The following is a 144,179-nucleotide window of genomic DNA, read 5'->3' as shown; positions in this document are numbered from 1 at the left end:
CCATTTTACCTTTTTACAATCTATTCTCTTTGAACAAGACATAGGCATGAAGCTGATTTCCTGTGTGACTTTTGTAAAGTTACTATTCTGTGCTTCAATTCCTTCACCAACAAAATGTAGCTAATCACCCTGTCACCACCAACATCCCTCACAGGCTAAGAGCAAGAAATAAGGGCATCAGGGGTTGCAAACTAGTGAGTGGAAGGCCAAATTGGACTGGCAGGGGTGTTGTGAATTTTTGCATTTGAATGCCCCTAGGCTGGGCAGGCACCTCCAGTTTACATAGCCTCTGCTCCCTGTCTAACACTGTATCTCTTTACACATTTATATAACTTGCTTGGGCCCTGAAGGCAATTGAATTTGTCACTGTGGCATCATCAACCAATGTGTTCGCACTACTCATAGAAACACATAATAATTCTAACATTGTTGGTTTCAAAAGACTCACCATAAATGGATAAAATAAATAGAATATAATGATGGAGACAGGCAAATACAAATGAAATAGACATACAATGACAAAGAACAGCTAAAAAGCTAATATTGATATATAATGCAAACTCTGTTCCTAGGGTAATAAGCTAGCACTGAGCCACACACTCTGCAACTGTCCTAACTAGTCCTTCCTCTTGCTCCCCACTTCCCCATAAACAAATACAGCAGAGAGCTGAGTCTAGCAATCTTATGCCAGGCAAAGATAAATGATTCACTTGTTATTGGGATTATCTAGCCAATTAAGGTGACTGATTAAACTGCTATGGTTTTAATGTTTGTCTCCTCTAAAACTCATGTTGAAATTTAATTTCCATTGTAACAGTATTAAAAGGTGGGACCTTTTAGAGGTGATTAGGCCATGAAGGCTCCACCCTCATGGGTGGGAATGTTGCCCTTGTAAAAGGGCATGTTCAACCTCCTCTTGTCCTCTTTTGCCCTCTTACCTTTGACATGGGATGATGCAGCAAGAAAGCCCTTGCTGCAAGATGCCAGCTTCCTGATCTTGGACTTCCCAGCCTCCAGAACTGTGAGCCAGTAAATTCCTCTTTAGTGTAAATTACCCTGTCTCAGGTCTTATGTTATAGCAAAATAAAATGAACTAAGACACCAACCTTCATATATGTATAATTATAAATGATTAAAGAAAGTGACATGGAAAGCATATTAGGAGAGATGAGTTTTTGAAAAGTCTTGGAAAAAAAAATTCATAGATTGGCAGAGGAAAGGAAAAAGCCATTTTATGCAGAGAGAATGGTTTATGCAAAGGTTCAGAGATGAGAAAGTCTTGAGTTACCATTGCTAGAAAAGAGCCCAAACAGTTCATAATGAGGAAAAGATAAGGTTGGGTTCCCTGGATTAACTACATATACAAAGTATTACAGCATGTTAATTTGTAAGGAAACAAAATTCACAGACTGCATACAAAAACCAAGCAAAATATAATGGCCTTCCATTTGTTTTATGGTAATTGGACATTTATTTCATAAAGTAAGTACTGCTATTATACCATGACCCACGATAAAAAGGAAAACTTCTCAGTTTACATTTCACCCATCATAACCTTGAATGTTAAAATAAACTTACATGCTTCATTAACTAGAAAATAATTCCCTTCCATACTTTGAATTTGCTTAGGGTGTGGTTCTCGGTGAAGACAAGTTCAATTGATATGCTTGAAGAATTCTAATTAAGAAACAAGGTAATTTCAAAGGTATGACATTTAATGTTTTACTAGCATCTTTTTAATGCCTACTTTTATTCCATCCTTCAATTTCTTGAAACTTTATATGATTTTTGAGATTTAACTTTGTGATTTCTATATCAATTAAACCTTATTGGCCACCTCTTATACCAGAGATGAAAATTATCATAGGCTGATAAAGAATATTTGATTAGTACCTAGTATGCTTAGAATAATGCATCAATGAATACTTGTCAGATATCTATGTGTTAGGTGCCCTGGTGATGAAGCAGTTGATAATATAAAATAGATAATTGTGGAAATAGATTTCCTCATCAAATTAATGCTCCTTGTCAGGTTTCTCTTTTTCTTTAATCTCTGAACAAATAGTTTTTATTGGGAAATCCATTGATCAATTATATGATAGAAAAACACAAAGTGGTTATACTATAATATCAAGTATTCAGGTTACATAAGAGTTTAAAATAAGATGAGTAAATTGCAAGAAATTATTAAACATTTTCCCATTATAGACTGAAAAACAGAGGAACCGAAATTCAAATGAATAACTCCACTCAGGCAGCAGGGAGGTATTTAAGTCAGCTGGGACTCTTACACACTCAGGACATGCAGAGCTCTTGTCAGATCTCTCATTGCCATTTCTGTGGACTACAGACCATTGCATTCCCTCAGTGGAACTGAAAGCCTATTTGTAGGAGAGCCACAACCCAACACCACATTGTATGGGAATGAAAAAATGAAGCCAGTCAGGAAACACATGGTGAGATGGATTACTTTTCTGTGACTGGATTCCTCGCCCCTGCCATTTTTAACCAGGATAACAAATGTTCTTTGTTTGGACATCATTCTGAGCATATAAGGATTCAGGACAGGATTACAGGTGGCTAAGATCAGAAGTAATGGTTCCTGAACTGAATGAGCAATATGTTCAAAACATTAATCTTTAAATTAAGTAAAAACTCTATTTGATTATTTCTGTATACCTAAATCAAGTTATCTGTGTTATGAATTTCCAAGAAAATAGGTTGTGTGGAATTATGTTGGTTGGCATATTCCTCTTTCCTCATTAGTCAAGATAAAATTGAAAAATGGAACGTTGTCTGATATTAAATGACAATTTTAATTAATAAGAATTCCTTAATAGCAAATATAACTAGTAATGAGTATATTAACTACAAACAGTCTTTGTTTTTGAAAACCTATTGACTTCATTTATTTATTTTTTCTTTTCTTTCTTAAACATAATTTTGGACTCAATTGCTTCAGTGTTTGCCTTCTCACATCTTCTGGGACTCCACTCAGTCTGTCTTACAAGAGCCAGGAAAACCAAGACAACAGCAACTGAGTCAGCTCAGGCTACACATATCTTCCCTTCCCCTCTTCTTTTCTTCATTCATTTAACAAACATTTATTGACTGTGTGTTGGACTGTGCTTAATGCTGAAGACACAGTGATGAACAACATAGTCATGGTCACTGTCCCCTGGAGCTCACAGTCTCAGCAGAGGCAACTACTCAAGCAGTTACAATGCAATATAGGAGGTGCCATAATGGGGAAACACAGGAAGGGAACCCAACCCAAAGGGCTGGGAAGACTTCCTGGAAGAAACGACACTTAAGCAGACACCTCAAGGATAAAAAAGAATTGGCCAGTGAAGAGGTGGAACATGTTCCTGGCAGATGGTACAGCATATGCCAAGACCCATAGGCAAGAGACTCTGAAAGAAATTCAATATGGCTAGAATAGAATGGTGGGGATGAGACTGAAGTTAGACAAATAGGCAGGAGCTAGATCACGTGAGGCCTTACAAACCATGCTAAGTTAAGACTTCATCCTTAGAGCAATGGGGGAGCCACTCCAGGAACTTCTATTTGAAGCACATATACATTATCTATACTCCCCTTGATGTCACGGGCAAGGAGGGGAAGGGGGACATAATTCCTTTCACTGACAAATACCATATTATCCTCTTTATCTCATTATGGGCTCTCTCTTTCTCCCCCCAACCCCCCCCCCAAGTGTGTATGTGCATATGTGCTGGCAGAAAAGAATTTCCCATCTATCTGGCATTCTTTCTCCCCCAAAATGGGCTTCCAAAGGACTCTCTGTCTTCTTTAGCCTCCAAACCTCCTGTAGGAAAACAACCTGTTGCATGGCAACAGTGATGCCATCTGGAAGCAGAACTGCTATGATGACCGATGTTTCATCCCTTCATGCCACCGTATTCTGCAGCAAGATCTTCAAACTATGCTCATAGCATAGATAACCCCTTGTAAAGAAACAATACCTGTAGCATGGACAACTCTTCATGAAGATGCTTACTCCCCAGTGATCATGAGTTTCAAAAGAAAGTATGCAACACGACCACCTGCACGTATTTCACCAAAAACACGATGTCTTCCAGCCACTGAGACATCGTGTCTGTTGGTAAGTCCCTATTAAATGTTTCTCTTTGAGAAACTAGATTTGTCAGTCTCTTTCTTCAGCTTCTCAGCTTCTTTTGTCTTTGGGGATATGTTTGCATAGATCTGTCACCGTGGAACACCTCCTTTCTAAAGTGAGTCTTCATTGATGATACTATAATATAATATATTATATTTATATTATATTATTATTGTTTCTTTTTTTTAAGAGACTGGGTCTTATTCTGTTACTCAGGCTGGAGTGCAATGGTGCGATCATAGCACATTGCAATGTTGAAATCCTGGGCTCAAGCCATCCTCCTACCTCAGCCTCCTGAGTAGCTGAGACTACAGGCATGTGCTAAAATATATATATTTTGAAGCCCTACTATTGCCAGTCATTGTGCTAAGCAGGGAGATAAAATTGTGGTCAAAGACACACTCTGCCTGCTCATTTGGAATTTACATCTTTGTCACAGTTTCTTAAAAAAAAACCCCACTAAGTTAAATAAATAATAGATATTTTCCCAGTGATAAAGGAGTAAAAGTTTAGAAGCACAGAGCAATTTTTTTTTCCTAAAAAGAACCCTTCAGAGAATACAGATCTGGATTGAAATGAATTATTGGCTCATGTTTAAGCCCTGTTGACATGATGATAAATAAATATTTAGGCAAGTTATAAACTGATGTGTGAAGGCCACAGCAGTATCTTAACTTCCTCATCCCCTCTCCCTGCTTCACTCAGAAATGTTTTGTGAAAATGTTTCAAACTGCTGTAGAATACTGTCACACCAAAGGCAGGTTTCCAGGAAAAAAAAATGTGGCAGCAGCTTCTCTGCCACCACAGAGATGAATGTTTTTCAGTTATTTATATCCCATAGCATGTGACTGTATGGCAGGCCTGAAGGTGTTAGAGAGCAGGAGAGAATAGGGTACTTTCACCAAGGAGAACACGTGAAAGGCGATTGAAACATATGGTGACAAAAAGAGGAGACATGAAGGCAGGAGAAAATAAAATGTATGCAGTTTTTCAGAGGATTCAATGAAGATGCATATTAATTAAACCTACTTGAGAAATTCACATCCCATAGGTGATACGTATTTTGCTGATATGATGGGAGGTTGACTCTAAGCTTATGATAATTAGTCAATGAGTATGTATTGACTGCTTTTGATTTGTACTGGATGGCGCAGGGACATACAGAAGAACAGAAATCCAATGAGGATGTGAGAGAGTTTTGCTTTATCTTATTTCTATGCCACTCGTTCCCACTCTCTGGTGGGGAGGAGCAACTGATCCCTGGGGTGAAGGTGCCAACACCTTGGAAAACACTCAGGGTCAGGTACTCTTCCCTCTGGTTTCTCTCATGCTGTTCTGGGACTTCCTCATATTGGCCAAAGCTTTAGAGAGTTAAAAAAGGACACTTCTGTAATGAGGCTGTAGATGCTGCGATATGGACATTCTTTATCCAGGAACACTTGGGATGGGGTTACCATCTATTGAAGGCTCATCTGGCTAACAGAAATGCTGGGGAAAACTTTTACTGAATTGAAAGTGCATTTCAAGTCATGTTCCAAAATCTGACTATCCATCAGAATCCCTGTAAGGGCTTTTAAAAATATGCACGCATAGCCTAATACCTGACCTACTGACTGATTCAGAAGATTCAGAGCACCAGAATCTTGATTTTTAAAAAGATTCCCCAGGTGAGTCTTATGCAACCTACACTTTGATGTGTTTGGAAAAGACTAAATGGCAACCCATACAAAGACTCTGATGTTTAATACTGAACACTTTACCTTTTGAATTTCATTTCACTTCAACAATGATATTTTAAATATCTACCGGGTGCTATTCAGAAGCCATCTATAAAGATGTTTGGAAGTGTTTTTTGTTTGTTTGTTTTTGAGACGGAGTCTCACTTTGTCTCCCAGGCTGGAGTGCAATGGCACAATCTCGGCTCACTGCAACCTCTGCTTCCTGGGTTCAAGCGATTCTCCTGCCTCAGCCTTCCAAGTAGGTGGGATTACAGGTGCCCGCAACCACACCTGGCTAATTTTTGTATTTTTAGTAGAGATGGGGTTTCACCATGTTGGCCAGGCTGGTCTTGAACTCCCAACCTCAAGTGATCCACCCGCCTCGGCCTCCCAAAGTGCTAGGATTACAGGTATGCACCACTGCGCCCAGCCCAGAAGTGTTTTTTTAAATGTAAATTAACAACTGTAATCCTTAGCCTGTACTGAGCCTATCACAGACATCAGCTAAACAGTTACAACAGCCCTATGAGGTAGATACTACTATTATCCCATTTACAGATGGAAACACTGAGGCTTAGGCAGTTTAAATATCTTGACTAAGTCACGTCAGGATTTGAATTCAGGTAAGTATAACTCAAGAGCCTTGAGCTCGTAACCTTTCTGCCTATTGAATCTCTCTATATACTTTACCTTAGAAAGAAATACTATTCAGTGTATTGTTAAAGTAACTGGAAAAATTATTGCTTTCTGGATAAAATGCTTTAAGTGGGCTACTTGCCTAAAGAACTATTTTTTAAAGTTAAATTAGTGGGTGAGCAATATGTCAGATCTACTCACAGGTAAGAATCCAAATTTATAATATTGCTGAATTAAATATTTATGAATACGAGTAGACAGTTTCTTATTTACATAGATCGGTGTGAATATAGCCAAATATAGATGTCTATAATTTTTTCCTCAATCAACCTTTTCCTAGAATTCCTACTTTGATATATTTTAGCTGACTTATATTTACATCAATGCTGTGGTGTTTATGCACTTCAAAGTTGGCAGATTTTAAGGTATCTTCTAAATTTGCCTGTGTCCAAATTTAGACAAATAACAAAATGACCTTGATGCAAATGCCACACTTTATTGAATTATGGGAAATAATATATGTGACCACAGAAGAGGGTACATCAGTTTGATCATGCTTTTTAAAATTATCTATTTTTAGTACAGACCTATATAAAATAAATGTTTTCATATAAGGTTATGCTGTTTGCTAATGATTTTGTTTTGGCCAGAAAAGAAAAGAGAGTATGAAAGATAAAAAAGCATTTATAATAAACCCGTTGGAAACCAATAATATATGCCATAATCTGAGAAACTCCTTCACTTTTTAATTACATATTTAATTATAGTGTGACTGAGCAGGTTACTTAACCTCTTTGTACTTCAGCTCCCTTATCAGCAAAATAGAGTTGAGAGTAGTACCCTCCTCTCTGGGTGGTAGAAAAGATGAAATGAAATAGTGCATGTAAAGCTGTTTCAACAGTACTTGTCACAGAGTAGGCACCCAATATTAATGGCTCTCATTATTGATTCAATTCAGCAAATATTCACTGAATGACAATCATAAAAACAATTGATCATTTTACAAATAATAACTTGTATCTCAGACACTAAGCCACATACTATATTCATATTATCTCATTAAATGTTCATAATAACTCTATAGACACAGTATACTTTTAATCTCATTTTACAGACGAATAGACAGGCTTAGGGAGGTGATATAGTTAGAAGATGCTGATACCAGTGTTTTAACAAGCAGTCAAACTCCCTGGCCCTCATGACTACCAGACTGTGACTCTATATCTAGTACCACACCTGGCACTGGAAGGCAATGGTCAGTTGAAGAGCCAGGGTTGCTTACCCTTGGGAAGGCTACCATCTAGAAGAGAAGGCAGCCATCAATCAAAACATTACAAAAATAATTATGATCTGATGCTTCTCTGAGGAATTGACATTTAAATGGATTACAGATCCCCCAAGGAGTTAGCCTAGTAAAGGAAGGGTGGTAGCCACTAGGGGAACATTTCAGGTCAAAGAACAGTACAAGCAAAGCCCAGAGGTGGGAAGGAACATGGCTCACTCCAGGAAATGCCATTTAGCTTGAAACAGCAGAACACTCATGTGAGGAGATCACTTTTAATCCAAGCAATAATAACAGAGGGAGATATTCCACAGAGGAAGAACTTCTGAGTAATGGGGCAAGAGAACCTTCCAAATCACAGTCAACACAGAAAACATGTAAAACCTAAAACCTGAAGAGTTATAATTCCATTCTTGTCATGGGCACCACAGACATTCATGGACACGAGAAACTCATAAACCTAACAAAAAGCAGGATTTTGTAGGAGTCATTTGAAAATAAATTTGCATATAAAGGGTCATGCCTCTAGTCAAAGGACCAGCAGATTATGGTTTGTAAGCCAAATCCAATTGTCTATCTGTTCTTTTACAACCCACAAGCTATGAATAGTTTGTGCATACATTCTTTAATGGTTGAAAATCATTCCAAAAGAGAATAATATTTCACAACATATGAAAATCAGGTGAACTTCACATTTTAGTGGCCATAAGTAAAATTTGAGTAGAACACATCTACATCCATTTATTTATATTGCCTCTGGCCACTTTTATGGTACACAGGCAGAGCTGAGTAGTTGTGACAGAGACTGCATGGTCTGAAAGACCTAAAGTATTTCCTACCTCCTATATGGCCCTTTACAGGAAAAGTTTGCCAAGCCCTAATCCAGCCTATCATCATTGCTGAGAACTATGTAGTTGCAAAAAGGAATTTTAAAAATCGGTACAAATGCCCCAATGTCTACAAGGCAAAAAGTCTTTCCATTTTAAAACCTAGACTTTGAACCATTGCAGAAATCGAAGGAGCAATCTCAGTGCAATTAGTGTATAATTTTCTATACAAAGAAATTGCCAGCCCAGCAAGTTCTAGTGTGGATCTGTGATGCAAGGCAGAGTTAGTGGCTGTCTTGCTTGCCTTTGTCTATCCAGTGCCTAGAAAAATGCCTTGTTCATAGTAGTATATGTTCAATAAATATTTGTTGGATGAACCATTGACATGTCAAATAGATGAGGCAGAATCAGTATAATGAAAGATAAGGCTTTTGGGCAGCATTAGAATAGCAACACCACCCTAGCTTCCTAGCTGAGAGCCTCACTGATTCTTTAGTGGTAAAAGACCATGGTTATACCTATAATCAATTGTGGAGCAGTCTGGTATTGATAGAGTAGAAACATAATCACTTTTCCCCTTTCAAATCACAGCTTTTAACTACAATCTGAAAAATTTTTCTTTCTCATCATTCCATAAAAACATTATCAACAGTCTCTTTCGATTAAAAAGTCCATTCTAATTGAAACTTCAGTCTCACATCTGATTTAGTGTTCACTTCTTCTTCCCTCCCCAGCATCAGCCTGGCATCAGCCTAGCTTTGATAGAGGGACTTGGCTTCTTCCCCTTTTCCTCTCACAGGTTTGCACAAGGAGGAGGACAATGGAAAGGGAACAGAAGCTCTTATTTACCTGGGTGTAGACATGGGCCTGTCAGCTGTCTCTTCTTTCCTGGCCAGGAATGACCCTCTGGGTGGCAGGTATCCATATCCTGTCTTTCTCATGAGTTGAAGGTGTTCCAGGTGTTCGACAATGAGGGTTCTTGCTCTTTAGGAGACTTTGCAGGGATGTTGCATCTCCCACTGCACCGTGCCCTGACTTTTGAGGCTCACTTGGCTCATCTCTTCCAATGCCCCTACTTTCTTCTCTAGGAATACACCCCACTATGTCTTGATTCCAGTGTCCTCTCACTCTTGACTTAAGTTCAGCTACCTTAAGTTCAGCTAATTATGTCCTTTGTGTCCATTTGATCCATGGAGAACCCAGCCATCTTTGCCAGACCAAATGGTGGGAGTAAGGCCACTTGTATAGTCTTCTCCTCACCTTGCCATCTCGCTCTGTTCTTTCTACTCAAAAAGGCACTGCGAGTAATGTAAGTACATGTTCAACCAGAGAGTGAGAGGCCAGTCTCTTCTTTTGACAGACAATCTCTACAAGCAATCCTCTTAAAGCCATCTTCCTAATTTGGAAACTGTTAGGAAAGAGGAAATAGAAAGAAAACTCACAGTGTTCCCCACTGAGTTGATAACTTATGACTCCAGTAATTCCTTTGAATTCTCCCTCCCTGTTGTTTGGCCAATTCTTAATAAGCTCTGAGGAGGTATTTGTTTTTAATTGTTTTCTGATCTCTTTATAATATGAGGTAATTGATTCCTCTTTAGTTTCAGTCTTGGGTCCTAGATGCCAATTCCAGGGGAATAAAAAATATTTCTAATTAATATCTTATTATATCTTTCACATTTTTCAGTTTACTGTTCACAATTTATGCTACCACCTGACATCTTGAGGGGAGGAGGGGAGGCATTTCCTCAAACCCCAGCTTCTGAAAACAGGCCTCCCTTCTGGCTCTATAAGTCTTCCATCCCATATATTCGTATATTCTTTCTGCTGATATTTTTGTGGCTTACTAGTGCCAGGTGCTTTTTGGGGGATGGGGGCAATAAAGAAAACAGAAAAATTGGCTACCCCCATGGAGCTTACACTCTAGTTTAGAGCAAACATTCTCCAAACATTCTAGTTTAGAGCAAACATTCTCCAGGAGTTTAGCCGTAACTCCTTTCAGGTTCTAAGGTATAATAATCTACCTACATGAATGTCCTGGGCTGGCCCAGATTCTTGTTCTTCTTCTGTCTGTCTGTCTGTCTCTCTCATTGACTAATTCTTAATCTGTCTTAGCTATACTCCTTTGGCTACCTACAAGACCTCTTTCTTTCTAAAACTGTCCTCTGCCTCTTGATCCACTCCACTGAGTTTAATTTTGATCTCTTGTACCCTGAAACGAGAACCACTGAACTCCTGGGTGATCCACACTGCTTCCTCATCTTTTAGAATAGACGTCTCCTGCCCCTTTGCTCCCACAGCCTTTGGCCATGCCTCCATTAGAGCATTGACCATACTTGAGGTCGGGGACTAGGTCATTCCTTTTTGTAACTCTCTCCCCCTCACAGACGCACACATACCACCATCTCAACCTCCATCACCATCACCCCCACCCATGCTACAGCTGTCAACACTACCATCTTTGTGCGTTGGACAGAGTAAGAATTCAACAGAAACTGTTTGAGTTGAACTGTTTATCTATTAGCAACTAACCTTTCACAATGCCAATGTAGTCTTTTAATAACTCTGCCAGGTCATGCAATATAAAGCCTCTTCCACTTCCAAGCTGGCAATGAGGACAATTTACTGCAGATGATTCTACGGGAAGTGACTGACTCTCATTGCTCAGCTCCCCAGTAGCTGTGACTATTGTCAGAATAACCAGAGGCCTCCAAATTCCATGTCCTCTCATGATCCATGAACTTGAGAAAGATAGATACATAAAGGAGAGATCTGTTTCAAAAAAGCTTTGCAGTGTTAAGCCAGCCTTTGAAACCTTATTTATTGTGTTTCATAATACGTCAATTTAGGACTCATGTTTGGTCAACTCTGCTAAAAAATGTTAGAATTGCAATCTGAGCTTCCTTTGTTAGTTTGAATTTTCCATAAAAGAATTTCTTCTATAATGAAAATAACCAAAAGGGCTTTCATTCATGAAAATATTTGAGGCATCTGAAAGCCTAGTACATGTAGGAGTACTTTTGTACTGGTCTTTTTGAAGGAAATTTCTTTTAACTCTTTTTTAACTGTATCAAAAATGTTATGACAGCTCTCTCGGTACTTGCTTCTTTACAAATGACCAAAAAATAGATGCTAATTTTATAAAAATATATTTTCACTGGGAATGGACAAAAGTGAAGGGTAGATCAAGGTTAGTCGCAGTCAAAAGAAAATAAAGATCAAAAAGCCTCCTGGGGTAATATGCTGAAAAAAAATGAATTTTCCAGTGCCAATTTATGGCAAATTTTCTATGTCAATTACTGATTAAACAAAAGAATAAATAGAGAGCTTTACATGCCACTTGTTCTCCACCTGACTTGGAGAAATTGTGAACCGTACACACTTTCCCTAATTTTCCCCCTAGTTACTTGAAACTGAGCCAAAGCCTTGGTCATTGAGTTAGAGAATTGGAAGAGCAATCCCTGGAACCCTTAGCCACTCATTGTTCATTAGTAATGTGGCCTTTCAGGAGATCTTGGAGGAAAAAAGTCAAGTTTAACATTACAGAGCAGAATGTAAAGGAGGATTACATGAGGGATAGACATGGAGGGGATGATAGTCATTAATTTAAAGTGGTTTAGAACAGAGCTGGCTGTTATTTGTTTCTACTTGAGAAAACAGTAGATGATTCCCCTGTTAATCCATTCAGTCATGTTACAAATATTTATTTTTCATCTATTATGTGCCGTGATGAAGAGAAATAGATAACTAAAGCTAGAGAAAAAAGCACTCAGGTAATAAAATTAAACTCACTTATTTTTAAATTTTTAAATTTTTAAATTCTGGCTTCCATGAAACCGTAAACATTTTTATATTTCTGGGTTTTTCTCAGAATTATGAAAGGCAAAGCAGAGAGGTTATGTCAGTGTGTTGTTGAAAATCACAGGATTGGTGATTACATTTGGTGTATCTCATAAAACAAAGTAAGTATCTAACATATTAGAAAATTAAAATTTTAATAATAAAATTGCTTATAATTGTAATAATATGTTAAGAGGGAGATTCTTTCCTTTCTATCCCTACAGAATAAATTCCAAACAAACATATATGAATAATTCAATAGCTTAGTAATTAAAAATACAAATTAAAATAGCAATGAGATACCTTTTTGCCTTCAAATTGATAAATATCAATTTACAGTGATAGCGCCTGTTGTTGGTGAGAGTTCTTGAAAACAGGCAACCTCAAATAGCTATCGGTAGGGGTGTGAAGTCATACAGTCTTTCTGGAGGACATTTTAATAAATATAAAAAGCTCTAAAAGTATTCATTCTTTTTAATCCCGCACTTCTACTTTGAGGAATGAAAGCTATACAAAGAGATAAATATCCAAGGATGTTTATCACAGCATTACTTAAATAGCTCAAAATTATAGTCATCTAAATGTCCAACAGTAGAGAATTGCTAAAAAAAAATTAGATTGTATCCATATTTTGCTATATTTTAAAGTAATTCAAATCACACTGTAGAATTGTCAATGCATGGAGAAATGTTCACAATGTATTAAGCAAAAAAACCCTAAATGATGTGGAAGTGTATTAATATGTGTGAATTAGTCTGCTTGGGCTGGGCTGGCATAACAAATACCATCAACTGGGTGGCTTAAACAACAGAAATTTATTTCTGGTAGTTCTGGAGGCTGGAAGTTCAAGATCAAAGTGTCAGTTGATCTGGTTCCTGGTGAGGGCTGTCTGCCTGGCTCACAGATGGCTGCCTTCTTGCTGTGACCTCACATGGCTTGGGAAGGGATGTGGCAGGGAGTTCTCTGGTGTCTCTTCTTATAAAAACATTAGTCCTATCAGGCTAGGGCCTTGCCCTTTTGACCTCATTTAATATTAACTACCTTCCACAGGCCCTATCTCCAAATACACTGGGGCTTAGGGCTTCAATATTTGAATCTGGAGAGTACACAAGCATTCAGTTCATAATAACACATATATTGTCAAATATACAATGTGTGCTATATATACGTGGGAAAGAAGCCAGAAGGATATACATGAGGTATATTAAAATGTTAACAATGTTTGTGTTTGGGTAGTAGGATTAAGGGTAGTTTATGTTTTTTCTTTCTTTGTGCATTTCTGTCATTTCAAAATGTTCTATTGAAAATGTATCAGAAAAACACTACAAACAGCATATGTGTTTTTAATTTCGACACCATAGAACCAGCCCTCACTGAGCAGACCATGTGCAGAGCAGGCTGCCCATTTCAGGGCTGGCCCTGGAATCACTCTGGGCAATGTATGCACAGCACAGTAGGGAACAGAGAAACTTGCTGAACTTCCAAAGGAACCCATAAGAGATAATACAAAGACAAAGCTTTCATGGGATTTCAAGAAACAGCTACTTTTCCAGGAAAGCCTTATTATAAACGGGGTTTCCAAAGAATATGAAAGCCAAATAGGAATAACTAACGCTTGAGTGGCACTTTTAACTTTTCCAAAGCACTCTCCCATTTATTAATTCATTTGATCTTCATAACAATTATGCAGGCAGGGCGTCTATTAGTATTCCTATTTTAACAATGAAGACATAAAGGTAGAGAGCGATTAAGAGGCAAACTCCAATCACAATTAGCAAAGTGGGATCCAGATGTCCCAGCTCTCAGTCCAGCACTCCTGCCCCTGCCTGGGCACCCTCACACATAACACAGCCTCTGGGAAAATCTAGGATTTTTTCAGCTCTTATTAAAAGAAAAAATTTCCTTAGCTTTCTTGTGAAAAGAATGAAGCCAAATAGGGCTGTAAGAAATAATGTAATTCAAAAGGCAAAATACAGCCTGCTATCACCCAGACGGAAGGCTTTGCAGCTAGCGTGTTATGTGATTATTTCTGGTCTTAAGAAGGTGTCAGTTTTTTCATTGACTATATACTGTTGCTCATTTGCCCTGAGACCCAGACAGGTAACAACTCTTTGAAAGCTAAGTGTAGTGAATCCCGCCATGGTAAAGTGCTTTAGGGACAGTGAGTTGAGTGACTAGTTGTGTAATATAAAATTAAATGGTCCTAACCTCCATCTTAATTAAGAATGATTTCCTATCTAAGGATATTGTTTTATATACTAGATGACTTCACAGTTCTACTTAAATGCAGTGTAAGAATATAATCTAAATCATTTTTTTTTTGTTTTAAACCCTCAAATATGGCAGCTTGGGAGATAGTTTACAACTCTATTTTTAATGAACTGATTTAACTATAGATATTATAACTGCAAATAAAACACATTTACAAAAAGCTGTTGTCTTTAGAATTGTAAATCTGGCAAGGTTTTTAGCAGTAGAGTCTTAGATAAATAAAAAGTTGCATCTTTTTAAACTGTGGGTGTTAATTGGGCTTTTCTTATCATCATGAAGAATAAAAGCAGATGTTGATCTGAAACAATGCCTTATCATGCATAGTGGTCTTAAGGGAATGCATTTTCTTTGATGCCCTTATTTGTTCTGATTTATTATCAGCCAGATTTACCTGCTGGTCACATACTTATTCTGACTTGGAAATACCAACCAATGGTAATTCAGGAGATAGCTATTACTAGAGAGAAAGTATCCAACAAGAATGTCACAAACGTGTTTTGTCAGTGGACTATAGCCGTATCAAGGTGAGATAAACTAATCGTTTCACCTTGATGTGCTAAATTAAGTAGTGTGAAGAAATCAGAAGACAATGGTGAAGAAAATGAGCTGAGTGAATAACTTGCTATTTCCTTGCATAAATAAATTTTTTTGTGATGATTAGAGCTTAGTGAATAAGGTCAGGGGTGGGGGTGGGAGAGGCAATTATTTCATGTAACAGAAGAAAGCATCTATAATTATTTCATGATGACTATTTAGAGTCAAACAGAAGTTATCAGAAGGGATGTAGTTGTATATTTATTTAGTAAGCTAGGAAAGGCAGACTTTGCCATTCAAACTCTGAAAAGTTGGATTCAAACCCATCTCTTTCCAAATGAAAAAGAGATACTATAAACATGGTCATTTAGGAGAAGATCAAGTACTAAGAGAATGAATGTAAATACTAGAACCTGTTGGGTTTAAAGCAAGTAGTAGAAGAATGAACAAAAACAAGAAAGCTTGCTCTTGTTGTCCTCTCTTTCTTGATTGTACTCTTTTTCTCCTTCATTTAGTTCATTTCACTTCAAAGACAGTATTTATTGAGCATTTTGTAAGTTCAAGGTTCCATGCCAATAGGCCCTGTGAATGCAGCAGAATCTGTTACTACACACTGGGAACTCTAGGATAGGGAGGTAGTTCTAGTAGATGAATTTCTTGCTTTATTTAAGTGCTGCCCAACTGGGAGACTTTCCACATCAGATTGGATATGAAAAAGTAGCCTCAAAGCAGCTAATCAAGGCTGAACAAAACAAATACATATTACTAGATAAAATGTTGATGAGCAACAGCTGCTTTTTGGGAGTGTCCAGTTAGCCTCTCCCTCAGCTGTGTGTGCATATGTATGTACATGTACATGTTCATGTATATGTGTACATGGATATGTGAGTACATGTCTGTGTGTACATATGTGTGTATTTCTGTATATATATATATGTATGTGCCTCTAGTAGATCAACAGTCAGTATGGCATGGAATCTTGCAAGTTTAAGTGCATAAGTCCAGGACTTTAACAATTCTACTTTTATATTACTATTTATTCTATTTCTAAAGTTGGTGATTTTCCATTGTGTATGTATTCTAACAGAAAGCTTCCCCAAATTTCCCTCACTTACATTGTTCCCACTTGCGGGTTTACATTATGCCAACATTTTGGTTGAAACTTCTCTTGCCTACCCTAACTCTCTTTGGTTTATACTCTTTTTTTTTAACCAATCCTGACTGAAAAAATACTTTACCAAAGCTAGTGCAGCACACATGTACTTGGAATTTTTTTGCTTTCCTTACAGAGGAGCAAGCTGACAATGTCACTGAGAGTTGTAACATTGCATTTTTTTTAAAATGGGGCAAAGCAAGGTCAAATGCCAAACCTATTATGCTTGGCTGCTGCTTACAAGAGTGTGAATTCAGGTTTCCTGCTTAGCACCATGTAAGTGTCATGACATGCCATTGTCATAGGAAGGGCACCAGGCTTAGGCTATGTAGTGAAGGGAGTCTTCCTGGAGGAGGCACTGTCTAAACTGAGATGTGAAAGATGAATAGGAGCTAGTCAGGCAAAAGGGAGAGGGAGAGAAAGCATATTTCAGGTAGAGGGCCCAACAAGGGTTATTTCAGAGGTTAGAGAAAGTTATACGTTTAAGAAACTTGTATTAGTTTGCTAGGGCTGCCATAAGAAAAGGCTGGATGGCTTAAACAGCTGAGGTTTATTTTCTCAGCATCCTGGCAGCTAGAAGTCTAAGATTAAGCTGCTAGCATGGTTGGTTTCCCCTGAGACCTCTCTCCTAGGCTTACGGATGCCTACGTTCCCTCTTGCTGCCTCTTCACATGGTTTTTTGTGTGCACACTCGTATCCCTGATATCTCTCCTTTTGTGATTAAATTTCTTCTTCTTATAAGGACACCAGACAGACTGGACTAAGGCCCATTTTAACAGCCTCATTTTAACTTAGTCATCTCTTTAAAGGTTCTAACTCCAAATACAGTCACATTCTGCATTTGTACTACACTGCATAAATACTGGGGATTCAACATATGAATTTTGGGGGCCACAATTCAGCCCCATAACACAACTTAATGCAAAATTCAATATTATAAAAGCACTTATTAAAGACAAAATATATGCCTAAATCTTACAACCAAACCACAACATCAAACACATCAATATTCTGAGACAACTCAAGAGATTGCATTAACTGTTTCACAAGGAACTACTGGTCTATCTCCTCTCCCTTCCAAATGGAACTGAAGACAATACTTTTTCTACATGAGTTGAAGATCTGGGGTTAAAAACATCTTAGCAACTTGATAGTAGCAGTTTCTGGAATATTTGTTAGAAAAACAGAACCTCTGCTTTAAACCTGAAGGACTTTGGGGAAGAACTAACAACACTACCACGTGTGATTCTTGTCCAAGCACCTAGAGTGACATGGCCGTGAAAAGGCCTGTTGGCCAAGAGTCACTTTTGTTAGCTGATGACACAGAGTGTCATCATTTTTATTAAGACTAAAGAAAGTCTGTACATGTATACAGCATATGCTGTCTGGGTAAACTTGTAATGAAAAAGGTAATCACAAATAAGGCTTGGGCCTTTAGGGCATATCACGATGGTCTAACTAAGAGAGTGACCTCTGCCTGAGCTGTCAAGAGACACAATTTGAGTACAACAAGTTCTGCTGCTTACTGTGATCCTGATGTTGCTTTTGGCACTGATATTCTGTGATTCTATATCCCTAGTATATCAAATCATGTCTGAAAAGTATCACAGCTAAAGAGTTAAGCTGTACTTATTCTTTGTCAGCATCTCCAATCACGAACGATGAGCTGACGTCAGAAAGCTGGCCTCACATACCCCCAGCCCCGAGACCATGGGGATGGCACTATTAATGGTAGGACACCTCACTTTTCTTTTCTGGGTCTCTGGGCACTAGGCAGTGAAACCGTGCAAAACTTCGAAAGCTCTTGCCTTCATGATTTATGGCTATAGCCACTTCTTTATTCCCTTACTTTCATAAGCACCAAATTCTGTTAGAAAACTTAGGAGAAAATCTGCCAATCCTGGGCTATTTTGAGGTTTCTTCATCATCTCTTGACCTTTGATTTGACAAGCCAAATAGCAAAATGAAAAATGGGCTCTGTAGTCTTGCCTATGATTACCAGCCAGGACAGGCAGCATCTGGAAGGAAAAACAAAAAAGCCACCAACCATTTGGAGTAAAAGGCTCTGAGCTAGTAGCAAAGGAGAAACTTGAGAATTTGGACACAATGTCCCAATAAAGGAAAGTAAATTATTTTAAGTTTGACAAATTGTGTTTCTAATTTGCATCTAACTTTGTGAGATAGAAATGGAAGCTTCAGGAATTGCATGCTGTTTTAAGTGGCCGTCTGTATCAGGCACATCTTAAAGGGTAATTTTGACATTCTTGACTTCTACGAGAGTGAGGCTATTGGGTCTATATAATCTACTTGGTATTATTAATATCTTTAAGATAGTCTGCAAAGTTAACATTTTAAAATTTTGCTTGCCAACAATCATGATTTTCCTGTATCGTGTTGTAATTTTGTATGAACATCAAGGTATTTCAGTATTGTTGACAGTTTTCCATTCTTGCTATATATAACATGTCTAAATTTGAAAGTGAAAGCAAAGTAATGAGGAAATTTGCAAAGCACAGAAATATATTCCACTCGTTCCCTTCCTGAATTTTTCCTTGCAGGTAAGGAAGAAGGTGCAATGTGCCAGTTAATCTATTTAAATGAAACCATAGCTTTTTAAGATTTGAGGGAAAATATTTTTCAGACATTTACATGCATAAACAATTGCTCTATGAAAGCTAAACTTAGTCATACAATCTACCTAGATCTTTAGAACATGCGCATACATTAAACCACTTCAAAATTAATAAAACTCTCTAAATTATGCATGGCGCAAAGGGTGAAAAAAGTTGATAACAGGAACTGCTGCCTGGCTGGTGCTATGCATTTGGTAATGCACTGAGAGCAACCCTATGGCTATGCACTAGAGAAGATCATAATAAGGTATAATTGTTGCTTGCTCATTTGTTCGAACTCTAAAACTATATCAAATAACACTTAATTATACACATAGAATACCATTACAGCAAAGAACTCACACTTGAATAGCTCAGTATAAGTGAGGACATTTAATATTATTTGGCTCCAATAGGTGCAAAAAAGATACAAAGTAGCAGCTGCTAATTAATCTGGAGTTCTAGGTTTGCAACCTCAAAAGAAAATCTAAAGAATATTTCCTGGAGTTTGAATATGTAAAGTTTTAACTGCTCCATCTGGTACATGCCCTCTGATTACCCACAATGTTGGCTGGCAGTTTGAGGGACGCATTTGATAGCCAGCCAAGTTTAAAGGTCTATTGGAGGTAAAACAATGCCCACCCTTTAACAAGAGTGCCATTGTTCCTTAACAATGAAGCTCTCTGGCTTATTTGAATGTCAACAATTCAGAAAAGTTGATGTTTGGAGCCATCAAATAAAATGTTTTTGTGAAACAGTTTATTATTTCAGTGGTAATTATTTGAATCATTCATGGTAAAGGATGTTTGCTAATGAGAGCTTGGCTGCTGTAAATTCCAGAGAGACTGAATGCTCTTTGTGCTGACAAAAAGACCCAAATCACTGGAGAGTGACTGACTGGACAAATCATTCATCTATGCAAATGCCAGCCGAAATGGTCAGATGCATTTATTACCCTCCTCATTATAGTAAACAAGGCAGGAATCGTGACTGGCAGTTATCAACTTGCCCTGAAGTATGATTTGTTCTCCTACCACTATTTAAATGAGAGGAAAAAAGGCATGCCACCAGGGACTTTGTTGGTTTATAAAAGAGTAAATGTCACATAGCCCAGTGCTTAAAGACTTTTGATTGACAAATGTTTTATTTGACATATCAAACAATGATGGTTTTCATATCAAATAGTCCATATTTGTTAGCAAAAATCTTAACCCCTTGAAGTTTGGCCAATGCTTTTAGCTCGCTTCTGCCAATGCTTAGAAACTAGAACACAGATGGCAAGTTACATTAAAGGCAATACCAAATATCTCTACACATAATGTGCAAAGACCTAAAAATACTCTGCATTGGGTGACAGAAATGACACAGTGTTTTATCACAACACATATAGTGTAAAATGTTCTTCTGAACTGATAATGCAAATTAAAGTGATGTTGACCTACTTGCACTTACTAAGTATTCTTCTGCTGTTTAGTGCAAGATAAGCTAAACATTAAAGAATTTATACAGCATATGTCACAGTGAAATCTAAATTGTCTGGTGTAACTCTTCTTAAATGTCACAACAGTGTCACAACACGCTCAGGGTTTCAGGGCTTACAGTTAAAGCCACAGCACCCTTACATAACCCCTTGTTCTCATGTGCTCAAAACTTTTCCCTTCTTGTTTCCTGTGACTTAAGTTTTATATGCTTCATTTCAGCCTGGTTGATATTTACAAGTATACCTCATAATACAGAAGCATGCCAGGCAGATATGTGAGCTTACAGAATTTGTAATCAAGGTTGTCACTTGATAAACATCATATGACAACTTGCCTGGGAGACACTTAGGGCGATGTGTTCCCACACATGCTCTCCTCTCCTTTGTTGCTATATTTTAGGCTGTCACCACTGCTGGAGTTTGGTGCCTCTTCATTCTTTGAACTGCGATGGAACTGTTCATTTTCAAAAGCCAGAAGTAACTACAATCACTGGAAAAGGCTCTAAACAAACCTAAAACTGTGGTTTGGTTTCCTAGCATAGAATACAATATGAAATTTTCATGGAAACGAAAGGTTTTTCAGGCCATTGTGTTGCATTCAGTTAAGCTGATGTATTTTTTGGCTAGTGTATTATTATTCAAAACATGAAAATACATTTAGTAGCCTTCACTGATATAATTTGAGTATTTAAATATGCATTTTATCAGAAGGAGTAATAGCATCCCTCCTTTAAATATATGATTATGAAAGTTTGGTGGTTCTTAAGTAAAATCATATCATCTTGGATTTGAACTTTGTCCATAGAAACATTTCTATTTTTATAATAAGTTGTAATCACAAAAGAGAATATAATTGTTAGGGGATGACACTTATTCCTAATGCTCCTGCTTCCTTCCATGTGCGTGGGGGGCCATCCATTAGGAAACCCTCAGCCTATGTTGTCCCCATCACTCAGTGGTTTCTGGGCCTGGTGCACTTGGGAAAAGACTATCCTTTTCTCTGACTATCACTTTGGGATACATCTGCCTGGAGAAAGCATGAGCTCTGATCTGCCCCTGGAGGGGGAAGGTTGGATCTTCAGCTCCTCCTGACACTGAGTGTAAATCTGCCTAATTCTGGGTGCAGCATTAGGAAGCCCACAGGAATGCCATGGTCTTCAGTAGTTCCATCGGAAATTTGATCGTTATCCCGTTGACTCTTTTATCTCTCAGTCAGTTCAGAACTTGGATGAGCAGAAGAAGTATATTAATATTAATGTACAATGAAATTTATTTCATTAGCAAGGTTTTGAGAACATATTTCTTCTGCACAGGATGGCACAAATGAATTAAGAAAGTCTGGACTCAGCTGGCTCTGGTAAGTTCAGAGATTTGGGGGTTGAACAAGAAAGAGATGGGATCATGGGAAGTAGCAACACAAAATAAAGTTACTGGGTAGTGCCTTGATAGGGCTGCATGAGAGGGGAAGTCCCTTCTAGCGAGCGACCTTCCAGTAACAGCAGCAAGAGGCCACCACCTAAAAAAGGGTATAGGGCAGGGAAACTCACAAGGGAGAGGGCAAAATCAGAGAGGGGGCTTCCAGGTCTAAGTGATGTTGCTCAGCAACAAGGTGGGTGTTTCTAGGTCAGAGAACTCTGAAAGGCAACAGAGTTTTGGCATCTTTTATAGCTACAGGCTTTGTCTTATCTATGGCGAGCAGATGTTGGGTGCAGTTTCATGGAGTATATAAGTAGGTAGGCTCTGAATGGCTAAAAATATGTTTATTTGGACTATATTTAATGGATGTGAGGTAATTTGGGTTTGCTGTTGGCTTTGGGCTAATGGTTCCAGCCTACTGTGAGGAAGTAACATTGGAGCCATTCTAGGCTAATAAACAAGACCTGTCTCTGGCTCACTTACATAACACTGGCTCAGTCAAATTTCATTTCTTTTAGAGGATATATATATATAACAAATGCACTAGGCTTTGTTCTCTAACTCACTAAAATTTCTCTGGGGTGGGAGATTTTGGCTTAAGTAGAAGGGAATATAAAAGGTCCAAAGTGAAAGCACTTTTCTGATCAAATGAAAACTTGTAGTCCTGAAATCACACTATGTGCATGGCTACCTATTTCACTTTCTGTATGGGCTGAGAAGTACATTTCTTGATGGAAAGCTTCCTGAGGGCATACTGTTTCAGATCAATGGCACTTGCTTTGGCTTCAGCTATCGACTTTGCAGTTTTTCATTGACAGTGAGATTCCATGTATGAATTTGTCTAGTCAAACCTGGACTAGACCAGCTATTTTTCTTACACTGTCTATAGTCAAACCCTGTCTTTTGGTCTGTGGTTAAAGCTGCTCCCTAAAGAAATAATCATCTTTGTCACAGGGCTTTTGCTGAAGAAATGGTCTCATCTTGCATGGTAATTTCTGTGTATTGCTATTGATGATAAGTATGACATGGTGTTACTCTTCTGGTTTATGCCCCAAACACAGCCTTCACTTTCCAGCTATAAGAGTGTCTTCATCCAATTGACTCTGCCTGTTGAAATTCTGCCCTCTGAAATGTTACCTTGGTCACCTTTGGATGATAGGATTATGAGCATTGAGATTATTTGCTACTTTAGCCCACTTTATATTGTCTTTATGCTTTGCTATGTTTCATTTTATAATTAAGAAAAGACTATGAAGCTATAAATAGAAAATACTCAGATTCAAATGATGTCATCAGTTGCTCTCTGGTTCCTCTTTCTTTACTGCTGGACTATGCTTTATTTATGTTGATCTTATTCTCAGTCTTACATTCTTTTCATTTATGCAAGATGGCTGCCAATTGTCCTTGGGGTTACAGTCTTCCTGGCTCATGCCCAACAAGAAAATGTGAGAATATTAGTTCCAGAATCCTCATTAAAAATCCTGAAATTTACTTTTTTGGACCAGGTTAGGTCATGAGTTTATTTGAACCAATCATTGTGGTCATAAAATATGATGTATTGATTGGCTTAGGCCTGGGACTACCCCCTAGGGCCAGAAGGAGAGCCTCACCTCACCCCAACAATGAGAACTGAGCATGGAGGAGAGAAGCATCACCAGTCAGGAATTATCCAGTGAAGAACAAATGTCCACTCTGTGTTTCTGGCCACCTTCATGTGAAGTGGCCAAAAGAATAGTTACTAACACTACAATGTTGGTAGGATTCTTATGACTCTCTCTAACATATCTGAGTTACCTTTTCTGTGTTGGTGGCTATGATTTTTGTCATAAAGATTTTTTAAAGTTATTTCATTTTTCAGAAATTCCATATAGTTTCATGTATAGCACCTTGAGTTTCAGTTATTCCAGAACAAAATTTAAAAATAACAATACATTAGCACACATAAAGTTTTGTAAATCATGCAGACCTGCTAACTCAACTGTTGATAGATCTACAGTGGGAGACTGAATATACAAACAGGCATTAGCCAGGCTGTGCATAAAAATAGAAGTCTGGCCCACAGTGTGCAGCAATCAGTCCAGGAAACTAACTCATTATCTGCAATAACCAGCATGGAAGCCAGTCTACTGTAAGTCAGATTTGTAGGAAGTAAGACCACGATCTCTAGCAATTGATTCTGGAAGCCAAATAATAACCTTTGTAACAATTGGCCCCAAATGGCCAGGATTTGATTAGTAACAGAGAGTTTCATAGTTTTTGTTCTTGCTCCCAACTCAGGACCAACCAGAGAAAGCCAAATTTGAACCCTTAACCAATCATGTGGGATGTCCCACTTTTAGTTAGTCTGCCTACAGCTTCTCCATGCCAACAACCTCCAATCAGGGCATACCTAAAGGTTTTTTTTTTTTTTTCTCAACTATAAAGCTTTCCCATTCTTCTGCCTGCCTGTGAATCTTTGCCAAAATGCAAGTGATGGTGGCTGACTCCTTCGATATATTATAGCAAGTCCTGAATAAAAAGCCTTTGTTTGTTCTCTTATCGATGGTCTTTATTTCCATAAGTTACTTGAGAAACCACCTAATCAATTAAAGCTTGTATCCTATAGTCTTTTGTATGCCTGCAAATAAATCTGTAATTCTGTTCACTAAAATGGTATTTTTCAGTTACATAGTAGCAGATATTTAAAAAATATTAATTCTGGCAGGGTCCTCATATTGGTATCTCTATTTTACAAATGAAGTGACCTAAAACTGCTAAATTGAGTTACTTATAATGAATAAAAGGCAGAGTTAGGATTTGAATTTGACAGTTTTGTTTCACAACTGATCTTTAAACAAACAGATAATAGAAACTATAAGAGAAAAATAGGGCTAAAATTAGATTTCTTTTTTATATCAATGTCTGAAGAGAGAAAAGATTGAAGTTTATAAAATAAAGAAATATATCTATACTATGGATATCCTCTGATATTTGAAAGGCAACATTAAGACAAATGAAATAAATTGCTATTTTGTTTGGATGACATAAAACATATTTCTTAGTTGCTGTGTTCTTTGGACTGGTAAAGGATAATAGGAAAGTGGAAGAATTGTGTAGTTAAGCAAAAATCAAAGGCCTACCTACTTACTTCCCAGGACTCATTATATCCATCTTAGCAATCATGGACAAGCCACTTTACCTCTCTGGACCTCAATTTCCTCATCTTCTAAAATGAGGTTTGTAACCTCTATCTGCCAGACTATTGCAGGGATTAAATGAGGTAACGTGAGAATATCCTCAGTAACTGGCATTTAATACATACTGGTTCCTTTTTCCTCTCTGTTCAGGGTGTTGTCACTATCAGAATCATAGCTGTACATAGATAGCATAGTATCATCATCACTGATTTGCTAGTCAGTCATTGTCTCTCCAGATTGGATTTCTCCAGGATAGGAATGGAAACTTAGTTATCTCTGTAAAATTAGTGCCTGCTTGGACATAAACACTCCGCAAATGATCACTAATGTAGATAATCTTGGACTTCAGGAAGTACGTACTCCACAAGAAAAGAATAACGTGTGATATGATAAAGGAATGACATAAGACAGCAAAAACTAAAGTGATAAAATAGAAGGCACTGAGTAAATGAACAAAAAAGAGTAGGTGATGTTGGGAAAAACATCACTGGAGATGGATGAGCCTTGAGGTAGACATTAGCAAGGGACAGGATTTTGCTACTAAAAAAAGGTACAAAATGTAGTGCAAGAGGAATGTGTAAAGGCATAGAGGTAGAAATAGACATGAATGTCTTGGAGGGATGCTGAAAATATAAGCTTCAGTAGCAGAAAATTCATCTGACAATGAAAAGAAAAAGAAGATTGCATAGCTATGGTCACTAATGTAGATAATCTTGGACTTCAGGAAGTATGTACTCCACAAGAAAAGAATAATGCATGTGATGTAATAAAGGAATGACATGAGACAGCAAAAACTAAAGTGATAAAATGTGAGGCCCTGTGTTTATGTCCTATCAGGCACTAGTGATACAGAGATAACGAAGTTTCCATTCCTATCCTGGAGAAATTCAATCTGGAGAGAGAATGACCGGCAAATCAATAATGATGATACTATGCCATCAATGTACAGCTATGATTCTATTTAATCTGTTAAATGGGGTCTTGAGTTTGTCAACAGGTATGTCTGAGTACCTAATAATTGCCTATGCTTGCAACAGCCTACATCCTCTGCTAAACAAACAAAAGAAAGTCATTAATATAAAAACAGACTATTCAAAGAGTAGAGCCAGGGTCCTTACAAGGGCTCCCAAAGCCCTGCTGATCTGATCCTCCATGGTGCTGCCCTGACTGCCTCTCCTTCCACTATCCTCCTGGCCTGCTCCACTCCACTCACACTGGCCTCCTGTTTCTGGAACATTCTAGGCAATGACCCACAGTAGAGTCTTTGCCCTGCTCTTCCCTCTGCCTGGAATGCTCTTTCTTTCTGGCATTTCCTTCACATCCTTCAGGTTTGTGCTCCTTTCTCACCTCCAGGAGGTTGGCTTGATCTCCACCTTTAAAACAGCAGCACCTCCACCCCACCCTACTCTCTTTATTCCTTCCTACCCTGCTCTACATTTTCTTCTTCTCAGAGCACCAATCACCTCCTCACCTATCAGAGATGTACTTATTTGTCATGCTTATTGTTTTATATCACCACTCTGGTGTAAGCTTCATGAGTGAAAAGTCTTAGTTTTGTTCACTGAGGTATACCGAGTACCTGGCACAGAGTAGGCCTCAACAAGCAATCATTCACTGAATACATGAAGAAATAGAAAATATTCAGTTTTACCAAATGAAAACAAGAATGAGGTTCCAGATTCAAGTAAACCCTCTCTCTAGAAGTCAGTTTTAGGATTATTGATATTTTAGCATTTTAATTTAAGATCCTGACCATTTTACTACTCAGACCTATACAGAATCTGGACTTGTATTTTTTCATTCATTTACTCCACTGAAAGTCATTTGAACTTTATAAAAGTTGGAGAAAAAAGAGAAAATAATAGATGGAGGGCCACAGATTTCACACTGACATTAGCTGCAGCCAAGGAGACAAATGCAGAACAGAAAGCCCTCAATCAATGAACTTAGTTTCAAATGTGTATTAAGAAAGCCTGAAGTCTTAATTCCTTTTCTCAGAAATGTAGAAAGGTCAGGAACCTTGGTGACAGAATTTTATTTGATCTTTCAGCTGAGGTTTCCAAGTGTTTTTCAGATATTTAAATGTGGATAAAAAGGTCAAACATCTTGAACGAAAAGTTATGACTAGGCTTTAAAACTTGGTGCGTTAAACAGCTACACAAACTAAATCATCGTTCATCAGGGAGCAAGAGTAACTTAGAAACAAAAGCTATGACACTTACACATTGTCAGCACAAATGGTAATTTGGCAATCAGCTTAATTCTGGGCAAGAAAACTTCTTTTCCCAGTGGGGATAATGGTTCTAAGTATAATGAGAATCTTGTGCCAAATGGAAGAAAATAATTTAATCATACACTAAAAATTCAAAGAGAAGTTTCTTATTAGGATGAATAATATTATTTACCCATGGTACTCCAATCATGTGTCTTTGGTACTTTAGACAGGAATTAAAAATTGAAACACAGGAGTCATCTTTAATTTTTGTTTTTTCTTCTTAATACACTGTATTATATTAATCAATCATCAGAGTTTATAAACTTTTCTTTTCTTTTCTTTTCTTTTTTTTTGTGAGACGGAGTCTAGCTCTGTCGCCCAGGCTGGAGTGCAGTGACGCGATCTCGGCTCACTGCAAGCTCCGCCTCCCAGGTTCACGCCATTCTCCTGCCTCAGCCTCCCGAATAGCTGGGACTACAGGCGTCCGCCACCACGCCCAGCTAATTTTTTTGTATCTTTAGTAGAGACAGGGTTTCACCATGTTAGCCAGGATGGTCTCGATCTCCTGACCTTGTGATCCGCCCGCCTCAGCCTCCCAAAGTGCTGGGATTACAGGCATGAGCCACCGTGCCCGGCCAACTTTTCTTTTGAAATAGAGTGGGCTGGGTCAAGCAGCTCCCTCTCCATCTCCACGTCATCACCATCTCTGTTCCTGTCCTCGGCCACCACTGCCATGGACCATTTGCTGGGTCCCCACGAAGTGGCTCAGGAGTGCTGACCCTCCCAAATTACCCTTTTGAAAATTCACTAATGCTTATACCTGTTTTTTGCTCTGGGCAGGTGGTGAGGTCTGAATACCTGAGATCAGTCATATGTCACTGCATGCCTGCATGACTTCAATAGACTAAATGTTGTATATGTGGACACTTAATTCCTAATGTGATATATTTGGAGGTGGGGCCTTTTGAGGTGATTTGGTCATGCTAGTGGAACCCTCATGAATAGGATTAGTGCCCTTATATAAAAGAAACCCCAGAGCACTCCCTTGCCCCTTTCTGCCATTGACGTTAGAGTGAGAAGTTACTGTCTATAAAGATATTATGAACCAGAAAATGGCCCTTCTCCAGCTACTGAATCTACCAGTGCCCTGATCTTGACCTTCCCGGCCTCCCGAACTGTGAGAAATAAATTTCTGTTGTTTATAAGTGCTATTGTTTGTCCCCACCAAAAGTCACGTTGGAAGTTTAATTGCCAGTGTGGCAGTGTTGGGAGGTAGAGCCTAGTGGGAGGTGTTTGGGTTATCGGGGTAGATTCCTCATGAATGGATTAATGCCTGTTAATCTTTGAAGTAAGTGACTGAGTTCTCACTCTCTCGGGAATGGATTCGTTCTCTCAAGAATGAGTTGTTATGAAGTGACTTGTTTAGTCTCTCTTTGCACATTCCACTTGCCTTTCTGCTTACCCACCATGTCTTGATACAGCACAGCACATGGCCATCACCAAAAGCTGAGCAGAGGCTGGCACCATGCACTTGAACTTTCCAGCCACCACAATCATGAGCTAAAAAAACCTATTTTTTTCAAATAAATTACCCAGCCTCGGGTATTCTATTATAACAAAACAAAATGGACAAAGACAATAAGCCACTCAGTTTATGGCATCTTGTGATAGCAGCCTGAACAGACTAAGACAATGACTGACCCCCAGTAAAAACCCTGAACCCAAGACTTAGTTGAGTTGCTTGTTTGATAACACTTCATATTTGTTGTCACCTATTGTTGCTGGGAAAATTAAGTGTGTCTTTGTGCAACTCCATTGGGAGGGGACACCTAGAAGCTTGTGCCTGGTCTTTCTTGAACTTTGCCCTATGTCTTTTTTCCCTTTGTTGATCTTTATCTGTATCTTCTCACTGTAATAAACCATAATTATGAATATATCAGTTTTTTTGACTCTTGATACAGATGCATATGCACGCAAACCAACAAATTATTTTTTAAAAAGTAATCACATACTTAGATTTCAAATATCATCTTTTCAGTCAAATTTATGTTTATTACATTATAAACTATTTTCATCATCTACTATGCCATAGTTTTCCTCTAATTTATGGGACAGTCAGGAGATCAAAGAGTGAAAACATTAGAAAGTGACATCTGCTTTGGGCATTATCCTCAAAAGTACAACCAGCTGGGACATATCAAAGTCCTCAATAGGCCATGCTCTGTTCCATACAGGCAGCCTCTTTAGGATAATGGGGCAATGCCAGTGGCTCATATCAACCCTATTAATATGAAGTGAGTTTCTTGTTTGGTGAAAATGTTTTGTAGAAGGAAATGAGGGTTATAATGTATTCAATGAGTCAATGAAAAGAGTTTATGGCAAAGGCATCAGGTGTCAAAGGTGGGTAGGGAAAGCAAATCCAAATTCAGAATAATTATCTATTCCCATAAGGACAAACTGCTCTGCCATCTATGATGAAAAGAGGCTAAAATGATCAACTTGTCAGCTGAAATCTGTCATTTTCCACCCAGTCTTATGCTCTAGCTACTTTGGGCTCTTTGTGGTTCCCCACATGTATCACACTATTTCACAACTCTTGGTGTTTGTGCATACTCTCCTCTGTGCCTGGAATACCTTTCCATTGCTTCTCCACATGGGTAACTGCTACTCAGATATTATGTAGTTTTTTTTTTTTTTAACTGTCATGCTTAGCAGAGTGGAAACACAGTGAATGTTTTTGAATTAAAATGGAAGATGATATTACCAAAAGAGAATAGAGTGAGAATAAAACCTGATGAAAAACCTTGGAGAATACTTAAATTTAGGCCATATGATATATAATTCTCTATCCAAGGCCTAAATATATATATAATGATATATTATATTATATATCACTACATATAATCAATATATAATTATATATAATATATATCATTATATAATTATATATAATATTTATCATTATACTATTATATATAACGTGTTATCTATAATAAAATAGATTATATCAATTATATATTATGTATAATATATAATACATATAGTATACTATTATATATCATTATAAACTATATATCTCCAATACTGTAACTATATTTGGCTATATATATGATGTGAAGTCAAAGAAGTGAGAATCTCAGGAAGGAGAGTTGATTGACTATCAGATATCACAGAGAAGTCAGGGGACCTAACTGGATCTCATTCTCCAGGCTCCTCATTGGACTTTATTCTCAGACTGACTCTCTCCATAGGATGGTCACTTCCAATTCAATGTTTACATTGTCCTGTTTAAGAATTCCAGTGAAAAAAACAGCATCTGTTTCCCAATAACTTCTTCAAGAGACCTAAGTCTAACACTCACTGACTCTGATGAACCAGTCACTGGCCAGAGGGACACGGTGCTCTGCTGGGCCAATCCTGATTCAAGTGGCCAACCCAGAGCTATTGGGATGGGGTAAGCCCCATCTGAATTTCTTCAGTGGATTTTCCCTAAATAAAGTGCAGGTGGGCCAGGTGCGGTGGCTCATGCCTGTAATCTCAGTACTTTGGGAGGCTGAGTGGGGAAGATCATTTGAGCCTAGGAATTCAAGACCAGCCTGGGCAATATAGGAAAACCCCATCTTTACAAGAAAATAAATAATAAAGAAATTAGTCGGGCATGGTGGTGCAAACCTGTGGTTCCAGCTCTTTGGGAGGCTGAAGTGGGAGGATCACTTGGGCCTGGGAGTTAGAGGCTTCAGTGAGCCATGAGGGTGCCACTGCACTCCAGCCTGGGTGACAGAACAAGAACCTGCCTCAAAAAATTTTTTTAAATAAATTTAAAGAAAAGAAAGCGCAGGTGCTGTCACTAGAGGAACGTGAATGAGTGTTAGGCAAAAACAATAGAAATCTACTCTAGCAGTATGTGAAGTAGCATAATTCTCAGTGTAATTAGTAAAATACTCTACCAACATGTAGATCATAAGAGGAACTATGGAAAGGAAAATTATTTTTAAAAATTCTGTACACATTTGAATCTATCTCCCTCTTTTGGTGTGGAATGGCAAAATGAGTTAAGTCAGCCCTTTCTGAATTGTGAATGGTGGAGAGCCATCAGTGCCTCTGGAGTGACTGGAGGAGACCTGTGTGAATGCTTACCTAGAGTTCTGTTTTTGAGGCAACAAATTCAGGACATATGTGTGTGTATGTATGTGTGTGTATATGTTTTCCATACTATCCCTTAAAATTGGCTACAATATATATTTCAAAGTCACAGAAATTAAATTCACTATTTTTTCATTCATTAGTTATATTTTTATTTAAGCTTGAAATATTGGTTAGGAGAAGAGGGTACAACAAAACCATATTTGTGTCTATCCTATTATTGCCCATATCTGGCTATATCCATGATGCATTACTTCAAATAATAAAATCTGGCCAGAGCACTTCCTATTAGTAAATCCAGCTCCTCATATCAGCATCACAAAGGTATTCTACTATCAATGTAATATGGATTTTAGAGCAGTAAGGGACTGCAATTCTGCACTTATCATCTAGCTGAGACTGGTCATTTTACAAATGAATAAACTGAAGTTCAGAGAAGTGAGTAACTTGCCCAAGATCTATCAATGTCAGAGCCAGGTCTACAGCAGGAAGACTGGGACTAGAATTGTGCTATTGTTATTATATCCCAACGCTCAATGCTCTCAGACACTAATGGAAACATCCATAAACATTTACATACATGTTGCATTTTGATATATGTGGCCCAGTCAAGAATTCTGATCTTTATTTGAGTCTGTCTCAAAATTTGAGGGGTGAGATACTTAGTACACAGGAACTCATCTTAAGTCATCCTCCTCTTCTACTGTTTAGCCTGAAATTCCTAGGAGCTTATCAGTCTTTTATTCAAGATCTCTGTCTCTCTCTCTCTGTGTCTCTCTCTCTGTCTCTCTCTCTTGTTCTCTCTCTCTCTCTCTCTGATCCTGAACCTTCACCATCCATTATCTTACTCTCTCAGTTATCTGTTTATTCCATGCTACCTTTACATGACACATTCTTGTGCCACTCACAACTATCTAGGGATTATTGTTCTTTCTTCTGCTTTGACTTTTTTATTTTTTAAAGAGAATCCATGTAGATGTTGTACCTGTTTTCCTCTAAGAGCAAGGATGGGTAGAGAAAGTACCAGGAGAAGCTAAAAAGGGCAGTGTGAGGGAAGGTGTACATCTGTGGAGGTGTATAGTAATGATAATGAAGAGCATATCCTTATTATATTTCAAATCTGGGCTTGCTCTCTCAATAAGCAGAACTGCAGCTCACCCTTGCTCATGACATCTTTGTTCTCATAAGAAACGATTGTGTGGATTTACCACCAGTCAAAAAAGAATGCTCCATTTAAACAAAGTTTGGCTCAACCATTAGGTTGCCTTTGGTTCCTATATCAAACTCTTCTCCAATCTGCAGTTGCTAAAGTGGCAGAGTTGTTTTGCTTGAAGCTGGAGGCATATCTCATGCCAGCTTTTGAGGGGGGATAAAACACAGTTTAGTAGACTCTCCTTAAAAAGTGGCTGAACATCCTGCAGGCTCTTAAGTCTTCATGGACTTTTGTAACATGACAAGCACACTCCTCCTTCCTACCCTACAGGTTGTACAACGAACTTAACTATCAATAAATATTCAAAACTACAGTGCATATCCAGTATGGTTCCAGATGTAGCTAAGGTAATGGTTTCTGTCCTGTTCTAGTTGGCTACTCTTCTTGTATCGAGCTGGCTTATTGAATTTTTTTTCTGTGTTCCACACTGTTCAGGTTCTCTATAGTCTGTGTGTTACAGATCACCGCTTCATACCAGAGCTGTTATTGTCAGTTCCAGAGCATGGGAAGCCTTTCTATCAGTATTTGCTTCTTTATCAGCTGTATTTCTCCCTGACAACACGTTCAGCAAAATGCCTGCTGTAGCTGCTTGTTTTCCTAGGAGTGGGGTTTTTATATCTGTGCAGTGTTTTCTGCTCCCTACCTTGTCTCCCTGTACTCTATACCCTCTCTGCTCCAGGGCAGTGCTGTGGGAAGCACTTTGCAACCCATTCTCCATTTCTGAGAGAAAGGAATAGATAGAATTAGACCAAAACAAATTCCTCCACTGTACAGAACGTTTGGAGTTTATGATGCTTTGTGGAGTCTCAGGGTTTTATTGTTTAACCACTTCATACCCATTTTAAAAGTAGATGATAGTTATGGCAAACATGGAATATGCATGCATCTTCCTAGTTCAAATTTATCAAAACAAATGACCTTTTTGTATCACAGGATGATGATATGATTTTTCTCTTTTGATCTATTAATAAATTTTCTACTATCAAATTAACCTTGCATTTCTGAAATTAATTTACTAGGTCATTCCCTAACATTTAAAAATATTTAAAGTAATTAAGTGTATCTTTTGTTTAGGAGTTTTGAGTCAGTTCTTTTAAGGGCGATTGTTCTGAAGTTTGTGCTTTCTTTGTTAGATGGATGCTGACTTCATATAAAGAATAGAGACAGTTTCTTTCTTTATCTATGTTCTGGACCAGTTTATATAGCATAGAAACAATTTGTTCCTGGAAAGTTTGAAATAATTCATCTGTAAAACCATCTGGGTCCTGCACATTTTTGAGGAGTAGTTCTGTGACAACTTTATTTTTTCCATGAAAATTGATTTATTTAGGTTTTCTACCTCTTCAAGGGCCAATTTTGGTAATTTATTTTCTTAGACTACTGTTCATTTCTTTAAGATTTTATTAATATAGTGTTGTGCAAAGTATTTTCTTGGAGTTCTTTTAATAGTCTCTTGGTTCCCTTTTCATTTCTAAGTTTGTGTATAGGGCACTTCTGACAGCACAATTGGTTCTTGTACAATAGTTAGAAGTCAAGTCATGCTTAGGCAAATTCTTTTTATCCTGTTTATACAATCTTACAAATTAGAGTTCTGGTTCTCTTCATACTATAAAAATACCAATGTTAATCACAGAAGCAAGTGCAAGGAAAATACAAAATAGACTTGTTAACTAGAAGCAAATATTTATAAATACGTAAAGCAAATATTTAGAATAAAATATAGATTTCAAATATTTCAAATACTCCATTTGAAGGATTTTTCTCCGTGGAATTACACTAGGTAAGCTTTTTCAAAATGAATTTAGAAGGTTTGGATAGAGGTTTTTTTTTTTAACTTGTTTTCTTTTGCTTGAAAAATACCTTGAGGCACACAGAGGTACTGTTCGTTAATCCAGTGAAGATCTGCCTTGAAAATTTCTATTGCACAAAGTTATTGAAGGGTAAATTCCGGAGGATGGGTTTATTTTCATGATAATTCTATATAGCTGATCACAGGATGACAAGGTAGAGGTGAATCTAGAGACAGAGGCAGGGAGCGGAGAACAATGTGTCATGGATATTTTGTACCATATATAGAATTCAAGGCCAGATCTTGTAGATCGTGGGAGGCTATTGAAGAGTTTTAACCATCTGTGTGTTAGGTTGGTGCAAAAGGAATCATGGTTTTGCAATTGCTTTTAATTGCAAGAACCGCAATTACTTTTGCATCAATCCATTTTGCACTTCATAAATACAACTCTGACAGCAATGTGAGGCATAGATTAGAAGGAAGAAAGCATGAAGGCAGGGAAACCAGTTATAACAGAAGGGAAATAAGTTAGAGGTCAGAAGGGTCAGATCCAAGTAATATTTAAAAGGCAAAAGGGCAAGACTTAGAGACCAGTTGAATGTGAGGAGTAAGGGGAGAAGAAACATTTAGTTTGGTTTACAGATTGCCCATGGCCTGAATAATTGAATGAATTATGGTAACAATTCAATTACTTAAGGTAATTCAGAGAGACCCCTCCATTTGAGGATTATTTTCTCAATTTTTTTTTAATCTAAAACTGCCACTCCCCCTCCCTAGTGGGTTTCAACTGGAGTACAAAGTAATGCCTAGTGCCTGCACTTGCATTCTCAGCTGAGAGACTCTTACCCCAGTGACCTCTTATGCCTTCCCAGACATCTTCTCTGTATACTGAGCTTGTCAGATGGTTACCAACATAGCATTACCAGATGACTCGCTTTTCCATTTTTTTGAGTACTCTGTAGACTCTCAGTGAATGTTTATAATGTTAGTGAATGCAATCCTCAGTTGTCCTGGGCAATTTAAAGAATTAAAATTATTGTGTATGTGCTCCTTAGAAAATCACTTTCTGATTTAGAATTTCTTCACATACCAATCTGTACTCAAAAAGTATTTTCACAGTCTTGATGAAAGCAGGTGAAATTCTGGATAGAACACTTTGAGGAAGGAGATGCTTTACTGTTTTTTCCATAATCCCTCTCTAATCACCAATCCCAAAATACTCCAGCCTTTTTCTCCCTTTGTCTTAGTCTGTTTTTTGCTGCTACAATAGAATACCTAAGAGTGAGTAATTTATAACGAAGAGAAATTTATTGGCTGACAGCTCTGGAGGCTGAGAAGTCCAATATCAAGGTGCTAGCATCTGGGGAGGGCCTTCTTGCTGTGTCATCTCATGGTGGAAGGAGGAAGGGCCAAGAGAGGACTGAAGTCATCCTGTGATAATGGCACCAATCTCATCCATAAGGGTGGAGTCCTCATGGCCTAATCACCTCTTAAAAGTCCCACCTCTTAATACTGTTACAATGGCAATTAAATTTCAACATGAGTTTTGGAGGGGACAAAAATTCAAACCACAGTACACCTGAATGCTTTTGTTCATGCTACTGTCTTTGTTGGGAAATTCTAGAAATTGTACCTATTTCTTTTAAGCTCAGTTCAATATGCCAACTGCTTTAAAAAGCTGGTCCTAGTGGTAATCTTGTCTTATTTTATGCTCCCATAGAATTTTATTCATGATACTTTTAAACCCTCTTCTTGTGGGTTATTTGTACACATGGATTATGTCCTTGGCTTGATAGTGAGGTCCTTGTTAGTCTTTATTTCTCCTACAACATTCAGCATAGTGCCTTTCACATAATAAATCATCAAAACAAATTTGTTGAGTTAAATTTGAGTTAAATTTCTAACTGAAAAGGAACCGTAAAATATTATAATTAGGTTATAATATTATAATAAGGTTTATATGTTATATATTATGATAAGCTTTAGGTATTTTAAGCTGATGAGAGGCCTTGACTTGAGACTAGGGGTGTGTGTTCATGTATATGTGTGTGTGTGTGTGTGTGTGTGCGTGCACATGTATATTTCATGCAATATACATTGATATGTCATTTCCTTCAGCATTTCTATATTGTTCCCAGTATTTGGACTTAACTTTGTGTATAAATTTGAAAAGGGTCTGAAGGGCCTACCTGGGAAAAACCAAGGAATTTGAGTGATGGCAAGTTAAGACACACATCTAGTGTTAAATCTGGATAGTAACTGGAAGTTTATACTAATTATTCAGGTCTGATTACAAATTAATAAACCCTTATAGCAGCTAAATGTGAAAATTTGAACATCAAAAGTGATAGCAAATATTATAATAAAGAGCAAGAAAGAAATTTCAATACTTTACTATAGCTCCTACTTTAATTTTAAAAATGTATTAGCATTTTGCTATCTCAAAATATTTGCTAGATATATGGAATAGTGTCTATTTTGGAACTGAGATAAACCACATAAAATAGTTATTTAAAACAAGTACACATTTATGAATTATATCTTGCAAACAATATAATATACATCTTCCATTCAATTATATTAATATCAATTATTTGATATTTGAGATTTTTTTTCAGTTGCAGCATTCCAACTAACATAACCATCTCTTTCCATAAACAGAGATACATGCTAATTTTACACTAATTCCTAAGATGATTAATTGATATATTGGATGAAATGCTTTAAAAAATCTGAACCTTGATTGGTGCTTGAAGTAACAAGTCCCAAGCCACGGGTTAATCAAGAAAACTATACATTGGTCTTCATCAACATATCAAGAATCAGCCCACCAATAACAGAATCACCGAACATGTACATTTACTGTGGAAAATTCAATTACCCTTAACTCAGCTTGAAAATATCAGTGTCTTAGTAATCTCTTGTTTGATATAGACTAGAACTTTTCCTGTGGAGAGAGCATAGTTCTTTTGCACATTTTCTTTGATTAACTACATTTAAGAGCAGATACCATTATCCACACTTGACAGAATATCTAGAAGGTGAAGTAATTCAGCCAAGGTCACACTGCCAGAGAGAGACCTAAATCAGCTCTAGACATCTTGGCTGCAATTAACACTCTCCTGAATCCAGAAATAAGTTGGAAAACATATATTTCTATGCTTGGACAGTTCCAAGTTATTGTAAGGTCCCAGATGATGTTGTCACCAACCTCTGCTTCCCTCCTAATGCTAATGAAGGGTGAAAAGTGATGGAGGAGACATCTGACAGGATTTTTCCTGGAAAAGGATATAGATGAGAACCTGAGACATGGCTATGTGTCCCACTATTGTGAGCTGTGGATTGGCAACAAACATTCTATAGTATGGTTTAAGTTTGCTATAATGTGGTCATTCGTGAGTGTGGAATGAGTTACAAAGCACCCAAGGCAATACGTGTCCCTTTTAATATGCTGGAGAACAACAGTTGCTATGGATGTGTTCTGGGGAGCCCCTGGTGCTGGTTAATGATAAAACAAGAGGTAGGAGAAGTTTGAAGGTAAGGTGAAGTTGGTAGAGTTGTCCTAGGCTCTTGGTATAATCCTTCCTCACATTTAATTTTGGTGCCTGGTTGATACTTTTATCTTACATAGAGGGTGCCAGATAATGGGGAAAAGGAAAGAAAAGAAAAGAAAAAAGGAAAGAAGAACATGGAATAGAAGTGTGGTTGGTATTAGATCTTGATTAGAAAATGAAAGGCACATCTACTTACATTTCTCTATTGTATGGCACTGGAAGTGAAACCTATTTGTCACCAAGGACTAGATGCTCTTTAGAAATCATTCTTAGTTGTATCATTATTTTATTGCACTTAAGTAAAGAGCTTTTGAAAATTATAGAACAATAAAATTTATTCCCCACATGCCATATTCTCATTAATTGCCCTCTGTGAATGCGCAGAAGTGTGGCTGTTTTTTTCAAACAGATAACTTAAGGCAAGTAAAGTGTTGACAGCAACAGGTAAAAGAGCAAGACATCATCTTTTTAGATATAAAAACAGCAAAGCTCAAAGAGAACGTGAACTTACTGATCCAACGTGTTTTCAGAAGATGAAGGTCTGTTAGAGTCCTGAAGAAAACAAGGCTGAGAAAACTTTGCCCATAAATCAGCAATTACTGGTAGTTAGTCAATATTACAGATTTGATAAAGTGCCAGAGCGCACTAATGATATGAGAACATTAAGTCTTTGGTCACAAAGTCACAGCAAGTCCTTGCTCAGATTTACTTTGGAGCTGTCTGGACTTGGAGCTGTTGCTATGAATAATAAATCTGATGTTTTTCTTATGCCCTCATTTCTGTGGCATTGTGCTGCACTCACACTTGGTGAAAACAAAGGCAGGCCGAAATGCAACAGCAGCTGGAGACGTGACGTTACTGGTTTAGAATTTTTACATATAGAAAGTTAAACTGATGAAGCTCATGTATTCTTGGTAATGCCAAAATTCTGTCTCCCAAATTCTGCTGATATTGGTTACTGGGTTGCTCAATTACTTGCAAGAAGGGCCAGATATTTAGTCTTCTGAAACGAAAGGAATGCCCACTTGTGCCATCACCTCCTAGGTTTTTATCTTGCACCTGCCTTTACAGTAAAATGGAAATACAATATGGAATACCTCTCTCCATTCCCAAGGAAATCCAAAAACTGTCCAAATGAGTCAACACAGATATTTAACAAGATTCTATCCATTTGCTTTGCCCATGTCTCCAGCTAAAGTTAAGGCATTGCTTTGTAATTTTAGTACCTGTTCATGGTCAGTCTTCGTAGTTCAGATAAAATATTCTGCAAGTGGAATGGCCTACAACTTTCTATTCAGGGTGTAGTTCTGGGTTCAGTGACATCTGTTATCACCTGGGAGCTTGTTATTAATTCAGAACTCAGGCCCCACCCAGAATCAGAATCTGCATTTTAACATGATCTCCAGAAGATTCATAAGCACATTAAAGTTTGAGAAGCAGTGGCCTATAGGACTTTTATTACTTTTACTGCAAATGGTATTTATTGGGCATTTTATGTAAAAGAATGCCTGCTTAGATACTTATGATAGCAGTTGGAGGCACAGACAAATTGGAATAGAATATCATACCAAACACAATTTATATGTAAGATCTAACTTTTAGTTTAAGTAAACATAAATTCTTATTAGTGAGTGAATAAAATACTAATACTGTTATTGTCAAAAAATGGCCTCTCCTACCATCAAAATGCTACCTTCAAAGAAAGTAGCTCAAAACTCTACTCTTCTGAGTTTCAAATACTTGTGTTAGTCCCCTAAAGAGTTTTTTTTTTTTTTTAAGTAATTGCATTAGGATTCCCTTCTAGCTGCACTAATGGCTATGGAAGAATATTCATTTTTAGGGAAATAGAACATACAAATATGAAATTAGCTCAAGACCTCTCATCCTATAAAATGGTCCAACACTATATGAATAGCAATCTACTTAGTAAATAGTAAATAAAGTGCTTGGTTCCATAATGAATTTATCACACTGATCATCGTTAAATCTTGTCTGATCCAGCTCCAATTTGTTTATACTGCCCTGGCAGCCACAGGCATTCTCAAAGGGCAAGAGGCCAGGAGCCAGGCGGAAGTTAAAATGCTGCCTGCAGCCCTTCCTGGATTATCATCCTCTTGTAATCCTAGTGGCTTGCTTTGTGAGTCATCTGTTTTGGAGGAAAAGACCGCTACTCTAAAGCAATCAAATTTCTTACCATTAAAGGCTGAAATGATAAGCAAGAAAAAAATAGTAAGAGAATGATGTATAATAAGGAGCTTTATTTATCCTTGGTTACATTTTTTTTATTATTATACTTGAAGTTCTGGGATACATGTGCAGAACGTGCAGGTTTGTTACCTAGGTATACATGTGCCATGGTGGTTTGCTGCAACCATCAGCCTGTCATTTACATTAGCTATTTCTCCTAACGTTATCCCCACCAACAACCCCACCCCCTGACAGGCCCCAGTGTATGATGTTCCCCTCCCTGTGTCCAGGTGTTCTTATTGTTCAACTCCCACTTATGGGTGAGAACATGTGGTGTTTGGTTTTCTGTTCCTGTGTTAGTTTGCTGAGAATGATGGTTTCCAGCTTCATCCATGTCCCTGCAAAAGACATGAACTCATCCTTTTTATGGCTGCATAGTATTCCATTGTGTATATGTGCCACATTTTCTTTATCCAGTCTATCATTGATGGGCATTTGGGTTGGTTCCAAGTCTTTGCTATTGTGAATAGTGCTGCAATAAACATACTTGTGCATGTGTCTTTATAGTAGAATGATTTATAATCCTTTGGTTATGTACCCAGTAATGGGATGGCTGGGTCAAATGGTATTTCTGGTTCTAGATCCTTGAGGAATCGCCACACTGTCTTCCACAATGGTTGAACTAATTTACACTCCCACCAAACAGCATAAAAGTGTTCCTATTTCTCCACACCCTCTCCAGCATCTGTTGTTTCTTGACTTTTTAATGGTCGCCATTCTAACTGGCATGAGATGGCATCTCATTGTGGTTTTGATTTGCATTTCCCTAATGCTTGGTCACATTTTTGATCAGCACATTAAAGAGGCAAAGTCATTTGCACCTCAAAATTCTAGAGACCTTCTACCAACGTATAACCAGAAGAAAAAAAGGGAAAGCATATTTTAAAAATCATTTTCTTTATTTCTTTTTAAATGACTCTGAAACAGAGGAATTTTTCCCAACAAGGCACTGAAAAATCTGACCAAGAAACCCCTTAACAGTTATAGTATCACAAAGGATGATATTTAAAGATGCGCTTTTAGGGAGCCTCTTATCAGATTACCTTTTTCCTTTCACAAATTATTCAGGAGAGATACAGGGCTGCCAGATGAAGGAAATGCATTATTGAAGGGTACTGGGTTTGGGGAAAACTTTATAATACAGTCTCATTAATTATTATAATTATTTAATTTTGAAATACACAAATTATTCTTGAGTCATTTGTATTTACTATGTACATTATATTACTTAAATATTAAGTATAAGGGGAAATATATTTATGGCTCAATAACAAAAACAGGATTCACTTTTGTATGTTTCAAAGGAGATGGGTAACCCAGGAAAGCATTATTTTCCATTTTTTGTTTTAAATTCACGGATTGTGTTAACATGGGGAAGGAACATTAACAGTTGTGCAAGGGCATGTATAAAATGTATATAAAAATCCATGTATATAAAAAATCCAGAGTTTATCTGGATAATCCAGCCCCCTCAAGTCTTCCACAGAGGACAAAATAATTGCAAGACATTGAAGACCTTGAATTATATGGAACATTCATGTTGAAACTCTCAGATAATCACTTGTCACTTTTGAGTTACCTGTATGGACAGAAAATCCTTGTTTTTCTATAGATTACCATGTCACCCTATGAACAGACCACAGGCACCTGCCTAATACAGATACACAGGAGCTCTTTCAAAAGCATCTCCACTTAAAAAAGGAAAAAGTAGGGAGGAAAGGAATTGTAGCCTCAGTTGAGCTTAACCAAGGCCCTGGCCATAAGCTTCGTTTTCCTAGCTGTTGGTGGGTGTAAAGTTACCTCAGGAAGAGGGCTCTTTGGTCCTTTGTCTCTAGGTAGTATTTCTCCTGCATTACTCCTGACCACTGACAATCTTGATTAATGCTAAGTTTTTGAGTATATAACCCAGGCTACAGAAAAAGGGACAAATCAAATCAAAACAGCATAAACAGAACAAATTAGAAAGGCTTTTGTTTTTTAAATATATTTCAAGATATTGCTTGTAGGCCTGTGTAAAGTCAGTTTTAAGTTTTATCATATTATTTTAAATAATCTTGTAATTGGTATTCACTTATTAAGGATATTAGAAATTGTTCAGTGTAAGCTGCAAGTTAAGAGACCTACATTCAAGTCTTCACTTTGCAAGCAACTTGTCACAAATCTTTGGGTAAGTCATCCAGTCTTTCTAGGCTTTTCTTTCTTCCGGTGACAATTAAAAGGGTTAGACTAGAATGAACTTGAAGGTTCTATTCTGACATTTTGTGTTGGAAAGGCTCAATTACTGATCTTCCACGTTTTAATAAATATTAATAAAATTCACACATTTTCATACTACCTTGTAGCTCACAAAGTACTTTCATATATATGATCTCTTTTAAATCTCTCCAGTACCTGTGAGTTAGGAACGTTTCATAAAAGCAAGAAAACTCAGAGAAGTTGCAACTTATCTAGGATCACAGAACTACTAAAATGGCAGAGCTGGATAGCAGGTCTTCCTACTTCCAAGCTCAATTTTTCCTTCTATTATATTCAGCTACTTCAAGGTTATGGTAATATGGGAGCATATTTAGTTAAGTTTATTGAAGTGTAAAGAAATATGACATCATTAAAAAAACCCAAATTTCTGGATTTAAAGTCACAGAACTAGATTTCATTGACAGCTCTGTCACTCTGATTTGGGGAATTCATTTTGTCTCTCCAAGCCTCAGTTTCCTCATCTATAATAAAAAGCATTTGGACTCCATGGATTTGGGCTTCTTATTTGAAATTCTAGTTTTTGGGCCGGGAGTGGTGGCTCACCCCTGTAACCCCAGCACTTTGGGAGGCCCAAGCAGGCAGATTACTTGAGGCCAGGAGTTTGAGACCTGCCTGGCCAACATGGTGAAACCCCGTCTCTACTGAAAAAACAAAAATTAGTGAAGTGTGGTAGTGCACGGCTGTAATCCCAGCTACACGGGAGGCTGAGGGATGAGAATCGCTTGAACCCAGGAGGCAGAGGCTGCAGTGAGCTGAGATCACGCCACTGCACTCCAGCCTGGGCAACAGAGCGAGACTCTGTCTCAGAAATAAATAAATAAATAGGTTGGGCGTGGTGGCTTATGCCTGTAATTCCCAGACTTTGAGAGGCAGAGGCAGAGACCAGCCTGGCCAACGTGGTGAAACCCTGTCTCTACTAAAAATACAAATAATTAGCTGAGTGTGGTGGTACACGCCTATAACCCCAGCTACTCGGGAGGCTGAGACAGGAGAATCACTGGAACCTGGGAGGTGGAGGTTGCAGTAAGCTGAGATCATGCCATTGCACTCCAGCCTGGGCGACAGAGTAAGCCTTCATCTCAAAAAATTAATAAATAAGTAAATTTAAACATTAAATAAATAACAAAATAAAATAAATAAGTAAATACAATAAAATTATGGTTTTCTTTTTAAAAACTGTGACTATTTCTAGATTAATAAATATTAAGTGAAACCTTTTTATGGACGATAAGAGGTTAAAGAAAAAAGTAGACTACAAAATTAGTCCTACTGGCTACTATTCATGCTCTTTGGCCACTGGGATATTAAAAATCTTGAACTAATATGATTGACTGAACTCTACTTTCCAGCAAACTAGTTAACCTAAGATTTCACAGAAGGATAAATTATTTTAGTGGAGTTATGTAGATAATATATGGAGTTGCATTTTCTGAAAGGCCTTGACTTGAGAGAAGAACTTTCTTAGAAATCAGTGATAGAAAACCAAAGGGACTTACTGTGAAGACATTTTTGGCCCTCTGCAATGTTCTGATTCTCTACCCTCTGACATTGTCATGCATACTTACAATCCTGAGAGTTAATAATTGGTAGACATTTTATTTTAAGATAAAGAAAAATTACTTGAAAATAGTAAAGGGGTTGATGGTGAGTGTTTCAAGAGTTAGGGACAAAGAAGAGTTTTGAACCTGCTGCTTTTTTTGCCCGCCTCCCCATCTGAGTAGAACATTGCAACTTTTGAAGCTCACATAGAATAGATCATAACTAGCTTGCTGAGTTGGTGACTTTATGCACAATTAAGCCTTGTTGGGACTTTCTTTATTTGTGATAGTGCTGTTACAGCGTGGGATGCTATTCATTTCCAAACAACATTCCATTTAATAACGAGGCATTAGTTCACCCATTAAATCAGGGCCATCACTAACTGATAAGCATCGCCCTTTTTTTTTTTTTTTTTTTTTGGCCTCACTTGGCTCTCCTGCCCAGCAAACAAAGCATGGCAACAACATGGCCCTTGAGATGTAAAGGTTGGAGGAAGGGTAGATTGAACAATGATCACCAAAATTCCATCTAGTCACAGAAATCTAACATTCCCCTAGGCTTTTCCTTTCTTTAAATAAGAACTTTTTATTTCTAAGCAGTACTTAAAGTGCCATTACAAACAAAGCTAAGCAAAAAAACTAAATAAATAATAGCACCAACTTCCACGTCTCTTAAACATTAAAGAGATGAAAATATATGGAGGGAAATGCAACAGATAGGCACCCAAAAGATAAGAACAAGAATGTTAATAGCAGCATTGCTTACAATAATCAAAACTAAAAACAGCTCAATGTCTATCAAGAGTAGAATAGATAAATAAATTATGGTATATTTATGTAATAGAAACTCAAGAAACTATCACTACACTTGACAACATGAATAACCCTCACAAAGCTAATGTTGTGAGAAAGAAGCCAGACTCAAAAGAGTGTGTAATGTATGATCCCATCTACCTAAAGGACAAAACTTAGGAAAATTAATCTCTGGTGTTAGAATTCAGGTTACCTTTGGGCAGGAGTAAGGAGAAGAGATTTAGGAGAGAATCTGGGAGGTTTCTGAGTACTGGTGATTATCTACTTTTTTGTCTGAATGGTGAATACAAGGGTATGTACACTCATCTTTTGCATTCTTTTCTGAATATACTTTATACTTAAATAAAAACTTATTTAGAAGTTATCTAGGATTAAGAAACCACTGTTAGACTGAATTTGAGCATTGAGTTGATGCTTATCAAATCAATGAAGTCTCACCAGCAACCATAAACAGATCAGTCTTATTTACTTATTATATTATTTTTTAATCCAGTTTTAATTTTACAATAGATTTAGATTTACAGAAAAGTTGCAGTGAATAGACTGACATTTACAGAAGAATTGCAATGACAATACAGAGAGTTCCATACATCACTCATCTAGTTTCCCCTTATTGTTAAGAGCTCATGTTACAATAGTATGTTTATTACAACTAAGAAATCAGCATTGGTGTGTTATTATTAAATAAATTCTACTCTTCATTCTAATTTCACTAGTTTTTCTACTAACGTCCTTTTTCTGTTCCAGGATTTCATTCAAAATATCATATTAGATTTTTTGAAAAGTAAAATCAACAAACCATTAGCCAGACTAAGAAAAAATGAGAAATGACCCAAATAAACAAAATCAGAGATAAAAAAGGAGACATTACAACTGATACCAGAGGAATATAAAGATCATAAGAAACTATTAGGAACAATGATATGCCAACAAATTTGGTAACCCAGAAGAAATGGATAAATTTCTGGACACATACAACCTACCAATACTGAATCATGAAGCTATAGAAAATGTGAACAAATCAGTAACAAGTGGCAGATTGAATTAGTATAAAAGGTCTCCTATTAAAGAAAAGCCCAGGACATGATGGCTTTACTTCTACCAAACATTTAAATAACAAATTGCAATTCTTCTCAAACTCTTCCAAAAAACTGAAGAGGGGGAAATACTGCCAAGGTCATTCTATGGGGCAGACATTACCCTGATAGCAAAATCAGGCAAGGACACAACAAAAAAACAAAGCTTATAGGCCAGTATCCCTGATGAAAATAAATGCAAAAATCTTCAACAAAAGAGATCACTAACGATGGTCAAGAAGGATTCATAGCAGACATGCAAGAATGATTCAACATAAAGCAAATTAATAAATGTGATACATCACTTTAACAGAATGAAGGACAAAAACCACATTGATCACTTCAATAGATACAGAAAAACATTTGACACAATTTGATATTTTTCTCTGATAAAAGCTCAATGGATTAGGTATAAAAGGAATGTACTTCAATACAATAAAGGCCATATATGACAAGTCCCCAACAGCTAATATACTGAATAGACAAAAGTTGAATGCTTTTCCTCTAAGAACCAGAACAAGACAAGGATGCCCGCTTTCTCACTTCTATTCAACATAGTACTGGCAATCCTAGCTAGAGCAGTTAGGTAAGAAAAAAATAAGGCATCCAAATTGTACAGAAGTTAAACGGTCCTTGTTTGCAGATGATATGACCTTATATATATAGAAAAACCTAAAGACTTTACTAAAAAAAACTGTTATAATAAATTTAGTAAGTTTGCAGGATGTAAAATCAACATACAAAAATCAGTAGCATTTCTATACACAGAAAGCACACTATTTGAAAAAGACATCAAGAAAACAATTCCACTTACAATGACTACAAAAACAACCCATAAAATAAAATACTTAGGAATAAATTTAACCAAGGAGGTGAAAGATCTGTACACTCTTTGATGAAAGAAATTAGAGAAGATGCAAAAAATGGAAAGATATTCTGTGTTTATGGATTGGAGGAATAGTTAAAATGCCCATACCTACCCAAAGCAATCTACATATTCAATGCAGTCTCTAACAATATATCAATGATGTTCTTCCCAGAAATAAAAAAAAAAATCCTAAAATTTGTATGGAACCACAGAAAATCCTGGATAGAGAAAACAATGTTGAGCAAAAAGAACAAAGCTGAAGTCATCACAATACGTCACTTCAAAATATATTGCAAAGCTATAGCAATCGAAACAGCATGGTAGTGGCATAAAAACAGACACATTAACTAATGGAACAGAATATAGAGGCCAGAAATAAAGCCACACATCTATGGTCAATTGCTTTTTTTACAAAAGGTGCCAAGAACACACAATGGAGAAAGGACAGTCTGTTCAACAGTGTTGGCAAAAACTAATGTCCACATGCAGAAAAATGAAATAGAACCTTATCTCTCACCATATAGAAAAGTCAACTCAAAATGGATTAAAGGCTTAAATTTAAGACCCAAAACTATGAAACTTCTAGAAGAAAGCATAGGGAAAAGTCTCCATGACATAAGTCTGGGCAAGATCTTATCTTTTTGGTTAAGATCTGAAACACATAGGCAACAAAAGTGAAAATAGACAAATGGGATAACATCGAGCTTAAAAGCTTCTGCATAGCAAAGGAAACAATCAAGTGAAGAGACAACCCACAGAATGGGAGAAAATATTTGCAAACTATTTATTTAACAAGGGATTAATAACCAGAATATTTTACATAAGGAGCTCAAACAACTCAATAGGAAAGCAAAAACAAAAACAAATAATCCAATTAAAAAATGGGCAGAAGATCTGAACAGGCATTTCTCAAAAGAAGACATACAAATGGCCAACTGGTATATGAAAAAATGCTCCTTATCACTAATCATCAGATAAATGCAAATCAAAACAATGAGATATCTCACCCCAGTGAGAATGGCTTTTATCAAAAAAAAAAAAAAAAAAAAAAAAGCAAGGAACAAAAGATACTGGTGAGAATGTGGAGAAAGGGGAACCCGTGTGCACTGTTGGCAGGAATGAATATTACTAGAGCCACTGTGAAAAACTGTTTGAAGATTCTTCAAAAAACTAAAAATAGAACTACTATATGATTCAGCAATTCTACTATTGGGTATAGATCCAACAGAAAGGAAATACATATATCAAAGAGATATCTGCACTTCTATGTTTATTGCAGCACTATTTACAATAGCCAAGATTTAGAATTGACCTAAGTGTCCACGCAACAGATGAATGGATAAAGAAAATGGGGTACATATACACAATAGAATATTATTCAGCCATAAAACCCTCCACAAAATCCTTTTATTTGCAACAAACATGGATAGAACTGGAGGTCATTATGATGAGTGAAATAAGCCAAGCACAGAAAGGCAAATAATGCATGTTCTCACTCATATGTGGGAGTTCAGAAAGTGGATCTCAGAGACTGAGAAGTATTGGGGGGGTGGCCGTGGGGGAGCAAGGGGAGGTAAACATACACTTAGAAGAAATATACACTTAGAAGAAATAAGACCCGGTGTTCCATAGATCAGTAGGGTGACTACAGTTAACATTTATCAATAGTACATGTCAAAATAGCCAGAAGAGAACAATTTGAATGTTCCTAGCACAAAGAAAAGATAAATATTTAAGGGAATGAGTAACCCAGTTATGCTGATTTGATTACAGAAATGAATCAAATTATAACATATACCCTGAAAATATGTACAGCTATTATGCATCAAAAAGTTGAAGAAAATAAAAATTTTAATTTTTTTGTATACAATGTATATTGCATATCATATATTGATTCTGTTCATATATAAGTAAATATCCTTACTGGTTTGCCTCATTGGAGCATTCAGACAGCAAATAATGTGTAGTTCAACATTTTATTAAATATTTTCCATCTTAGTGGATATTTTGTAACAAGATAAATATGATGCAAACTAAAAAAAGTGCCAAGGCCGGGCGCGGTGGCTCACGGCTGTAATCCCAGCACTTTAGGAGGCTGAGGCAGGTGGATCACAAGGTCAGGAGATCAAGACCATCCTAGCCAATATGGTGAAACCCCGTCTCTACTAAAAATACAAAATATTAGCTTGGCGCCCTTGTAGTCCCAGCTACTCGGGAGGCTGAGGCAGGAGAATCGCTTGAACCTGGGAGGTGGAGGTTGCAGTGAGCCGAGATCGCGCCACTGCACTCCAGCCTGGCGACAGAGCGAGACTCCGTCTCAAAAAATACATAAATAAATAAATAAAGTGCCATACTGAATCTACCAAAAATAAATCAAAATGAGTAAGAGAGACTGCCAGACCATCTTCTTCATCAGAGGTAATGGTCAGAGGCTTCTGAACGTTGGTATGGAAATGAGCCTGCAGGCAGGATTTGTATGCAGGGAAGAGGAGGTTTGTAAACTAGGTGAATTATACCTTCAGAGTGCATATAATGTATATTATACTTTTCCTCTACGTATGCGTACCAGCCGTATTACCTATGTATCACCTGATCCACCAAGTCTGGACTGAAGAAGTCCTAGTAGGAACACACTACACATGGCGAGCCGGTACTCGGAAGGGATTATTCCGAAGAGGATTTGTAGACACTACCCGCTGTGTATGACCTAGGCCCTTTACACGGGCACCACTGGAGCTAGGAAGCCGGCAGAAAGCTCCTCCCCCTGGCCTGGGAGCGGGCTGTCCGTAGGACCCAGAGCACCTCCCATGGGAGAAACGCCCGGCTTTGCTTCTGGCCCCGCCCCGCCTCCCTCCAGGCCCCGCCCCGCCTCCCCGGCCCCGCCCCAACCCCGCGGCCCCGCCCCAACCCCGCGGCCCCGCCCCGCCTCCCTGGCCCCGCCCCGCCTCCCCGGCCCCCCCGCTCCTCGCGGCCTCCGCGTCTTCCTTCCGGGTCGCGCTAGGCCGGGCTTGCGGCGGTTGTGCCGCAGCTAGAGAGTCGGGGAGCCGCCCCCGCACCCAGGCCTTCTCGCGCTGCCTGGTCGCTGGTGAAGCCCGCGGCGCGCGCCTCTCCCGGACCCTGCAGGGTACGGCCCTTCTTTTACTTCTCCTTCCCGTGGGTCTCTGTCTTCTTCCTTTGGCGCCGGGGCGGGGCCGGGGCCGAGCCAGCGCGCAGCTCCGCGCTTTGGGGAGTCTGGACGCCTGGCAGAGGCCCCCGCTGCCCGCCCCTCCCCGCCCGCGGCCCCGCGCCCCCGCGCCTCCGCTTCACGCTTGCGGGGCTTGCTGGGGCCCCTGAGAACTGCTGACGTGCCTCGGGCTCTTTCTACGCTACAGTCTGCCTGCAGGCTGTGAGGCGTCGTCCGGACGTGTGCGCGGCTCAGGGTTGTTTACACCGCGGGGGACTGCGGGTCGCCCCACACCCGCGCTCAGTGCTGCCCCGGCAGCCACGCGTCGGCCACATGCCCGCCTGTGCTTGTGATTCCTGTGCCTGCTGCCTTGATTTCCCTCTGACATCCGATGGTTTTTGCCTAACCAGGCCTGTTTTCTTTCTTCAGGACTGCTACAGGGTGCCCAGCTACAACCTTGTTTCTGTGTTTAGGTTTAGGGGTGCCCCTAGAGTGTGATGATGACCATCTACTTGGCCTCCTTGTCGACATATTTATAACGGGTGGTTTTGGATTTCCTTGATTTCCCAGTAATCATTGCCACAAACCTTCGAGATGCATTCACAGATTGAAATACAGTATACAAATAACTATTATAGAAGGTGAAGATGGTATAAGCCTGTGGTCAGGTTGTTGCGTTGGCAGGATGCCCGTCTGGCTTTGTGCTCCGGAGGGCACATTACCACCAGGTGCAGGGATCTCTGCTTGCTTTGGTCTGTTCGCAGACACAAGCTGCCTTTTCTGCTTCTTGCGTGCACTCCTTGGTTTCTTAAGTTCAGCTATAGGTATATATTTTTTTCTTTCAGGCTCACTTCCTGCCTCCATTATCCTGTACCGCATATTGTATCTGTTGGTTGAGTAGAGAGAGATTCATCCAGAGTCATCAACGCTCCAATAGTCCTTTATCAGATTAAGGACTTGAGGGAAATGTGCATTATGCTCTAGTAGGCACTCTAAAAGTTCCTTGAATTGGATTCTTCTTTCCATACTTATGTTCTGAGTACTAACTTTGTTTTAAACTTCTGCGCCAAAAGTTGGCTTTTCTGAACTCTGCATTTTCAAACTCTTCCCTTCTGTTATTTGAAAATCAGATAAGTCAACTCATTGTAAGATGGATAATTTCTTTACTCAGGCCGTGATGAAATAATGCGATTATAGTACTCTGTACAATGGTACATATGGTACTTGCACATATGGTCAGTTAACAAAAACTGCCCCTTCTTTCTTTACTGTGTTAGTCTCATCCTCTTAATTTTGCTGTGGTTAACATTCTCGATCTTAACTTCGCGGATCTAACTCAGTGTCCTTTAAAAAAGGCCTTTATCTACATGAATTGTATATAAATATCCACCTCCGTTTTCTTCTAGTATTGTTAATGATCTTATTTATATTTAATGTGAGATAAGAAGGCTCTAACTTTATAATTTTGTTAGTGACTCCATCATCATTTGTTGAATTCTATTTTTCCCTGCTGATCAGTCCTATAAATACCATAGGCCCTAAATTCCCGTGTATTCTTGGGACTTTCTGAACGGTCTAGTATTCTTTGGCTCCCTGTGGTGATCCTGGCTTCTGTGATGCTCTTATTGCTCTAGGTTTATAATGTGTTTTAATATCTAGGGATTTGAACGATGCCTGGCATATTGTAGACATCACTAAATATTTTTGAAATGAACACATTTAGTGGGGGCAAGTTGATTCCCTTTCTTTACCTCTTGCCTCCCTCCCCCCTTTAAAATTTTCCTGCCAGTTATTGAGATTCGTTTATTTTAGCTTGCTTTTTCCATGGTCAGTTGAATCATTAACTGTTAGTAAATAAATCCCTGCTGTTGCTCATTCAGAACTTGGGACTAGAGTTGCTCCTTACAGTTACATAGAGAAGCAGCCTGATTAAAAATCTGCATGCCTTTTGACTTTGCACCGTGTCATAGTAACTGTAGTGTGTCTCTCCCCATCACCTGTGATTTAGGATGTTCTGTACCTGGTTTCTAAGAGAAAAATGGTTATCTAAGAGATAAATGGCTGTAGAAGTGTTCCCTGGGATATGAGGAAGATATCCTCATATCCATTTGTATTTTACCATCACAACTGGATATCTAAAATATAATAAATTTTACACTGGACACTTAAAACCTTATTAGCCCATGAAATAAATGTATGCATTCTTTAAAAAAGATCAAGCAATACAGAAATCCTTAAAGGAGGAAGTGAAAGTGCTGTGTGCCCACCTACCCAGTAACCTTGTTCCATAAAGATGATCACTGCTTGCAGATTTTAAAAATATATTTAAGTCTACTTTTGTTTCATAAATGGCAGTGTACCATCTATAATTTTCTATAGCTTCCACTTAATAATAATTGATAAACATCCTTCTGTGTCAGTGCATATAATAGTATCTTGTCTTTTTTGTAAGTCTTTTGGTATTTCATTGTAGGAATAACCCAAAAGTTATTTAGCCAATCCCCTGTTGGCATTATTCCAAATTTATTACAAACAGAACTGCAAGGATCATTTTTGTGTTTATTCTGTATACTGTCATGTTTGCATGTTAGTTCATTTCCTAAGATATGGAATTGCTAGGTCAGAGGCTACACATAAGTGTTAAATTATGAGAGATTCTGCCAAAGTGCTCCTCAAAAGTTGTTGGTAAGAGTAAATTTATACAATTTGTTAAAATATTGCTTTTGCCATATCACGTTGCCAAGAATTGTCAAGGATCTGAGATCATACCCTACTTGCAAGCTAACAGTTTCATGGAAACTGGCAGAAAATATGAGACTCCTGACTCAGAGACAAAGCACAACAGGAACGGTAGCCAGAGGATCATCTTATGCTGATTTGCTGGAGCCCTGATTTCCACAGGGTGATGTGACAAGAGCCCAGTGACACTAGCAGATGAAGTAGGTTATGTTACAGGAGAGGAGTCCTTAGTTTAGGGAACCTGAATCTTTCATAGTGGGCTGCAAATAAAGCTGTCTGATCTTTGCCAGAGAGGGAGACATTATCTTTATTTTCCCACATGGTAAACAAACCTGCCCTCTGTACCAGAGGGAGACATCTCTTTATCTGCCAAGGCTATTTGCTATATAAACACCACTGAAAAGATAAAAAATAAAGGCCGTCAGTGCCTCTACTTATATGATATGCAGAAACTTGAGAGACCTGCTAAGGTGAAATGATTATTTTTTATATTTAGTAATTTTATGGATGAAAAATGCTATTTTATTGTTTTAGTATTGCATTTCTTTGCTTATTGATGGGGTTGACTATCTGTATGTTTGTTGGTCATTTGTATTCGTTTTTACTTGCATGATCATATCCTTTGCTTAGGTTTCTGTTGAAATGTTCCTCTTTTCTAATTATTTGTAATAGCTCTTTACATATTGTGGCTATTAATGATTTGGTTCACCATTTGCTAGTATTTTCTCATAGTCTATTCTTTAGTGTTTCTTGGGGCTTTTGCTTTATAAAAATCTTTAATATTTATGTTGCCAGTTCTGCTGTTGTTTTCCTTTACGGCCTCTGGGTTTCCACCCGAAGATTATTAAAATACTCTTTGTACACATTCTGTTGTCATAGATATAGATTTTTAAAAATGGTTGCTATGGCATACTATTACAAATTTATTTTGCCAAATTGCTGGACATTTTCCTAAAATATTTATTTTGATAAACTGTCCTTTCCCTGTTATTTGATTTGACACATTTGTTGTAAGATACTATATCCTTAATTTGTTGTTTTTCTCAAAGCCGACAAATTAGTAAGCAAAGTATGTTAGATGTTTACTGTGATTATGATTTTGGTTGAATTCAGCCTTAAAGATAATATGTGTAATTGTTCTTAGTGGATTTTATCTTAAAGAATATGAAGTATCTTTTTTGCCCTGTTTAGTGATTTTTTGGCTGGGAGTCTACATTGTCTTATATGACTTTTGCCTCTCTGTCAGTTTTGTGTGTACCTGATAGGTCTTTTTTGTCCATATGTTTATTATGTTTATTTTCAGTCGTTTTACACCATTTTGCTTTACTTGCCTTTCATAAACATCAAACATTCATGTAACTGAGCTGAACTTTTATTTCTCCCTGAAATCTTCCCCCTTGCCAATTTGGAAGTTTGTCTTCTTTTTTTTTTTTTTTTTTTTTGAGACAGAGTCTTGCTCTGTCACCCATGCCGGAGTGCAGTGGTGTAATGTGTAATTTTGGCTCACTGCAACCTCCATCTCCTGGACTTAAGTGATCCTCCTGCCTCAGCCTCTCAAGTAGCCTGGACTGCAGGTGCATGCCACAATACCTGGCTAATTTTTGTGTTTTTTGTAGAGATGGGGCTTCACCATGTTGCCCAGGCTGGTCTCAAACTCCTGGGCTCAAGTGATCCACCCGCCTTGGCCTCCCAACGTGCTGGGGTTACAGGTGTGAGCCACTGTGCCTGGCCTGGAATTTTGTCCTTTTTTTTTTTGTTTTACATTTTATAAAACTTTTAAAAAAGATCATTGTAGATTCATATACAGTTGTAAGAAATAATACAGAGATCTAGATCCTGTGTACATTCACCCAGTTTCCACCTATGGTAACACCTTGCATAACTACAGTACAATATTATACTCAGGAAATTGACATTGATACAATCTATAGACCTTATTCAGATTTCACCAGTTTTACTTGTACCCATCCCTGTGCCTGTTTAGTTTTAAGTAATTTTATGTAGATTCCTGTGAACACCACCACAGTCAAAATATACAACAGTTCCATCACAAGGTTACCTTGTACAAAATTGGGTTTATTTCCTAATAGGACAATTTAATCTAGTCATATTAACTATTTTTTCCCCTCTCCTGCAAGTTTGGAAATTCTGAAACCATCTATAACTGACTCTTTTTTGCCCTCATTCTTCCCATTAATAAGTTGAGACCTGGATCTCTTGCCTTCTTTACATTCTTGGTTTTATTGATTTGATTTCTTTTCTACAGTTGTAATATTCTGTTCCCACATTGCTATAAAGAAATACCTGAGACTGGGTAATTTATAAAGTAAAGATGTTTAATTGGCTCACAGTTCCACAGGCTGTACAGGAAGCATGGTGCTGTCATCTGCTAGGCTTCTGCGAGGCCTCAGGAAATTTACAATCATTGTGGCAGGCAAAGCAGGAGCAAGGGTCTTACATGGCAGGAGCAGAAGGAAGAGAGTGGGGGAAGCGCTATATACTTTGAAACAAAAAGATCTCTTCAGAACTCATATGAGAACACCACTAGGGGCATAGTGCTAAACCATGAGAAACCACCCCCATGATCCAATCACCTTCCAGGCCCCACCTCCAGCACTGGGGATTACATTTCACTGTTAGATTTTGATGCAGACACAGATGCAAACCATATTAGTAGTTCTTCTGTTTGTTTGTTTTTTCTAACCATTTTTTAAAATTTTGCTAGTATTGTATCACTTAGATTTAACTATAAGGTCACTGTTACTTGAATAGTATGTCTTCCCTGTTTTTGAAGTATTTAATTCTGTTGTTTTTTTTTTTTAACTGGCATACATTTTTAAGTAATAGTTTCAGGAAGAGTTATGGGAAGTATACTTGCATATCTAGAATATTTTTTATTTAATTTTGTTTTTTCTATGTGAATAAGAGTTTGAGCCATTTTTTTTTCCTTTAGAATTTCCTTGAACTTAAATTAGCTTCAGTCTTTATCTTATATAGATGTTAGGTTTCTTGTATATGTGCTCTAGGTCATTTATTTGTCTCTTAATTTTCAATTTATTTCAGTCACCACCTCTTCTGAGAATTTTTTTAAGTTAGTTTGTGCTTATTTCATGGATCCTATAACCTATTAATTAACACTAAACAATGATTTTTTAAAAAAACTATTGTCCTAATTTTGGCATTAACTTTTCCTGAATGCCATTTGCTGTAATTGCTTAACTTGTTTCCCTGTCTTTAAAATGGTTAATTCTATTCAGACATATAAATGCAGATCTATGTTGACCATCTTGGTCCTGGTCTGAAGTATTTCATGTCATGAAGGTCACTATTCTGTTTTCCAGACAGGTAGTTTCCTAAGGCAAGATGAGTGGTTGGGGCTGTGTGAGCAGGCTTTGCCCTGGGCAGAACAAGTGGGCAGAACATGCCAACTAGTAGATATCTTTAAAGAGAACAGACAAGTAAGCTAGCGTGTGCATAACCAAATCAATACTAGAGTATCGGATTTACAGCTTGACTTGTTTTGACTGAAAACAAAAGCACACAGAACAGTTACATCATCCTAAAAGTTCCTTGTGTGGCCCCTTTGTGGTTATTTAGTCAATTTCTCTTTCTTCCCTTAACCCTGGGCGATCACTGATTTATCTGCCTTTCCTATTTGCCTTTTCCAAAGTATCACATAAATGAAATCATACAATATGTAGTTTTTGCATCAGACCTCTGTCACTTAACAAAATGCATTTTAAGATTCATCTATATTATTGCCTGGATTGGTGGTTCTTTCTTTTTTTTTTTTCCTGAGTAGTAACTCATTGTATGGATGTAACACTGTACATGCATCTGTCAAGGACATCTTAGATGTTTCCAAGTTGGAACAATTCTGAATAAATCTGCCATAAACATTTGTATACAGGTTTTTGGTTGGATGTAGGTTTTTAGTACACTTGAGTAAATACCTCGGAATGGGATTGCTGGATGGTTTGGTAAGGGCGGATGGACCTTTATAATAAACCGTGAAACTGTTTTTCAAAGTGGCTATATGATTTTGCATTCCCACTAGAAATGTTTGCAGAATCTAATTTGGTATCTTAAAATTTGATTAATTTGTAGTTAACTCTTCCCAGGTCTTCCCTTAAGAGCAAATACTTCCCAGGTCTAAGATGAAATACTTTCTCAGGGTTTACTCTTTTGAAACTGTACTTGATCTTACTCTTTGGTAATATGTTTGCTAGGACATGTACAAGTATCCCATAAGAGAAAAAAAGATATTTTCAAGTAGATGAAAAGGCAAGCACAGACTGGGAGAAAACATTTGCAAAAACATCTGTCTAACAAAGAAATTGTATCTAGTGTGTGTAAAGAACTCTTACAACTCCATAGTAAGGAAACAACAACAACAAAAAGATTAGAAAATAGACACTGCACTAAAGAAGATATAAATGGCAAATAAGCACGTGAAAAGATGTTCCATGTCATTAATCAATTAAGAAATTCAAATTAAAACCACAGGGTATCACCACCCACCCACTAGAATGGATGAAGATTGACAATACTAACTATTGATGAGGATGTGGAGCAACTGGAACTCTCATATGTTGATGTCAGAATGTAAAATGCTACAGCCACTTTGGAAATAGCTTGATACTAGAAACAAGCCAAATGTTTAGCAACAACTGAATTGATATACCAATGTAGCTGACCCTTGAACAACATGGGTTTGGACTGTGAAGATATGCTTATATGCAGTTTTTTTCAATAAATATAGAAAAATTTTGGAGATTTGCAACAATTTGAAAAACTTGCAAATTGCGTAGCCTAGAAATATCAAAAAAAGGTATTTCACAAATAAATAAAATATATGTAGATACTAGTCTATTTTATAATTTACTGCCATGAATAGCACACATATATATTATAAAAAATTAAACTTTATCAAAAGGTAGTCACACACTTACAGAATGTACGTGCTTCCATTTGCAGTTGAGAGAAATGTAAACAAATGTAAATTCAGTATTAAATCATAACTGCATAAAATTAGCTGTGGTACATACTGTACTACTGTAATAATTTGATAATCACCTCCAGTTACTATTGCAGTGAGCTTAAATATTGCAGGTATCAGCTTCCAATGCTGTGTGAAGCTAATCATCGACACATGAGCAGTTTGTCTCTAGTAAATTGTGTATTACAGTAAGAAGTGATTTCTTGTGATTCTCACGTATTTTTCATCATGCTTAGTGTAATACCATAAACTTTGAATAACACCATGGGACCCTTAGAAAGTGCCACTGGTAATGTCGGAAGTGATTCCAAGTAGCAGAGAGAAGTCATGACATTACAAGCAAAAATGGAATTGCTTGTTATGTACCATAGATTACAGTCTGCAGCTATGGTTACCTGTCATTTCAAGATAAACGAATCCAGCAAAAGGACCACTGTGAAAAAAGAAAAGAGAATTTATGTAGCTGTTGCTACAACTATACCAGTAGGTGCAAAACCTTGCACTTTTTGTGAAATACCACTTTATCTCATATTGAAAATGCAGCTCTTATGTGGGTGCAGGATTGCTATAAGAAAGACATGCTTGGAGACTCTAATATGATTTGAGAGAAAGTGAAGTTAATGTATGACAGGTTAAAGCAAAAAGAAGGTGAAGGATAGAAAGCTAGAGAATTTAATGCCAGCAAAGGATGGTTTGATAATTGTAGAAAGAAGTTTGGCTTTATGTATGTTAAGATAGCAGGAAAGCAGCTGCTACTGTTCAAGAGGCAGCAGATGATTTCCCAGATACCATTAAAATAATTGAGGAGAAAGGATATCTGCTTAAATGGGATTCTTTCTCTCTCTCATTTCGTTTCGTTTCGTTTCATCTCCCTTCCTCCCTCCCTCCTGTCTTGTCTTTTCCTTTCTCTTCTCTTTCTTTTTTTGAGACAAGGTCTTGCTCTGTCACCCAGGCTGAACTGCAATGGCATGATCACAGCTTACTGTAGCCCCAGCCTCCTGAGGTGGAAACAGTCCTCCCAAATAGCTAGGATTACAGGTGCACACCACCACACTTAGCTAATTTTTTATTTTTTATTTTTGTAGAGGCAGGGTCTCCCTATGTTTCTTAGGCTGGTCTTAAACTCCTGGTCTCCAGTGATCCTTCTGCCTTGGCCTCCCAAAGTACTGGGTTTACAGGCATGAGCTGCTGTGCCCAGCCTCAGTCAGGTTTTGAATGCAGACAAAGTGCCCTATTCTGGAAAAAAAAAATGCCACAAAAGACATTTATTATTAAAGAAGTAAAGCAAGCACCAGGATTTAAGGCAGGAAGGGATAGACTAACTCTGGTGTTTTGTGCAAATGTATCTGGGTTTATGATCAAGACTCTGCTTATTTATAAAGCTACTAACCCCCAGCCTTAAAGGGAAAAGGTAAATGCCAGTTATCAGTCTTTTCGTTATGTAACAGGAAGGCCTGGACAATCAGAGTTCTTTTTCTTGATTGATTTCATCAATGCTTTGTCCCTGAAGTCAGGAAGTATTAATACCTTGCTATAAGGGACTGCCTTTTAAAGTTCTTTTGGTATCAGACAATGTCCCTGGCCACCCAGAACTCCACAAGTTTAACACTGAAGGTGTCGAAGTATATTCCACATGTCCCCAAATGCAATGTCCCTAATTCAGCCTCCAGATCAGGGGGTTGTAAGGAACTTTAAGGCTTACTATACATGGTACTCTATGGAAAGAACTGTGAACTCTATGGATGAGAACGTCAACAGAGAGAACCTGTAAGTTTGGAAGGATTACACCATTGAATATGCCATTGTTACAGAAAAAACTGTGAAGGCCATCAAGACTCAAACAATAAGAAAACTAAAGAAAACTGTACCAATAGTGTACATGACTTCACAGAATATATGACAGAACCAATCAAGGAAATCATGAAAGAGATTGTAGATAGGGCAAAAAAAAAAAAAAAAAAAAAAGGGTGCAGGGGGAGGAGGATGAAGGGTTTCAAGATATGGATCTTAGAGAAATTCAAGAGCTAATAGACTCCACACCAAAGGAGTTAACAGAAAACGACTTGGTGGAGACAAGTGTTTCTGAATTAGTGCCAGATGACGAGGAAGAAGACATAAAAGAGGCAGTGCCAGAAAACAAATTGACATTAGATAATTTGGCAGAAAGTTCCAATTATTCTGGACAGTTTTGACTTCTTTTACAACATGGACCCTTCTATGACATGGACACTGAAACTAAAGCAAATGGTGGAAGAAGGATTGGTACTGTATAGAGATATTTTTGGAGAAATGAAATAGCAAAAAGTCAGGCAGAATTTATAGTATATTTCCACAAAATTGCACTGAGTGTGCCTGCCTCTCCTGCCTCTTTTTACACCTCCTCCGTCACTTTCACCCTGTACCCTGAAATGGCAAGGACCACCCCTCCTCTTCCTCCTCCCTTTTCAGCCTACTCAACATGAAGATCAGATCGAAGACCTTTGTGGTGATTCACTTTCACTTAATGAGTAGTCAATATATTTTCTCTTCCTTATGATTTTGTTAACAGTACTTTTCTCTAGCTTACTTTATTATAAGAATAAATTATATAACTTACAAAATATGTTAATCAACTGTTTATGTTATTGGTAAGCCTTCTGGTCGACAGTAGCCTATTAGTAAAGTTTTGGGTGAGTCTAAAGTTATATTCAGATTTTTTTTTTTTTTTTTTGAGACGAAGTCACCCAGGCTGGAGTGCAGTGGCACAATCTCGGCTCACTGCAACCTCTGCCTCCCAGGTTCAAGTGATTCTCCTGCCTCCTGAGTAGTTGGGATTATAGGTGTGTGCCACCACAACCGTTTAATTTTTGTATTTTTAGTAGAGACAGGGTTTTTCCCTATTGGCCAGGCTGGTCTCAAACTCCTGACCTCTGGTGAGCCACCTGCCTCAGTTTCCCAAAATGCTGGGATTAGAGGCATGAGCCACTATGCCAGCCTATATTCAGATTTTTTTACTGCATAGGGGGTCAGTGTCCCAATCCCATACATTGTTCAAGGGTCAACTGTATAATGGGATTTGATTCAGAATAAAAAGGAACTGAACTACTCTTAACACATAGCATCATGGGTAAATCTGGAAGATAGACTGAACAAAATAAGCTAGACACAAAATAATACAGTTGATCCTCAAACAACATGAAGGTTGGGGTGCCAATCCCCCATGCAGTTGATCCAGCTGTAATTTTTTACTCCCCATAAGCTTAACTACCACTGAATAGCCTATGGTTGACTGGAAGCCTTACTGATAACATATACAGTTGGTTAATATATGTTTTATATGTTATATGTATTGTATACTGTATTCTTACAATGAAATAGGCTAGAGAAAGAAAATATTAAGAAAATCATGAGGAAGAGAAAATATATTTACTCTTCATTAAGTGGAAATAGGTCATCATAAAGGTCTTCATCCTCATTGTCGTCATGTTAAATAGACTAAGAGGGAGGAAGAGGATGGGTCAGTCTTGCTGTTTCAGAGATCGCAGAGACAGAAGAAAAGGCACATATAAGTCGACCCACACAGTTCAAACCTGTGTTAAGGGTTAGCCATACATACCATATTATTTCACTTTCATATAATTCTGGAATAAAGGACAATCTGGTTTGTAGTGACAGAAAGCAGATCAGTTTTTGCTTGGCATAGGTTGTGGGTGGGTGATTGACCAGGGATCCTTTTAGGCTAGTGGTAATATTCTGTATCTTGATTTTGGTGGTGGTTATGTTGGTTTCTGTCATTGTCAAAACTCATCAAATTATATGCTTAAAGTGGGGTACATTTTATACTAAAGTTAATTTAACAGTATTACACCATTTTAATTAGTTGCTATTTTAGCTATAATGGCAAGCTATGACAGGTGTATTGTCCTTGGATTTTTGTTAGGCAGGGTGTAAATCCACTATATTTTTTTCTAGGTAAAATGTTCTCTATGTTAATGTACAAAAATATATGGCTAGTATTTGGCTAAAGTAAATTCACATAATTAGTATGACTTTAACAAACAAAATATCATTTTTTCTTTCTTCAGTAAGTTCCTTAAATTTATCCTCAACCAGATATCTCCAGTTTTTAATATTTTAGTTAAATATCATTGCATATCTGCTAAAGATTTAGGGTTATTCCAGAGTCACAGTTCTTCTCATTCAGATGGCTTATTCTTACCCATCGTTAAACACTGAAGAAAAAGGTAATGTATAGGTAATATAACAGTGGAATCTATTTCTAAGTTATGTTGTATCATCGTACCTGTGTAATTAGAAACATATCCTTTCTTGTCACTTTGTGAGATAGCATGTTGGGCAGGAAGAGGGTTTCCAGATCCATTATATCAGAAAAAAAAAAAACAAAACAAAAAACCATTCCACTCATCCTATAGCTCTACTTAAAAAAAAAAAAAAAGATTCCTTCAATTCCTTTTTCTGCTTTTCTTGCTACTAAAGATTGATTATGAAATATTTCAGAAGTTTAGATATGCTTGTTAAAGAAAGTCTAGGAAAGAAAGAACATATTCTGCAGAACTAACCTTTCTCAATTCCTAGTTTAAATTGGTTCTAAATCTTATCTCTTGTTTTCTGATAAATTCATTCCTACTTGACTTCTTGGGTACCTCTTGCTTAGTTCCTGCCCTTTATTCATTAACTCACCAGAGGTTTTTGCACAGTCTAATGTATTCCAGACTTTTTGGATTATTTCCTTGCATTTTTGAGATCTACCTTGATTCCTCGAAGAGAGTGGTACTGTTTACCTCTGGTTTTTGAGATTTTTGCTCTGCTTTTAGATTTTTCTTCCTGGCCTGGTTCCCTTGCCTTCTCCATTTGCTTCATTCGCTTGGATTTTCAAGAAGCTTTGAAGCTGGATAGGAGTCTCCAGTCTTCCTCTTGATCCATATGTTTCAGGTAAGAACGCCACCTATTTTTTCTACTTTGGGGCCTTACTGATTAAAAAATACAGTCATAATAAAAATGTTTTAACTGGGGAAGAATTTACTTAGAGTAAGAGAGAGGCATATAAAGCCTTAAGATACCATCCTGAGTAGTTTCCATGCTGACACTGTTAGATTTTTTCAATGTTAGTTTTTTAAGATCTAGTACAATTAGAATATCAATAATTATGATGAAGAAAAAGCGGAGCTTTTTCTAATGCTTGGCCTTTCCTCCTTTATATCACATCTAATACGAGAACAATATTAAGCTGTCTTATTACCTTTGCTGTTATATTACGGCCTGTCTCTTCTGTCTCTCTCTCTCTCTCACTCTGTTGCTCAGGCTGGAGTGCAGTGGTGCGATCTTGGCTCACTGCAACCTCCACCTCCCGGGTTCAAGCGATTCTCCGTCTCTTCTCTCTTAACTTGTAGGTTATCTCTTTAAGAAATTCTTTTTCAGCCATAGTTTTTCCAGTTCTCCATAATCAACGTACTGTTTTAACATAGATTTGGAGTGCAAAAACATCATTGTATTTGAGGAAATGGCTTTCTTTTACCTCTCTAATCATCTCTTTCATGAATCTTTCTTTAATTTCAATCAGAGTTTCTTTGTGACCAGAGTCAAGACTCTTTTATGTATTCAGAAGCTGCTTTTGTACTAACAGAAGTTACTACTTTTTTCATTCTCTTTGAACAGTAAAATTTCAATATATGTACTATTCCTTCTTGGATGGCTTCAAAGAAGTTCATACATTTAATTCTTACCTATTGCGTTTCAATTTTTATTACCCATTTCCTCTCTTTATCTCTGTATCAAGATATGGAACATTTCTTGCGTCATTTTTTGGTTTACATGTGCCTTAGGAAGAGTTGCTGGTTTCATCTCTGTGTTTATTTTAAACTTATTCATTTTAATTCTCTTATGCCATCTACTCTTCCAGTCTCCGTAAAACAACAAATGTTTATTGAGCATATATTGGCATGTGCTAGGCTCTAAGGGTATGGTTATAATTAAGGCATATTCTCCGAACTTGAGGAGTTCATAGTCTATTCAGGTAGAGAAATATTTCAGCATGTAAGAAATAGCAAATAATACGAACATATAAGAGCAGAGGAAAGGTGCATGGTAGATAAAGTATGAACCTGACCTTGAAGGATGAGTAAGAGAGTGCCAAGCATTGGAAGAGAGGGGGCATTCCAGAGCCATCCAGCCTCAGTTGAAGATTTCAGGATGCTGAGGCATGAAAGCAGGAGTGCTGCTGAGGGCGTGGTGGAGGTTCTGGTGGGTCTACAGCAAGGGTAGTGGGTGTGGACATGAAAGGGAAGGGGAAGGCGGGCTCAAAGTTAGATCGAATGTTCTTGTATATCATGTTATCAAAAAGACAGCCTTCCTTTAATGGTACCTCTGTGTATACGAGAAGAATTAGGAAGAAGAAAAGCTGGGAGGAGACTGAGAAGTTACCAGAGGCAAGAGGGGGCATAAGAGCACAAGTTGGTGTAAAAGCTAGAGGGGGCCAGCCAGGAAAGAGAGCTGATAGGAATTTCAGATGCTACATCAAATTCACATTATCATTCCCCTCTTTTCTCCATTGATGCTTTCTTTCATTCCCCTGTTTTGATTTCTAGATTCAACCAGAAAAGTCCTTCCTCAGAATAGTATGTCTTGATCAGTTTCAGCAGGATTCAGAAATAATGAGCATTTAAGGGTTGGCCTTTTTTCTTGATTCATTACCACATTGAGCATTCTAATTACATTTTGGTACTATGTAGCAAAGCTGTCTAAACTTGCTCTTTTTTTTTTTTTCTATGACTTCATTGACATGTCTCTGTGGGCTCTTTTGCAAGTAAATATTGTGTTACAATTTGCCTTGTATGTATGCCTGTGCCTTATTGCCTGTCCTTTTTGTGTTTTTCCATGTTTTTTCACTGTAGTATAACTTGAGAATAATCCTCTTTTGAGTTTTAAACTTGTTTTCAGGTTCTTTCATCTCACTGTGAACCTAGCCTTTACGCTGTCCTGGCTCTGGTTCATTCTGATTGCTGCCTTTGTTATTTTATTAACAGTCCTTTTCCTTCCTCTTTTTCCCTTCGAAGTACAAGCCGACTTCTCGGCAGCTCCTGCCATCCTGCTTCTCTCCGCCTCATCGATTCCCCATCTCACTTCAAATCTCAGTAGGAAACATATGTTCTCCCTTGTCTATACCTCTTAATTTCTCTTTTCCACTATTACTGCTTTCTCTGTAATTGTATTATTTAACTTCGTTAAGCATTTTATAATATGGAAGATGTGGTTTAAACCTAAGTTGTATTATAATAAAATCATGTTGTATAAAAGCAAGTTGTTTCCCAAGGAGTATGAAAGTCTCATGATACAAGTTAAAATGGCTGTTGTTTTGGTATTCCTTGATTGTGCTAGTATAAATGTTCAGTGTAGAGAATTTCTCACTTCATAGTCATTGCTTATCAGTGATTGGATTAAGCAACAAATGAAATGAAGATCCCCCTAATTCTGACTTATTCTAAATGGAAAATAATATTTTTATATGTTGTGAGTCCTTAAAATAGCTTTCTGAATGAACAAAAAAAGAAAATGTCTCCTAGAAGGTCCATTTTATAATCACTCTTTTGGACAAATTAAGTGTTCCTGACTAATATTTATTTATTTGCACCAGGTGGGAAAAATAATTTTATCTTTGAATCCCATTCTCCTCATAAAATAGAGTTATTGTATCTTTTACACTTGGTTCATTGCCCATAGGGATATTCATTGGTTACCACAAATTGCCTCCATGCCTTGGCAAAAGTCCAGACAGCGCCTGGACAATTTGGACTTCTGCGTTGGTCGTAGCTCTCCACATGAGTCCTGAGACAATGGCTCCATTCCCTTTTTCAGCTTCATTTCCCAGGGAAAAGTAGAGAGAGCTATCCTTTCTTCTCCATATGTTCTTCCCCACCCCTAAAACACTTTTATGTGTCATCTTAGTAGATTGGAAAGGAGTTTAGAATCAATGAAGGACGTTAGCAATGGGTTTGTACATTTCTCTTTTTTATTTCTATGCCTTGCTTATTTTCAAAAACAGGTTTTAACTTCTATAACATTTTCCAAATAGCACTGCTGGAAAAAGAATAAATATATTTGCTTTTTTGGTATATCAGACTCTGCATTTCCTTCCTTTAAAAATTTCTTTTGCCATTTTTAACTTTATTTCCTGAAAAAATTAGCATTAAATATTATTTTTATCCATAGTTGAAAAAAACTAAAGCATCCATTTTACATTTCTATATTGAAGAAGTTTGAACATATAACACATATATTTACAGTTTATAACTCACTTTTACATATGTTGCCTCAATGCAAAATTTTGCTTAACTTTAACACAGCTTAAACATAATATTGCCCATATGACAGTCTTGCTTTTGATATTATCTTATAATCTACAATGGTAAAAGCTGGGAAACAGTTTCAAAGTTTGTAGCTTGGTATGTCAAACAGAATTCGACTTTCACAATTTGTCTAAAATCTTTTTGCCAAAAATGCACAACACAGTTTTATAAAGAAAGGGGGAGGAGCTTAGTTGAAGCAATTTATAGACCGTGGAGTGAGAAGTGATGTCCAGAGATTAAGCAGTCAACTTATTCATCCACTGTGGCAGATGGTTTTCTGTCCTTCCCTTGATGGTTTCCAGGAATAACACATCCATAGTCTTCTAAATTAGCTGATTTGTCAATTGATTTGAATACATGTTATAGGTTGTTCTTTATTTCCTAAATTTTATTTTTGCAGTTTAACTTGTTAATTCTTTTTCTTTTTGAAAAGAGAATACTCAACTTCTTTGGAAAATGGTTCTTAATTTATCTGCAGCCCTATTTTGAAATAAAGTGTATATGGTAAAAGAAAGATTTGTACCATTTCAATTTTTTTTGTTAAGGATTGAGACTTGAGTGGCAAAAAGTTGTCTGTCTGTTTTTGAAACGGGGTCTTGCTCTGTGGTCCAGGCTGGAGTACAGTGACACGATCATGACTCACTTCAGCCTTGAACTTCTGGGCTCAAGTTATCCTCCAGCCTCAGCCTTAAATATATATATTTTTAATTTGACAAATTTATACTTGTGGTAGGTGAAATGTTTGAATAAAGAAGTAATATAACAGGTAGTTATTTTTCCCCCAATTATAACATGACATACTTCAGTACTTGCTATTATATGTCCTGAGGTGAATCTGGTTCATTGACTCATGAGCACATCCATTAAGTGTGTGCTACAGAAACACCTTATTTATTTATTTGTTTGTTTGAGACAGGGTCTGGCTCTGTCACCCAGGCTGGAGTGCAGTGGTGCAATCTCGGCTCACTGCAACTTCCGCCCCGCCGGGCTCAAGTGATTCTCCCACCTGGGCCTCCCAAAGTGCTGGGATTACAGGTGTGAGCCATCATGCCCAGCCTATTTATTTTAATATATGCTTTGTTGCCCTTCTTTGGAAAAAGTCTTATTCTGGTTATTCTGTTATTTCTTGTTCTTGTGCTGCAAATCCCTCCATTTGGTGAGTCCACTGACTATCTCTCATCATGGTTCATTTTCTATTCTGGTCTGTAACTTTTTACTGTGATGCATCATTAGTAAAGGTTTAGTCTGTTGTATGTTTTGGAAGCATTCCTGCAAAGAGTTTTCACATTTGCTCTTACCAGGTCCTAAAGTTTTACCAGTTCAGGACTACTTTTCTTTTTTCAGTTTTTTGCATGAGGATAGGGTGGGATTCTAAACCATGAAGGTTGTGTGAATTTAGGCCCACACTCTATGCATGGTTCATGCCTCATATGGTTCTGATTTCCTCTGGTGACTTTCCCCCCATTGCCTTAGTTGATGTCATGGCTACTTGGGTTTCCTGGCCAGTAAGCTAAGTTTTTATAGTCCTGGTTTCATGGATAGGGTGATCCTTTGAGAGTTTTGGCTTTATGAAGGTCCTTCCAACTGTGACCTGTGTCTTTAAATAACGTCTCTGAATGGGTGTTAGGGAGTCCCCTTGTAACCATTATGGCCTGTAACTGGTTCCATGAGTCATGTTAGCTTCAGCCCCTGACCTCTGTTCATTGACTTTCTTTTTTCTGCTCATTGACTTTCTTTCTTTCTTTTTTTTTTGTTTGAGACGGAGTTTTTCTCTTGTTGCCCAGGCTGGAGTGCAATGGCATGATCTTGGCTCACTGCAATCTCCACCTCTTGGATTCAAGCGATTCTCCTGCCTCACTCTCCCGAGTAGCTGGGATTACAGTCATGTGCCACCATGCCTGGCTAATTTTATATTTTTAGTAGAGACGGGGTTTCTCTGTGTTGGTCAAGCTGGTTTCAAACTCCTGACCTCAGGTGATCCACCTGCTTCAGCCTCCCAAAGTGCTGGGATTACAGGCGTGAGCCACCATGCCCAGCTAACTTTCTTCTTAGTTTCTTACTACTGTGGATTCTCTGCACTTCTTTCAAGTTCAGTTATTTAAGTAGTGTTTCAGTGCTTATATTTTTAAATATTTCAGTGTGTTTGGATCTGTTTGGGTTTGAGAGGCAAAGGGATGCTGTTATACAATTTAAAATTATTTTAGATTTTTATAATTTTTAGTTTGCTCATCACCTTTCTATCAACATGTCAAATATTTTGTGCCTATTATGTACTGTGTACTTTGAGAAATAAAGATCTTTGGCTAGATTCCCTCCTTCAAGAGATTTATTCCTAATATAAACCCTAGTGGAACTAAGGTATATATCTCATAAAAATGCAGTGCCAGTAGGTATCAGAAAGTAAGGCTACTGATGTGGAAAAAAGTGGTTGGAAAAGAAATGATAGAGGAAGCGAGACTTAACGTAAAATACGAAGAGTGGTTAGAACTTGATTGGGTTTGCTGGGTTAGACAAGAAGAGATTGGTCCAGCTTGAAGAGAGCCTTAAAATACCAAACCAAATAATTTAGATTATATCTTGCAGATAAGAAAAAGGCATTGGAGGTTTTTGAGTGGAAGGGACATTTAGTGCAAATAATGTTTTATAATCTTAGTGCTGAAGTTTTGGAAGACTAGTGCATTGCTCTATTAAAGAAAAGTTGGGGCAGGGCGTGGTGGCTTACACCTGTAATCTCAGCACTTTGGGAGGCCGAGGCAGGCAGATCACCTGAGGTCAGGAGTTCGAGATCAGCCTTGCCAACATGGTGAAACCCCGTTTTTACTAAAACTACAAAAAATTAGCTGGGCATGATGGTGTATGCCTGTAGTCCCAGCTACTCAGGAGGATGAGGCATGAGAATCGCTTGAAACCAGGAGGCAGAGGTTACGGTGAGCCGAGATTGCCCCAGGGCACTCCAGCCTGGGCGGCAAGAGAGACACCCTATCTCGAAAAAAAAAAAGTTGGTACATCTCCCTTCTTAGAAGTTAAACTCAAGACTTTACAGATACAAAAATAAGTTTGTTTTATAGTTCCTTGTTGTCAACAAAAGTTTACCTACTCAATGAGGATGGGCCCCAGCCTATGTTGTAAATGAGTGGAGCTGGCTGGGAACGAGAGTGGCCACTGAGAGAGCTCATGCCTCTTGGGATCTTGTTGATTGTTAAAGGTTACAAACTAGATCAAATTTTTAAAAAACACTGTTTGGCCTCAGTGAAATATGTATACAAACATAGTTTGAAACAAAAGCTGTGAGTTTGCAACCTCTTTATAGATAGCGTTCATTATTAAATCTTTATTATATTCTATCATAACATTTAAAAAATACATTATTTAAAATTCTGTACAAAATAGAAAAATGTGGCCTGTTTGATTTGAAGGGTTGAATAAGGGGCTATTTATAATTTTGGATATTTTGACTTTGTGACTTGGACATAAAAATATTTTCCAAAACTCTTTTCTTACAGGTAAAAGAATGTCACATGTCAGCATTTGTACCTGAAGTCAGCATGCAAAGTTCAGGGTACATGGATGAATGCCAACTTTTGCATTTCCCATGTGTATCCTGTGACCATTCTATCTGGGGTGAGTGATTTCTAAGAGTAGCTGGCAACAAACCAGATGCCAGCCAGCCATGGACTGCCCTAACAAATAATGCTAGGAGTTATAAATTAAACACTGATCTGTTATCTGTGATGTGTAAGGCAATTAATGTAGTTCATCTGGATTAACTGTCAGCACCAAAGAACTATATTCCCATAATGTGAAATCTGAATTCTGTATGTTTGAAAGAGAGTAATAATTAACAGTAGGGAATTTTTGTTAACATGTAAAATTACAGCAATGTCTAAGATTATTTTGAATTTACAGCAGTATTTTAGTGGTTCACCATATAATTTAAATAATTTTAATTTTCAGATTCAAAGACTTAGTATTTCTTGAGTGATGGTTATAATTTTGTATAAAATACGGCTTTTTGGATTGTATATCTTCCAATTGCCTTATAATATAGTTTTGCTTCCCATATTGTATGCATAACAATATTTAGGTTTCTTAAAAATACATTAGAACATTTATTTATACCAGACTTCACATTTGTATTTTAAAACTTGTTTTTTTAGTTTCATTCTGAGAAATTACATTGAGGGTAGAGCCTGTTCATTACCTTATCCATGCATTTTTCTGCTTATTTAAATTATTTTATTTCACCAAGCCATTCATTTTTTTAGAACATCCTTCAAAGAGTTCATGCATCTTACTGAGGACACCTGACCTTTTGAAGCTTCATAATTCACATCTAGATGTCACCGGTCTTTCCCATGTTAACAGTTCTGACCATGTTTTATTATATATGCCTTCGGCGCCGAGCCAGGACAGCTACAAGAGGAGAAATGATGAACACCCATAGAACTATAGAATCAAACAGCCGGACTTCCCCTCTCAATGCAGAGGTAGTCCAGTATGCCAAAGAAGTAGTGGATTTCAGTTCCCATTATGGAAGTGAGAATAGTATGTCCTATACTATGTGGAATTTGGCTGGTGTACCAAATGTATTCCCAAGTTCTGGTGACTTTACTCAGACAGCTGTGTTTCGAACTTATGGGACATGGTGGGATCAGTGTCCTAGTGCTTCCTTGCCATTCAAGAGGACGCCACCTAATTTTCAGAGCCAGGACTATGTGGAACTTACTTTTGAACAACAGGTGTATCCTACAGCTCTTCATGTTCTAGAAACCTATCATCCCGGAGCAGTCATTAGAATTCTCGCTTGTTCTGCAAATCCCTATTCCCCAAATCCACCAGCTGAAGTAAGGTAAGACTAATTTTTTAATGACCTAAGTTATATGGTAGAAAGGTTTTGGTTGTTAATATTGGAGATCTTTTTTATTGCAAGCATTCTTTTAAGTAACTTAATTGAATTTGATTTTGAAAATTTTCCTTAGTTTTCTGATGGGGAAGAGAGATCACTCATATAAAGATTTAATGCAGGCTTTATACCTGTAATACCTCATACTGTAATATTCATGGCTTATGATATTTGCATCTCATAAAATTTACCAAAACCAAAAAGCACAATTTGAACTCACAGGGACATGGGCCATTCTGAGACGTTAGTATGAAATATGACTTTGAAAATATTTTCAAACAGGCATCACGTTACTACTTTTAAATCTTTTCAACAACTCACAATAGGCCTATGAGTGACACTTCAGAGGAGGTCCTTAGGGGATTTGGTTTAACGTTAGTTGAATGTTTTTGCAACACCCATATTCATTTAAAAATCAATGTTGCTTTAAGTAATTCATGCATTCTCCCTACAAGCCTGTTTTGCATAACAGCTCCTTGGCTCTCGTTTTTGTCATTCAACCTCCTAATTTTAAAAAATATTAATATAATGCAGTCTCACATGTACCCTGTTCTCCATGTGCCTAGGACCCATTCCTCCCTCGAAGAAACCACTTTTATCAGCTCATTTTGTATCTTTCCAGAATTTCTTTGTGCAGACACAAGCAAATACAAATATAATTTTATATTTTTATACACAAAAGTAAGCATATTTATCACATTGTTCTGTACCTTGTTTCACACAGTAGTATATATTGGATCTTTTCTTGTAAGTACAAAGAGAGCTTCCTCATTCTTTCCTGCATTTGCAAGTAATGCATAGTGTGTATGAACCCCAACTTATTAACTAGTCCCCCATTGATGGGCACTTAGTTGTTTCTAGTCTTTTGCTCTTATAAACATTAATGCAGGGAATGACCTTATCATAAGTCACTTTGCATGTGTGCAAGTATATCTGTGGGATAAATTTCCTAGAAGAAGGCTACTCAACCAAGGATAATTTGATAATTTTGTAATGTTTAACATTTTTTTTTGCATTTTAACAATTTATTCTTAATTACATTTAATTTTAATTTTTAACAGTTGTAATTTTCATATGTAATGCCAAATTTCTCTCCAAAGAGTCTGTACTATTTATATTCCCACTAGCAGGGCATGTACATGGGTGTTTTGCCAAAGCCTCACCTACAGAGTATGTTAATAAATTTCAATATTTTTGCAATTTAATAGGTGAAAAATGTTATCTCATGTTAACTGTTAAAATTCTTTTATTATCTCTGAGGTTGAAATCTTTTCATATGTTTAAAAGCCATTTATATTTCTTTTTCCTTTAACTATCTGATCATATTATTTGCTCATTTTTTCTATTACTCATGGATCTTAGCAGTTTCTAGGACTTCATATCACTTTATTAAATCACTCGTTCATTAAATATTTTAGTGCCTACCTAATGTGCTAGGTGTTGTTCTAGGTATTAGAGATGTGTCAGCGAGCAGTGAACAAAATAAATAAAAATCCCCGCTCTCATTCTAGCCTGAGAGCAGATCAGGGCACCTGTTCAACTGTAGGGATGGCCAGCTTCCAGTGCAGGAGGAGGCGGGCAGAGGTCAGCTGCTACCTCCGTAACATGCAGCTCCTCTGATATCTCTGTCCCCTCATCTCTAAGGGAATACTTCCAGGGCCTGCCAGAAAACATACAGAGTACAGCTCAACTTGGAGATTGCTGGTATAATCTTTACTTTTTTTTCCAGAACTACCTAATAATTCATTGCAAATAATGTTATTAGTCATTTTTTAAACTCAGAAAGCCAGCATACCTTAATTAAAATCAGATTTTTGTTTTCTCCCTAAGAGGAAAAAATGGAGTAGGATCTTTTGTTTTGTTTTGAGACAGGGTCTCACTCTGTCGCCCAGGCTGGAGTGTAGTGGCACGATCTTGGCTCACTGCAACCTCTGCCTCTCGGGTTAATGAGATTCTCCTGCCTCAGCCACCTGAGCGGCTGGGATTACAGGTGCGTGCCACCATGCCTGGCTAATTTTTGTATTTTTAGTAGAGATGGGGTTTCACCAGGTTGGGCAGGCTGGTCTCGAACTCTTGACCTCAGGTGATCCGCCTGCCTCGGCCTCCCAAAGTGCTGGGATTACAGATGGGAGCCACCGTGCATGGCAGGATCTTTTCTTATATGAGAATTGTTTTATTAGGACTCTGACATTCTTCTTACAAAGTTACCTACTTTTTTCCAAAAATCTGAAAAGATTTAGAGAGGAGATCAATGGAACATGTAATGTGTTTTCTCCAGTCTAAAACTTAACAGCTGCATAACTAATTTTAAGTACAAATCATGCTCTTGGGTTACTGAGAGTTATTGGTATATGGTTGTGATTAAAGTTAAAACTTTATTTATACCTGTATCTCTAATTTTCTTTACTGATTTTCAGCTTTAGTCTACTGAAAATACCATTACATTTTAAGAGAAAAAAAGGTGACCAATATATTATTAAGATATAAGAAAAAGCCTTTTTAAATTTTACTGATTATGAAATCAATAGATGTTTCATTGTTTAAAAATAATCTAGAAAATACCAAAAAAAAAAAGGAAAATATATATGAAAAAAATCTGCAATTCTTCTGCCCAGATTCAGTAACTGTTAACATTTGGGTGAATTTTTTATACAATCAGAAACATTTATTGAACACCCTCTCTGCCAGTTCACTGCTAGGAACCAAGTAGAGAGTCAGACAGAGATGGCTCTTTTTTGAGCTTACAGGCCAGCCTAGAAGAGGACCATGAGGAACATGTATTGGCAGAGGGGAGAACCTAATCTATGGGCTCAGAGAAGGCTTCCCTGGGGAAGTGACTTACCTGGGACCTGAGGGTTGAGTGAGGCTCCAGTGTGGATAGGAAAGGAGGAGAGACAACAGCACATTTGAAGGTGAGATCATGAGCTAAGATCATGGTGTTTGAAGAAGTGAGAAAAGTCCAAGAATGCAGAGAATAAGCTGTTGGCAACTGGAGACATGGGAGTAACATTCTTAAGATCTAAACTAGGGGTTTCTAGACTTTGGGATTTTATAGATTTTTTTGGATCCAGCTTCCCAGAAGAATATCTTGAGGTGACTATTCCTGTGCAATTTTTATGGAAATTTTTGTGGAAATTTTTTTATGGAGATACTCTAGGAGAAGCTAGTAAAGGAGTAGGGAAAGCATGATGGGAAAAATCAAGCAAGGATGCAATATCATGTGAAGTCCCAGTCTGCTGGGAGGCAAAGTTGCTAGAGAGCTGGGCCCTTATACTCCTGCACCAGCCAGACTTTTACCATGGGCTGGAAGGGTGGGAAAGGGGGACTGTCAATCTTCTAGGCACATGTCACTCCCTAGATGAAGCCCAAGGTAGTTCTGTGAAGAAGGTTGTAAGTGTAAACCCTTAGGAGCAAAGCAAGCCCATCTGCAGGGTGGCACATAGAACTGATGAGATGGGGGATGTGCATGTGAATGGAGTTCAGGTGGGAGGAGTCAGTCACAATAAACTAGTAACATAATAATCATCATAAAAATTCGGGAACTCATAGACTTGTCAGATTATTTACTTTGCTAAATTAACATACAGTAAAAAGACAAACAAAATGCCAAGGTTATCTGTCATCACCATTATTTCATAAAAGTTTATGCATCTGTTCAAAAAAAATTAACCAGTGAAGAGCTTGGTCAATTCTGAGTTAAATGACAAAATCATGTTTTTTGGCCCACAAAGTTGAAAGGACAAGATCATGACAAATTTGTGAAATGATTACTCAAGCAACTCAGTTTATACCAAGAAATCAGCATGATCAGAATCTTGAATAAAGATTTCTTTCAATGTTATAAGAACATATATGTGTGATAGGTGCATACTAAATGTGCATTCTCACATTTAGTGATGGAAAACTCCATCATGTACTACTGTTTGGGAACCCAGTGGGCTACAGTGCCTATTATTTTAATTTTATATCCCTCCCTTAGGAGTTAACAAACAAGGATGTGTTGGAGTAGCTCAGGAATTTGCAGGAAATTGACTTCTTTTAGTCCCAGAACATTTAAAATTTAAAACCAGTCTTTTCCTATTTCATGTGATTGCATTTCTTTGTTCAGTAAATGAAGTGGAGAAGTTACAGGTAGTTCTACCAGATCTTAAAGTCTCTTCATTTCTTGCCTAGTACCTTATTAAGAGCAAAAGAAAAAGGCCTGGCATGGTGGCTCACGCCTGTAATCCCAGCACTTTGGGAGGCTGAGGGGGGCGGATAACAAGGTCAAGCGTTTGAGACCAGCCTGGCCAACATGGTGAAACCCCGTCTCTACTAAAAATACAAAAATTAGCCAGGCGTGGTGGCGGGCACCTGTAATTCCAGCTATTCGGGAGGCTGAGGCGGGAGAATCACTTGAAACCAGAAGGCGGAGGTTGCAGGTTTTATAGAGTGCCCTAGTCCTGTGAATAATATCTTAATGGATGCTTATGTAAGACTCAGAAAATAGGCTAGCTCAGGGTTACCATTTGGAAGAGAGAGACAAGGAAACGGGGAAGAAGAAGATGACAAATAGAGGTCAGATTAAAGAAACCAATTGGAATAAAGTTATTTGGGAATGAAATTTAATGATGTGGAATTTTTTTTCAGTGTTCAAAGCACTCCAACTATATAATATTGAAATTAAGAAAGCAGGGAGAAAAAAAGAGGCTTTCATAGAATTTGCTACCAAATCCAGTTGCTTAAGTAACGATTTCACAAATTTGTCATGACCTGGACCTTGGTCATGTGGGCCAAGAAACATGAGTTTGTCATTTAACTCAGAATTGACCAAGCTCTTCACTGGTTAATTCTTTTTTTAAGCACATGCTAGTTTATTAGTTTCCAATTAGAGATGGGCTGGGAGGCAGGGAGTGAATAGATAGACCTGTCAGAATACTTGTTACTTTTATTTCTGTTTTCCTATTATTCCTTCACTTTCAGCTAGTGAAATGGAACAGGGTTGGCAAGATAACTTTCTTTGCTGGCTACTAGATATACTTACTGGCTAGGATAAATTTTGGTTGCAAGGAAGCTTTTTGTACTCATCTGCCTGGCTTCAAGCCTGAATACAGGTTAGAAAACTTGCTTTCTTTGGTTTCCATTAATGAAACATCTCTCTTCCTCTCATCTACCCACTGCTTCCTGGTTGCCCTGGAGAAAGTTTCTTAGTGGTATAACAGGTCAGCAGTCATAGAGTGGTTTGTTTCTGAGCACTGGACACATAGTAGTCATCCAGTACAATCAACAGAAAGAACATTAAATGGGCTGTGTTGGTTACTATCCCAGAATTGAATGCTCCAGATGCAGACTGTAAGCCCAGTCTCAAAGACATTCCAGGCTGAATTTTGCACATGTGATACTTGAGATTTAAAATACTTAAAGAGTACATTAGAGTTTGTCAGATTTGTCCAGTAAATAAATACAGTGTATGAGAATAATATTAAACATGTAAATGTACTATTACAAAAGCCATGACTTAAAGGAGATTAATCATATCAACACTGCCCTGGGGCTAGAGAATTAAAAGAGTTGAGCTTTCTCCAGAATATGTGTGTGTGTGTGTGTGTATATGTGTGTGTACCCATATGTACATGTGCGTATGTTTATGTTTGTTTTCTTGTTTTCGCTGACTAGTTTTTATTATTCTGGCTTTAGTTTTCCAGAATAAAAAGAAATTCTCATATTCTCTTGTTGAGTAAGATAGATACCTTTCTCATTTTAACTTAGAAATGATACATTTTAGCTCTATTGGGGAATTTTAAACAAAAACCTTAATGCAGGTAGCAGAAAATCTATTTGTATTGGTCTCATAGTTAATTCAAATAATTTTTCTGTCTTTTTTTTTCTTGTTACTTTTTAGGTTATCAAGAAAAATAAAAGTAAAATATAAAAACTAATGATTTACTTGGAAATTTTTAATATTTAGACATATTTTTAAATCTTTCTAAAAACAGATACAATCCTGATATTCTACTTTAAGCATAATTTTTGCAGATTCTGATATATGTGTAACTAAGTAATCTTTATGCGATATAGAAGTCAGAAGCAAGAATGATGCTAAAATAACATTAATCCTAATATGTTTAAACATGCTAGAAATGTTAAGGAAGTCAGTGTAAAGCATCGTCTTAACCCTGTCTGTTTTGCATGTTCTGCAAGGTAGCTAGAGAGGACTTTTTGTAGATTAATGCATTATTAAAATTGAATATTTATGTTCTAATCAATGTCTTTATGTTTATATTTATAATTTTTAATTTGATTTACATTATAATGCATTTCAAATTATACATGAAGACCTCTATTGTGTGCATATTTATTTATTGCTAAGAACTTGGCAGAGGTTATTTCTTTATTATATTTTCAGTGTTCTTCTTAAGCCTCCCAAAACTCCCCATTGAAACTAACCAACAAAGTAGGCTGGTTTAGTTCACATGTGCTGTAAACCAGTATAGGTGGTTATTTCACAGGGTCTTGAGGGGTCCTTGTTTCTTGGAGATGTTCCTCCAGCATCGTCTGGTGTCAATTTGCAGTGGCGACAAAAAAGTAAGACTAAAATTTGAATTTCTTCATGTATTCTATAATTTACTCTGTGATTCTTGGAAATAAGGTATCCAAAATTAGGCATACATTTTCTCACCAGCATTGTTTTAGATGTTTCATGCTTCTGTTCCCTGGCACCTATATGGCTAGCTCTGTTTTGCTGCATGTATTTACATTAGAGTATTCAAATCAATTCCTTCGTTAGGAACCCTTGATTTTAGCAGTTAATCTCTAGGGACATTCTTAGGTTCAGGATGGCATTCCAGGTTTGCTTTTCTGCCTTGTCACCAGAAGAAGATACCCAGCCTGCTTCTCTTTCCTCATTAAACCTGCCACAGCCTGCTCTATTCTTTGGAACTCTTTCCCTGCCTTGCAAGATTGGTTATAGGGTGTAACTAATTTATCCATTGCTACTTTAATGTTGCCTCTGAATACAAATACTCACAGGCTGTTTATGTTTGATGGATTTTATTCCTACATTTCAGGAGAGAATCAGCAAAAATAACAAGTATGGGATTTTAAAGGTTCTAGAAACTGTAATAAAAGTCCCTACTGCTAAAGTTCCCTATTCTGTGGTTCCTGATTCCCTTCGTGATATGTTTATTAGAATTCCTTTGGAGTTTGCTTTTATTCCTGAAGGTAGAAATTGCCATACTTCCCTCTCCATTCTTCCAAGATTGTGGCTGTATGCTTTTCTTGGTCCCTTCTGAGCCTAAAAACAGTTGGAGTACCTATATGTTGATGGCTTCTATAATTTTGGCTCTGATTTCTCCCTTGAGTTTCACATTTTTTTTTTCTTTCAGTTTCTTCTATGCGTTGCCATTATCAGTTTTTACTTAGATCTCAGTAGGTCATTGGGCCAGGGAAATAAACGAACAATTTATTGGTGGAAAAAAATCCCATATGATTAATGAATATATAAAAAAATTAAGTGTCATTAGTAATCAGTGAATTACAAATTACATCATAAGGAGATATGGCTCACTATGAAACTAGAGATTATTTTTAATGCTTTCAGTGATCATTCTTATGTACTATTGGCATAAGCTTTTTTGAAAGCAGTTTGTAGTGTGTATTGAGAGACTTAAAAATATTCTTATTCTTTGATGTAAAATCTTTATTAAAAAATTTTACTAGCAAAAGTAAATAATTAGGAATAGAGGAAAGATGATAATTGAAGTATTTTTAAATGTTTCTAATTTTCTCTTTATTAGAAATAATATTAGAGAAATAGTTAACTGACATATGAGTATATTAAGTACCTGATGATACTATTATTATGAAGAATCTTTAAATAATTTTGGAAAATAGTTTTATAAGAAGACTTATCTGGTGATGGAATATAAGTTAGGCCTTGAAGAATAGATATGCAGATAATAGTGGGTTGGGCATTTCATGGGGAGGAAGATAACACGAGCAAAGACATAAAGGTGGAAATAAGTTTATTGCATGGAAAATAATGATTAATCTGGCTGGGAAGCAGGAGTTCATTTGGAGGAATAGGAGAATGTTATTCCCCTTTTATGTCTTTAGATATTTGCTAGATACTAAGGATATAAGGATAACTTAAATATAGCAAAAATGGAAATTCAGGAGAAGGGCATATACAAGAAACAGTTTCTTGAAAAATTTGATGAAACAATGATTTGATAAAATAAAGAGAAAAAGATAATATGAAAGTTTTGCATTTATATGAGGCTAGTGACAGAAATGGAAAAGCTGAAGCAGGAGACCTTTGTGAAGCAAAATGATCAGTTTAGTTTCCGCAGTTGGTTTAAGCCATGCACACAGGGAGCTTCATCTTTGTGTGTTTTATTCTTTGGGTTTACTTATCTTGTAAAATGTAATGTTGTTCAGATACCTCTAACTACATGTTCCAGTTTTTCAACTGATCAATGTGAAATCTGTAAAAAAGGACTGTTTGGGGACTTATAAAAATAAATTAATAAGGTCTGTGGCATTTGGTTTTTTAAAGTTTTTTATATCTTGGTAACAGTACTTATATTGGATTCTATTTATTTTGATGACTTTGTTTCACACTGTGACATATTGGGCATGGGTCTATAACCCTAAGGGACCAGTAGATCTCATTCTAAACTGTATTATAGTGAAGTTTCTTTTTTTGGCAGATGGGAGATTCTTTGGTCAGAGAGACCTACGAAGGTGAATGCTTCCCAAGCTCGCCAGTTTAAACCTTGTATTAAGCAGATAAATTTCCCCACAAATCTTATACGACTGGAAGTAAATAGTTCACTTCTGGATTATTACACTGAATTAGATGCAGTTGTGCTACATGGTGTGAAGGACAAGCCAGTGATTTCTCTCAAGACTTCACTTATTGACATCAATGATAGAGAAGATGATGCCTATGCAGAAAAGGATGGTTGTGGAATGGACAGTCTTAACAAAAAGTTTAGCAGTGCTGTCCTCGGGGAAGGGCCAAATAATGGGTATTTTGATAAACTACCTTATGAGGTAAGCCAAAAATATTTAGCAGCAGTATTGGATATAACACTATAGATTTTTAATCTTTAGATATTAATGTTTACTGAGCATCGGTAATTGAGCATTGGTAAGTTATATATAATTTGATGTGTTGTATATTTTGATTTTGGAAAAACTAGACAAAATCATGTTTTAACTAATTTCACTGCTTTTGTTTTGGTTTGGCATTAGTGTTTCTGGATAAACTATTAAGTATGTATTTTCATATTGCTAATTAATAATAACCAAATACAAAAACCAGTAATAAGTAACAATCCACTTTAATTCATATTACAGTTTAACTATGGGCAATACATGCTTAACTTTTTATTAGTTATGTTAAAGATGATTTGCTATTAAAAATAAGAATATTAATAAGATTGTGAGATGAATGCTTATTCTGTTTAATCCATAGTTTCTCTAAGTGTCATTTTTTTTTCTATACTAACTCTATTCTATATTCTCCTAACTGTAATTTTTGGTCTAGGCAGGTAGTGCTATTACCTTGGAATTATTAATTTTTTTTTTTAGTTTTTTTTAAATTATACTTTAAGTTTTAGGGTACATGTGCACAATGTGCAGGTTAGTTACATATGTATACATGTGCCATGCTGGTGTGCTGCACCCATCAACTCGTCATTTAGCATTAGGTATATCTCCTAATGCTATCCCTCCCCACTCCCCCCACCCCACAACAGTCCCCAGAGCGTGATGTTCCCCTTCCTGTGTCCATGTGTTCTCATTGTTCAATTCCCACCTATGAGTGAGAACATGCAGTGTTTGGTTTTTGGTCCTTGCGATAGTTTACTGAGAATGATGATTTCCAATTTCATCCATGTCCCTACAAAGGACATGAACTCATCATTTTTTATGGCTGCATAGTATTCCATGGTGTATATGTGCCACATTTTCTTAATCCAGTCTATCATTGTTGGACATTTGGGTTGGTTCCAAGTCTTTGCTATTGTGAATAGTGCCACAATAAACATACGTGTGCATGTGTCTTTATAGCAGCATGATTTACAGTCCTTTGGGTGTATACCCAGTAATGGGATGGCTGGGTCAAATGGTATTTCTAGTTCTAGATCCCTGAGGAATCGCCACACTGACTTCCACAATGGTTGAACTAGTTTACAGTCCCACCAACAGTGTAAAAGTGTTCCTATTTCTCCACATCCTCTCCAGCACTTGTTGTTTCCTGACTTTTTAATGATTGCCATTTTAACTGGTGTGAGATGGTATCTCACTGTGGTTTTGATTTGCATTTCTCTGATGGCCAGTGATGATGAGCATTTTTTCATGTGTCTTTTGGCTGCATAAATGTCTTCTTTTGAGAAGTGTCTGTTCATATCCTTTGCCCACTTTTTGATGGGGTTGTTTGTTTTTTTCTTCTAAATTTGTTTGAGTTCGTTGTAGATTCTGGATATTAGCCCTTTGTCAGATGAGTAGGTTGCGAAAATTTTCTCCCATTTTGTAGGTTGCCTGTTCACTCTGATGGTAGTTTCTTTTGCTGTGCAGAAGCTCTTTAGTTTAATTATATCCCATTTGTCCATTTTGGCTTTTGTTGCCATTGCTTTTGGTGTTTTAGACATGAAGTCCTTGCCCATGCCTATGTCCTGAATGGTAATGCTAGGTTTTCTTCTAGAGTTCTTATGGTTTTAGGTCTAACATTTAAGTCTTTAATCCATCTTGAATTAATTTTTGTATAAGGTGTAAGGAAGGGATCCAGTTTCAGCTTTCTACATATGGCTAGCCAGTTTTCCCAGCACCATTTATTAAATAGGGAATCCTTTCCCCATTGCTTGTTTTTCTCAGGTTTGTCAAAGATCAGATAGTTGTAGATATGTGGCGTTATTTCTGAGGGCTCTGTTCTGTTCCATTGATCTATATCTCTGTTTTGGTACCAGTACCATGCTGTTTTGGTTACTGTAGCCTTGTAGTATAGTTTGAAGTCAGGTAGCGTGATGCCTCCAGCTTTGTTCTTTTGTCTTAGGACTGACTTGGCGATGCAGGATCTTTTTTGGTTTCATATGAATTTTAAAGTAGTTTTTTCCAATTCTGTGAAGAAAGTCATTGGTAGCTTTATTGGGATGGCATTGAATCTATAAATTACCTTGGGCAGTATGGCCATTTTCACGATATTGCTTGTTCCTACACATGAGCATGGAATGTTCTTCCATTTCTTTGTATCCTCTTTTATTTCATTGAGCAGTGGTTTGTAGTTCTCCTTGAAGAGGTCTTTCACGTCCCTTGTAAGTTGGATTCCTAGGTATTTTATTCTCTTTGAAGCAATTGTGAATGGGAGTTCACTCATGATTTGGCTCTCTGTTTGTCTGTTATTGGTGTATAAGAATGCTTATGATTTTTTTGCATTGGTTTTGTATCCTGAGACTTTGCTGAAGTTGCTTATCAGCTTAAGGAGATTTTGGGCTGAAACAATGGGGTTTTCTAGATATACAGTCATGTCGTGTGCAAACAGGGACAATTTTACTTCCTCTTTTCCTAATTGAATACCCTTTATTTCCTTCTCCTGCCTAATTGCCCTGGCCAGAACTTCCAACACTCTGTTGAATAGGAGTGGTGAGAGAGGGCATCCCTGTCTTGTGCCAGTTTTCAAAGGGAATGCTTCCAGTTTTTGCCCATTCAGTATGATATTGGCTGTGGGTTTGTCATAGATAGCTCTTATTATTTTGAGATACATCCCATCAATACCTAATTTATTGAGAGTTTTTAGCATGAAGCGTTGTTGAATTTTGTCAAAGGCCTTTTCTGAATCTATTGAGATAATCATGTGGTTTTTGTCTTTGGTTATGTTTATATGCTGGATTACATTTATTGATTTGCGTTTATTGAACCAGCCTTGCATCCCAGGGATGAAGCCCACTTGATCATGGTGGATAAGCTTTTTGATGTGCTGCTGGATTTGTTTTGCCAGTATTTTATTGAGGATTTTTGCATCAATGTTCATCAAGGATATTGGTCGAAAATTCTCTTTTTTGGTTGTGTCTCTGCCCGGCTTTGGTATCAGGATGATGCTGGCCTCATAAAATGAATTAGGGAGGATTCCCTCTTTTTCTGTTGATTGGAATAGTTTCAGAAGGAATGGTACCAGTTCCTCCTTGTACCTCTGGTAGAATTCGGCTGTGAATCCATCTGGTCATGGACTCTTTTTGGCTGGTAAGCTCTTGATTATTGCCACAATTTCAGATCCTGTTATTGGTCTATTCAGAGATTCAACTTCTTCCTGGTTTAGTCTTGGGAGAGTGTATGTGTGGAGGAATTTATCCATTTCTTCTAGATTTTCTAGTTTATTTGCATAGAGGTGTTTGTAGTATTCTCTGATGATAGTTTGTATTTCTGTGGGATCGGTGGTGATATGCCCTTTATCATTTTTTATTGCGTCTATTTGATTCTTCTCTCTTTTCTTCTTTATTAGTTTTGCTAGTGGTCTATCAATTTTGTTGATCCTTTCAAAAAACCAGCTCCTGGATTCATTAATTTTTTGAAGGGTTTTTTATGTCTCTATTTTCTTCAGTTCTGCTCTGATTTTAGTTATTTCTTGCCTTCTGCTAGCTTTTGAATGTGTTTGCTCTTGCTCTTCTAGTTCTTTTAATTGTGATGTTAGGGTGTCAATTTTGGATCTTTCCTGCTTTCTCTTGTGGGCATTTAGTGCTATAAATTTCCCTCTACACACTGCTTTGAATGCGTCCCAGAGATTCTGGTATGTTGTGTCTTTGTTCTCGTTGGTTTCAAAGAACATCTTTATTTCTGCCTTCATTTCGTTATGTACCCCAGTAGTCATTCAGGAGCAGGTTGTTCAGTTTCCATGTAGTTGGGCGGTTTTGAGTGAGTTTCTTAATCCTGAGTTCTAGTTTGATTGCACTGTGATCTGAGAGACAGTTTGTTATAATTTCTGTTCTTTTACATTTGCTGAGGAGAGCTTTACTTCCAAGTATGTGGTCAATTTTGGAATAGGTGTCGTGTGGTGCTGAAAAGAATGTATATTCTGTTGATTTGGGGTGGAGAGTTCTGTAGATGTCTATTAGGTCCACTTGGTGCAGAGCTGAGTTCAATTTCTGGGTATCCTTGTTAACTTTCTGTCTCGTTGATCTGTCTGATGTTGACAGTGGGGTGTTAAAGTCTCCCATTATTATTGTGTGGGAGTCTAGGTCTCTTTTAGGTCACTGAGGACTTGCTTTATGAATCTGGGTGCTCCTGTATTGGGTGCATATATATTTAGGATAGTTAGCTCTTCTTGTTGAATTGATCCCTTTACCATTGTGTAATGGCCTTCTTTGTCTCTTTTGATCTTTGTTGGTTTAAAGTCTGTTTTATCAGAGACTAGGATTGCAACCCCTGCCTTTTTTTTGTTTTCCATTTGCTTGGTAGATCTTCCTCCATCCTTTTATTTTGAGCCTATGTGTGTCTCTGCACGTGAGATGGGTTTCCTGAATACAGCACACTGATGGGTCTTGACTCTTCATCCAATTTGCCAGTCTGTGTCTTTTAATTGGAGCATTTAGTCCATTTACATTTAAAGTTAATATTGTTATGTGTGAATTTGATCCTGTCATTATGATGTTAGCTGGTTATGTTGCTCGTTAGTTGATGCAGTTTCTTCCTAGTCTTGATGGTCTTTACATTTTGGCATGATTTTGCAGCAGCTGGTACCGGTTGTGCCTTTCCATGTTCAGTGCTTCCTTCAGGAGCTCTTGTAGGGCAGGCCTGGTGGTGACAAAATCTCTCAGCATTTGCTTGTCTGTAAAGTATTTTATTTCTCCTTCACTTATGAAACTTAGTTTGGCTGGATATGAAATTTTGGGTTGAAAATTATTTTCTTTAAGAATGTTGAATATTGGTCCCCACTCTCTTCTGGCTTGTAGAGTTTCTGCCGAGAGGTCAGCTGTTAGTCTGATGGGCTTCCCTTTGTGGGTAACCCGACCTTTCTCTCTGGCTGCCCTTAACATTTTTTCCTTCATTTCAACTTTGGTGAATCTGACAATTATGTGTCTTGGAGTTGCTCTTCTTGAGGAATATATTTGTGGCGTTCTCTGTATTTCCTGAATCTGAATGTTGGCCTGCCTTGCTAGATTGGGGAAGTTCTCCTGGATAATATCCTGCAGAGTGTTTTCCAACTTGGTTCCATTCTCCCCGTCACTTTCAGGTACACCAATCAGACATAGATTTGGTCTTTTCACATAGTCTCATATTTCTTGGAGGCTTTGTTCATTTCTTTTTATTCTTTTTTCTCTAAACTTCCCTTCTCGCTTCATTTCATTCATTTCATCTTCCATCATTGATAACCTTTCTTCCAGTTGATTGCATGGGCTCCTGAGGCTTCTGCATTCTTCACGTAGTTCTTGAGCCTTGGCTTTCAGCTCCATCAGCTCCTTTAAGCACTTCTCTGTATTGGTTATTCTAGTTATACATTTGTCTAAATTTTTTTCAAAGTTTTTAACTTCTTTGCCTTTGGTTTGAATTTCCTCCTGTAGCTCGGAGTAGTTTGATCGTCTGAAACCTTCTTCTCTCAACTCGTCAAAGTCATTCTCCATCCAGCTTTGTTCCATTGCCGGTGAGGAACTACATTCCTTTGGAGGAGAGGCGCTCTGCTTTTTAGAGTTTCCAGTTTTTCTACTCTGTTTTTTCCCCATCTTTGTGGTTTTATCTACTTTTGGTCTTTGATGATGGTGATGTACAGATGGGTTTTTGGTGGATGGCCTTTTTGTTTGTTAGTTTTCCTTCTAACAGACAGGACCCTCAGCTGCAGGTCTGTTGGAGTTTGCTAGAGGTCCACTCCAGACCCTGTTTGCCTGGGTGTCAGCAGCAGTGTCTGCAGAACCGCAGATTTTCGTGATCCGCGAATGCTGCTGTCTGATCGTTTCTCTGGAAGTTTTGTCTCAGAGGAGTACCCGGCCGTGTGAGGTGTCAGTCTGCCCCTACTGGAGGGTGCCTCCCAGTTAGGCTGCTTGGGGGTCAGGGGTCAGGGACCCACTTGAGGAGGCAGTCTGCCCGTTCTCAGATCTCCAGCTGCGTGCTGGGAGAACCACTGCTCTCCTCAAAGCTGTCCGACAGGGACATTTAAGTCTGCAGAGTTTACTGCTGTCTTTTTGTTTGTCTGTGCCCTGCCCCCAGAGGTGGAGCCTACAGAGGCAGGCAGGCCTCCTTGAGTTGTGGTGGGCTCCACCCAGTTTGAGCTTCCAGTCTGCTTTGTTTACCTAAGCGAGCCTGGGCAATGGCAGGCGCCCCTCCCCCATCCATGCTGCTGCCTTGCAGTTTGATCTCAGACTGCTGTCCTAGCAATCAGCGAGACTCCCTGGGTGTAGGACCCTCCGAGCCAGGTGCGGAATATAATCTCCTGGTGTGCCGTTTCCTAAGGCCTTCGGAAAAGCGCAGTATTCGGGTGGGAGTGGCCCGATTTTCTAGGTGCCGTCTGTCACCCCTTTCCTTGACCAGGAAAGGGAACTCCCTGATCTCTTGCGCTTCCCAAGTGAGGCAATGCCTCGCCCTGCTTCGGCTGGCGCACGGTGTGCTGCACCCAGTGTCCTGCGCCCACTGTCTGGCACTCCCTAGTGAGATGAACCCAGTACCTCAGATGGAAATGCAGAAATCACCCGTCTTCTGCGTTGCTCACGCTGGGACCTATAGACTTGAGCTGTTCCTGTTAGGCCATCTTGGCTCCTCCCCCCCCAATACTTTTTTTTTCCTTCTAGATGGAGTCTCGCTCTGTTGCCCAGGCTGGAGTGCAGTGGTGCCATCTTGGCCCACTGCAAGAGCTCCGCCTCCTGGGTTCACGCCATTCTCCTGCCTCAGCCTCCCGAGTAGCTGGGACTACAGCTGCCTGCCACCATGCCTGGCTAATTTTTTTTTTTTGTATTTTTAGTAGAGACAGGGTTTCACTGTGTTAGCCAGGATTGTCTCGATCTCCTGACCTCATGATCCGCTCACCTTGGCCTCCCAGAGTGCTGGGATTATGGGCATGAGCCACTGTGCCCGGCCTGGAATTATTAATACTTTTTTGTTTGTCTAGTCTGAAGTCTTGTTTTCGGTGTGTCCCTACTGGGGTGTTTCTGAGGTATTTTAGCATCCCAGGCTCCCAGATGTCAAATGCTAGTAGCATTCTAGGGCCGTGTGACACGAAAACCTCTCCCCACCAGTTTCGAAATATTCCTAGGGGTGAGAGTAGGGCCAAGCATTTCTGTCTCCCACTGAAAACTACTGTGTGGTTAAAAATGTATATCAGTTTTCTTTTTAAGAAAACTTTATAGACTCAAATTTTAACCAACTTAGATATCCCTTTTCCAAATTGATGTGTATTTCAGGTTTCATGGAAATAACACAAATAGCTTACCTTTCATGAAACAGTAAGATAGCCTTTTGAATGTCTTAGAGTAATAGTAACTATAATGCCTCTCCAACATATTACAGTTAAAATGCCATGGCACATCCTGTGAAGTAGCTAAAGTTGCCACATAAAGGTGAATTTAAGTGTCCAAGGTAATTTGGTCTTTAAGCCATGGGACCAGGATCCCACCCAGACCTCATGTGATGGAAAAGGAGCTTCACAGATTGGACAAAACTGGCCTTTACTGGGAGGAGGGAGGAAAGATGAAGGAAAAGCTGGGTTTGGGGAGAGAGAGGAGCATGAGATACTGACAGTGTTGCTCCTCAGGGCTCTGCGGAGGGTCTGTTGTTGCAGCAGTGGGAGCAATTCATCTGGAGGAGAGTGAATCGCTGCTTTGATTCTTACCCACTTGCAAAAACTGTAAAATAGAAATATAATTTCAGCAAATACATTTTAAACAGTTTTTTGAATTTTATCCAGACCTGATAAAATGCTTGACCCATAGAATTTGAATGAAGGCCAGAAGACACTTGAGGCAAAGGGAAGGGAAGGTACAAAGATGAGAAGTGAAACTGTGTGACTTGTTTGGAAACTCCAGTATTTCAGTGTGACCAAAGCATAGGATTTGATAGGGGAGGCTGCAGGAGATGGAATTGGATGGAGGCTCAGGGCTGCCTCAGTGCACAGCTCCATGCACATAGATGACAGTGATTGGGACTCCCTGTCTTTGGCAGTGTGGAGTCTATTCTGCTGCGTCATAGAGGTCTGTTTGGGTTTCACCAAGGGATTTGCATTTTATCCCTTCAGCCAGTGATCTTCAGGGTGGTCCAGTATACAGCCAAATTAGTCAAGGGGAGTCACAGATACTTTAGACTTTGCAGATAATTTACTTTTGCTAAAAAATTAGAACATGCCCTAGAGTAGGAAAATACAATAAAGTAAAAATATTGGTTTTCCTTAATCAGTGTATTCAATGAAGTCCCAATTAAAATGCAAACAGAATTTTTTAAAATTGAAAAGTTTGCCTAAAAATATGAAAATACTCAGGAACATTCTGGAAAAGAAGTGTGATAGAGGAGTATTAGTCCTGATTCTCATTTGCAGTCAAACAATCCATGACATTCCAACACATATGCTTTAAAAAACTTAGTTATTTTACTTGGAGGACTACTGATATGGGAGAAATAACATATAGATAAATGAAACAGAATAGAGTCCAGGAACAGGTCAAGAGGATAGCGGGAAATGTATTGACAACTCCCCTGGGAAAGTGTTATATTTCTGTCATTAAAAAAAAAAAAGAAACACAAATAAAAACAGTTTTATATCTTTTCTTCCTTTTTTGTCTTTCAGAATAAAAACGTTTTGATACCAGTGTTGTCTAGGATATAAGCAAAAGGGTACTTTCATACAATTTTTATGGATATATAAATTGATGGGAACATTGTGAATGGCAATTCTCCACTTGCATCAAAACTTCTAAATGCATGTAATTTACTATAAGGATATATTTTCAGAGTTTGCCAAGATGAACATACATGCATAATACATACACACAATGATATTGCAGTATTATTTGCAATAGGAAAAAAAGCAGGACATACATCAATGAGGAACTAGTTGAATTATGTCACTTCTATGAAACGGAAGGAGATGGGTCTGTATGTGCAGATATAGAAAGATCTATAAGATATATCATTAAATGAGAAAAGCAAGTTGCTGAATGGTGTATATAGTATCATTCTTTTAGTGCAAATTCAAGAACACAATTTCATACACATTTATTTGGAAGAGATCAGAAAAACAATGATTATCTTTGGGGAGAGGGATGGTTAGAACTGAGTGTAGAGAGGAAGAAACTTCTTATTTTAGACCTTTCTTTAATGTTTGGGTTTACTTTTTACTTGAAATTTTTGATTTTTGTTTGTGTAATATTTTACACATCAACAGGTGTATCTGGATGATGAGATTTGTTAAAGAAAAATTATTCAATCATTCTAGGTATAGGGACCACTACAATGGGATTTTGCAGTGTCTGAGAGAGATTGGGTTCAACAGCATGGGCAAGTGGGAATTAATAGCCAAGGAGCAGATTAGAAAGTCAGTAAATTACTAAGAAAATTACTAAGAAACATCAGGAGTAAGGGAGATTCTGGCTACACCCTCTTTAAACTTATTTTAAAGATCATGTTGTTGTTACTCTGCGTTTTGTGATATTTTGGCTTAAAACAGTGAAATTCTGACCTGAAATTAATACTGAGCCTAGATAACAAAATAAATTGAAGAAGAGCATTTGGGTTAATTGCAAAACAAAAAGTTTAGCTAGATAAATACATTAAATTTAAAAAAACCCTCTCTCATCTAAATAAGATTTTTAACATTTAGCAAATATTTAATATCTTTTTCTTTATAATTGTTAGTTCAGAATAGGCTATTTAAGCAGTTCTTTGAAACTAGAAGCCCCCAACTGTTTAGAAAAAATAAACCTTGGACTAGTTCAAGAAGATAATTTTAATTAGAGATAACAATCTCTTGAATTCTGCCTTCTTAATAATTCTTGTATCTGTTTGCTACTCCATCATCACTGCCAGCTGCCTTAAGCAGACCCCTTATTTCCTATTTCCTAGAATTCTGTATTAGCCCCATGGCTGGTTTCTCTTCCTGCCTCCTTGCTCCCAGTAGCACGCCCACAATGATCTTTCTGAAACACAAATGTGAACATGTCACTCTAGTTTAAAACCCCTAGTTTAAAACCCTTCAGGACTCCTCATTGCTTTCAGGATAAATCCAAGCTCCTCTGTGAGGCTTTCATAACACAGTCTTTACCACTAGACTCTCTTTTCACCTGGTTTGCCCCTGACTCTTTGAAGCTGAATGTTCCAGCAAAAACCTATCATCAGAGTGAACAGGCAACCTACAGAATGGGAGAAAATTTTTGCGATCTATCCATCTGACAAAGGACTAATATCCAGAATCTACAAAGAAGTTAAACAAATTTACAAGAAAGAAACAACTCCATCAAAAAGTGGGCAAAGGATATGAACAGACACTGCTCAAAAGAAGACATTTATGCAGCCAACAAACATAAGAAAAAATGTTCATCATCACCGGTCATTAGAGAAATGCAAATCAAAATCACAATGAGATACCATCTCATGCCAGTTAGAATGGTGATCATTAAAAAGTCAGGAAACAACAGATGCTGGAGAGAATGTGGAGAAATAGGAATGTCTTTACACTGTTGGTGGGAGTGTAAATTAGTCAACCATTGTGGAAGACAGTGTGGTGATTCCTCAAGGATCTAGAACTAGAAATACCATTTGACCCAGCAATCCCATTACTGGGTATATACCCCAAGGATTATAAATCATTCTACAATAAGGACATATGCACATGTATGTTTATTGTGGCACTATTCACAGTAGCAAAGACTTGGAACCAACCCAAATATCCATCAGTGATAGACTAGATAAAGAAAATGTGGCACATATGTACCATGGAATACTATGCAGCCATAAAAAAGGATGAGTTCATGTCCTTTGCAGGGACATGGATGAAGCTGGAAACCATCATTCTCAGCAAACTAACACAGGAACAGACAACCAAGCACCGCGTGTTCTCACTCATAAGTGGGAGCTGAACAATGAGAACACCTGGACACAGGCAGGGGAACATCACACACTGGGGCCTGTGGGGGGTTGGTGGGGCTAGGGGAGGGATAACATTAGGAGAAATATCTAATGTAGGTGACGGGTTGATGGGTGCAGCAAAACACCATGGCACTTGTATACCTATGTAACACACCTGCATGTTCTGCACATGTACCCCAGAACTTAAAAGTTTTTTTTTTTTTTTTAAAGCTGAGTGTTCCTGGCACAGGTACACTGTACACTTTCACTTTGGAGCTAGGTCTGCTAGGCTTTAGTAGCATTCTGTGTATCTTTTTGTCAAAGCTATTAAAATGTATCATTGTCCTTACCAATCCCCACTGGACTGTAAGCACTCTGAGAATGGGCACTCTTTCTTTTCTGTCGCCAGTGTCTGGCACGTAGTAGCTGTTCAGTAATGCTGAGTATGACAAATTGTATTAGTCAATAGATTACCAAAGTGTATCTTTGCACCTAAGAAAATGAGTAGGCAATGTGAGGTGAGTATACTTTGAACAATCTTGAGATGCACTACAGTCAAATGCATGTATGATTTCTTTTTTTTTTTTTTTTTTTTTTTTTTTTTTATTATTATACTTTAAGTTTTAGGGTACATGTGCACATTGTGCAGGTTAGTTACATATGTATACATGTGCCATGCTGGTGCGCTGCACCCACTAACTCGTCATCTAGCATTAGGTATATCTCCCAATGCTATCCCTCCCCCCTCCCCCCTCCCCACCACAGTCCCCAGAGTATGATATTCCCCTTCCTGTGTCCATGTGATCTCATTGTTCAATTCCCACCTATGAGTGAGAATATGCGGTGTTTGGTTTTTTGTTCTTGTGATAGTTTACTGAGAATGATGGTTTCCAATTTCATCCATGTCCCTACAAAGGATATGAACTCATCATTTTTTATGGCTGCATAGTATTCCATGGTGTATATGTGCCACATTTTCTTAATCCAGTCTATCGTTGTTGGACATTTGGGTTGGTTCCAAGTCTTTGCTATTGTGAATAATGCCGCAATAAACATACGTGTGCATGTGTCTTTATAGCAGCATGATTTATAGTCATTTGGGTATATACCCAGTAATGGGATGGCTGGGTCAAATGGTATTTCTAGTTCTAGATCCCTGAGGAATCGCCACACTGACTTCCACAATGGTTGAACTAGTTTACAGTCCCACCAACAGTGTAAAAGTGTTCCTATTTCTCCACATCCTCTCCAGCACCTGTTGTTTCCTGACTTTTTAATGATTGCCATTCTAACTGGGGTGAGATGATATCTCATAGTGGTTTTGATTTGCATTTCTCTGATGGCCAGTGATGATGAGCATTTTTTCATGTGTTTTTTGGCTGCATAAATGTCTTCTTTTGAGAAGTGCCTGTTCATGTCCTTCGCCCACTTTTTGATGGGGTTGTTTGCTTTTTTCTTGTAAATTTGTTTGAGTTCACTGTAGATTCTGGATATTAGCCCTTTGTCAGATGAGTAGGTTGCGAAAATTTTCTCCCATGTTGTAGGTTGCCTATTCACTCTGATGGTAGTTTCTTTTGCTGTGCAGAAGCTCTTTAGTTTAATTAGATCCCATTTGTCAATTTTGTCTTTTGTTGCCATTGCTTTTGGTGTTTTGGACATGAAGTCCTTGCCCACGCCTATGTCCTGAATGGTAATGCCTAGGTTTTCTTCTAGGGTTTTTATGGTTTTAGGTCTAACGTTTAAATCTTTAATCCATCTTGAATTGATTTTTGTATAAGGTGTAAGGAAGGGATCCAGTTTCAGCTTTCTACATATGGCTAGCCAGTTTTCCCAGCACCATTTATTAAATAGGGAATCCTTTCCCCATTGCTTGTTTTTCTCAGGTTTGTCAAAGATCAGATAGTTGTAGGTAAGCGGTGTTATTTCTGAGGGCTCTGTTCTGTTCCATTGATCTATATTTCTGTTTTGGTACCAGTACCATGCTGTTTTGGTTACTGTAGCCTTGTAGTATAGTTTGAAGTCAGGTAGTGTGATGCCTCCAGCTTTGTTCTTTTGGCTTAGGATTGACTTGGCGATGCGGGCTCTCTTTTGGTTCCATATGAACTTTGAAGTAGTTTTTTCCAATTCTGTGAAGAAAGTCATTGGTAGCTTGATGGGGATGGCATTGAATCTGTAAATTACCTTGGGCAGTATGGCCATTTTCACGATATTGATTCTTCCTACCCATGAGCAAGGAATGTTCTTCCATTTGTTTGTATCCTCTTTTATTTCCTTGAGCAGTGGTTTGTAGTTCTCCTTGAAGAGGTGCTTCACATCCCTTGTAAGTTGGATTCCTAGGTATTTTATTCTCTTTGAAGCAATTGTGAATGGGAGTTCACTCATGATTTGGCTCTCTGTTTGTCTGTTGTTGGTGTATAAGAATGCTTGTGATTTTTGTACATTGATTTTGTATCCTGAGACTTTGCTGAAGTTGCTTATCAGCTTAAGGAGATTTTGGGCTGAGACGATGGGGTTTTCTAGATAAACAATCATGTCGTCTGCAAACAGGGACAATTTGACTTCCTCTTTTCCTAATTGAATACCCTTTATTTCCTTCTCCTGCCTGATTGCCCTGGCCAGAACTTCCAACACTATGTTGAATAGGAGCGGTGAGAGAGGGCATCCCTGTCTTGTGCCAGTTTTCAAAGGGAATGCTTCCAGTTTTTGCCCATTTAGTATGATATTGGCTGTGGGTTTGTCATAGATAGCTCTTATTATTTTGAAATATGTCCCATCAATACCTAATTTATTGAGAGTTTTTAGCATGAAGGGTTGTTGAATTTTGTCAAAGGCTTTTTCTGCATCTATTGAGATAATCATGTGGTTTTTGTCTTTGGCTCTGTTTATATGCTGGATTACATTTATTGATTTGCGTATGTTGAACCAGCCTTGCATCCCAGGGATGAAGCCCACTTGATCATGGTGGATAAGCTTTTTGATGTGCTGCTGGATTCGGTTTGCCAGTATTTTATTGAGGATTTTTGCATCAATGTTCATCAAGGATATTGGTCTAAAATTCTCTTTTTTGGTTGTGTCTCTGCCAGGCTTTGGTATGAGAATGATGCTGGCCTCATAAAATGAGTTAGGGAGGATTCCCTCTTTTTCTATTGATTGGAATAGTTTCAGAAGGAATGGTACCAGTTCCTCCTTGTACCTCTGGTAGAATTCGGCTGTGAATCCATCTGGTCCTGGACTCTTTTTGGTTGGTAAACTATTGATTATTGCCACAATTTCAGCTCCTGTTATTGGTCTATTCAGAGATTCAACTTCTTCCTGGTTTAGTCTTGGGAGAGTGTATGTGTCGAGGAATGTATCCATTTCTTCTAGATTTTCTAGTTTATTTGCGTAGAGGTGTTTGTAGTATTCTCTGATGGTAGTTTGTATTTCTGTGGGATCGGTGGTGATATCCCCTTTATCATTTTTTATTGCGTCTATTTGATTCTTCTCTCTTTTTTTCTTTATTAGTCTTGCTAGTGGTCTATCAATTTTGTTGATCCTTTCAAAAAACCAGCTCCTGGATTCATTAATTTTTTGAAGGGTTTTTTGTGTCTCTATTTCCTTCAGTTCTGCTCTGATTTTAGTTATTTCTTGCCTTCTGCTAGCTTTTGAATGTGTTTGCTCTTGCTTTTCTAGTTCTTTTAATTGTGATGTTAGGGTGTCAATTTTGGATCTTTCCTGCTTTCTCTTGTGGGCATTTAGTGCTATAAATTTCCCTCTGCACACTGCTTTGAATGCGTCCCAGAGATTCTGGTATGTTGTGTCTTTGTTCTCGTTGGTTTCAAAGAACATCTTTATTTCTGCCTTCATTTCGTTATGTACCCAGCAGTCATTCAGGAGCAGGTTGTTCAGTTTCCATGTAGTTGAGCGGCTTTGAGTGAGATTCTTAATCCTGAGTTCTAGTTTGATTGCACTGTGGTCTGAGAGATAGTTTGTTATAATTTCTGTTCTTTTACATTTGCTGAGGAGAGCTTTACTTCCAACTATGTGGTCAATTTTGGAATAGGTGTGGTGTGGTGCTGAAAAAAATGTATATTCTGTTGATTTGGGGTGGAGAGTTCTGTAGATGTCTATTAGGTCCGCTTGGTGCAGAGCTGAGTTCAATTCCTGGGTATCCTTGTTGACTTTCTGTCTCGTTGATCTGTCTAATGTTGACAGTGGGGTGTTAAAGTCTCCCATTATTAATGTTTCGGAGTCTAAGTCTCTTTGTAGGTCACTCAGGACTTGCTTTATGAATCTGGGTGCTCCTGTATTGGGTGCATAAATATTTAGGATAGTTAGCTCCTCTTGTTGAATTGATCCCTTTACCATTATGTAATGGCCTTCTTTGTCTCTTTTGATCTTTGTTGGTTTAAAGTCTGTTTTATCAGAGACTAGGATTGCAACCCCTGCCTTTTTTTGTTTTCCATTGGCTTGGTAGATCTTCCTCCATCCTTTTATTTTGAGCCTATGTGTGTCTCTGTACGTGAGATGGGTTTCCTGAATACAGCACACTGATGGGTCTTGACTCTTTATCCAACTTGCCAGTCTGTGTCTTTTAATTGGAGAATTTAGTCCATTTACATTTAAAGTTAATATTGTTATGTGTGAATTTGATCCTGTCATTATGATGTTAGCTGGTGATTTTGCTCGTTAGTTGATGCAGTTTCTTCCTAGTCTTGATGGTCTTTACATTTTGGCATGATTTTGCAGCGGCTGGTACCGGTTGTTCCTTTCCATATTTAGTGCTTCCTTCAGGAGCTCTTTTAGGGCAGGCCTGGTGGTGACAAAATCGGTCAGCATTTGCTTGTCTGTAAAGTATTTTATTTCTCCTTCACTTATGAAGCTTAGTTTGGCTGGATATGAAATTCTGGGTTGAAAATTCTTTTCTTTAAGAATGTTGAATATTGGCCCCCACTCTCTTCTGGCTTGTAGGGTTTCTGCCGAGAGATCCGCTGTTAGTCTGATGGGCTTCCCTTTGAGGGTAACCCGACCTTTCTGTCTGGCTGCCCTTAACATTTTTTCCTTCATTTCAACTTTGGTGAATCTGACAATTATGTGTCTTGGAGTTGCTCTTCTCGAGGAGTATCTTTGTGGCGTTCTCTGTATTTCCTGAATCTGAACGTTGGCCTGCCTTGCTAGATTGGGGAAGTTCTCCTGGATAATATCCTGCAGAGTGTTTTCCAACTTGGTTTCATTCTCTGCATCACTTTCAGGTACACCAATCAGACGTAGATTTGGTCTTTTCACATAGTCCCATATTTCTTGGAGGCTTTGCTCATTTCTTTTTATTCTTTTTTCTCTAAACTTCCCTTCTCGCTTCGTTTCATTCATTTCATCTTCCATTGCTGATACCCTTTCTTCCAGTTGATCGCATCGGCTCCTGAGGCTTCTGCATTCTTCACGTAGTTCTCGAGCCTTGGTTTTCAGCTCCATCAGCTCCTTTAAGCACTTCTCTGTATTGGTTATTCTAGTTATACATTCTTCTAAATTTTTTTCAAAGTTTTCAACTTCTTTGCCTTTGGTTTGAATGTCCTCCCGTAGCTCAGAGTAATTTGATCGTCTGAAGCCTTCTTCTCTCAGCTCGTCAAAATCATTCTCCATCCAGCTTTGTTCCGTTGCTGGTGAGGAACTGTGTTCCTTTGGAGGAGGAGAGGCGCTCTGCATTTTAGAGTTTCCTGTTTTTCTGTTCTGTTTTCTCCCCATCTTTGTGGTTTTATCTACTTTTGGTCTTTGATGATGGTGATGTACAGATGGGTTTTCGGTGTGGATGTCCTTTCTGTTTGTTAGTTTTCCTTCTAACAGACAGGACCCTCAGCTGCAGGTCTGTTGGAATACCCTGCCGTGTGAGGTGTCAGTGTGCCCCTGCTGGGGTGTGCCTCCCAGTTAGGCTGCTCGGGGGTCAGGGGTTAGGGACCCACTTGAGGAGGCAGTCTGCCCGTTCTCAGATCTCCAGCTGCGTGCTGGGAGAACCACTGCTCTCTTCAAAGCTGTCAGACAGCGACATTTAAGTCTGCAGAGGTTACTGCTGTCTTTTTGTTTGTCTGTGCCCTGCCCCCAGAGGTGGAGCCTACAGAGGCAGGCAGGCCTCCTTGAGCTGTGGTGGGCTCCACCCAGTTCGAGCTTCCTGGCTGCTTTGTTTACCTAAGCAAGCCTGGGCAATGGCGGGCGCCCCTCCCCCAGCCTCGCTGCCGCCTTGCAGTTTGATCTCAGACTGCTGTGCTAGCAATCAGCGAGATTCCGAGGGCGTAGGACCCTCCGAGCCAGGTGTGGGATATAGTCTCGTGGTGGGCCGTTTTTTAAGCCGGTCTGAAACGCGCAATATTCGGGTGGGAGTGACCCGAGTTTTCCAGGTGCGTCCGTCACCCCTTTCTTTGACTCGGAAAGGGAACTCCTTGACCCGTTGCGCTTCCCAGGTGAGGCAATGCCTCGCCCTGCTTCGGCTCGCGCACGGTACGCGCACCCACTGGCCTGCGCCCACTGTCTGGCACTCCCTAGTGAGATGAACCCGGTACCTCAGATGGAAATGCAGAAATCACCCGTCTTCTGCGTCGCTCACGCTGGGAGCTGTAGACTGGAGCTGTTCCTATTCGGCCATCTTGGCTCCTCCTCCGATTTCTTTTATTTGGATAATTCTGTTGGATGTTTATTTACTATGTGAAAATATTGTTATAAAATGTATGACACTTTTATTCCTTGTTAGATCATGTTATATGTTTCATAGAATGATACTGCTTTTCACTCTTGATGATCTTGGTTTCTCTGTCTTATTTAGCTTATTCAACTGATTCTGAATCATCTTACACTACCAGACCTGTGTAGATTAGCACAGACTTGCAAACTACTGAGCCAGCATTGCTGTGATCCTCTGCAATACATCCACCTCAATCTGCAACCATACTGGGCAAAACTAGGTGACACTTCTCTGGAATTTCTACAGTCTCGCTGCACTCTTGTCCAGTGGCTTAATTTATCTTGGACTGGCAATAGAGGCTTCATCTCTGTTGCAGGATTTAGCAGGTTAGTACAAAGCCTTGATGAAGTTTTTTTTTTTCCCCCCAGCAGCAGGTTATACTTATTATGTAGTGGTTTTCATAATAAAAGTTTGAAATTATGTAACATGTACTTACAAAAATAAAAAGGAAATATATTTTGAGTGTCATGTTTAGAATGCTGCTGCTTATAAAAAAATAAGTGTTTCACTATCCTCTTCAGCTAAATTTTATATGAATATGAAGGGAAACTATACCCTTTACTTCATGTTTTTTAAATCCCAAGTAACTTTCAGCAGAGCTCCTGTTTCTTCTTTTTCATATTTGCAGCAAAGATGATTAACACATTTTAAAAACTATTTCCAAATCAAAATCTACCTCTCTAATGTGATTTGTCAGAAATGGAAAACAATTTATTATAGAACATTTTTAATTAAATCTTAATTACATGTGCAATACATCACCCAGATTTAGAAGCTCATTTAAACTAATTATGTTGAAAATGCAGTTGCATGCTAAATAGACGACCACACTTGCAGACCTGCCCAGGTGTTTCCGCTCCTTTCTATTTAAGCATTTAGTTTCCTTACTATTAAATGTCACCTGTTAAGCATTTGAAAGCTTGCACAAGTGCATATTCATTTAGTAATGCCATAGTAATTTTTCTTAGGATAGAAACAGGTGTTTTTCTCCTAACCTTGGTCATGGTTTTTCTCATTGTATGTTACATATAATCCCAGCATTTTCCTGAAGTTAAATAATGAAGAAATAGAAACTTTAGAGAAATTTTCTGTTATTTTTAATTAATGAATACTCTTGTATTCTATTTTTAAAAAATAAAAAGTGAACTGTAGCAATCCCTACACATATCCCCAGTGTACATTCTAGAACAGTGGTTTATGAATTAGAAATTCGTATGTGGAGCCTTGTTTCCTCAACTTAGATTATAAAAATAAAGATGCAGTTCCAGAAATAAAGATTTGATATTGTTAGATTTAAATGAAGTAATGATGTTTGAAATAGTAACAATGTGTTCCAAATACTGAGCTTGACAGTTTATGCATCAAAGTGAAAAATAAACCAAGTAGTAATGGCTAGTAGCACATGTTGAAACCATGGATGCACTGAGTTTCTTTTCTGCCAGAAATTGAACCAGGAGAAGGGGTTCATTGCTAGATATTTGGCAGCTGTCCAGTGAAACACAGTTTAGTCCTTTCTACTTCCCTTTGCCCCAAACACACATATTTCAAATTCTTTTCTCTGCTAATAGGACCAAGAAAGAACTGAAGCTAATGAAGTCTGTGAATATTTAGAGTATACATTATCATAAACCAAAACTAACTGAATATGAAAACAGAACAAGTGGTGTCAGTAAGCATTATTTTACATTATGTAGACCATTAGGGTATTTTAATTACCCTCATAGCTCTTTCCCAATGTTTTCCATTATTAAGAATTTATTAAACGTTTGTTTTCACCCTTTGTGTGCAAGGCATTGTAGTGGGTGTTGATCATATACAGAGACATGAGATATATAATATAGTTCCTGCCTTCAGGCTACAGAGAAGATAAAGATATTAAGATAAACATATAAACATATCCCTTATTTTTATAAACAGAGTAACAGGGTAGTAACTAATGTGTAGACATTAAAGAAAATATTAGTCGTGAATGGCTGAAGTCCAGCTGTACTGGCAAAGTGCTGCATATGACTGTGATAATAACGAGTAAAATATAAAGCTAATATTAATCAATTTTAAAAACTTTATGCAGCTTCTGGCGCTTGAGAAGAAACATCACTTATAAGAAGAAAACTTAGCCATACCAGTAATGGATAAAGATCTTTTGCAAAGTTAGAGTTTCTGTCTACTTTCTAACCCACAATTTATCTTCCATTTTCAATTCACCCAGGGTAGTTGCTGTAGAGCAGTTTGAATAATCAGAAAAAGCCATATATAAATTTAAGTTCTCATATTTTACTGTAGTATTTCAGCCAGTAAAATCATAAGTCTTGATGGCATTCCTTTAAGTGTAGTCACTATTCCCATTAAGAAAAGAAAAAGTTGAGGTAAGAGGGAGAGAGAACCTTTTCTTGTGCGGGGCATATTGGAGTTTTGCCTACTGATTACTGTTGGCCCCCATGACTTGACTGCTGAATTGATAGTTATTATGGCTTGTAGGCAGCATTCCCAGAATAAACAATAAATATGCATGGCTTGATTATTAATGAATAATCTTTGAATAAGTATGGTCTATTTATGCTCATTACTATGAAGAAGACTTATTTGTAATACTTTAAAGAAGAAAAGCACGTTTAAAAACTAGAGACCAATGTTGATGAGCTGCTTTTTGAACAAATCTTTGGGAAAAAGTTGGATGCAGTTTATTTTTGTTGCTTAAAAGCCTTATCTCACAAGTTAGAACTGTTTAACTAGATTTTAAATAACTTTTTAAGAATTTTTATTATTCAGAATAGTGGAGAAATAGGTTACATTGGAATAAAGAGAACTTAAAACTTTTAATCAGTTATTAAAATCCTATTCTAGCTACAGATTTGTGATTTATTACTTTGAGTACTGTTCATGCATATCATTACTCATTAAAATCACATCTATTATAATTCCACTTTTCTAGTATGGTTCCCTGAAGTCTTAGATGTTCCTTTCCCTGCCTGCCTGTTTGTGCTTTAGAACTTAATTGTATCATTCTGTTCAAAAAGCCTTAGGTTCATTTTTTCCCTACCATTTTTCTTCAAATATTTGCTGAATGGCCTTGATCTCCCCCTCAGTTATGTGTAGGTTTTTACTCTAAACTCCTCTTACTTGTTCTCGGTAGTTTATATTCATTCCTTTAGGAAACATTCTTGGATGCATTCTAGATTCGAGAACTTTATTAGGTATTTTGACATAGAGCTAAAGTTTTATGGTATAAAGAGCTTATTTCCCACTAATATATTTATTCAGTTGCCTGCCTATATTTTATACAATTGTGTCTTAGATTGTCAACTCTAGAAAGTAGAGACCATTTTAAGATGGTCTTTTCCCTTCTTTCTATCATTGTTGGATAGTACCCATATACAGTTAAGCAGGAAGTTTTGTTTTTAATGGCTTTATTTTGGATCAGCTATATTAAATAATGTTCCAAGTTATTTGGGATTAAAATTATCTTGAATATATTGTTTTAGAAAACTCGGTGAGGGTCAGCTAAAAAAACATGAGATTAGGAATTTAGAAGTCATAGATATTTATATCTAATTCTTCTCTTTTATACTTCAGGCAATTTCTGAGGACTATTACCTTTTATTTTGTGATAAGTAAACTCAAGTCATTCATGTGATCTTAATTATTTTAGGGTGCAAGTTACCATTTAGTAAATTGCTTCTTATGTACTTGTATTATTTTGGACAAATTAATCACCTCATAATGATAAGCAATTTACTTTTCTCTCCAGAGATTCCTTTTCTCATAGCAGGAGACTTAGTCTGGGATTGTTTATCTGAACTTAGGTCCTCTCATAAAACCTTCAGTATAAAAAAATACTTTGTGAGCATTCACAATGTAGAATGAATTGACTGCAGGAAGTAAACAAGCTGAGTTCTCCTTTCAAATGATCAGTGGCACAGTTGAGATGAAAAAATACATATATGTAATTATGCATTAAAGTAAAACCTGCATGAGAAGCATTAAGGAAAGAAGTAAGAGCTGTGTTCAGCTAATTGAGTCTGCTACTGTCTCTGCCCTCTTGGGATGTAGATATGAAAAGGTAGGTAGTATACATTTTGAAAATTTAAGTAGAGATAATATGAGGATATTAAATAATCTGCTCAGAGTAAAAATATGCAATATGGGATTCTTGAGAGAAAGAAAGTCAGAAAGGTAGTATAGGTATAGACTTTATCTTATTTTGCTTTCAAATTCCATCATTCATTAAATCAAGTTGGGAAGTTTCCTATTGTCTCCTAACAGTTTGCTTTCTGGTATAAAGCCAGAGTCTTTATAGTGACACACACTACGTCAACTGTCCCTCATCTCTGATCTACTCATCTCGCCATCATTTTGCGCCTCCTGCATCCCCCGTCTCACTGTTCTTCACTCTGCTTGTTATCCTGCCCTGGACTGCCCTTCCCTTTGCCTAGAATGCTCTTCCTCCAGATACCTGCTTTGCTCACCCTCTTGCTTCCTTCAGGGTTTTACTCACCACATCTCTGAAGCTTCTCTGACTACTCTGTCCATCCTTGACACTTTCTATTGCCCTTCCCTGCTTTTATTTCCTCCTGGGCACTTTTCACAAATTTGCGACTTACTTTACTTATTTGGTTATCATCTCCTTCTCTCTTCAAAACATTAGTAAGCTTCATGAGAGCAGGGATTTTGTTTTGTCCACTGCTATCTCCCCAGTGCCTAGACTATTGCCTGGATGATAGTAGAAGCTCAGGGCATATTTGTTGAATGAATGAATGAATGTGCTTCATGTGGACTGCAGTTTAGCTAATACAGCTAGCAAAGGAAGCAGCAGTGAGAGGGGTTGGAGGAGATCCAAGAGAGGGAGTTATGTGAGGAGTGTCAGAGTTTTAAGGAAGGAGTGTGCAGTTGTATGAAATGTCACAAATCAAATAATACAAGTTTGAATTTAGAATAAACGGGTGTTCAGGTGTAAATAAGATGTGCAGGCTACTGGGTTATTTACAATATTTAAATTTGCAGCAACTGAATTTTTTTATTGTTTAAATGTGAATTGGCCAAGATTTAACTTATACTTAATGTTTATGGGGTGCTTTGACCTTTAAAAACTGCATTTGCGTAGTATTTCAGCTTCAATCCCACGAGGCAGTGTGGTGAATGTTGTTACATACTTCAAGTCTGCGTTTATAGCTGAGGAAATGCTAAGACTTGAGTAGATGCCTTTTCCAAGGTCTCTGCTAGGAACTAGTCAAACAATGCAAAAAACTCCATCTTTTAACCAGTGTTACTTTCTTTTATTTACACAACTAATCTGATTTAGTCAATTTTACTTTGTATGTGTATTTGTAAGCTCATTAAATCATTTAGGAATAAAGATGTGGCATAAATTGACTAACAGTATATTACTGATGTGACACTGGTGGGAAGATTTATGTCAAGAGACCTGGACAGGCATAATTGGTACACTGTTAAGAGGGTTCAGTTTGCTTAGTTGATAAAGTTTCATGGATTCAAATACTCCTAGATTCATGTTTACTTTTAGATTGTTTTCAGGGGATGATCATAGACAGGACTATTTTTCCCCCAACTATAACCTAACTGACATAAATATTGTGGTAACTACTCTGATAAAGCATTTTGTGACCTTCATCTTGGTTTATTTCTATATATTTTATGTAAAGCTGCAATTGAATATTTTCAATATCAAGCAATCTAGCTGCTAAATAGTAACAGCTGCAAGTACCATAACAGTGCTGTAGTTAAACCCACATAGACATTTTCTGAGCTGAGAGGAGCCTAGTTTGATTTGTTTTGAGGTTATTTAAATAAGTTGTCACTTTCGTGTGCAGTGTTCAAAATATATTATCCAGTACTTGATGGATACTGTTGAGGGGGAAATATCTCCCAAGAGTTTAGAGTTTTGTTATGTTTTGCTGTTTTGTTTTTGTTTTTGTTTTTTGGCTTTACCAACTCAGATGTGAATTATAGGTAAGTGGGAAAAATATATCTTCTACTTTCTTAATTTTCCACTTAGCATTAGCTGACTTTTTATATGATGTGAATTCATTTTGTTCTCTCAAGTTGATTTTTTTAGCCTAACCATTCATATTTCAGTATGCAGTGAATAAGAATTTAAGCAAAACAAATTTTACATTTTCCCTAATAGAAATCTGTTCTTTCAAATGTATCTACTTAGAGTTGCTAAAATTCCAAAATTCTTGCAAAAATATCTTTTAGTTTTATAAAATTCACATGGAATGTTGTTTTGGCAGGTTTCTGAAGGTTTGTGGATCTGAATTAGTACGCCTTGAATTGTCTTGCAGCCACTTTCTTAATGAAACTTGCTTAGAAGTTATTTCTGAGATGTGTCCAAATCTACAGGCCTTAAATCTCTCCTCCTGTGATAAGCTACCACCTCAAGCTTTCAACCACATTGCCAAGTTATGCAGCCTTAAACGACTTGTTCTCTATCGAACAAAAGTAGAGGTGAGAGTAATTCATAATTTTCATCATTGCTATTATGGTAGCCAACTGAAGATTTGGTTTTCTGTAATTGCTCATAATAATGTGTTTTTTATTTTTAAATCAAGTTTATGATGCCTTCTGACTATTCTGAAATCAATAGAGCTGATTCAGTCATTGTGCAGTTATTTCAAACCTAATATGCTTTTAAATTATAAGGAAATGTTCTTCTCTATGCTCTTAAAATTTTTGTGATGCTATTTATGTCCCCAGGAAAAAAAATAAGCAGTTGGTTGAGGTAAGCCAAAATGCTGGCAGGGAATGAATTAGAGAAAGATAGGAGGATAGTATGTAAGAGGACATTTGCTTGCAGTGGGAGGAAGCAAAGTGGTATTTATCCTGGACCAGACTTGGGGGTTAAAATTTGTAATACCATAGTTAATGAGTCTCATTAAAAAAGGAATCATGTCATATATATTAGTCTACTTGCTTTTTCACATAATATCTCTAGGACATGTTTCCAGGGTCAGTGCATATATTATCTAACTCTTTTACTGTAATAGTGTATGTTATACCATAATCTATTTAACATTCTCCAAATGATCAACATTTAGTTTTTCCAGTTGTTTTCCTTTTACAAACTACCTAGCACTAACATTCTTCTGTGCATAGTTTTTTTTTTCTTTTTTGAGACAGAGTCTCACTCTGTCGCCCAGGCTGGAGTGCAATGGCATGGTCTCGGCTCACTGAAACCTCCGCCTGGCCAGTTCAAGCGATTCTCCTGCCTCAGCCTCCTGAGTATCTGGGATTACAGGCGCGTGCCACCATGCCCAGCTAATTTTTGTATTTTTAGTAGAGACGGGGTTTCACCATGAGCCTGTGCATGGTTTTACACATACTTACTATTACTGCTGTTGGATAGAGTCCTAGAGGTGGTATTGCTAGGTTAAAGAGTATGTACCTGGGCCCCTGTAGTACATACTGTTTGTCATATGCTTTTTCCCTCTGCTGCATGCATATTGGCCTTCTTTCTATTCCTTGAATGTTCTGACCCGGTCCCAGCTCAGGGCTTTTGTTTTTTTGCCTGTCTGGAATGTTTGTCTAGCTCATTATGGCTGCCCTTTTTTCAGCTCAGTGTTCAACTTGCATATTTTTTTAGAGATGGCTTCCTGGACACTGTAGCACCCCTTCTAGTTTGTTTCCTTCATATCATCAAGTTTTATTTCCTTTTTAACATCCTTGTCACTCTCTGAAATGATACTTGTTTTCTTGCTTATTTTCTGTCTTCTCACATTAGGATATAATGGTAGAAGCCTTGTTGGTCTTTTTCATTGCCATATTTCCAGAATCTAGAATAGTACTTGGTAAAGATTGGCCATTCAGTAAACATTTGTTAAGTAAATGAATAAAGATAACCAAATTACTTTTCCAAAATGATATACCAGTGACTTGGGAGACTGGATTAGTTCTGGTGGGAATGATTTGGTTCCCAAGAGAGCAGGTGGTTGTAAAGCAAGGATGCCCTTTGTGTTTGGCCTCTTTGCACTGTCTGCCTCCCCTTTGATCTTCTGCCATGTTAAGACACAGCAGGAAAGCCCTTACCAGAAGCCGAGCAGATGACAGTGCCATGCCCCTTGAAATTCCCAGCCTCCATACCTGTGAGCTAAATAAACTCTTTTTCTTTATCAGCTACCCACCCTCAGGTATTTTGTTATAGCAACACCGAATGAATTAAGATGGCATTATTCTCAATTTTGGGCAAAATATTTAGCTAGACTTCAACAGGTGACCTGGCAGGGTGGAAAGAAGACTTTGATTCTAGTTCTAGCCCTGCCAGCAATAAGCTTGGTAATCTAGGTGAAGACATTGTCTCAGATTTCCAGATTTTTTATTTGTAAAATGAAATAATTATTGTCCCTGAATGCCAGATGATATTAGCCTGTGTTTTCATTGGTCTGTGGTGAAATGACTCCCCATTTGTGTGGGTATAAAATTGCTAGCTATCTTTTCTTGGGTAGGACTGTTCATTCTGAAATTATGCCATACCTGCTTTTTACTGGCACATTTACTATTTTATGGGCCTAAGTACTATAAACGAAATCCTCTGAGCAAGGAGGATTTAAGTGCCTCATTTAAAATTTTCTGATTGTTTAATAAGAAATATAGCATGCATAATTATTAAATGTAGTTATTAAATGAGCCTTTGAGAAGAAAAATAGGGTAAAAACCAAAAAAATATTAACTTGCTAGGCATCTTATATCTATTGTGGCTTGTGAAAATATATCCCATGAGATGTTTTTGAAATGTTGTATAGTAATGTGATCTAAGTGTCAGAGAATTATTAGTCTACAGTTTTCTTAAATTTGTTTCAGACTGATAGATATGACCAAATTTTTTAAGTGTGATTTATGAGGATTAAGAAGATTTCATATCTGAAGAGTGGAAATTTATACATACGTACCTAGGTCTAGATAGCATAAGCTCTGGTTTCCCTCAGTTACTTAAATACAGATGTAAAATCATTGTATGAATATATTAAATAAAATTTAGGTTGTACCCTCTGTTACTTCCTATTAAATTTTTTTTATTGGCTCATCTGGTAAAATATAAACACTACGCAATTTTTCTGACATTGAATATGTAGAAAAAAATTATAAAACTGAGTTTTCAGTGATCTATGGTTGACTTAAAATTAAATATGCTGTTATTTTAGTGATATAAATGGCAAATGTGAAATTTAGAAAAATCTTACCCAGGCAGTGTTTACTTTTAATGCCTCCGAACTCATTGCTTTCTACCTATACTTCACTCTCTTATTGTCTCCTCATTCTTGGGATCTGTATCAGAGTCCCACATGGGCACTAAGTAAATTAGAAAAAGGAGAGTTGGCAAAATAATCAGCTGACTTCTTTAAAAACAGAAGCTACAGCACTAGTATTCATGGCAATCTGTAAACACCTCCATTGTCACTTAAGCAAAGCATTATGTCACCTCCTTCTTCCTTTGATACACACACTCCTTTTACCTTGCACCTAATGATGGTGTATGAGAGCAAACAGAGAATGAGAAGACAAGGTGTAGGAGACTGGTCTCTCTTTAAATGTTCCACAAAATCACTGGCAGTATATTCTCATTCTAGACTCTGTTTTGAAGAAGGAGTAGTAATTGATTTCAAATGCCTCTGCTTGCTCTAAGGACATACGTGAAAAGAAAAAGAAGATAATAATTTTAGTTTTCTTGGAGAGGTTATTTTGTTTTAAAAGGGCTACAAATTATCTGGTACCACTTTAACCCTGTTTTCCTGAACCCTACAAAATTCTAAAATAAGCAAAAATTAGTATTAAAAATATGGATTGTATTATAGCATATTAACCTCACAGAGACCAGTTTATGATACAATACTGTTACATTTTATGTGCCTTTACATAATTTGCATTAATAAATATAGTATATTTATGCCATTTTGCAAGACTTAGACAAGTCCGTATGCATAGTGCATAAAGCTTTTGAGGATTTTGAAGACCTGGATTTTTAGTCCCAAAGTTTGGAAAAAGCTACTGAATATATTCTGTTGGCTGTCCTAGATATTTTGCATTATTATTTCTTTACACCAGTCTGAATAGGGTTGGTGGTACTCTCATCTTTACACATAATTAAATTAAGGTCTCAAAAGATTAATAAATTGCCTGCTGGCACAAGCAATAGAGTCAGGATTTGAACTCAGGTCTTGTGGCCTTGGTGTTGTAGTTAAAATTATAACATATATAAAAGCATAGAATAGTAGTTATTCTGATAGCTTGGCTATTTACCTAAAACAAGGATTTTCTTTACTACTTACTATTTCTAATTTGTAGTTGGTAAGGAGATACAACATAGTAACTAACATATACAACATTATAATCCATGATAAAATACAAACTATTATGTTTATGTTTTATAAATATCTTCTGCAGGAAAATGGATTTTTTTGTCTTTTTACTATGAACAAGCTTAGTTTGAAGTCTTAGTTGTTCTGAATTTATAAATCACAATTTGTTATTCAAATTACATTTAGAAACATTTAAGTGAAAGTTTGTAGAATCAATACATAATTAACTGCTTTAAGTAAGTAGTTTATATAGGCCTACTCTCAATTTTATACTGTAATGGAAAGCAGCATTGAGACAGATAATCCTCAAAATAATTTTGACATGTAAAATGATGTGTTGTTGATAGCTAGGTGATGTATTCTTAAGTCGTTAGCCATAGCCAGGCATGCAGCAGGCCTGATGACTCAGTAAGAATGAGACCTCAGGAGAATAGAACTGTGGCAGGGTCAGAATTGTCTTATATGCTGATGTGGTCCCTCCCTGCATCAGTGGTTGTTCAGAATTTTTAGCCTTATAAGATAGTAAAATATAGTTCAACTTGGTTTCTTAATTTATTTCATGAGATCTTTTTCTTTCTTTAGATGTGTTTAGGATTACAATGAAAAATGACTTCATCAGAGAAATAACAAATGTCCTATAAATTTAGCAAAGAAAATTCACTAAGTAAGCTATGTGCAGAGTCAGTGGCATATATTTGTTGAATTTCATTAGACGCAGAGCATTAAATACATGCCTAGTAAAGAACAACATACTATTACATCAATAAAAGACAGAGTGGACGGGTATACAGTAAGCCCAAATATATGCTCGCATTGTCACAGGCTTGTCCTTAGTTGGAGGGTGATCTGTGTTGGGAAACCTTTTTAGAAGAAATTACTCTTGAGCTGAGATTTATGCCCTGTAGTGAAATGGGTTGGTAAATAGGGTAATTTTTTTTCCTCCTGAATTTGGTGGATCTTTTAGAGTTGAATAGACAGCACTTTCTGCAACAGATGGGAATTTAGACAGGAAGGACACTTTAGTTGTGCTTAGTTTCTTCTACCATCCGTGGCATGGAAATAATTAGGTATTATAATGATTTAAAGGACTTAAGTTCAGTCTTTTTGGTTCTTTTCTTTTCATAAGATTCTTATTATGTACGATAAAGCATTGATTGCAAGTACTTCTTTAACCATACATGATGATGTATTTTCGTGAAAGTAGAGCTGTAAAAATCTAGCCCATTCAGCTGGGCTCGGGCTCATGCCTGTAATCCCAGCACTTTGGGAGGCTGAGGCAGAAGGATCACTTGAGATCAGGAGTTCAAGATCAGCCTAAGCAACATAGCAAGACCCCATCTCTACAGAAAATTTAAAAAATTAGCTGGACATGCCCCTGTAGTCCCACTCAGGAGACTTAGGTGGGAGGATCACTTGAGCCCAGGAGGTCGAGGCTACAGTGAGCTGTGATTGTGCCACTGCACTCCAGCCTGAGTGACAGAGCAAGACCCTGTCTCAAAAATAAAATAAATCTGACACATTAAATTGATTTTTAAATACTTGAAAATACTTTTATTTTGAAATAATTTCCGACTTACAGAGAAATTGAAAAAAAAAATGATTTCTTATGTATTTTCACCCAGGTTCCCCTACTATATGCATAATTGTTTTAGTGAACCATTTGAATATAAGTTGAAAACATAATAACCCTTTACCCCTGGGGCATTATAAGTGAAAGACATAATTTGCCCCTAAAAGGGCATATATCTGTAATGTACTTTCAAATACTTGTGTTATGGGCTGAATTGTATCTCCCTGAAATTCGTACATTGAAGTCCTACCCCCCAGTACCTAAGAATGTGACTGTATTTGAGACAGGGTTTTTAAAGAGGTAATTAAGGTTAAATGAGGTCATTAGGGTGGAGCCTAATCCAATATGACTGGTGTCCTTAAGGAAGAGGAGATTAGGGGACACACACACAAGGAAGACCATGTGAAGACAATGGAAGAAGATGACCCGCTACAAGCCAGTAAGAGAAGTCTTAGAGGAAACCAACTCTGTTGACACCTAGATCTCAGATTTCTAGCCTCCAGAATTGTAAGCAAGTAAATTTCTGATGGTTAAACTACCTAGTCTATGATACTTTGTTATAGCAGCCCTAGAAAACTAATACACCTTGTATAGGATAGCATAAGAAAAGTTTTTTAACATAGTGCATGAGAGTGTCTTTAAGATAAGTCCCACACATACTAAAACAATCTGGACTAGTTTTAGAAGTTTGAAGGTGTTTACCTTTTCTCTGTTTGGGGAAAAAAAAAAATCTGGAGTCAGGGGTGAAAGTGGGGCATGATAGGTAGCTCAGTAAGAATGTTATTCTGTTGCTTAGCAGCAGACTGGAAAACCAGGAGTGTTTTTTAAAAGTTGGAGTTATAAATGGAACACCTGCATCCAGTTTTGATTGCCTCACTTCAAGAATGATAGAGCATAAATTGAAAGAATCTGAAGAAGTGAAAAAACTGATTATAGGTATTGTGGGGGACTAGTATATGACAGTAATCCATAAGTATGGTTCAGCATCTGTTTACTTGGCCTACTCAGCTGTGTCGACAGTTTCAAGGACCCCTCTGCTTTTATCTTCATGAACTAGAAGACAACAAAAGAAGTTGATCTTTACTTCTGTAGGATATTAACACTCTCCTGTTTTTTTCTTTCTGTGCCAGTTTATTTGGCAGAACATATATATAAGTAAAATTGCACACCAGCCTGACTGTTAATGAAAGCAGCTGGGCTTTCTACAAAAGGTATATTAACTGTCTTTTGAAAGAGTGTGATTTAATTTAGTGCTACGAATTTGTTTTCTGACATGCGTATATGGTGGTCTCCTTACCGCATTCTTATTTGATTTAAACAATACATTATTGTATTTTGGTAAGTAGAGCAGGGATGAGCTTTCTTTTAAAAGAGCCATTGCAACTAACAAAGTCAGACTATAAGACCAAACTGATTGGCAAATGAAGAGGGTGGCTTCTCACTTACAGAGCCAGTGCTGGTAACTAAGACGAGGGTGAGAAATTAAAATAGAAAGAATCGGCTTTGGTCACCTAAATTAACTAATGCAGGATGTTGTTAGTTGTCATCTAAAATGCAGTCTATTTAAAATAGAAATGTTAATATAGCTAGATAATATGTAAAACAAAGATATTAGTAACTACTTTGTTCTTAAACACAATCAAGAATCAATAGTTTTAATAGCTGATAATAAGTTTAATTATCACAGATAAAACTAACAAACTTTCTTAGAGTCCTTGGTATGTGTCTCTAGGCTATATTTCTGTATCCTAATTGGCCTTGTAGAACTTTCAATGGGAATAGATGACTTGGTGGGGTGAGTATGTGTGCCCTGAATGAATGGACTGTAGTCCAGTTACAGTCAAGAAGCCTAACTTGTGAGTGCAGAGGTGGGGAAGATCATCTTTTAATGGGGGCAGACTCCTTATCAAACACAACCATGACAGTGACCAATAAGCCAGGTGTAAGAAATCTACCTGGAAAGGACACCATTCATTAGAGATGGCTGATTAACCCATCCTCTCACAGTTGGCATGTCCTGAGGAAAGCCAAATTAAGTTATAGGACTGTAATATGTAAACTGCCATGTCTTTAAATTTTTTTTTTTTTTTGGTAGAGATAGGGTCTCACTGTGTTTCTCAGGCTGGTCTCAACCTCCTGGGCTCAAGTGATCCTCCTGCCTCAGCCTTCAAGTGCTTGGATTATATGCATGAGCCACCACATCCAGCCCCATGTCTTTTTGACTGCAAATCTCTGCATCCATTGTAGGTTGTTATGCAAATTGATCAGTCGAGTATCTGTGAGGAAAGATGTATTCGACTATATTATTGTAGGAAAGATCCAATACAGTGATAAAAATAGGCTTCAAAATGAGACTGCAGGGCAAGGCAAAGGTGTGTGAACATTTAGTCTTAGATTTTGTTTCATCACACACAAGGATTTTAAGAATTTGACAAATTATCTGAACCTTAAACTGAAACTTGTATGTTAGAGCTAAAATTCTGAGTCTGTGGTCTAGGGTAGCTATTAAACATCTACAGTTAGGTTTAGAGAACTTTCTTCTTTTTCCTCAAAGGCAGTGTAAGGAACTTTATTAATTTTTGCAATTTATGATATTCAGCCTTTTCTTTTTAGAGATCTGTCAGAATTCTAACTCCCCACCACAATGTTGATCTTAAAGTTGTGAAAGACAATATTATTTTCAAGGTGATTATGTATCAGTATATAATCTATACCATATTGTGTATTTGAACTGTATAAAAGAATAACTTCTAGTAGATGGTTCATAGCAAATCTGGACAAAGTAATTGAATTTAAATATTCTAAAATGGTGATTATTTCTACATATGTTTAGTTTCAAGTACTTTAAATAGTTCTTAAAATACTTCAACTTTTTTTTGGTTTTTTTTTTTGTTTTTGAGATGGAGTCTCGCTGTGATGCCCAGGCTGTAGTGCAGTGGAGCAATCTTGGCTCCCTGCAACCTCCGCCTCCCTAGTTCAAGCAATTCTCCTGCTGCAGCCTCCCGAGTAGCTGGGACTACAGGCGTGTGCCACCATGCCCGGCTGATTTTTATACTTTTAGTAGAGATAGGGTTTCACCATATTTGCCAGGCTGGTCTTGAACTCCTGACCTCAAGTGATCTGCCGGCCTCAGCCTCCCAAAGTGCTGGGATTACAGGCATGAGTCACTGCACATGGCTTTCAACTTTTATTCTATATTCTTCTTCACCAAGTTTATTGAAATTGGAAGAGTGGAGCCCAAAAAAATTTAATTAGAGAAAGATTTACACTTATACATGTATTTTACACTCCAGTAATTGAGTGGTTGTGTTCTTAGGATTTCTTTGGAGACATTTGTTACGCAAATTTATGAATTTTCATTTAGTGAATATACTTTTATAAAATTTCACCACCTTACTCTGAGATAGTGCTTTGATGTGTTTGAAATGTAGTATAATCAATGAAAGTACATTTGTTTCTGATCACGTTATATAACTAGTCTATATTTTAGCTAGTCTTTGTCTGTAATATGTACACTTGTTACCTGTCCCTTATTAATATGCTTTCTAGGAATCATGTTTTAGAATGGAGAATACTAATTTGGAATCCTACTGTCCTATATTGAGTGTTATAATTAAGGGTTACATTCTTTATTAAAGATAACCAACAATTCTTAACACTGAGCAAAAAAAGTCATAAACTAGTTGTAACAGCTAAAAACTTACATTAATGTAAAATAGCAAACATTACTGCATACACTGATTATACAAGGGCTCAGTATATTATAAAATGTACAGGTATGCATAAATATAATTCTAAGCTATAAATCTGGACTATCTAAAAGTTATATTTGAGTATAATAAATATTGGTTATTTTTATTAAGTAGTTTTGCTTAGCACTTTAGAAGCCTGGAGGGTGGGAAGTTATAAAGTTTATGGGTAACGTTTCTTAAAAAGCTGTCAATGAAAATTTGAATTCATGCCTTTTATCTATTAATAAATTTCTTCTTAACAAGTAAAGGCATTAATAATAATTCTTTATAACTGAATGGCACTTCATATCTGCATACACCAAACTTCCACATCTGTTATCCATCATTTCACTAACTAAAACTGTTTTTGAAACTGAAATCATTGTTTTTTTTTTTTTTTTTTGAGACAGGGTGTCACTCTGTCACCCAGGCTAGAGCAGTGGTGTGATCTCAGCTCACTGCAACCTCTGCCTGCCAGGTTCAAGTGATCCTTCTAGCTCAGCCTCCAAAGTATCTGGGACTGTAGGCACGCACCACCGTGCCAGGCTAATTTTTGTATTTTTTGTAGAGATGGGGTTTTGCCATGTTCCCAGGCTGGTCTCAAACTCCTGAGCTCAAGTGATCTGCCCACCTCAGCCTCCCAAAGTGCAGTGAAATCATTTTCTTAGCAGTAGTCATTGTAGTCATTGTAGTAGTCTGAGTATTTGGAGGCTTCACTAAAGGACACTAGGGGGAATAAACTTGCTAAACAAACAAGAAGGCAGTTGTGAAAGTAGGGGGAAACAGTCTTCCTCCTGTTATAATCATTGGAGTATGGTGTTTATGGACTAATTCCTTTACAGTCCTTTCCTGAGTTGTATAGGAAGGTCCGGAACCCTGATGCTATAAGCATGCTTTACAGTTGTTTTTGCCTAATTGCATTAATAAAAACTGTTCACGTTGAACTTGTCTCTTGCCTTTCTCTCCAGTTATAACTTGTTATAATATTTTGCTGTTTACTTCTTTACCTTTGGCATTTCACAATGGCTGAGTGTCATGTGACCGACTTGAATATTTAATTATGTGTTTACTCTTCCAATTTGGTCCCAGGTTAAGAAGCGTATGCTTCTTATGTGTGGGGAGTTGTTGAATTTATTACTTGAAGTTATTCATTGGGTTTTGAAGCTGCTGAACAGGGTTAATAGGTAGATTTTAGGTGGAATGTAAAATAAATCATTGTTTATGAACATGTATTCTACTGCTAGATGACAGCATGCACCTAGAGTATGTTTTGGTAATTCTGTAGAAGAAATTATCATGGACCCAGTCACTCCTTAGTGAATGCCTTGCCATAGTTGTTTAAGTAAGGTTGCCCTTTGTTTGAAAATTACAAACTCATTTGAAAATGAATCTGCTGCCTTGCACTATTAAAGCTGCTATTTTAATTATATTTTAGTTTTGTAGAACTACTCTTGTACTTCTATTGAATGAGTTTTTGAGACCTAACCAGCAGAATGTGTAGACTTGGGGACCTGAAAGATACTTTATGTCTTAAATAAGAGGTTCATAGAATTTTTCACTTTTCATTTCTGAGTAAATAAAATACTGTGCCATTTTCACAGTACACCTAATAATATAGCTTTGATCCATCCATTTGTGTGTTCTAGATATGTAGCAGTGCTGCATATACTCATTATAGTAGAATTGTTTTGTTCTCCTAAGTAGAGATTGGCAAACTTTTTCTGTGAAGGGCTAGGTAGTAAATACTTTAGGCCTTGCAGGCCCTATGGGCTCTATCACAGCTACTCAATCCTGCTGTTGTAGTGTGAAAACAGTCACAGACAATACATTAATGAGTGGGTATGTCTGTGTTCCAATAAAACTTTATTTACAAAAACAGGCAGTAGGCTGGATTTGGCCTGTGGACAGTAGTTTGCCAACTCCTGCTCCAAACTATTGAGTTGGTGGTCTCTACAAAATCAGGTCCTTCTGTATCTGGAAATGAAGAGTTAATTTCTCTGTAGTTTATTCTCTTTGCTTTGACATCAGTAACAACATTTTAATTCTGAATACTAATAGCATGGAGAAAGAATATTTTAAAGATATTTTAGGAGGAAACGGGTTAACTGGATTTAAAGACATTGTAAACTGATTCCATAGGCATGTTCTCTAAACCTGGGTACTCCCAGAGTCTCTGGCTTTTGCTGATGAGCTTTGCTGGAGAAAGCCATGAAACTGTGTTAATTTGTGCTTACTCACCTCAGTGCTACCTGTCAGCCCTTTGATTTATTTCTATTTGACCTCTTGTTAATTCCTCACAGTATCTCTTCCAAGGTCATCATTGTTCTTTCCATTACCATCACTTCCATCTCGCAATATCTTGGTCTCAGCATTTGATCTCACGTCTCTTATTCAGCAAAGATCAGTTATATCATTCAACATAAATCTCTTTTGTTCTATGTTAATTCCTTTTCAAGCTGAGGATTTAAAAAATGATAGTTCTAATATTAAATGATTTTTTAATTCCCAGTTTAATGTACAGACTGATATAAGTTACTGTAAAATATTTGCTGTGAATTCCTCTTCTATGACTTGAAATTCTCCCAGAGAAAATAATGCATCTACCATTTCACAAATGTTTTCTAGACATACATAATTAGACTTCAGTTCAAAAGTGAGTTAGGAGGATATGCTGTTAGGTCTGTGCCTTAAAGTTACAATCTTTAAGATACACAATAAGCAGAAGTTGTGATTTCTCTGAAGAACAGTCCAGACAGGTTAATATAGTATTCTTGACAATAAATATTTTTTCTTACCATTATCTTACTTTTTTTGTTTGTTTCTTTTGCAGACAGGTTCTTGCTCATTCGCTTAGGCTGGAGTACAGTGGCATGATCACAGCTCATTGCAGCCTTGACCTCCTGGTCTCAAGCAATCTTCCCACCTCAGCCTCCCAAGTAGCTGGGACCACAGGCATGTGCCACTATTCCTGGCTAATTTTTTTTATTTTTATTTATTTACATTTTTTGTAGAGATGAGTTCACACCATGTTGCCCAGGCTGGTTTTGAAATCCTGGGCTCAAGCTGTCCTCCCTCCTTGGCCTCCCAGAGTGTTAGAATTATAGGCGTGAGCCACCACACCTGGCCTTACTCTTACTTTTAATTCAAAGAACTGATTGTATAGGGAATTTATCTCAAACTGTATCATGAGAATCTTATTGTCCCAGTCTGGGGATAATCAGCTAGGTGACAGTGTTCCAAGCCACCCCACCCAGGAGTTTGGATGGAAGTCTTAGAGAAAGAAGAGATTTTGTTTTGGGCAGATATACCAAAAAGTATATAGTGACCTGGTATTGGCCATGCCTCCTGGTCAGAACTGAGCTAAGCCTTCTACTGGTCCTGCAGTATCCGCAGTGCCACTGCAGAGCAGGACCTCTATACCTTCAGCAGAAGTCCTGGTTCTAGAAGGGAGCAATGTGCAAGACCCTTAGACAAGGAGGAATAAAAAAAGATGGGGTCAGGAGATGGCAGTTCAAAGAAATAGTGAAAGTACCTTGTGAAAAAGAACTAGAAATTTTGAAACACAAATAGACTAAAACAAGAACACATAGTTGTGAAAAAAACTGATTGGAAATCTAGCAAATAAAGTATAGTCATTAGGAAATAATGAATAGATGTGATAAATTCTAAATTGGACACAGGATTACTAAATTAGAAGAGAAGTCTGAGGAATGTACTCAGATTTGTAAAAGGTATGTCAGACACTGCTGTAAGTTTTATACACACCCACACAATCTCAATCAATAAATCTCTCTCTCTCTCTCTCTCATTTACTCCTAAGGCAAGGCAGTCCTACTCATTTAATAAATATATATTGTGCCTACTATATACTAGTGACTCTGTTGTTTATCTATTGCTATATATCAATTGCTTCAAAATTAGTGGCTTAAAACAACCTACATGTATTATCTCACACGTTTTCTGTGGGTCAGGAACCTGGGAGTGGTTTAGCTGGGTAGTTTTGGCTCAGGGTCTCTAAGGAGGTTGCAGCCAGGTTGTTAACTGGTGCTTGACTATGGCTGGTGGCTCAGCCTCCAAACTCAGGGGGATGTTGCTACAGTTCCCCTTCAGCTTGTGACCAGAGGCCCCTGTTCCCTCCACACAGGCCTCTCCATAGGCTGCCTGAGTGTCCTCATGACATGGCAGCTGGCTTCCCCCCAAGGGATCAAGTTGGGAGGGAGGAAGCCAAGACAGGAGCCACAGCCTTTTTATAACTGTATTAGGAGGGTTCCAAATCAGAACCAATAGGAGATAAAGATATTTATTATAAGGAATTGGCTGACATGATATGAGGCTGGCAAGTCTCAAAATCTGCAGGACGAATTGGCAAGCTGGAAACCCAGGAGAGCTGACAGTGTAGTTGTAGTCTGACAGGTAGCAGGTTTAAGACCCAGGAAGAGCTGATGTTTCAGTTTATAACCAAATTCAGGAAGAAACCAGCGTCCCAGTTTGAAGGCCATCAGACATTGTTTTTTTTCCTGAATTTGGAAGAATTCTCTCTTATTTGAGGGAGGGTCAGCCTGTTTTTTCTATTCAGGCCTTCAGCTGATCAGATGAGGCCCACCCACATTAGGTAGGTCAATGTGCTTTATTCAGTCTACTGATTTAAATGTTAATCTCATCCAAAAACAACCTCACAGAAACACCCAGAATTGGCAGGGCGCAGTGACTCACACCTGTAATTTCAGCACTTTAGGAGGCCGAGGTGGGTGGATTATGAGGTCAGGAGGTCGAGACCATCCTGGCCAACATGGTGAAACCCCATCTCTGCATAATATAAAAATTAGCTGGGTGTGGTGGCACATGCCTGTAATCCCAGCCACTTGGGAGGCTGAGGCAGGAGAATCGCTTAAACCAGGGAGTCAGAGGTTGCAGTGAGCTGAGATTGTGCCACTACACTCAAGCCTGGGGACAGAGTGAGACTCCATCTCAAAAACAAACAAACACCCAGAATTATGTTTAAATATCTGGGCACCCCATGGCCTAGTAAGGCTGATACATAAAATTAACCATCATAAATGTAATATTGAAAGTGACCTATATCACCTCTACAATATACTGTTTGTTAAAAGTGAGTCGCTAAGTTAAGCCCACTCTCTCAAAGGGAGAGGAATTAAGCTCTACCTCTGGAAGGAAAGCATATAGAATAACATGTGGACATATTTTTCAAACCACTCTAACCGCTGGTACTAGGAGACTCCAGTGTTATACTCCAGTGTTCATTGAATAGAAGTTACTGAAGAAAAAAATGGAAGGAATGGTAGAAAAGTAATATTTGAAGAGAGAATTGTTAAGAATCATTATCTTTCATGAAGAGAGATATGAGTCTTCAGATCAAAATGGGCACTTGGGGTTTTAAACAAAATAAATGAAAATACATTTTTAGACAGATTGTGATGTAATTGCAGGAGATCAAAAATAAAGGGACAAGAGCTATCAGAGACAAAAGATATATTACCTACAGAGGAAAACAATTAGATTGACAGTAGACTTCTTATCAAGTAAGAGACTCATAAGCAATGGAGTAATGTTTTCAGAGTGTTGAAAGAAGGTAACTGTCATCGAAAATTCGAAGTCTAGCTAAACTTTCGTTCTAGATTGAGGAAAAATCTCAAATATGCACAATAACATTTATTTTAAAAAAAGATTGAGGGTAAACATTAAACTAAGTTATTTAAGTTTCTGTCTTTCTGATTCCCCATTTATAATGATAGGATAGGTAAATAACGGTATTTACCTTATAGGTTAACTGTTCTGTTCACTGTTATATCCCAAGTGCCTAAACGGTGCCTAACACATAGTAGGCATGCAATAACTGTTTATTGAATGAATGAATGAGTGAATAGGATTGTTGTGAGGATTTATATATATAAAGAATTTACAGCAATGCTACCTGACATGTTAATAAGTACTCAATAAATGTTTGTTGTTAAGATTTTATCACCTGTAGACACTCAGTAAAAGAACGATTAAAAATATTTCTCAACAAAAAGACAAATTCTGTAAGGAAGTATCAGATATAAAAAAAAATTATGACACAGAAATTGATAAAATGCTAGTAAATTAACTAATGACCATGGAGGGGAGATTAATTTAAGAAAAATTAATCTTTTTGTATTATTTCTAAAAGGTAAAAACTAAAACCTTTAAGGTGATTCTAAATTTCACATGAAAGAGCAAAGGGCCAACAGCAGCTAAGAGATGTTTGAAGAATGAGGAAAAGCTATTTGCCATACTAGATTTAAAGACTTATGAAGTATAATAATTAAGACAGAAATATTGGTGCAGGGAATGGAAAATAGACCAGTGAAACAAAATGACCCAGAAGTAGACTCATGCGTATATGGAAACCTTATATATGACAGAAAGCATTACAAATCAGTGGATACAATGAAGTCTTCAATAAATCAAACTGGAACAATGTGGGGAAAATGAAATTTGATATCCTACCATATAAGAATCAATTGTAGTTGGGTTAAAAACCTAAGTGCAAAAAAGAAAGACTCTAAAACTCTGATTTTAAAAAAAAAGAATCTTAGATTCTTCCTTAGCTAAAGAAGAACTTTTTGGAAAAAACAACAGGATACAAACATAAGGGGGAAAAGGATTAATGGCACATTTAATATAGTCATATTAAAATTTAAAATGTTCACATCTCAGAAAATCCAGTGAACAGTGAAAAGACATGCCTCAGAGAAGGTATTTATAGCTGATATAACTGACAAAGATTAGTATCCAGCATGAATAAAGAATTCCAGAAGTCAAGAAGGAAGAAACAACCCAATGGAAAGAAAAATCAGCAAAGGATGTGATTAAGCAATTTACAGAGCAGGAAATATGAATGGCCAATGAACATATGAAAAGATCTTCAGTCTCACTAGTAATCATACTAATGCAAATTATACCATTCTGTACTCATGAGACAGGCAGATATTAAAAAGGATGAAAAGTCTATGTATGTTGGTAAAGATGTGGGGACCTAACAGTCTTACAGTACTGATGGGAGAAGAGGTTAATTTAAGCACTCAGAAGAGCTATTTTGCAAAGCCAAATAAAGTCAAAGAATACATAAACACCTGGAAATTCTCCTTCTGGTGTGTTCTCCAGAGAAATACTCTTCTATAAATGCACAAGGAAGCACATAAAGGAATGTTTATTCTAACACTGTTTGTAATGGTGAAAATTGTAAGCAACTAAATATCAATCAAATGAGAGTGTATGCTATTATATATTTGCATAATGGAATATTATACAATTTCTAATGTTAATATTATATGCTACTTATGAATACATAACGTATAGTAAAATTGTGTATTTTCAAGCATGTTTTAAACACCAAGTCATAATAAAGGTTACCTCTGAGGAAGTACGTGAATGGATGGAGGGATACAAAAATGTAGTGAGGTAAACAAAATATTGAGTTGATAAATTGAGTGGTGGCTACATGGTTATTATGGGCATTCTTTTGGACCCTACACTTGTTTGTATATTTGAGATTCTTCATAGTAAGTAATTTAAAAATAAATTACCAAACAAGTTTCATTAAAGATTAGTGGACTAGAGCTATATGTATCAACATGGACAGATCCCTCACACTGATGAAGAAGATGCAGAAGTATATTCACATCGTAATACCATTTATATAGAAACCATGTAGAACAATATTATGTGCTACTTATGGATACATAATGTATTGGAAAATTATATATTTTCAAGCATGTTTTAAACACCAAGTCATGATAAAGTTTACCTCTGAGGAAGTATATGAATGGATGGAGCCATACAACAATGTAGCCAGATAAGCAAAGAATGTCAAAATGTTAAGAGTTGATAAAACTGAGTGGTGGCTACATGGGTGTTATATTGGAACCTATACTTGTTTATTTGAGATTCTTCATAGTAAGTAATTTAAAAATAAATTACCAAACAAGTTCTGTGAATTATATGTATGTGTGTATTTATCTGTATGTATGTGTATTTTTTTAATTTAAAATTTCTTACCAACAAGAATTTATGAGATTCTTTCTAAAAATTCTAATATTCTCTGGATCTTACTTAAGGGAAAATCTTATAAAACAACCTTTTAATATGGATATGGTCCTGTAATTAAAAAAAAAACAAACCTAATGTTATGTTCCTGTCTGTTAATTAATTAACATGGCTAAGTATTGTGAAGAACCTGAAAATTAAATTATCTTAATATACCCTTTCTAAAGTTAACATTCTGAGAGCTACATGGGATTGTTTTGTAAATGTTGTTATGTTGAAACTTAAGTATAAAATCAATATAAACTTTTTTTGTTTAAATTCAAAGAAATGCTCAATAATGAAATAATTAGACTTAAGTATAATAGTCCTCTGTGGCCTATTGTAACTATTATTATTTTTGCTTTAAGTAACCTTACATTTGAGAAATGTTTTATTACTTTATTTTCTCAATGAGAATCTTTATCTGGGATTTGACCAAATGTTTTACATTTTCATTGACACGTTCTTCACCTTTCCCTCAACTGATAGTTTTTAGTTTCTGATCACTTGGAACAGATTTTTACAGAAGTTGTATAATATCTTAATTTTTAAATATATTTAAAAATGTATAAGATATTTTGCCATGTAAGTTTGAATAGTTTTCTCCTTAATTGATAAAAGAAAAATTAGAAATTTGAATATTTTGCATTATTTTGTTTTTCACAATTTTTCATAGCAGACTTGTTTAAAAAAATATTTTAGGGTGCCATGATTATGTAGCAGTCTTTGGGTTTCTTTAGTGGTGAGACCATTTTCATTGCACAGGATAGATGGGCTTAAATGGCAGGAACATGACTAGAAAGTACATATTATATATATTTCAGTTAGCATGTTGCTACTGACAGGTGCTCAATGGTTGTTGGTATCCTTGTCAGCAAAGAGAATCCTTTGACATTAAAGTCACCAGCTCAATCCTGATTTGGGGTGACTCTATTGGCAGTTCCATCAAGCTGCAGCTGATCAGTGAATGTCAGAGCTGCAGCCATTCTTCAGGAGTGTTACCAGCCTGCTGCGGGTTTTTTGTCTTTTTGTTTTTGTTTTTGGAGGGAGGAGTGGTTTAGCTTGTCTTGTTCAATTGTAGCCAGACTTTCAAATTGCTTACCTTTGGGAAATGAACCGAGAGGTCATAGGGAATATAGGTATCTTTAGGGCATCCAAAACCATATACAAAGTGATTACTTACATGGAGACTAGTAATGATTACCTTGACTCCAAGCCAATCAATGGTGGAGCCTCTGGGGACTCATTAAATGGCATTTGTGGACTCTGTAACCTAGCTTTTGAGCTGCATTTCAGGAAAAGCAGTGACAGCCTTTAATGTCTAATTGACCTCTTCTCTTTGTTTCACTTTCATTCACTTTCCATATTTGCCTCTGATGTGGTCCCTAATGGCAGCAAACAGCACTGCTCAGCATTTTGAACTTCTGTTCAGAGCTTCAGCACCTCAGTTTAGGCAGTTGTGTCATGGTAAGTGTTTGAGAATTCTTTATACTACTCAATTACTTGTTCTCTTTTTCTTCCTATGGGTGAAATGTATCCTGACTCACCCTACCCCACACACACCCACAGTTTTTCAGATTTATGGTTCTCTTCTTTGTCCCTTGCTTTCAAACATTTTTCTTAAATTGGAAAGTATGTCTTTGAAACACTGACATTATTTATCCATGAGAGCAAGGAGAGAAGTATAGCGTGGTGGAATAGAGTATAGTTCTGCCTCAAGCCAGATGTTGTCTCCGACAAGCTAATCACCTCTCTAGGTTTCTTCACAAACTAAGGTGTTAGTCATACCTAAATGCCAATAGTTCAGTAAGTTTTTCACTAAACTCATTTTAGCTTTTAAATCCTGAGATACTTTTCTTGAAATTTTAATGATAATAGGTTTATTTTATCTGTTTGTTTTTGTGTTTGTTTTACTGTCCTTACTGGTCAAAACAGAAAGATTAACACCCTATGTTGGAACTCTTTTTTGTGTGTGGAAATTTTACTGGTCTGTGAAATATGAAAGCCTAGGGACTGTTGGACTAGATAAGCTTCAAAGTCCTTCCAGATTTTTTTTTTTTTTTTTTGAGATGGAGTCTTGCTCTGTTGCCCGGGCTGGAGTGCAGCGGCGCTATCTTGACTCACTGCAATCTCCGTCTCCCGGATTCAAGAAATTCTCCTGCCTCACCCTCCCAAGTAGCTGGTATTACAGGCATGTGCCACTACGCCCGGCTAATTTTTTTGTATTTTTAGTAGAGATGGGGTTTCACCCTGTTGGGCAGGCTGGTCTTGGGTTTCACCATATTGGGCAGGCTGGTCTTGGGTTTCACCATATTGGGCAGGCTGGTCTTGGGTTTCACCATATTGGGCAGGCTGGTCTTGAACTCCTGACCTTGTGATCCGCCCACCTCGGCCTCCCAAATTGCCGGGATTACAGGTGTGAGCCACTGCGCCCAGCCTAGTCCTTCCAGATTTAAAATACGATTTTATGTGCCCTTGAAAGAGCTCATGGAAAGAGTTAAATCTTTTAATCTAAACCACATAATTATATAGCTTTTAAATAATACTGAGATATAAAGGAAAATAGAAATCTTGTGTGGAGAAGGTGTGCATGTGTGTGTTTGTGTGCACACCTACCGTAAGTGAATCTTCCAGTGTAACTGACTGGAAGAATTCATTCCTCCTCACTTCCTCCCCTGTTCCCTAAAACAATGTAGGTTTAGGAGATCCCCAGACCATTCCATTTCTGTCTTGCATTCACTTAGTAGGAAGACTTGAATTAGCAAAATGATTGCAAGATTCTAGAAAACTTCTGGTATGCTAGGGAGTATTTGCTTTAAGTAACCTTACATTTTGAGAAATATTTTATTAGAGTCAATAGACAGGGTCCTGACCTAAAATGAGTACCATTTGAACACCTCTTAGAGCTCAGTGTGGCTTCAGAAATGCCTCAAGATTTGGCAGTGTAGACTAAGTAGGCCTCTTATGATGACATATTTATCTCTGTGTCCCCATGGTCTTTAAAATCTTGTGGTTAGGTCTTATTAAACCCTAAGTATGGGCTCAGGCCATCTCAGTCTCTAGAAACAGTCTTGGGAGCCCACTAGATTTTCCTCACTTCTGGTCAAATTCTTTCCATAGTAAGCCATTTGATAGGCTTCTGTGGGTCTCTTCAGTGACTCTTCTTGATGGGCCCAATGACATTTGATGGCAGTTTCTGTCACAACAAACCAGCCAGTTACTGCCACTTGGATCTTCCTTATTGCTAGCCTGCTCTCTTTAGATTGGTAAGGACCATTTAACTTTGCTTAGATGTACCTTATTCTGCTTGTTATTTACCTCCCCTTAAACTGGAGCAACATTCCTTAGAAAATCAAGCCTCTGGCCATAGACTCTTTACTGTTGGAATTATATATATGCTTATAATTGAAATTGTATTATTTTAAGTTAGCATTTTCCAGAGTTGACCCATGGAAAATTACCTCTAAAGGATAATCAATTTTAAAGGCTGTGTATTTGGGGGTGGAGTGGAGATTCCTAATGAAATTAGGAAGCCAGGTATGGTTGCTCACACCTATAGTCCCAGCTACTCTGGAGGCTGTTGTAGGAGGATTGCTTGAGCCCAGGAGTTTGAGGCTGCAGTGAGCTATGGTTATACCACCGCACTCCAGCCTGGTCTTAGAGTTTTACAATGGTGTGTGCTACAACAAAGAAACTGTTTACCTTTGCTAAAACCAGTGTTTTCAAACCTTGCCTGACTACTGAACTCATTTTTCTATATTACATTTTCCATATTACATTTTATTGTTGACTGTCAGTATAATAGCAATGTTTAGATTTGTGATATTTATGAAGCAGCTGTTCACAGTATACATACATAGAGCACTGTGCTGACTTTCCCATGGTGATTGTGATCTATTATATACCTTCACTGAGTATTCACCTCATGGCATACTTTCTCTGTAGTGAGTTTAATGTAGATACTAAATTAGTTGTGTCACTTTTTTTCTGAAACTAATCTTTGTGCCACAAGTGCCAGTTAGACAGATTTGCAGTGACAAGAACTTCTGAGGAGTAGTGTCTCACCTGTAATAAACCTGAATATTCTAGTCAATGCCGTAAACATGTTTTTAGGACTACTTAGAAATATTTATTTTTCCTCTTGATTGGGAAAGAGACAAATTTTATCTATTTCTTTTTACTTTTAAAAATGACTTTAAAAAGTTTAAATTCCACTATTATATAATGCTGATTGAAGTAATTTAAAGTTGCCTAAATTAAAGAATCCTAAGACCTACCTGCTATTTTCTTAAGTTTCCTACTAATTATGTGATCCTGGTCAGGTCACTTAAATTCTTGCTGATAGTTCCTCTGTGACATTTGCCCTATTTTTAAAATTAGATAATGAATAAGAAAATAAATATGTCTGATATTTTTGGGGACAAAAGAGTCCTGCATAATATCTAAAATTTAGAAGGAATTATAGTTAATAAAGGAGGGATAGGTTGACTTTGTTCCAGTAAAAAGTATTTAGTTTCGTTTTTATTTTCCCAGCCCTGAATTTGGCATGAGTAGTGCTGTGATAATTTCACAACAACAACAAAAAACTCTTGAAGAAATTTCTCACTGTGTTCTATGCTAGTAGAGAATTTGTTCAAATGCTGCTGAGATTGCCCAGGCACAAATTGGGCACAGTCAGAATCATGGGTTTCATAAAGTTTAAAAATTTTTTTTTTCTAAGTAAGCTCATTGGCTGCCCTAATTATCAAACCCACAGTTTTGTATTGTTCAGGTATACTCACTTAAGGAGATATGTTCCCCCAAACCTGTTTCTCATAGACTTCCGCATGATTCCACCATACATACACTGACATCCAGAACCTCAGAAATCATTACCTCTATATCTAATCTGTCAGCCTTTGGTTCTAACTCAAAAATGCAGCCCCAAATCTGTCGGATTTCTCCATTCCACCATTGCCACCTTAATCCAAGTCCCTGTCATCTGTCCTTTACACTGTTGCAGACCTCTTCAATGAGCTTCCTTCTCCGTTCCTCCCCACTATAGGCCCATCCTCCAGACAGAAGCCAGAGGTGGTTTTGTGTCAGTTTTTATGTAAATAATAATATGTCCTTTGCTTAGAACCCTCCATTGACTTCCTTAGTACTTGAAAGAAAAATCTAACTCCTTCATGGTCTAAATGGCCTGGCCACTGCGTGACTCTGCCCTCCATAGCCCGTCCTCTCCCTCACCACCCTTGGACTGTATGGATCTCATTTTTGTTCCTCGAATGCATCAACCTCATTCCTGGAGATTTCAGCAATTACCACCTCTTCCCTCAACCCCTGACAATCTGATCACTCTCACATCACTCTGTTTTATTATTTTCCCACTATATGTCACTCTTTGAATGTATTTTTTCCTTAATTAGTCTGTGTGTCTTTCCTAGAAATATGGAAAGGGTCTCCTTTTTTCAGTTTACTGCTGGTCCTAGCATCTGGAGTGGTGCGTAGATGTTTGTTGAAAATACAATTAAACAAAAGAACAAAAAGAAATAATCATTGTAATTGTTTACTATTTTGTTTCCTTTTGATAATTTTCCTTGTGATAATTTTAATATCTGATTTTAGCAAAATCAAATGAACCTCTTAAAATAACCTATTTAAAGAAACATTATTAAAGCATGTAAAGCCCAATAACTGAAATGTTTAATCCTTGATTAGTAGAGTCTTGTCCTGTAATCATGAGGTAAGCACTGGACACCTCCAATAACTGACAGTTGATTAACATATTGTAATCTAAATTATTTTCATGTTGTATATGCAGTCCCCAAATGCCTCATTTAACCCAAAACTAGTATCCTTATTAGTATTATCAGCATTTCCACATAGTGTTTTAGAGCCTACCAGATGCACATCAGGGAGATCATATATACTTGCCAAAGTATATTAGCCATATATAAAATGGAGGAAAGTAGGTGCTGTCAATGAGTAGCAGCAGCAAGGTTGAAATGGTGGGCATAAAAGAAGAACATATAATCCTTTAATTCTTCATGAGAGACTGAAGACATCAGACTGCTTTGGGATTTAATTCATTAACATCTTCTGTCTGGAGTTCTCTTAAATGGATTTTTAAATAAATGAGTACTCCTGGCTGTTTTATGAAACAGTGGCAGATCCGTGAGGTCAGTGGGCAGATCTGTATTAACAAGGATGTGGATTTGTTTACATGGAAGCAAAGCAATAGGTTATAATTAAGAATCTGACTTACTCTAAACAGTTTGCATGTCTGAGCATAACATGTAAAAGATTGGAATTATTTGATTTCCAGATTGAAGACTATGATGTGATAGCTAGCATGATAGGAGCCAAGTGTAAAAAACTCCGGACCCTGGATCTGTGGAGATGTAAGAATATTACTGAGAATGGAATAGCAGAACTGGCTTCTGGGTGTCCACTACTGGAGGAGCTTGACCTTGGCTGGTGCCCAACTCTGCAGAGCAGCACCGGGTGCTTCACCAGACTGGCACGCCAGCTCCCAAACTTGCAAAAACTCTTTCTTACAGCTAACAGATCTGTATGTGACACAGACATTGATGAATTGGCATGTAATTGTACCAGGTTACAGCAGCTGGACATATTAGGTAAGGTTACAATATATAAATTTGTTTTAAATGTCTGTTTCCTTGACAGAAAAGCCAATCTCAGACTTTTTGTTAGGAAAAAGAAAATTTTTGGATACAATAAAAATTTTGTCCTGATAAGATGGCTTGGTTTGATAGGAAATGCAAGATAGATCAGTTAATATAGGGAATAATTATATATGTACTTTAATAAAATAGTGAGGACAATAACAATTTTATAGTTGAAACTGTAAAAAACTATAACCATTAATTCTTGGTCTACTTGTAAGAGTGAGAATTTACATGAGCTGCGCTCTCTATTTTTATTAAGGAGAGAAGAAATTAATTCATTTGTATAATGAATTCAAGCTAGTTTTTTTTAAGTTTCTTAATTAAAATTCTTGATTAAGGAATATTGTGAAATCTTTATCCCTGATAATTCTAGCGTTTAGGAATAGTTCTACCCCAGGCAGATCTATTGAAAATCTTTTCCAGCTCTGGGATTTCTTGAATCCTTGCTGCATTCATCAGAAAGGAACCCTGTGTAATTTTGTTGCTTCTTACTTTTAGCCAGGGGTGCTAGCAGTGTCACAGTAGTTATCGTCCACACAATTGATACTTTGTGAAGTCATATCGCACTTGCACATTTTACATCAAATGCATGGTGAAAACCATTTTGAACTGGGGTGACAGAAATAGGAAAGTCTGGAGGAGCTGATTTGAAGGGGTAGGAGGTAGGAATGAAGATAGTGGGTAGGATATTGGCAAGATTCAGGTCCTAGATGCTAAATTGGCTGGAAAATTCAACTTTTACTTTTTTAACACAACCATTTCAATATGAAGTCATGTTTGAAAAAATGATTTTAATTTGTAAAGGGTTATTTTAAGTTCATTACAAACAATAAATCATGGATGGATTCATTGTTAGCACATTATATAAATGTTATACTTAAGGTGTTTTGTTTTGTTTTGTTTCCCTTAAATAGGAACAAGAATGGTAAGTCCGGCATCCTTAAGAAAACTCCTGGAATCTTGTAAAGATCTTTCTTTACTTGATGTGTCCTTCTGTTCGCAGATTGATAACAGAGCTGTGCTAGAACTGAATGCAAGCTTTCCAAAAGTGTTCATAAAAAAGAGCTTTACTCAGTGACTTAATATATGTTCTGTATTAAAATTAATGTGCTTTGTTGGGGTTTAATTTTGGGATCGATTTTGGGTTTTTAGTTGTTTTAATGGTAAGAATTAAGACATTTGTAGATTTTAAAGAAAAATATGAAATTGTCCATTAAATCAAGTAAAAATGTGCACAAATGTTTTCATAAAATACTGCAAGCACTTCTCTTCAAGAATATGAGTGGCTGATATTATTTTTACCTTATGTTAATCAGTGATATGCTTTAGTCAATAATATGATTGATAAAAGAATAACATGGAATCATGCTAACTTATTTTCAAAGGAACACTGAGCAATAAAGTATTGTGGCATTTATGCAAAAAAAAAGTTAATTTTTTACACCTTCATGTAAGGATGTCTTATTAAGCCTGTGACCTGGCAAGTGTTTTGTTCGGTATGTACAAAATGGTCAGAGCTAGTTGGAGAATGAGACATGCTTTTCCAGCTGTTTGGTTATTTCTCTGGATTAACTGTTCAACTGGAAAATTTTTAGTTTTTCTAGCCAGGTGTGGTGGCACACACTTGTAGTCCTAGCGACACAGGAGGTGGAGGCAGGAGGATTACTTGAGATGGGATTTTGAGACTCTAGTGTACTTATGATTGCACCTGTGAGCAGCCACTGCACTCCAACCTGGGCAATATAGCAAGTCCCTTTCTCTTAAAAAAAATTGTAGTGTTTCCACTTTTCTTCTGATATTTTTGTCTATTTCACTACTGGATAATGCCAATATAAAAATTTGGGTATAATCAAGAATAAGAGGTAAACTACTAAATAAAAAAAGCTTTCCAACTGTTAGAAGCAGATGCCTTAACATTTTGTGAAAGGTAAAGTTTTGAGGTTTCTGAATTATATAAAAAAACATAAATGTGGAGATATATATACACATTATATATACATGTGTATATATTATATATACACATGTGTATATATAATATATACATATATATTATAGATAATATATATCCACATTTATGATTTTTTAATATATACATGTATATATTATATAATTATATATCACATTTATATTATATGTAATATACATGTATATATTATATACATATATAATTATATATAATTATATATATTATATATAGAGAGATATATATCATGCTAGGGTGTGTGGATGCTGGACTATAATGATTTTGCACTTAACAGGACAATGAATTTTGTTATACTACAGTTAATATTAGTTTTGTGTTCAAAAGAGCTGTGCCTTTTCATGCCACAAAATATTTTCTGTCTACTTTCTGAGTAGCAGAATTAATTCATTTTTTTAACAAAACAATGTATGTCAAGTGTTCAGTAGTCACATGAGGAGAATGTTTCTTGTGCTTTGCATTGACTAATTCAATTCTCACAACAACCCTGTAAGATAAATGCCATTACTTACCCCCATTTACAGATGAGGAAACTGAGGCAAAGAAAGATTGAAGAATTTATTTATGATCATACAGCTGCTAGTGGCAGAGCCAACATATAAACCCAGGCCATCTGGCTTCTGAAGCATTGCATTAAACCTGTGCTTTTAAGTGTTCAGGGTAGCTTCTGGCTCTAGGGCAGAGGTCAGGAAACTTTTTCTATAAAGGGCCAGATAGTAAATATTTTAGGCTTTGTGGGCTAAGAGGTAAAACTGAGATTGTTATGTAGATACTTAAATAACTAGAGAGAAATAAAATTTGCACGAAAATTTTATTGACAAAATTCAAAACAATAATTGAGAACAATTTTTTTTGTAATACGGGTTTACTAATGAAAAGAATTAAATATTTACAGGGAGGATCAAAGTTAAGGTTTCGTGTCATTAAAGTTGATTGTAAGTACTCATTTGTTAATGCTGATCTGTAATAAGATTTTATGTATTTTACTTCTGAAAATTCCTTGCAGATAGGTATTGTCAAATACTTACATTAATCCATGAGAATATGATTTTTGTTGAGCATATTCATCACTTGGAAGGTTACTTCTTCTCTGGATATTTTCCTTTTAGCATGTTATTACATTGCAGCTTAATCACTTCCAATTGAAGACTAGGCAGAAGCTCCTCAATTGCACTGTTAAATTGATTTTGAAAAATGGAAATTTCCTTTACATTTGCAAACTCCAAAAAATACTGCAGGCACTATAGTGTGAGCTACAAATTTGTGTGAGAGTGGAGATCCCGCTTCTTTGTCTTACCTTTTGATAGCACAGGAAATGTGTAAAGCAGCTTGTTGTTACTTGTAATTCAAACAATGTTGTCATCAAAATGACTTATGTTTTGCATGTAAACACGTTTTGCCTTGTAATTTTGGCTTGAATTCATTTCAAAATGTTATTAAGTCTTGAGCAAAAGCTAAATTCCAAAGCCATTCAGTGTTCCATAATAGTGGTTGAGGACATGTCTTCTTTTTCAGAAAAATGTCAATATCAGCCCTGAACGCAAAAGCTCACAATAGAACTAACACTATTATGCCAATGTGGTTGGGCAAATCAGCATATTCATCTTCTGTATCTGACAAAAGATAACTGAACCATTGATGTTTAATCTATCAGAAACTATGAGAGCAAATGAAGTTCACCATTGATACCGGTAGTTCAGTAATACAAAATTGAGTCAAATATATCCCACAAAGTACCTGCTGATGAATAATACAGTAAATAACCATAGATTTTAAATACCTTCTTACCTTTTCACAGGCTTTATAAATTTGACAAACGTAATCATTTTGCTTCACACATTTTTAACACCACCAGTTGTAACACATCTTAGCAGATTCTACTTCAGGTTGTATGAAATTTGTGTTTTCTTCTTATAAAATATTCATGCTTGTAATTGTGCCACACAGATAATTCATAGAGACTAATTTCAGTCACTTCAACATTGGCATTGACTTATCAAATAAGCAATAACTAGGCAGTGTCAGCAACATCTGTTGACTCATCAAGAGCCAAGGAAAACCACTCAGGGTCATTTGCCTTGTTTTTTATTGACTGTTGATGTTGTTCCCAGTGTTCTCAATTCTTTAAGCAACCATTCTTGACAAAAGGCTAATTTAATAGTCTTAAGTTTACTTTGGACACAGTCCTTCAGCCGATGGAATCAAACACAATTTAGTCATCGTTAGTAAAATGTTTTCCTTGCTTGGTTAACATCTGAGTCACTTTGGCTGCAACTTTATTTTCATTTTTGAGTTTTTTTTTTTTTTTTTTGAGACTGAGTCTCGTTCTTTTGCCCAGGCTGGAGTGCAGTGGCACAATCTCAGTTCACTGCAACCTCCACCCTGCAGGTTCAAGCGAGTCTCCTGCCTCAGCCTCCCAAGTAGCTGAGATTACAGGCGCATGCCACCACACCTAACTAATTTTAATGTTTTTAGTAGAAATGGGGTTTTACCATGTTGTCCAGGCTGGTCTTGAACTCCTGACCTCAAGTGATCCACCCACTTCAGCCTCCCAAAATGCTTGGATTACAGGCATGAACCACCGCATCTGACCTCCCTATAGTATTCTTTAAGAACAGCTATAATGACATTGCATATTAAACATCATACTCTGACATCTAATCTGATTTTTAAAAATTCATATACTAATGTGCCTTAAAAATGTCACTTCAAGTCTACTTTTCTTTTTTTCTCTTGTTTTGATGTTATGGGTAAGCACTAGTAATAAAAAATTTAAAAATATTGTGGTATGACAACATATGTGGCACTCAGAATGCTGGTAACTGCATTACTGCAGTTTTTAGTGTGCCAAGTAGCAGTGCAAAATGATGACAGCACCACATAAGTCTCCTTTGCATTTGTTCAACTCTGCCATTCTAATGTGAAAGCAATCATAGACAATACCTAAACGAATGAGTGTGGCCATGTTCCAATAAAATTTCATGAGCACTGAAAGTTGAATTTTACATAATTTTCATGTGTTAACAAGATACTACTGTGTTAGCCATTAGATTTGTTCAGCCATTAGAAAATGTAAAACTGTTCTTATGAGCTGGCTGGATTTGGCTTGTGGACCAAATTTGTGACCCCTATTCCAGAGTATTTTCGAGTCAGTTAATCCATGTTTGCCCATTCCTAATTTTATAAACCACATTCAAACCTGTTAATTCGCTGTTATCATTCTCATTTTGCCATTTAGATTTTAAAATGAAGAGCAGTGTTTTGTTAGAAAAAACAAAGTGTTTACCATAACAAGAAAGATGTGTAGACAAGAAAGATATTTATGTAGACTCTTTGTTTGTTAAATTTTGAAGCCAGGTGATGCATTGTTAGCTTTGACAACTGACTTAAATTTTTGTATAATTATTTATCTTTGCATTTTGCTCAGGTAAATTATCTTCCCAGAGTCTAGAAATAAAGATATCCCTGATCCTGTTTAAGAGCATAAATAATACTCTCAATGTAAATTGTTTTGAAATAAGATCTTAAAAATACAAAATGTAGACAATTAATATTCAGGTGCTTACTTTTGAGCCAATATGTAGCAGAGAAAAACTAATTTCTCTGTGGCAGTATTTTTATTTTTGGCATTTCCCAGGAATTAACTGAAGACTAAAACTCATATGTGAAGTGTAATGACACTAATCAAAGAGTCAGTAAAATTTCCATTTGGCTACCATGTATGTGTGTATATATTTATGTATGTATGTGTGTGTTACATATTTGAGACAGGGTCTCACTCTATTGCCCCAGGCTGGAGTGCAGTGGCATGATCTCAGCTTACTGCGGCCTCAGTCTCCCAGGCTCAAGCGATCCTCCCACCTCGGCCTCCCGAGTACCTGGGACTACAGACACCACCATGCCTGGCTAATTTTTTTATTTTTTATAGAGACACAGTCTTTCCATGTTGCCTATGTTGGTCTTGAACTCCTGGGCTCAAATAATTTTCCCACCTTGGCCTCCTGTAGTGCTGGGATTACTGGCATAAGCCACTGTGTCAGGCCCCATGTATGTTAATAGTGAATGTTTGGCTTTTCATTTGTTACTTTCAGCTATTAAAGGATACCTATTACAGACACAGGAATTTACATTTTCAAAGTCATTTTTGACACATCAGTGCTGCATCTACTTTTCTCCTTTTAGCACATTTGATATTGATACTTCAGAGAAACTTTTTTAACTACCCTTAAAATCTTGTCAATGACCATTAACTGCCAATCATCACCTCATTTGCTTTTTTTGACAACATACTACTAGAAACCTAGGCTGTGAGTGTAAAACCATAGCTGTTAGAATCATTTTTTTGGCAATAGCTCACATTCTGTTAAGAGTCATTTGCTTTAATCAAAGATCATGATTTATTATATATTTTTTATAAGTAGGGATGGGGCCAAGATTATTCCTTTGGCACAGCAGTAAGTGTGCTCAAGATCTTTGCCTGTAAGCTTGAATATTTGGCTTAAATTTTGTGCATATGAATACTGTTAAAGGTATATTTGACTACATTTTGAAAGGAAAAAGGTAGTCCTGCTAAAATTGACATTTAGGGATATTTTAATCTATGTATTTGGTAAAGTAATTAGTGAAGTATTAGTTATAAAAATTTTAAGGAAAACATTTAAAAGCAAAATAGTCGTATCAGATAAATAGAGTAGAATACACTAAAGATAAAACAAGTCTGTTACAAATGAAGTTGTCTATACAGACGACTGAGATATTTTAATTTTATTTACATAAAAATGCTGTTCAATATCTAATGATTTCTGTTGTTTGTATTCTGTACTTTAGAGTAATAAAATAAGTTTGAGTATCTCATTAGTTCACTTTCAAAATTGATCATTTCAGGACACTGCTGAATATAATGGAAGGTTTGGGTAAATAGGTTTGTGTCACAGCCCCTTTGAAATTACCAGCCTAGATGAGGAGCCATCGCCTGTGTACAGAACTCTTTTTTTTTTTTTTAAATTTCTCCATATATATATTTTTTATTATTATTACACTTTTAAGTTTTAGGGTACATGTGCACAATGTGCAGTTAGTTACATATGTATACATGTGCCATGCTGGTGCGCTGCACCCACTAACTCGTCATCTAGCGTTAGGCATATCTCCTAATGCTATCCCTCCCCCCTCCCCCCACCCCACAACAGTCCCCAGAGCGTGATGTTCCCCTTCCTGTGTCCATGTGTTCTCATTGTTCAATTACCACCTATGAGTGAGAATATGCGGTGTTTGGTTTTTTGTACTTGCGATAGTTTACTGAGAATGATGATTTCCAATTTCATCCATGTCTCTACAAAGGACATGAACTCATCATTTTTTATGGCTGCATAGTATTCCATGGTGTATATGTGCCACATTTTCTTAATCCAGTCTATCATTGTTGGACATTTGGGTTGGTTCCAAGTCTTTGCTATTGTGAATACTGCCACAATAAACATACGTGTGCGTGTGTCTTTATAGCAGCATGATTTATAGTCCTTTGGGTATATACCCAGTACTGGGATGGCTGGGTCAAATGGTATTTCTAGTTCTAGATCCCTGAGGAATCGCCACACTGACTTCCACAATGGTTGAACTAGTTTACAGTCCCACCAACAGTGTAAAAGTGTTCCTATTTCTCCACATCCTCTCCAGCACCTGTTGTTTCCTGACTTTTTAATGATTGCCATTCTAACTGGTATGAGATGGTATCTCATTGTGGTTTTGATTTGCATTTCTCTGATGGCCAGTGATGGTGAGCATTTTTTCATGTGTTTTTTGGCTGCATAAATGTCTTCTTTTGAGAAGTGTCTGTTCATGTCCTTCGCCCACTTTTTGATGGGGTTGTTTTTTTCTTGTAAATTTGTTTGAGTTCATTGTAGATTCTGGATATTAGCCCTTTGTCAGATGAGTAGGTTGCGAAAATTTTCTCCCATTTTGTAGGTTGCCTGTTCACTCTGATGGTAGTTTCTTTTGCTGTGCAGAAGCTCTTTAGTTTAATTATATCCCATTTGTCCATTTTGTCTTTTGTTGCCATTGCTTTTGGTGTTTTAGACATGAAGTCCTTGCCCATGCCTATGTCCTGAATGGTAATGCCTAGGTTTTCTTCTAGGGTTTTTATGGTTTTAGGTCTAAAGTTTAAGTCTTTAATCCATCTTCAATTGATTTTTGTATAAGGTGTAAGGAAGGGATCCAGTTTCAGCTTTCTACATATGGCTAGCCAGTTTTCCCAGCACCATTTATTAAATAGGGAATCCTTTCCCCATTGCTTGTTTTTCTCAGGTTTGTCAAAGATCAGATAGTTGTAGATATGTGGCATTATTTCTGAGGGCTCTGTTCTGTTCCATTGATCTATATCTCTGTTTTTGTACCAGTACCATGCTGTTTTGGTTACTGTAGCCTTGTAGTATAGTTTGAAGTCAGGTAGTGTGATGCCTCCAGCTTTGTTCTTTTGGCTTAGGATTGACTTGGCGATGTGGGCTCTTTTTTGTTTCCATATGAACTTTAAAGTAGTTTTTTCCAATTCTGTGAAGAAAGTCATTGGCAGCTTGATGGGGATGGCATTGAATCTGTAAATTACCTTGGGCAGTATGGCCATTTTCATGATATTGATTCTTCCTACCCATGAGCATGGAATGTTCTTCCATTTGTTTGTATCCTCTTTTATTTCCTTGAGCAGTGGTTTGTAGTTCTCCTTGAAGAGGTCCTTCACATCCCTTGTAAGTTGGATTCCCAGGTATTTTATTCTCTTTGAAGCAATTGTGAATGGGAGTTCACTCATGATTTGGCTCTCTGTCTGTGTACAGAACTCTTAACAATCCATCCACATGCTATAAAATGACATCAACTTGGGTGCATTTTAAACCCTGAGATTACAGGAGTCTGCAACTACACTCTAAACCCTGAGATTACAGGAGTCTGCAACTACACTCTGTTATTTATTTCTGCCGTCTCAATAATTCCTCCAAATTAAGATTTACTTAAAAGTTTGATTTGCTACTTAAACCAAAATTTGATACAGTGTTTTCCTCCTTTTACTCATAAAGTATCATGTATTTGCCTTTTGTAGAAACCAGTCCCTTCATTACTATAGTTCTTCAGTTGTTCCACAGTTCTTAGGCCCAAACTACTTTTGGTGAGCTAGGATGGAATGAATGACACAAGGTAAAACACCCGTCCATCTGTTTAATTGATATATATTGACAACAATAATACGTTGATAGCTTTGAGCTAGGCACAGTTGAGGTAAGGGTGCTGGGTACAGAAAAGGCATATAAACAACCACAGAGCAATTTCCCAAAATGGTTATGTATCAAGACATTTAGGTTTCTTTACTGCTGAACTTCAGGGACTTTAAAAGGCTAATGGACACTGTGAAGGTGAGTTAAGATTTGTACTGTTTCCCAGACTTCTGTGAATATCTATCAACTTCTCTTAGAAATTAGTTTTTCAGAGCACAGTTTGGAAAATGCCACTAACAGCATTATAGGATGTATTATGAAAAGTATTCACTAAGGTCACTTTTAACCTTCTCGTTAAAGATTATGCATTGTAATTTTGTTTCTTTTAAAAGTATTTCTTATTAAGAATAATCCTTGGAAGTTACTAATACTTTGGTGATGTGATTTTAAAAATATTTTTGAGCATGACTGCTTTTTATTATGACCCTTAAGTCCAATTTTTATTAATGTATTAGATTTTTAGAATATTCATTTACTTTTAGTATCGTAAAATTCTGTGAAATACAACTCATAGTCTAGTAATTGGGAATACCGTAAGGGCCTGCTGTTCCAGCTGATGATTTTAATATGAATATCTGTATATAGGATTTAACTGTCAAGTTGCTTTAATTAATATTTATTATGTTGTGCTGGTCCATAAACTATTTTAACCATCCATTGTATAGTAATAGAAAAAAGTAGAAATTTTAGATTAACTTCTGATAAGTGACTTTTTAAATTGTTTAATATGTAACTTTTTAAAAAAAGTATAGTAAAAATTCACTGCTAGCATCTGTTTTGCTAAAGTCTGAGAATGAAGGAAAAAGGGTAGTTTATCATGAGAATCATTTCTTTACAAATAAATACTTTAAATGTGAACCCTATTATATGTATAGTCATACATATATATACACACATATATATATACACACCCACAATTACTTATTTCTTCTCCAGTAAATATATGCTAATTTTGTTAAACTTTTTTTTAGTGGGAAGTTATATTTCTATAGCATATTTATAAATTGCTGCTAAGATTACAACAACCAAGGCAAGAGAACTGTTAATACTAACATAAATTCTGACACACCATTCTTCTTACTTGATATGTTTTTTGCTGACAGATAACCCGCAGAGTCAATATTGTTGAAGCCCTAGTAAATTCATTTGAAAGTCATAAAATAACTCCATCCAGTAAAACCTAAAATAAATGTTCTTAAGTCCTAATAATCAGAAATATTTGTCAAATTGAAAGAATTTACAATGTGTGTCCCTATCATATGTTATCCTCACGTCAGCAGGGTATGTCTGGACATGTGCACAGAAAAGAGAAACACTTAGATTGAGGATGGTTCTGCCTTTGTCTTTCAAAGTGCCTTCCACTTTACAATCTATACAGATTCCTTGCAAAATCAAGAGTCTTATTCATTTCCTGCTCTAGGTGCATCCATTTTACCAGGGCCTAGAGTATGAATGGAAAGTGCTCCTGGAGCATCATCAGGCCACATTCCTCGGTGCCTTCAGCCCTTCTAAACCTGTGTAGCAAGCCACTAGCCTCAGTTCTCCGTAGCCTTAAATCTCGCCTCATAAACCATCTGGGCGATTAAAAAAATATTTTAAACATTAAAATACCAAGTGCCAAAGAAGGTGAATTTCTTAAGCCTAGTGGTACACTGATAAGTGGTTAGCTACCAACTCTTGGGAGAAAAAAGCTCCAGTTTGTAGTGCTTCCCAATTTTTGTCATGTAATACTCCCATCTGTCTGATTTCAAGCTATCAATGTGAAGTCACTTAATGCTGAGTTGGAATGAGACGCACATACTTTGCTCTTTTGAGATGATATGAACTGGCTCCAGGTCCCCTCTGCCAGATAAAGTTATTAAACATTGATCCCATAATTTCTGAAAAATAGGCATAATAAGCTATAGCTGGCTTTCCCTCAGAGGTGGTATTATGTGTAAATGGTCCTTCAAAATCTATGAAATTCCTATTTGCCATCGAATACATTATAAGAATACAATTAAAAGAAATTTTCTAAACATTCAATAATCATGTAAGAAAATTAAGCATATTAAGAAAAGCTTTGAAAAATTTTATAAGAAGCAAATTATTTTGCTGATGTAAATCTGACATAAATCATATACATTGACAAGAGCATTGCATGTTTATGAGATTATAAGTTTTTAAAGAGTTTCCCTGTATTTCCATGGCTTTGAAAATTATATCCCCAGATAAATTGTGGCATTTCCTTTTTGCATGTTGGTGCAATTTTACATTATGAAATTGTCATTTAGATTCATTACACCTATTTTCCAGACAAAAATGACCATAATTCAAATATGTACCTATCATATACCAAGCTCTAAACTGTATAAAAACATTCTATCACTAATGTATTTGCAGGCACATTAATAAGATATTTACCCATTTTTATAACAAAGATTCTTGGTCAGAAAAACCTCAGAATTTTTACTTTTGATAATCTTTCTGTTTCAGGTACCAGACTTTTAATCCAGATTTGGGAGCATATAGGTATTAGCTTTTATTAGAGTACAATGGGTAACAAACTACCTCAACTGTTTCAGTAGCTTTCAACAGCATATATTTTTCATTGTATGGCTTGTTGGCTACTGTGGGTTAATTGCTGTGGCTGCACTTCAGGATGTGATTCAGGTTCAGGTTTACTCTATTCAGGCCCCGGGCTGAAAGAGAAGGTCCTACCTGGGCTACGCCCTTCTAGTGGCAGAGGGCACTAAAGCAAGAGAACTGGCAGCACTGGAAAATGCATTGAAAAGCTCATCAAGTCTGTTTGCATTGTGTTGACCAAGCAAGTCATGTGGCTAAACCCAGTCATTGGTCAGCAAAGCTACTCTTCCTATAGGGAACCATTGTAAGTCACATCCAAAGGTTTTGGGAACAAATAATTCTGAATAATACCCAAGGTACTACAATGTACTACAAATATTTCAGCTTTCTGTAAGTAGCCAAAATATCTTAATATAAAACAAAATAACCTCTTAATTTTAAAAAAAGAAGTATAATATTGAATACACTGGTTTAGGTTCAGAATTTTTAGAAAGATCCTCACTGTTTGTAAGATTTTCCCAAATAATCACCTAATTCCATGGGAAATAAAAAATAGGATAAACTAATAGAAATATTTCTGAAACGAGTCATGAGGAATCCATAATCAACTGTGCTACCTTTTGACTATTTAACTTTGCATCTCAACTTCCTCATCTGTAAACTAAGAAAGTTGTTCCACACTTTTACACTGTTGGTGAGACTGTAAACTAGTTCAACCATTGTGGAAGTCAGTGTGGTGATTCCTCAGGGATCTAGAACTAGAAATACCATTTGACCCAGCCATCCCATTACTGGGTATATACCCAAAGGATTATAAATCATGCTGCTAGAAAGACACATGCACACGTATGCTTATTGCGGCACTATTCACAATAGCAAAGACTTGGAACCAACCCAAATGTCCAGCAGTGATAGACTGGATTAAGAAAATGTGGCACATATACACCATGGAATACTATGCAGCCATAAAAAATGATGAGTTCATGTCCTTTGTAGGGGTATGGATGAAGCTGGAAACCATCATTCTCAGCAAACTATCGCAAGGACAAAAAACCAAACACCGCCATGTTCTCACTCATAGGTGGGAATTGAACAATGAGAACACATGGACACAGGAAGGGGAACATCACACTCTGGGGCCTGTTGTGGGGTGGGGGAGGTGGGAGGGATAGCATTAGGAGATATACCTAATGTTAAATGACAAGTTAATGGGTGCAGCACACCAACATGGCACATGTATACATATGTAACAAACCTGCACATTGTGCACATGTACCCTAAAACTTAAAAGTATAATAATAATTAAAAAAAGAAAATTGTTCCAAAAGCTTGCTGAGGTCATTCTCAGTGTAAAGGTCTCATTCTAATGCTTTTTTATTGTCACCTAATTAACAAAGCATATCCTTCTGCAATTTTTATTATAGTTTAACTCAGTTTTTCTTAGAATTATGGCAGAACAATAAAACTTTAATTTTCTTTTATTCATATCCCTCTTCAAAAATGGATTTGAGATAAAGTAATAAGATATGATCTTCCTTGTTTTTACTTAGTATTCAAATAGTGGAACCTAGCTTTAAAATAGTCAAGTCACTAAAATACTCTTCCTTTACCGTGAGAGTCACTGATATAAACATATATGTGTAAGAACCATGTGGAAGCTTGTTTAAAATGTAAATTTCCAGTCCACAAACGCCTGGAGATTCTGATACTACAAAGAACCCAGAAAACTACATTTTTAACAAGTACCCCAGGTTTCCAAAGTAACCTAAGCAGTACAAACCATATAAATTATTTTGGTAATGGTGGGGAAAAAAACTTTCACATGCTGGGATACTACATACTTAGTATAATTAAAATTAGTTGTTAATACCATGTGTCTCATTGTTTGGTGTTTGTATTTTATCTTTATGAATTAATTTTTGTCACTACATTTAGTGTATTGGACTATACACTAGTCCAGTGCTATAAATTATTACCATAAGTGATGGTATTATGTTTGTATATAAATTTTAGAAATGTAGAAACCAAAATACCTTAATGTTTGAAATGAAAGTGGTTTGATTAGTATTAGCATTCCCCAGAAACATACAGGGTAGGTCAATCTCAGAATGAAATACTATGAAATGAGAACTACTGTTGAGTTATTACATCCAATCTCTTTGCTTCTTCCTTGTTTCCTTACAATCTAGTGCTCCTTTTAAAACATAGTCAGATTATGTCATTTCTGTGCCTAAAACCCTTCGGAATAAAAACCAAAGCCCTTTATCTTTGCTACCTGTAAAACCTTATGTCCACATCTCCTTCCCCTACCCCCATCCCCACCCCCAGCTCTCTGTACTATGTTCCTTGCTGAAATGCTCCGCTTAAAGTGCTCTTCCCCATATATCTTCACCACTCCAGGTCTCACTTTTTTCAGGTGTCTGCTCAGATATTGCCTATGCACAGAGGCCTTTATTGACCACCCAAAATAAAACAGCATATTCCCCTCTCCTCATCAATCACTAGCCCTTGTAACTTGCTATATTTTTATTTATAGCACTTATAACTATTTGACATGTTTTCGTTTGTGTCCACTCCTCTATAATTTTAAGCTCTTCAAGCACAAGGACTTTTGTCTTGGCACTGCTATATTGCCAGGACTTAGAATAGTGTCTGGCACATAGTGGGTACTCAATAAATAATTGTTTGACAAATACTGGTGATTATCCACAGCTTGGTCTGTCTCCAGTATAAGGCAAGGCTATTAAAATCCAAATTTTATAAAGTTAGCTATGTTTTTAAAGGCAGTTTTATTTTCTGTTAATTTCCCATCTATTTTGAAAGTCATTTTAATTTATTACTTTCAGAATTATCCCTTTTGCAAACTCTATTCTTTCCATCTTTTTCTTGTCTGTTTTTCAAATATATGAGATAATTTATTTTGAATTATGGCAATTGAAAGTTGATATTTAATTTCAGCGGGTTTTAATTACTTATTTGAAATACGAAACTCCAACTATGAATTCAATGTTAGTGAAAGGCACCAGATTTACATTCCCATAAAACTGAGCACTTGACTTTCATGGCGTACATATATGGGAAAGGTGTATGGATGGCTAATAACATTAAGGATTTACTCTGAAAACTAGAAATCTTCTTGATTAAAAAACTGACTAAAAGAATAATTTGGCCAGGTGCAGTGGCTCATGCTTGTAATCCCAGCAGTTTGGGAGGCTGAGGTGGGCAGATTGCTTGAGCCCAGGAGTTTGAGACCTGGCTGGGCAACATGGTGAAACCCTGTCTCTACAAAAAAATAACAAAAATTAGCTGGGCCTGGTGGCACACACCTGTGATCCCAGCTATTTGGGAGGCTGAGGTGGGAGGATGGCTTGAGCCAGGAGGCAGAGGTTGCAGTGAGATCACGCCACTGCACTCCGGACTGGGTGACAGAGCGAGACCCTGTCTAAAAAAAAAAAAAAAAAAAAAAAAAATTTTGTTCCTCAGCATCCTCTGATACATGTACTCTAACACCAACGTATGTACTGGTAGAGGTTATTATGCCATAAAGATACTCCTGTCTGTAATAAAACCAAGGTTATTTAGACAAAAGGTTCAAAGGACTTTGAAAATTGAAGGGAAAAAAGTAGCTGTTGTATTAAAATTTTTAGTAAAAAAAGATTGAACCACATTAAAACTGTCCACCTTTTAGGACATTTCTCCCTCTGTGGCCCAGACTTTTCTGCTTATTACTTTACACCTGCTCTAGTGCTTGGAAATTCCCATGTGTCTACACACTGTCAAATGACCTACAGATCTGCTTGGGCTAATGCTCAAGTAACACCTGTCTTAAGACCTTAAGCTCAGCACCAAGCAGTTGAGTAGTAGACCCAGCAGTTTCTCCAAATGATGTACAGCTTTAGAGTCCAATGAGATCCAGCTATGGAATCTCCTGTGTTTAGCACACAGAAAAGTCAATTCCCTCAAAATATGATTTGTTCTTGTGTCATTTTATTACCAGTAGACATACCCTAAATTATCACGTAAGATTCCAGCTTTTATGTAATCATACCTAGTGGCAGGTTCATTACATTGGACCACTTCTATCATAGAAGGGGCAGCATTTTGTTCTTTCTGGAATAAACACTTTGGATGTGGATTTGCCTTCCCTGCACACAATGCTTCTGCCAAAACTACCATCTGTGGACTTATGAAATGCCTTATCTGCCATCATAGTATTCCATAAAGCATTACTTCTGATCAAACAAGGCTCATGAGATTCACTGGTCTTACCATGTTTCACACCATCCTGAAGCACCTGGCTTGATAGAGTGGTGGAATGGCCTTTTGAAGGTCAGTTACAGTGCCAGCTAGGTGGCAATA

General features: G+C 37.2%; 1 protein-coding gene across 8 annotated transcripts; it reads left to right on the top strand.

Annotated features, from left to right (window-relative positions):
- The first annotated feature begins 49,716 nt into the window (after positions 1-49,716).
- FBXL4 (F-box and leucine rich repeat protein 4) lies at positions 49,717-129,441 on the top strand. 8 transcript variants are annotated; one of them, XM_001136579.5, is made up of 10 exons: positions 49,717-49,916; positions 62,508-62,625; positions 69,539-69,656; positions 70,301-70,884; positions 79,629-79,974; positions 97,745-97,989; positions 103,915-104,128; positions 122,737-122,808; positions 127,649-127,961; positions 128,927-129,441. In XM_001136579.5, the coding sequence occupies exons 4-10, from the start codon at positions 70,373-70,375 to the stop codon at positions 129,088-129,090; spliced, it is 1,866 nt and encodes a 621-aa protein (XP_001136579.1). In that variant the 5' UTR covers positions 49,717-49,916; positions 62,508-62,625; positions 69,539-69,656; positions 70,301-70,372; the 3' UTR covers positions 129,091-129,441. The 8 variants fall into 8 exon arrangements, with proteins under 8 accessions (XP_001136579.1, XP_518648.2, XP_009449967.1 ...); XM_016956029.3 differs by having other exon boundaries at positions 49,753-49,916; positions 103,966-104,128; XM_518648.6 differs by lacking the exon at positions 62,508-62,625.
- Positions 129,442-144,179: the final 14,738 nt, after the last annotated feature.

Source organism: Pan troglodytes, chromosome 5, assembly GCF_028858775.2.
Source record: "Pan troglodytes isolate AG18354 chromosome 5, NHGRI_mPanTro3-v2.0_pri, whole genome shotgun sequence".
Lineage (NCBI taxonomy): Eukaryota > Metazoa > Chordata > Mammalia > Primates > Hominidae > Pan > Pan troglodytes.
The sequence above is the reverse complement of the archived record's forward strand: the minus strand, read 5'-3'. Positions and strand labels throughout refer to the sequence as shown.

Excerpts from the sequence above, each read along its gene's own strand:
- FBXL4 (XM_518648.6), top strand. The coding sequence starts at position 70,373 with ATGTCACCGGTCTTTCCCATGTTAACAGTTCTGACCATGTTTTATTAT. Across the intron at positions 79,975-97,744 it reads TTGATAAACTACCTTATGAG|CTTATTCAACTGATTCTGAA; the intron begins GTAAGCCAAAAA and ends TGTCTTATTTAG. Across the intron at positions 104,129-122,736 it reads TCTATCGAACAAAAGTAGAG|CAAACAGCACTGCTCAGCAT; the intron begins GTGAGAGTAATT and ends CCCTAATGGCAG.